Source organism: Miniopterus schreibersii (genome assembly GCF_964146895.1).
Source record: "Miniopterus schreibersii genome assembly, chromosome: 7".
NCBI classification, from domain to species: Eukaryota; Metazoa; Chordata; class Mammalia; order Chiroptera; family Miniopteridae; genus Miniopterus; species Miniopterus schreibersii.
Genome location: NC_138108.1, coordinates 39378153 through 39508152, shown reverse-complemented (window position 1 = coordinate 39508152; position 130000 = coordinate 39378153). Strand labels below are relative to the sequence as shown.

The window sequence follows — 130000 nt, the reverse complement described above, 5'->3', positions numbered from 1 at the left end:
CAGACATATCAGGAACCTGTTATTCCCTGGTGTTATTTAAGGAAAAATGAGAGCATGCATACATGCCCACATTTTCCCTGTAAGCTATCACTCCTGCTCTTTGCCACCTACTATTTCTAAGGCAGAAGGACTAGCTGTTCCATCTAAACCAGGCAGCCAGCCTAGTTGCATGTGTGCATTAGTTAAACTATGAAGTTTCGTATCCATGATGAACAAATTCTGAAGTTAGCAAATTCTGTTCCTGAACCTCGACGTACAACATATTGAAACAGCCTCAATGTAGCCTACTTCAGGAAGACCCATTGGAGGTCCAGGAGGAAAAGCCCAGCTACAGTGGATCCAGAGTGAATCCTGACTAGTTCATAATAATGCCACTGTCTCAAGTGTTGCTCAAGCTGAATAATCGGATGGCACTCCATCGCAAAAATGTCATTTTAAAAACAAAGGCAAATATTCATTTATGATAAAGATGCAATTGAGGACATTAGTCAGCATGTTACCCAAGATCCTCTTCATGAGATACCTGTCAGGTGTTCACACAAGGAATAGTCGTGTGGGGCAACCGGCTTTGCTTCTACTGACAGTCATCATGAATTGTGTAGCTTATCAGATTTTCTCTCTTCTCACTAGCTGCAGGAAAGCTCAGAGTCCAATTGGAAATACTAAATATTGCCTCTAGCAAGTATTTAGACCATTGTAATAGCACTTTGGAATAAGCCTTGTTCCTGACTCCATTTTACTTCTCTGCCCTTTCTCTTTATCACTGACTTTTTATAAAGTACAATGTATATTATCTTCAAGACATGTGCCAGCCTCTCTGTTCTGGTCCTAGTGGCTCAGCAGTTTCTAGTTATCAATTTCCCAAATGACAGTACCAGTTGGAACAGGCCAAACCACATGCCAGATGTAACAAAAAGCTAACCTTGGTGGGAAAAAAGGGCAAGGCATGATATTATGAATTCTAGAGGAAAATGGGAAAATATTCTAAAAATTAAAAAACAACCATCATCATCAAAATGAACAATATTTATAGATGCATCCTTGCTGATAACAGTCCCAAGAACACTGAGATTATATACTGAGAAAATATCAGGGTGATTATAATTTTTTTGGAAGTTATCTGAGTTTGAGATATGTAATATAATTATAAGCTGAGCTACACTTCATCAAAACCATAAGTTGGTTTAGTCAGTTTACTCACTCATCAATCAATACACATTTATTGAGCATTTTCAAGTGCCAGGCTGTGTTAGGAACTAAGGATATGAGATGGATAAATAAATGAAATATGATCCTCACCCGCAGGGCCCCTACATTCCAGCAGGAGTCAGACACATTAATAATTATAGTGTCTCTAACAGTATGAACCAAGTGTGATAAAAGCACAGTAGAGTAGTGGACTGGTGCTATCCTAGGCTTAGGGGAAGAAATAATTAGAGAAAGCTTCACAGAGGAGCTGAAACTTGAATTGGACCTTAAAAATAAGTAGTCCTCAAGCATCAAACCAAAGAGGAGAAGATCAGAGAGAGGGATTAGCTAGTGCAGAGGCCTAGAGACATGCAGGACATAGCAAGTGCAAGGACAGTCTGGATTTGACGTGATTGAAGCTTAGGTAAGGATCAGGAAGCAATTTACATGCCCTGCACCAAGTAGGGGTTTGGCATTTATCCTACACATGGCCAGGAGCCAGGAACTTTAAGCAGGGAAGTGACATAGTTACAATTATATATTTTTTAAGATCACTGATAGTGGTATAGGAAATGGATAGTTAGAAGAACAGTTATGGGATCAGATGTCATTTATGACCATCTCAGTTCTAGAAATACCAAATTTGTAGTTATCAGCATGTGAACACATTCTATAGTTAAAACCATGGGAATGAAGGAGTTCACCAATAAAAATGTATCAAGAAGCAAGAGAGGTCTAATGGTGTGGTGGGCCGAGGAAGGAGAGCCACTGGGAAAGATTGAGAAAGGAGGCCAGAACCAGCAATGACCTGGAACCAGGAAAGTGAAATGCTTATGGACAAGATCGAGAGGAGCTGAGAGCGGCGCCTGCTGGAGGAGGGCAGCAGAGAAAGGCCACTGAGCTGGGCCTTGGCTGGACCTTGGTGCCCGTTGCAGGGGTGGTTGCAGTAACACTGGAGGCAGGAATAGACTTTTCTTTTTCATATAACTTGCCTGGGAAGAGAGGGAAACAAGCTAAGTGTAAAGAGTCAGGATGCAGAAAAGATTCTTTGAGGCTGTCAAAAGCTTGAGCCTCTGGGCTGATAGACAAGTACTAGTCTAAAACCAGAAAGGAGTAGTGAAGAGATGGCGGAGGGAAGAGGGAATGGGGAGGGAGCTGGGAAGAGAAAAACAGATGATACGAGGTCTTGAGGTGGAAGCTGGGAGGTGTAATCAGATGAAAGGATCAGCTCTGGAAATCCATCAAGTCACTGGGGGAAAAAATAGTCTAGCAAGTTATTTGACAAAGCACGCTTGCATTTTTAAAATGTTTCAGCCTGTTCCGTCGGACTTTTGAAGACAGAGCCATGGTGACCTATTTAGAAACCAGCCAATAGAAAGAATAGTTTAAAATATTTTGTTTTTTTAAGTAAATCAGCCTGGAAAATTTCAGCTGTGCTTAGAAAAAAATCTCCACACACACAAACACGCACACACACCCTTTTTTTTTAATTTAACAGTTTTTATGTAACCATTGAAGTATTAAAAGCACATTGATTTTTAATCCTAATGAACACTTAGATAAAATATCCCATGAATGTTTACTTGCTACTTGTGGAATGGGAAAATAAAGGCTTGCCAACAATGAAACAGAAAGGACACTGTGGCTCACAGACACGCACTCCCAGATCTAGGTGTTATGTCCTCTGTCTGTACAGATGAGGGACTTGAGCTGGAAAGAGAACCAGTTCCAAGCTGTTCCCATCTCTATCTACTATGGCGTCTCCTGTTGGGAAACAATGGCCACCTGAACCATGAAGAAGAACTTTTATACAACTTCAGACTGAGAACACTGTCCACAATTCTTCACAATGAAGGGCACAGTTATAATTCACTTTTCCAAAATTGACAGCTGGGCTTTGTCCATAGACTGCTCACTGCTTTTTAATCTGATACCTAATACCTACTAGGAAATAGCATAACTCTTACTTATTTCTTCTTCCTTTGTGCAAATTTTCTTTTGGCTTAAGATTATTTGGCTTCTCTATGCTTATTTGAATTAAATTAAAATCTAATAGAGTCAGGAATCAAACTTCCCAATGATTCTATAATTAAATGAATCCTTTTAATAGCTCAACCTTTTTACCAAGAATGTGATTACCAGCTCTAAAATTAAGTATAAGGATTCAGGAGATAAAAGGGCCCTTTTCTGGCTATAAGATACATTAACTACCTTTAAAAATACATTAGGCTGATATTTTTAAAGCCAAGGTTTGTTATATATACTCTAGCCATACTCAAAGAGGCATATTTATTTGGCTACAAAGTTCCTTTATGCGGCTACAAGAACAAACCCTCTTGGCCGGGCGTGGCTCAGCGGTTGAGCGTCGACCTAGGATCCAGGCGATAGGGGTTCGATTCCCAGTCAGGGCACATGCCCGGGTTGCGGGCTTGATCGATGACTCTCTCCTCATTGATGTTTCTCTCTCTCTCTCTCCCTCTCCTTTCCTCTCTCTGAAATCAATAAAGATATATATATAAAAAAGAGAACAAACCCTCTGTGTTCCCTTTGTTTTCAGCACCATGTGCCTGGAGAGGACAGTGTGCTCGGAGGTGGCAGGGGGCTGGCTGGCCGGCAGGCAGTGCCTGACCGAAACCGGAGCACTTGCCCTGGGCTGCGAAGGGGTGGCAGGCCCCAGTAAGACAAGGGCGCGGGAAATGCCAGGTCCACTGGCGGAGGCAAGGCCAACAAGAGAAACTTTCACTGTGGACATTTTCAGTCATCCCCCCAAAGCTGATCGCCTCTCACCTGCTAACCTGTAAGAACATGGAAACAAGCCCGAGCCCACCGTCTGGGCGCCCACGGGCCCGGGCAGCAGCGTGCCTGCCGAGGGTGCTGCGAGCGGCCGGGCGGCGAGGCTGGGCGGGCACAGAGGGGCTGCGCGTCGGGAAGCCGGGATAGGCCCGCCTCGGCAGGAGCGGCGTGTGCACACAGACATTTCCCTAGTTTCCATTTCATTCTGTAACTAGAAGAAGAAGAGCTAACATTTATTTAACTCTTAACTCTTTGCCAAGTACAGGCACTGAAACCTCGCTGAATTCTCAGGTACCCCCGAGGTAGGTGCTATCTCCACTTAACAGAAGAGGACATTGAGGTGCGGGGTTAAGCAGTTTGCCCAAGGTCGCACAGCCAGAAGGCTAGGTTTCCACTCGGGGAGCCCACATCCTTAGCTGCGGTTTCATCACAGGTACCTATGGGGTGAGGCCAAGGAAATGTGCGAGATCTGCTCTTACCAATTCCGTAGTTTGGAGAACGGTTGTATTTTTCAAGCACTAAAAGTTATCTGGAAGGCAGGCAGTCTCAAGCATGCATTAAGCATTCAGAACATTCTACGTGAGACGCTACCCCCTCTATCCTTGGAGTACTTATATTTCTGGTTGGAAACTGTGATGAACTGCTAGCGTGTTTTCTGCCCGAACCTCCCTTCTCTTGAGAACTTCTCTCTCCAACCCTTCTCTTCAACCATGGGATCCCAGTGAGGACTGCCAGGTTCTTGTATGACCTCCTTGGCTGCAGCTGATGGATCTAGAGGTACGTTTGTCTGGGCTTGATTGAACTAGAACTGGGAAAGGACAGTTGGTGAATTTAGTGCCAGGAGCTGTGAGATGCCAGGCTTGGCATCATTGGCCATGTGTCCTCTGCCATGTACAGGACGTTGCTCTGCAGTGGTTGAGGGTGAAGCCAACAGGCAGAGAGAAACACAACTGAGAGTTGGAGAGAGCAGGAGTTCTGAGAGAATTTGAATATCTGTTGTCCCTAAGGTCTAGCCACATGACCTCCCTGCCTGAATTTAGGTCACATGAGATAAACCTGTAGCCTTCCAAAGCTAGTTGGAGTCCTGCTACTTGCTGTCACAAAGGTCCTGAATAAATAACACAAGCATAAAGAATTAATGCACGTAAAAATACTCAAAAATTTTTAGAAAACAACCTGCAAGCAAGAGCTGTTATAACACAATTTAAAATAGCCCATAAATATACATAAGAGAGAGTTGATCTGGGAAACCTTTCCTAAAGGTAGTGATCAGCAACCAACAACTCAGTTAATGCCGCCAAGTGGTTCAGTTTCATCCACAGTTCTTGAGACCATCCCTCTTCCCTGATCCCAGAAATTTTAGGGCTAGGCAATCCCATGTGATTTAACCCATGGCAGCTCCCAACAGTTTCTTGAGTTTTTAAAGAATCTGGAAGAGATGTGTTTCTAAATCAAAATGATACACAAGATAGGACTCCACAGTAAAATAAATAATTTTTTAAAAAATGTCACAGTCTAAAGCCAAAATGTGTGTTTTTTCCCTCAAAGCCATCAGCCTAGGCCTGTGCACTTGATCTATGAGGCTGCCATTTCTCACAGCAGCGCGGGAACTCCATTTTGGGGACGGCCTTCACAGCTTACTACCTGTGCCTCTGAATATTCTTAATGGTGCCAACCTTTATCATTAGAGACCACACTAGACTTTTAGAATGAGCCAAAATGTTTAGAGCCAAGGTTGTTGATTAAAGTGAGTAATCAAGCTTAGAAAACCACTTGGTGTCAGAAATAACATTTGAATATAAATATAGAGATAGATTTTTCTTTCATTATTTACAAATTGCCTCTGACAGGTGATTTTGCTCATTTATGTACTGTTATAATTTTATAATATAGTTTACCTGCAAAGTAAAAGTTTTTCATCTAATTTCTATAGATTTATCTAATCAGATTCATAAGTGAGAAGGAGGAAAGCCTCTTCTCCCTAAGTCCACGATCTTAGAATAAGAGCAAGAGGTGTGCCACCAAAACTGTTTGGATGGATTATGTCAACTTGTTAAAAAATTAATTTGGATTTTACAGAATCTTCCATTCCAACTTCAACAACTCTGAATCACCTAGACTATCATCTAGCCCAAGGGGGACATTTATTACATTGAGGGATGAAAAGTGACAATATCCAGAAACATTTTACTCTAAATGTGATCATTTTCCCTTTGAAAAACATAGCAGTTAAAATATAATCAATGTTTTTCATTTTTTCCTTTTAGAAAGTTTTTTTCCTCTATAAGGTATTCTTTTGTCCACCCCATGAGGCCAGTGAGTCTACTGGGGACTCTCTATGGGTACAGGAGACAAGGGTGTTGGAGGAGTCTCTTCACTTTTTCAGAAATGTTACCATTATGGACCATTTCCAAAATCTTCTTTTTTACATATTTCTTGTCAAGTTATAGAACACAAGGGTTGCAAAGCAATCTCTCACGTTTCCCAGAAAATAAATACATCTGATTTGGAAACTCTTACATCAGCAAGATTGTGCAAATATTATTTGTACCAGTTATTTCTTAAGTAAATAAATAAAATCCCAGAAAATGTTTTTAAAACATCATTTCAAACGATACAAATAGAAATGTGACATGCATGGCATGGCTGTCTCTTTTACTTGTACTGTTTTACTGTTTCATATTCTGAGCAAACAGAGAGGCTATTTTCCCCCAAGGGTTCAGGAGGGCATACAATTTCATTTCTTCAGAAAATTGTTTCTCAAGATTTCAATCTTCTTAGCTGAAGATGGCAAAACATAATATCAGAAACACTTATGCTTTTTATCTACTCTATTTTCAAAGCATAAATAAAATTTCAGTATGCATTTAAGACAGGTAGATGCAAACTTAGGATTAAGTCACATACATATTACAAAATGGTTTTATAATATAAGAACATTTTAATTTTAAAGTGCTTACGAGAAGATCAATATAAAAATTGAGCCCTTTAAAAATATTTTGCATTGTCATTCTTATTTTACTCAGGTAACATTCCATTTTCTAAATTGTGGGGTTAATGAGACAAGTAATAAAAAATTAAATTGGATTTTTAGATAAAGGGATTCAAATGGACAGCATTCAGATAACGCTTCCTTTTCTATTTCTCTGCACAGTGGTGAGCACTATTTTGGTTTTCAGCCTCATTACACATCTATTCATAAAGCATGGAACAGAAACTTCAAACCTCAAATGTTTTCAGAATAAAACAAATCACGCATCTATGAGAAGATGAGCGTGATGGCTTTTCTGTAGCAAGCCTAGTGCTCTTCTTGACCGGTCTTGCACAGCATTAGCTGAGCAATTTCCATTAGCATTAATATGCTCTTAAGTTTCTACTGTCCTATCATTTAAGCAATAATTTGAGGATCAATTCAATTTCATGGGAATTTCACTATTCCAGGCTGGCTCTGTGGCTTTGTGACACAGAGGAATTTAGTTGTTGAGACACTTAAGGTTTCACGGTCCTTTGTGGAATCATTGAACACATACACACACATACTCCCACCCTACACACATCATTAAATTAATGTCATGGGTGAAACTCGATACAAAATAAGGTAGCTTCTGAGGTATGGACACTCATCAGCCTCCCACCTGCCTTCTCTCAGCTCCCAGCTTGCTTGCAGACACCACAGCAAATAGGTCATCCAGCAAAATATCAGGGTGGTCCCATAAGAGATTTAAGAGACGCTTAAGAGAGACATGAGTCCCTGTTCCATTCTGGTCGCTGTCTTGGCTTGAGGCATTGCCTCCAGAAGGCCTCTGGTAAGACACCAATTTCTGATCTGGGAGAGGTAACAGGAACTCGCTGGCAGAGTTTCCTACATGCAGTAGGTGTTCGGTATATGCTTATTGAATTGAAATAGCACCCATGAGACACCCATGTGATTTACCCAATTAGTAATGAGCAGAAGTATCAGAGGCCAGAACAAGAGTCCTGAGTGCTGGGGGGGGGAGGGGGGGGAGGCAGAGGAGAGAGCAGAAAATTTAAAACCCACCTGAAAATTCATAATTCTTATGTAACTAAAAAGGCTTAGAAAGAGGCTTCGTGTGTGCTGAGCGAACTTAGGCTTCTTATTTCTAGTGGTTCAGAGAAGTGACCATTACAAGCTTAGGCAGCATTTTATATATTCGCATTCACTGGAACTAAGAGAGGCCTGAAGAACATTGCACGAAGACGGATAGGTTGTGAGACTTCTGAACCCTGACACTAAGAAACCTACAGAAATGTCAGCAACTCTCCCGGCTGATCTTGCAACCTGTTAGTGTTTTGCTCTGTATAGATAATCCTGCTCCAACCTCAGTTTAGCTTCCCAAGACAAGCCTGGAAGATGATCAGTTAAAACAACCACATAACACGCGTTGAGGAAATGAAATAAGCCTCTTCTGCTATTAGTAATATTTGTGTTTCAAAAAATATTTGTATTCTGCAAAATCACAGGACCTAAAGGAAAAGTAAAGTTAGCGGCAGACCACTCAAAGTTTGAGCAACTTTGTAACAAAAACACCAACAAAAGAATAATAAATCTAATAAAAATATTTTCACAGTTTTAAAAAAAAAAAGTCAAGTTAATGTCCTGATTTAAAAAAAAAAAAACAAACTACTGTAAACAGGAATTTTAACTTGGGAAAGAAAAAAAAGATGTATATTTTGCCACAATAAAAAGCAGAGAGAGAGAGAGATAAAAAGTAGCTTGATGGAAGACATAAAAAGAGGGATTGAGGCTGGTGATTTTGGGGACAAGAGCAAAATACCTGAAGATCAGAGAGGACCACGCAGTAAGACAGAGCACGCGGTCCAGCTGCCCACAGGGCGGTGTTTCCCGTAACCTGGTTGCCTGCTCGTGCTGCGCGCTCCGTTCTCCCGCGGCCTTCGGCGGCTGCCACCTCGCGATGCCGAGCGTTCGCGATCTGAGGAAAGCTCGTATGTGACCAACATGACTTCTGAGTCATACCGGCTTCATTCTCCTATGTGCCAGTTGTATGAGGGCTGATTCGTGCTATAGAAACATACTACAGGCTCTACTGGAAAAGCTATTCCCCAAATGTTGACGTGGTATTTTTGAGAAAACATAAGACATCCACGTGTTCTATATGCATTTCTCCTTTAATAACCTAGAGGCAAAAGCCTGAGCCAAGTAACCTCCAAGACCTATCTAGCTCTCCCATTTTAGGAATATTCCATTCTGGAGGCTCATAGCAATGTAATGTTTCAGTGACAGATAAATGCCAATACCTGTAGATGATACAGACATAGATACAATAAGTGGAGGTACTAACACATGATAGGCCATTGACCAGTAAGTCAAGTAGAAGAGGAAGTTTTCATAAAGATGTAATGATTTCTAAATTCCTACATAACAAGGGAGCTCAGTCAAACAAGAGGACAGCTAAGCAAGTCATCCATCCGGGATATCTATGCCTTTGGGAAACAAGTGGCCAAGGTCTATTAAGGTTTTTAGATCCAGGGAGAATGTCTTTATTTATAGCCCTTTGAAGACACACTCATGGTAGTCAACACTCTCTACCCTTTGGGATTGTTCAATCAATAAGTGACCAACAGACTGTGTTCTATGCTATTGCTTTTCACCAAAAGAATTTATCCAGGCCTCTTTCTTCTAGGCCCTTCTTGATGCTAAACAGCTCACCCTTCTAACTTGCTTTATTCAGCACAAAATATTTAAAAAAAAAATGAAGTCAGTGGTTGACTTCCATAACTGCCTTTTGTTCTACCTCGTTGGCCCCCCCTCTGCCCTATTTGAATAGTACTGTATCTCCTTCAGATTCCATCCTTAATGAGGTTATTTACCTTGCATACCCAATGAGACTCTACTTCACATAATAAATTCTCTTCTCTGAGATATGTCTGAGGGGGCAGCCTATTCAACTACTAAAAGGATTAACCTTTTAACTGAGAGTGGTCTTAAGGCTGGACACAATTTTCATGCTGAGCTTTCAATTACTTAAAGATGTCACCAAAGCACACAGAGGTGTTTACATTTACATATACTAGTTGATCAGCCTTAAAAATAGCCACTCACTAACTTTGCAAAATGGCTAGTAAAGAAATCTCATTTGTTACTACATGTGTATTGCTCTTGCTTATGTGTGTTAATGAAATACAGATGTGCTAATAATGCAAACTGGGAAGTAAAGAATATAATTTTAATGCATAAGTATTACTATCAATTATGTGTGCTAATAAAATGCATGCAGGTATAATCCATATAGACTCTTCAAGTTTCCTTTTAGCCAATAATTGTTCTTTCCTCCCCACAAAACTTTTTACCATAAGTGATAACACTAACTACCTTAATTTTATCTTCTTATATTGTCATCCTGGGTGGGAAACAGTAAAAAAAAGAGAAATGGCCAAAAGTCTAGAAACAGAAAATGGATGAGGAAAAGTCCAGTGGCTTGGATAACTCACCACTTGGGCAATGACTTTGGCTTGACCTCATCAATGCGGTGGCGGTAGAGGTGATGGGGGAGGCAGTTGGTGGTTGGAGGTTAGGAAAAATTTCTTTCAGTTACTTATTTAGGCTGTAATAGGTCAGATGCTTATACTGCATTTGAAAGTAATATGAGAAAGAATTTTCATAACTTTTTTCCTCCAAAATTCAGTTGACTTTTGCGTTATGGCACATCTCACTCTCAGATTCTCATGCACATTACTACCTAGCCTGCTTGATTAAATGTTGTACTGACCTAATAAGGATCTGTTTATAGTAGTATTCAAGGCACTGAAGAGCAGCTCTTTTAAGTCAAAACAATTTGGACTCAATTCTCAGGAATGGAGTAACTGAAAGGAGAATCTCCTCTTGCACATAAACCATCTTGTCCATCTCTCTTGCAAAAGTCCCAGGCAAATTTAGCCTATTTACTAATGTTCTGGGGCTTATGTGTTATTTCTAGAGAATTCAAATATTTACTGATGCCCTACCAACTCCTAGGTAACGAGAATACAGCAAGCAGCAAAGCATTCAGAAATTCCTGGCAACATGGATTACTTTCTACTGGGGGAAGGGATGTGACGAACAAAGATGTTAGGTGGTAATAACATTGCTGTTGAATGTTAGTGAACATAGAGAAATTTTAGACAATTTTAATGGAGGAAAAAAGCAGGAAAGGGAAGTATAGGGATATCTTAAGGAAGGTGTTGTTAGGTCAGGGAAAGCGAGTTGATATTTGAGTAAAGAACTGTTGAAGTGACGGGAAGCAATAGGCTAGCCCACTTCCTCTTCACTCTCCTGGGAGGGCTGCTCTCACAGCCCTAAACTGCTTCCTCACCTGCCTTACCAAACATCTGGCAATAATGTTTGACAGCAAAATGTGTGGGTAGAAGTTTATATAGAAAGCATGCTCTTTGTGAATGGAACCATCACAATGCATGAATTAATATAATAAAAAGGAGTCATGAGAACTACATGGAAAAGCCATAAGGACTAAGGGAAAGGTTGATTCCCACCCCAGTTTCAATAGGAAGACACGCGAAGTACTGGAGTGCAGGTGCTGAGTGAGCACAGGACGATCCCAGAGGAAGAACGCGAGAGGAAGGAGGGAGAGGAGGGCCAGGCAGGGTAGCTGACTAGCGTGGGATGGATCATGGTGCCAGCGCCTCTAGCCAAAGCTTAAGCGGGGAAAGGCAGCTGCTCCTCGGGGCCTGGACGCCCCGGAAAAGCCCGAGGAGACAGGAGCAGCGGACAACAGCAACCCACGCCCTTCCCTTCCTGACTTCAGTGCAAGACCTAGAGGACAAGGAAAACCAAAAGAGAGCTTTCTTCATTCCGTTCCAGAATCCCAAATTTCAAAGAAGGTAAGCATCTATATCAGGCCACAGTGTCCTGCTAAGGAACGATTCAGCTCAACACACGCGCACGGAGAACATACTGCTCGCCAGGCACTGTTCTGGGTGGAAAGTTGACTGTACTTAAGTCACAGTTAGCCCCTCAGTGAATGTACAACCCAGGAGGAAGTCTACGTCCTTTGCATAAACCAAACCAACATTTAACATGTGCTCAGAAGAACATCTTGATAGAGAAGAAATATTAGTTATGTTTAGTGTTTTCACTGAAAATCTCATTGGAAAGACAAATTTTTAAATGGCACAGAATCAAAGAATTTAGATTCTGGTTTTAGAAATTCACTTAGTATCAAGAACAAAAGTATAACTTATGTACAGAGGAACTTATAATCTTTTCTGCTGTTGTCACAAATCAACTCAGCTCTGCACAGGGTCCCAGAAGACAGCCAACGGCGAAAGCGGGGAGGATGCACACCGCGCCTTACCAAGCGGAGGGGGAGCCGGCAAGCAGCGTGGTATTCTTCAGCTTCCAAAACAGTAGTTAACTTTACCCAATACTGTTTTGCAAAATAGGGCAACCTAAGGACTGGGCATCTTGCTAAAGGGATTCTTCAAGATATTCTCCTGGATATTAAACAAAAATATTACTATGAAACATTTTTACAGGGTATTTGAATCATTGAAAGTATTCAAGGCAAAGACAGTGTGGCTAGTGAAGGACCAGCGTTAACAAGTGCATAAGGCTGGAGGTGGCGTGATACAGCCAAACACTTACGGATCAACCTTGGTTCGAATCCTGCCTTTGCCACTTACTAGCTGTCTGACGTTAGATGAGTTAATGAACTTCAGATTCCTTATCTAGAGGATGGAGGTGAAAATTACCTATTTCAAAGAATCCTTCTAAGGATCAAATGGCATTGTGTATGTGAGATGTCTTACAGCAGGTTGGGTATGTGTTCTGTCAATTATGACTTCCCCACTAGGAGGCCAGTATACCAGAGTAGCCCCAGGTACTACTGCAAGTAATTAGACATTTAAAATAACTACCCGTAAAATAAATATTTCTATAAAATACATAAACTATAAATTTACCTATCTTCTAAATCATGAAACTCATTTTTAGCTCTACACTGATTTTCACAAATTCTCAGTTTGGGAATCCTGAATCAGATTTTGCTATAATTGCTATCACAAGACAATTGTGGACCAAATTGCACTAAAATGCATTGCTACATACTGCACTGATTATTTCTAAATGTTTATCAGAACTCAGATTTAAGGAATTATTTGAACATCCATAAGAAGCAGTCTCAATATGAACTTAGTTGTAAGATTTCCAGAGACATAGATTAAGGAAAGATCAAAGATTATGGTAAGATATTATATATAACAAAGCAACTACTCATTAGAAGACAAAACTTTTGATTCACTCTTTTTAATTAAAGGAATTAATGAGCTCTATACGCCTATATATGTGCTTATAAAGGGAAGCCAAAAAAATATGTAGATGTGCGGGCTTTCATACCACTCTACAAGCTGAGAGTATCTTATTTAAACTGAAAAAAAAAAATAAGCTTCTCAAATTCCTTCCTAATTTTTAAGTCCATCATTCATAAACCATTCATCTTTCTTCTTTATTCCATTTCTTCTTTATTGTTCAGATACTTTTTTCTCTTCATTTTAAACTTAATTCAACTCTTTCCCAAGACTTTGTACATACAAAAATGTTCTGAATTTGGGAATAACTGAACAATTAACTTGAATTTTAAAATATGTAATAGTGATTTATTATAGGTCATTATTCTAGATTTTTAAATTTTTCCTTTAAAAATTAGCATTGCTAAAGTAATATAAATTCTTGATATTCAATTTGGAAAATACAGGAAAAAAGGTAAAGATAAAAGTAACCAATGTTCTATAATCCAAATGTAATGAGTTAAAATTGGCTGTATTTCTTTTTTTAAAAGATCTAATTGGCTTTATTAAGCAATTCATGAATCAGGCAGCATCCCATCTAACAGCTAGAAGGACCTCTGAGAGATCATATGAAAGAAAATATTATTTTTAGACCATGTCATCTCCTTTGGAGAGGAAGGGAATGGCAAAGAATTTGATCATGCAAATTGGGAAAACAGGTATGGAGAGGGTACATATAACAGATTACCTCACAGGTGCTTCACCAGAAAATTCCAGATTGGTTCTTTAAGATTGTAGTAACAAGATGTAAATTATTGGCCAATAGAATAGTCTATTGTGCAAGTCTGTCACTGAAGCAGAAATACTTCATGATTTTACATTATTTTATTTAATAAATCAGATTATAAGGGCATTTTGAAATCAAAGCCAACAACCTCCATCTGCCTCCTGAAAATGTCTAAGATTTTTTAATAAACCATATAAAAGAAAAGATTACATTTCTGGGAAAGGTTGAAACAACAATTAAGTCAGGTTATTAAATCTAGGTTTGGTACCATGGGCTTTAGCACAAGTGACACCATTGTGGGCCTGTGGTTTCCTCTTTAACACTAACACTCCTTGTCTGTACCCCAGCCCCACAGGCGTTTTTTCAGTTGTGAAAACCCCTAGTGGTCACAGGCCCCGTGCACAGGCAGTCCCCTCCCTTCAGAACATCTAGCTCCACCCCTTTTGCTTATTTGGCTCATTCATTCATTCATGATTTAATCATTCGACAAATATTGATGGAGCACCTACCATGTGCCAGGTACTATTTAAGTGCTAGGGGCAGCACTGAATAAAGTTAAATTCCTGTCCTCATGGAGCTTGCCTTTTAGTGGGGAAAAAATAATAATAATAATAATTAAATGAGTAAATAACTGAAAACATAATAATGTCAGGAGTTGAAATTTCTATGAAAATAAATAAAGCAGGGTAAAGGACTTGTGAGAGAAGAAGACACTATTGGAAGGGTCCAAAGAAGCTTGCTCTGGAGAGGTGACACCTGGGCAGAGCACTGAGGTGAGTGAATGAGCCACGCAGGTAAACAGAGAACATGCCAGGCAGACAGAGCAGCAAGTGCAAATGCGTTAAGGAGGGAATGACTCAGTGCTTAGAGTGTCGGCCTGAGGACTGAAGGGTCCAGGGTTCGAGTCTGACCAAGGACACGTACCTAGGTTGCAGGCTTGATCCCCTGGTCAGGGCATATGCGGGAGGCAACCAATCAATGTTTCTCTCTTTCTCTCTCATTCTCTCTCTCTCTCCCTTACATTCACTCTCTGAAAAAGCAATGGAAAAAATATCGAGTGAGGATTTTTTTTTCAATTTTTTAAAATATTCAACTTCACTAACCTGACTAGTTTTAAGCAATTCCCATGTCTAAAAAGTGATCATTGCCAAAGTTATCAGTAGTCTAAAAACAAGCAAGACTTGCCCCGGCTGCTGTGGCTCCGTTGGTCGGTCCTGTGCACCGAAGGGTCTCAGGTCAAGGCACATACATACCCAGGTTGCAGGCCCCATGCCCAGTTGGGGGGGGGGGCGCATGTACAAGGCAACAAATCTATGTTCTTTATCTCCCCCTCTCCCTTCCTCTCTCTCTCTAAAATCAATTTTAAAAAATTAAAAAAGCATATCCTCAGGTGAGGATTTTTTAAAATTGTTTTAATTAGCATATATATGCTAATGTATACACACACACACACACACACACACACACACAAGCAAGACCCACATACTGAGCGACAGTTTCATTTTTATACTAATTTTGCCTCTAGCATGACATTGCTGCTTTGTATCAGGCATATGGCTTCTGGCCATGGGGATAATTTGAAGGATTCTTTAATGCCCAAAGAAAAGGTACTTGAGATTCAATTGATTTTTTACATCATTAATCCAAATATTACAGTAATGCGAAGTAATATCTTTGATAGCCAGCCATCCTCCGAGACGAGAGCTGCAGCATTCCTGCTCTACTGACTCATGGGCCCCTTGAAAATTAGATGAGCGCTAAGTATTCTCTGCCTGGAAAAACGTGCAGGCGCACACACAGAATTCTGCAGGAAATCTCCGATGGCGCTCGGGCTCCCTGGGTCCCTGTTCATCACCTCCACACCAGGAAAGGAAGAACTTACAGAGAAATAGTGAACTGGCTGGCTGAGAGGCCTAGAGAGAGATAAAGGACAAAAACTAGGAAAAGAAGCTTTCCTTCGGAGCTAGACTCGGCCTAAACTTTCCCTGTCCTCTACTTTTCACAGCAGCTCTGTGCTCTACAGATCATTCTTCTCTATATTCAGGAAATTAAGGTTCAGAGAGGTTATGTAACTTCCCCACAAGGCCATACTGCTGGAAAGTGGCAGAGTCGAGATGCAAATCTGCTCTCCTGACTTTTTAAGTCCAGTGCACATTCCACTTTGCACTTCCTAAGTCAACTGACTGCCTTGTCATCTTGAGACTTCTCAAGATAGAACTGAACTGTGGACTAAACGCACCTACTAGACTGTGCGCTCCCTGAGAGTAGCGTCCACGTCTCATTCATTTTAGATCTCCAGTGCCTGCAAGATGCTCATTAAAGGAGAAGTGAATGTATAAATTAAACACTGTGTAGCAAGCCCATAAACAGTGGCAGAAGCTATTTGCAGCTGTATGCTGCCACATCACAAAGGTCTCCCGGAGTTGTCATCACTAAATATTCCTTTATATGACCACCGGACACAGATTTCAATGTATTTTAAAACACACATGGTAAAAACTCTTTTGTACAAAAACAGCATTTAATCCTTTTCAAAAATAATCTATTCCTAAAATACAAAGTAGCTTTACAACAATCTGCCTAATACTCTCAAATCAGTGATTGACATCTTTTGGTAGCGAGCTACTGCATCTTATGAAAGCCAACCTCACGTTGAAAATAAGTGCATAAATTAGAATGATTTTTAAAGATACTTAATTTTTAAAATTCATAATAAGAACTTAAATGCATTTTTTGTGTTTGCAATAATTGCTCTGAAGATGAAAACTAAGCGCTATTGCAATGTAGTAAAGGTAATTGCTGCATTTACTGCTCATGTCATGGTGATGTATGACTATGTATCAAAGGTCACCCTTCTGTACTCATACATTATCAAATTTGAAAGCACAATATTTGATTCTGACCAACCTTTAAACTGCCCACAATGTTTGTGAAAAATAGATGGAGCTCTACCTTGGGTTTAAAAAAAAAATGAACCCATGTTTCGGAAGCAGGAGGGTCAGGAAGCCAGTGGCAAGGTTAGATGTCAGCACTATGAATCTCATACTGTCGTAGCTTATCAATGAGGTCTAGTACAATGATCACAAGCTCAAATTGCTGTACTAATGAAGACGAAGGTCTAAAAAATTAGATAGCACCGGCCCTCTGACAGAGGGCAGTGCCTTGTGGACAATAATACAGAAATAAGGACATAAATCACTCTTTAGAGACAATAAAACCTCTAATGCACAAATTGAATTGTTTACATGTCTATTGGAGGCACTGCTAAAAACAGAAGTGTCAGCCGCCGTGCCTCTTGTTAGTCACCTGGAACACGGCGGCCTCAAATTCAGCCACTTTATTAGAACACAAGTCATCTGCTGCCCACCTCTCCTCTTCCCACTCCAAGAACGCGGCACTCCTGTCCTGACACGCAATTTAGTAGTCTTGTGCCATCCTGACCTAAAAGGAGTGCTGGGCGTGCAGGCTTGCTGCAAACTATTGCTTACAATTGTTTGCTGGGTAGATAAATTGGTCTTATCAGAATCCACTAAAACCCTGAACAGCTGCTGCTTGTGGAGGCAAGGGGGGGGGCGGAGGAGGGGAGGGCAGCAGCAAAGAGAAAATCCCCACTCTTCAGTAACCATGGTGGTTGTTCTTAAATAAAATATTTCACTTCATTAAGCCCAGCTACAGGAGATTATCTTATTGGAAAAAAGAAACATCATACAAACGTGCAAAAGGAGTCCAGGGCTTCAAAAACCAAAAGAAAAGAAAACGTGCTGTAAACAATTCACAATATTCACCCAAAACATGTTTCAAGCGTATCAATGTTATTTCAGATTGGACTCAGCTTAGATTATTTTGTAAAAGTCACAGCATCTTATTCCGAAAAGTCATGTATCCTTTGGCTGTGAACACTCACAATTGGGGATCTAAGTTCATTCCAAAATTTGATTCCCTTTTTGTTCCTAGAAAAAGTACTTTAAAAAGCAAACCACTGCAACTTCATAAAATGTGCCAGCTCTTGGCAGGCAGGCGAAGCCTTTAGAATTCTTGCTATAGACAGTGAGGCACGAGTTGCTTGTTTCATTTTCAGAAAAAATAATGAACAACCTGGGTGACTATAATTCATAAAATACGCCACACTAGTGTGACTTTTACTTATACTTGCATGTACAGCATATATTGCCTTTTAATGTTTTTTTAAGGTAAATATTCAACTTTTAGGTCCGAATTCCTATGGCCTATATACTGAAAGTGGAAATATTCTTAAATTATATTGTGTATGTGTGCGTGTGTATGTGCATGTGTGTGTGTGTATCCAGGCTTCACCAGAGGTAGTGTCAAAAAAGCAGCAACTTTATCCAGAAAATTGCTAACTTAAAGCCAGTTATAGCATTAAATGGGTCGGAAATGAGATCATAAACATTAAAAATAAAAAAGGTTTTCAATACCCCATTGCATAGGTAAAGTAAAATATGGGATTAGGGGATGGGGGATGTAGGAATCTTCAAGAATGGAAGTTTGTTAAACAAACTCAGATCATTTTATATACTCTTTAGAAACCTTACCCAAATGGTGAATTCATCTGACTTAGGAAAGGATTCCTACACTGTAATCTCACCCCAGCATAATGGCTCTTAGGTCATCTCCAGTTCAGTTTATTCATAGTTATTGAGCATCTATGTCAGGCACCGGGACTATAAAAACAAATCGCTCCTCCCCACCCCCAATGTGCTCAGTTTCCCTGTTCTCAGATCTTGAGCTAGCTCCTCTCACTTTCTAATCCCAATTACTTTATGTGTAGGAGATCCTGATAGAAGTAGCACACCAACCACTAGTTAGTATGACCAAGTCAGGTCTAACACAAATTTATGTGAACCCACTCTCTAAACATACATGTAGCAGACACCATGCCAGCTTTTAGTTTCATTTTAGTGTTGTGTTGTTTGAGGAGAACAAGAGAAAATAAAAATTGAGAAACATGGTCTAATCTTCAGTGTTTACCGTCAAATGAGGGAGGCTGACAATAACAGGGCAAGATACTACAAATTGCATACAGTGTATAAAGTGCAAGGGGAACAAGGGAGTAACTGCTTAGGAAACCTGAAAAAGATGTCACTCAGAAGATTACAGATAAAGCTAGGTCTTAAAGACATGAAAGTTCAACAAGAATGGCGTCATGTAAGATCAGTGCCAAGCATCGCTCAGAAGTATGAAATACTCATCTGCGACCAGAACATAGGGAGAGGTGGGAGGGAAGTCTGGAAAAGTAATTCACATTCTGAAGGGCATCCTTACAAACCACCTAAGGAGTCCGCCATCCACAAATGAGCTTTAGAATATTGTTTTAAATTTTGTGTTTTAGAAAGCTCCAACAACGCGGGCAATGGATCAATGTAAGAAAAAGGCAAAGGAGTCTATTGGAATTTGCCTAAATTATGAGGAAGAAGTTATCTGGCCCTTTTCCTACTAAATAATTCAATTAATTTGAGATCTGCAAAATTCCCCAAACTATAAAATCTGCACTAAGACTACAGCAGTATTTCCCATTCTGTGTGTGCACGTGCATGCATACTACCTACTCAACAGATAATTTATTGTGTCTTCTAGATGCCAGACACTAGGAATGTAATGATGAACAAAAACAGATACGCCTCTGCCTTCATATTATGAAAGAATTTCAAGGGGAGGGTGTACGAGTGGAGAGTCTGACAAGTGTTCGGCTAAGAGAAGACTGCCCCAGTGAAGTAACACTTGAGTTATCACAAAAATATGAGAAACCCAAGAGAGCATTAGTCTGTTTCTTTCGGCTACCAAAGGAGAGAGCTCATAGGTGGCGAAAAAGACAAGGACTTAAAGATCCTAGGCTCCAACTCCATTTGCAGCATTCACGAATTAAGAGGGCTTGGGACTGACGGATGTCGGGGGGAAGAGGGGGAGCAGGGAGTCACCCAAGAATTTATATGCATCTGGGCGTAACCCACGGACATGGACAATAGTGCAGTAGGCTTTGGGGGGGCGGGGGGGGGCAATGGGGGGGCATCTGTAATACTTTCAACAATAAAGATAAATTAAAAAATACAAAAAAAGAGGTCTTGGGGGAGTTAATTTAATCCCTGCCTGATAGGATTTCATCTCCTCACACAGTTGTGAGAGCTCTAAGAGAATGTACGTAAAAGTACCTAGAGCACAGGGCCTGACCAAGAGTAGGTATTCCAAAAATGTTCACTTAATTCCCCACTCTCTTCACTCTTCAAAATCAGACCAAGATAGAAATATTTTTTTTCACAAAAGTAAATTATTTTTCCCAGTTTTCCTAAATCAAGTGCCAGGGATCTGGTAAAAGTCTTTGGCAGCTGAAAATTTGGCCTATTCTCATATAATCCTGGAATAAGAACTTAAAAAACTAATTTATAAGGGAGGTTTTTGAGAACACTTTTTAATCTTCTCAGACGGATTCCAACTTCTATCAACTTTGCTGCCAAAAAAAAAAAAAGGAAGGTATAAATATTTTTTTAAACCTAGAGAAAATTACATAAAGCAGAAAATCTAGGTTTCAAAAACATCAAATAATATAGAATTATATAAGTGGGTAGTGTTTTCTTCCCCTAAAGCCCATGAGCAGCATAAATTAAACCACATACAACAGGACCTGTGGAGGAAAAAGAATGGAAAAGTAAATGGCACCTAAGTTTCACACAAAGGCAAACTGATCAAGGGCAATTGGGGGGGGGGGGCAGTAAATGCAACAATTTCTAAAAAGGTGTTTTTAAATAGTATTAAAGTATAAAATGTGGATTAGTTTCTGAGGAAAAGAGAAATTAGGCTGAGACAATAGTTTATGGACTGATATAATTTAATAAGGTTTTAATTCTGTACTCATTTTTTATTCTTATGTTTATATCCTAATAAAAGTACTTTTCTATATTTATATATTTAGCTACCTAAATCCAGAGCCTGAATATATTTACTTATTAAACAGTAGAGTTAATACATTCAAGTATAATTTTGAAACAAGTCAAATTATAAACTGTAAGATTTAGCAGACCATCGATTCACAACCAACTTTGTCTTGCTTCATCTTTACATAAGTACTTGATTTTTAATAGATCTTTGGTAGCTCATAAACTATATCTAAATCTCATATAATTTTTACAGTGAATTAAAGTTATCCTAGATAACACTACATATTCTTCCAATTTTCTAAAGCAGCTCTGTTCTCCATGATTGTTTCAGTCTATCCATAATCCCTATGTTATCGCCACTCTTTCACCCTTCGTCTGATTTGCACACAATCTAACAGGTAATATTGTAGAGTAATATTGTAATGCCATAAGACAAATTGAGACTTAAGTTGTTGTCATCAGCTGGAAACAGAAGTGAACATGTTACATTTTTAAAGTAATCTTAAACTCTAACACCAATACTGATTGGCAGTGTATAATTGGTGTTTTAATATAAATCATCCTGCATGCATTAAGAATGGAGATCTGAATTCTGACTTAGCTGACATGCTAGTTATTCCTATGACCTTTTATAAGTCATTTAGTTTTCCTGACACTTAGCATACAGTATTTAATGAATATTAATAATTAAAATCTTTCTCTCCCCCTCTCGTTCACACACACACACGAAGCTATAGCTCTCTGAGTCAGTTATATGCTCCAGAACAATAGTGATTGTGTCTAATGTATAGAATGAGGAAGACCAATTTCAAGAATAGAAGGCATAACTTAACTAGCAAAATTTCCAAACTTGGGTTCTAACTGGAACTATTTCAAGTCAACAATTATTCATTGACTGTCCCTGGTCTCTGTCACGTGAGTGAGAGAATACTGCAGGAAGAGGAAGAGCATGGGAGGTTGGGGTAATACTGTCAACAATTTTTTTAAGTGTATTGTGGGATGAGGGTGAGGGGACAGTAGCAGTAATTGCAGTAAAAAACGCCAGAGGTGATTAGCAGTAAAATTACAGACTTTGTAGACCATATCAGTAAATCTGGGCCTCTTCCCAAGACCAAAGAGGAACCATGAAAGGGTTTAAGCAATGGTGTGATGGTATGATCCGATTTCTAATTCTGAAAACTCATTTGGGCGGGTGACAGTGCACAGAATAGATAGCAAGGGCAAACACTGGGGACAGGAAAACCAGTTAAGAGATGGTTTTGAGACGATGAAGGCTGAGATAGAAGACAGTACAACAGTAATTATAGCAAGACTTCTGGAGCCATTTGCCTGCATTAAAATCCCAGAGTTTTCACTTACCAACTTGCTCACTCCTTCTATATCTGTTTCTCTTCTATAACCGAGAAATAAAAATCTTTGTAGGGTTATTACCAAAGAACAAATAAAGTAATACACATAAACAGCATGTTGCCTGGCACAGAGTAAGAATGCATGTTTATTATTAATGTATTGTTAGTGGGACAGAGAAACCAGAATATTAACTGGAAGACATTTAGGAGACAGAAATTGACAGTGAAGATACAGGGCAAAGTGCAAAGGAATTAGACTCTAGTTTCTGGCTTGAAAAATAGCTCTGTTTAATGAGAAACACAGGTGGTTTGAAAGTTTTGAAGGTTGAAAGAGAAAATAGTGTTCACTTTTTAATATATTGATTGAGACATTCCAGCAGGCAGGTGAACATAGTACTCTGAAGCGAAGGAAACAACAGATCAAGGCTGGAGGTCTGAGAATCAGAGCGACAGATGGTGATTAAATCCAGAGGCTGTGAGAGCCTCTAGAGAAAGGATGCATGGAATGAAGAAATGCTGACACTAGGTTGAAGCTATGAAACAATATTTAAAGGATAGGCAGGGGAAGAGAAGCCTGTAAAGGACAATGAGAGAAAGGAGGGCCTGAGAAATAAGAGAGCAAGTGTGAGAACTCAAAATTCAAAAGAAAAAAAAAGGTGTTTCAAACCGAAGGGAGTGCTCAGCAATGTCAATACTGTGAAGCAGTGAAATAAGGACTGAGAGCTTTCGCTGGATCTAGCAACAAATTATTCATTCACATAATAAATATGTGCCAGACATTGTGCTAGGCCCTGGAGATGCAGTAGTAAATAAGTCAAAGAAGAGCCTTGCAACACAGACTTTATGTTATGAAGACAGACAGTAAACTAGTTAATAAAATAATTATTTTATTTGAAATAATAAAGCGACATAATAGAGTAAAAGCAGGGGCCACTTTAGATAGAGTTTGGGAGGGCATCTCTCTGAAGGAAGATTTAAACTGAGACCAAAACCAGGAAAGGGCTGAGCATGGTCAGAGAACTGAAAGAAGCCGTTGCGGTTACAGCGGAACGGTGAAGGAAGGGTGGAGAGACGCAGACCATGTTTGCCGATTATGCTGAGGGCAGAGTGAGGAAAGTTTAGATGACGACCTGTTAAGCATATAAATAGGGGAGTTAAGGTCACTCTAGCTAGTAGCTCTTAGTTATTTGCTTTCTCTCATTTATACTAGCCTTAACAATCAGAAATAGGACATTTCACCACTCTTTCAACCATTAACTGTTTATTATAACGATATCAGAATAAATTTTTCTATTTTAAAGGGTACTATACGATTACAATGTTACCTGTTACATTAATTTTACTAATCTCCTTTTAACTTTCCATATTTCTATCAAAGATATTTCTCATAATATTTGCTTGATTCTGTGACTGATTTATATTTCTCTGGGGTATTCTCAAGCAACATACATCAGAATGTTTTATAACAAGGAGAATAGGTAAGGTGTTACTAAAACCTGATGAAATTCATCAAAAAAATAGATGATATCCCATAGAGTTTATATTCCATAGTCTTAGGTTCCTATTTCCTTAATCTATATATTTATATACCTGTATATCATAGATAAGTTAATTCAGAAAACACTGGCTTGATTCTGAGCAGCTGAATTATATGTTCATATTATTTTTTCATTTCCTTATCTGCAAGAGGAAGAATTTATGGCCCTTTCATATGTCACAAGGATATCAATAACATAAAATGCTATTTACTTAGTATCTATTAATCATCACGCAGTGAGGTAGACACATTACATAAAGTATTTTTAATCATCCTCATACCCCAAAAAGTAGGTATCACTCTTCCATTTTATAAACAAAACAAAAAAAAAGTCTCAGAGAGATCAGGTGACTTGCCCAAGACTGCAGAGCCGGAATTTAAGCCCAGTTCTATAATCCCGAAAACTCCGGTCACTGTACCATGATGCTTCAGGCTATTAACAGATTGAGTTCCTTAAAAATACCTATCGGGTATAAGATATTAAATCATAAAGATGAATTTTAAGTAACAAATATTATTTTATTGTTTTTAATGAACTGTGTACAACTTAGATATATTTGCCATATACACCATTCCTATATATTCATTTTGTCATAACTTGATTTCAATTTTTCTAATGGAGAGGAAAAAGCAGAAAAGATAACTACACTGTATTTAAGGTCCAAGAACTACCACTCTGGGTCAAATTTTTCCCCCAGTTAATCTTTAAATCCAATGAACTACCAATAACTTGTCTATTCTCACAGAACTTATGTATCTCTCAAAATTAAAAATTACAAATGGCCTATGGTTTTCCTGAATCAAAAAAAACTAGTCTCTGATTAGAACCTCTAAATGTCACTAGTCCCCTGAATTCAAAAGGTAACAAGTCTCAATAAAAGCATCATAATTTGCCCTCAGCAGTATGTATAGATTTGGTGTATTATGAGCTTCTCCCACTTAGATTTTTTACGTAACTAAGTCATCCACCAAGATTCTGTCTGAAGAAGTCTAGATATTTAACAAAAAGAAACTACTACCAGATCATCTTTATTTTCCTCAACAAAATACACACAAGAGCACAAAATTCACTTATAATATCATTATTTTACAAGTATAAATAATGCTCAGAATTCAAGTTACAGTCAAGTGTAGAAATATTTCCTATATGTTATTATGTAAACATAAGCTAATTATATACATTATGTGCCTTTGGCCCAGCTGCAAAATAAGGTACCTCAAAAAAAAACACCGCACTTGACTGTTCAATTGCATTCTTACTGAGAATTCGTATCAATGCCTATATGGTTACAGTTAAAATTTTCATACTGCTTAATGTAAATGCCTTAGACACTTTTCCCCCTGGCAAATATCTTGAGAGTAAAAGTTCTATCCATTTTTAATGATGAAGTGTTAAAAATCTTGCATTTCATTCCTTAAAACAAACACTATTAGAACTCATTCCTAACCAAAGTTCTTCCTATGTCAAAATGGGTATTATTTACAGTCACACATACAGAAAACAAGAATGCTATCATGTTTACTTTTAGAATGCAAAAAAATTCTAAATGCTGTCTAAACAGTGTGGGTCTTTGTACATTCAAAAGGATCTTACTTTACTGATATCGCTTGCTTTTAGTTTTAATACCTAGTAGATACAATTTTGACATATTGAAATAGCTAGGCAATGAGAATTCAAATGATATCAAGCATATTCTTGGGGTGGGGGGAAGCACCACCTAAAAAGCAAAAACTGACATCAACAAAATTACAAACATCCAGTTGAAGGCACATGGAAGCATTTACTACATTGCCATCAAAGATTCCCCACTTAGTTCAGGATTAGGGACAGAGTCAGGAATAGAGTCAGCTTTGGGAGCTGTTGATTTGGCCCCGTTCCCTGAACTTTCCTCATTCCCAGCCTCTTTTTGCTTCTCCGCCGGTTCCTCTGTGTCAGATGCTTTTTCAGTCACTTCATCTGTCTGCTCGGTATCTGTTATTTTGTCCTCTGTCTGCTCTGTAGTGTTATCAAAAGCATCTTGTTCTGCTAAAGATTCTGAAAAGACAAAGAGTCAAGACTTCAGGAATACCCAAATGTTAAAATTGCTAACTGGTATGAATGAAGGAAAAGAACAATTTGGGGGAAACAAATCCATAAACATGCATTTCTCTAAAGCCCTATATTTTCATAAAATTTAGTAACTTTCATAATATTTAGTTTTCCTAAAGATGCATTTGAAAGTTGAACGGCCAAAGCAAGCTCCAACAGAATTATGTGCTGTAAGACAACAGCCCAGCAAACAAAGCAAGTGTATCAGCTCTCAGACGATGTTTCCTGAAGGAACCGTCTCCCTTGTGCCCAGGCGACCCTGGCAGCAGTGTGTAAATGTGTACCTTTGCGTGTATGTAGGCGGTGCTATTTCCCACACTAATTTACATCTCTATTATCAAAGGACTTAGAGGTCAGGATCCACCTTTTCCAAAGGCATGACAAGTCTCCCTTCATCCCTCTGTGTAAGACAAATCCTCGGGATTTAAACCTCTGGGTCAGAATACACTACATACCTACAAGGGTAGGGAGAGAAGGGGAGGGGTCTTTTTCCTTGTCTCTATAATGGAAACTAATTGAAGGTCTTGTTCCCTACCTGAAAATTGTTCCTTTTAAACTCTCTTTTCAATTTCATTAAATTCAAATCCCTTAATAATTTAATAATAATTTTATTATATAAAGTCCCTATAATTCTTTTTTTTCTTTTTTCTTTTTTCTTTTTTAAATATATCTTTATTGATTTCAGAGAGAGGAAAGGAGAGGGAGAGAGTTAGAAACATCGATGATGAGAGAGTCATTGATCAAGCCCACAACCTGGGCATGTGCCCTGACCGGGAATCGAACCCCAATGGCCTGGATCCTAGGTCGACGCTCAACCGCTGAGCCACGCCCGGCTGGGCAGTCCCTATAATTCTTTAATGTTTAAAGAATGGGGTGGGGAGGGAATGACAGCAGCAGTTTTGTTTTGTAATAAATAGCAACTAATATTCTTGCTAAGAAAATATGGTTAAACCACATCAGCTAAACAAATAAGCAGATTTTCCTACCCTCATAAAAGATCCCTTATGATATACTACAAATGTTGCTGATTCAAAATTTCTGGAGAAAAGGCCAGTCTACATTAGTATAAAGTTCTAGTTTAGTTCCTTATATAGTACAATATGTGTATGTGTGTGTGTGTTTTGCTAAATAAATTTAATAGTTTTACAAAGAAATTATATGCTATATATACATGTTAACATGGAAGTTTTATAAATTCATGATTTTACCATATCAATTTTAAAACAAATATCTCACGCACTCTATGCCAAGACTGAAAATATTTTAAAAGAATTATTTCTATAAATAGATATTTTAGACTCTAGTTTACAGAATTGCAAATTTTCCCCCCGATGAAGGGCCAAAATTATACAGTTAGGAATATCCAAGTTAATGAGGTTTTACTGGATGAAAATTTCATTTAATCACAAAAAGTAGTAAGGAATGGTCCTCAAATCAGATTGTGCCAAATGTCACAACAATGTTATTTTTATCTCAAAAGGAACTTAAAATGGCATTGCTACGCCACTTTAAATCTTACAAAAATCCAAGGTAAAAAGCCGAAGACCATTTGAGTTTGTTATTTGAATGTTCCAGTGCACAGAGGAAAAGCAGAAAGTGCAACTGAAATTCTATGGACATGTACAGATCATTTCTGCTCCATTGGCAAGTAAGTTCCTCAACAGGAAACTTCAGCAGTTACCAACTCCGCCCTCACAGAATTTATCCAGGATAGAATTTTAAATCATAGTCTTCCACAACTCTCTGGCCATAGAAAAATACTTCCTTGCCAAGAACTTTACAATTTGTTATAATTTAGTAAGCCTTCTGAAACAAACCAATAAAGCCTAACAAAATGGAAAAAAAAAAAAAAAGCACAGCATCCACGAATTAACTCATCAATAAATGTGTTTAAGTGGACATAGGCCCACACAGTTTGTCATACTCTGTCAGACAGACTGCCTCAGTGCTGAACAGGAGAGGTATCAAAGTCCATGGTCTATCATATTAAAGCTCTGTGATACACTATTTTTAGAAACACATCACTACTCAAATCCATTTAAAATTCTTGAATTTTTAAAATGCAGTTAAGTACAAAGAGCAGAACTACCATACTTAAAATTTTAAATGTCTATAAAGATGAATTCTAAGAAGTATCATGTGCTGGTATAATTAGAAAACGGTATTATATACAAAGCTGGGTCATCAATACTGTGTTGTATTTCAGAAAATACATGGAAGACTAAAAATCAGTAAAATGATAGGTAGTGCTTAAAAATAATCAAAAAGCCTATTAATGACTACTTCTCTTCTTCCAGGTTAATTTGCAGAAAACTAATTTTAATAGCAGTGACTACAAAAAACTGGCATGTGCCATGATGCCTATAATGCAGGTATAGGCTAGTCTAAATTACATAGATTTTCAATGTTTGGATGCCAATGTTATTTTGTGAGAAGTCATCTAAACAAGATTTAAGTGAACTAGGTGTACAAGAATAGAGAAATACTTAGCAGCTTAATAACTAACCACAGAGCTTTATAATATCACTGAGTGTATTTCTATGGACCAGTATCATTTGCCCAGTCTAATAAAAACAATAATTTTTTTCTGGGAAGTTGTAATTTAATGAGAGGTAAATTTTGGGCATAAAATACTAAGAGAAATCAGCCTTTGGGGTCACACCAGTTTAGAATAAAAATGAAACAAAATTACCTGAACGATCTAATTCCATCTGTAAGAAAATTTTAAAAATCAACTTTTGCCCCGCTGGAGTAGCTCAGTTGGTTGAGCATCGTCCCGTGCACCGAAAGGCTGCAGGGTTGATTCCTGGTCAGGGCACATGCCTGGGTTGCTGCTTTGATCCTTAGTCGGGGAACTTACAGAAGACAACCAATTAATGTCTCTCTCTCTCTTTCTCCCCACCCCCCAGCATGTGCTCAGGTGAGGATTTAAAAAAGAAAAAAATCAACTTTGGCATCTGTAATGCCAAGAAAACAATATATTGCAATGTGAATTGTCAAAATTGGCTCCCAGTTTTTTGGGGAAAGTCTCAACTATACAACTCAAAATCACAAAACAGTATAATTGTAAAACTAATACTACTACCTCACCTATAAACCATACACATGCAAGAACATCAACTTACCTTTTGACTTTTAGTCTAGTTCTTGAGAGAATAATTTTCTAAGAAAATTAAAAAATAGTCTAGCAAAACTAGACTAAATATATGAAATTTTCACAGAAAAATACATGATTCTATTTAGATTATGTCTTTAAAAACCCCTCATATTTTGGTGAATTCATTTAGATTCTTTATATTTTATTCTTTTTACAATAACAAAACAAAAAAATCTGCCTTGCTAACACATCAATACTCACTATAGACTATAAAACTTGCCCAAAGGAAATTTGTTAAAATAGACAATTTGTCTTTGAACTTATTTAAACAAAGAAGTTTTTACAAGATTTTTCTGTCTTAAGGAAAATGGCCAACTTATTTTAAGGAACAAAGATCCCAAACTCAACCCAGTGGCTCAATGAATGAACTTCAATTAAATAATAACCACCTAAGAGAAAATAGCTCATATACAGTACGCACTGAAGTAGCTCATATTCAGTAAATACTGTTTACCATTGGTGAACAAATCCATTAGATGAGTAAGAATGTCATTATTAAGTAATGATATAAAACTATTCAGTGAAAGTATTTTAAAAAAGGGAAACTGAAAGCCAAAAGATCTCTATGTCTAAAATGAGCATACTAAAACATACTACAGTTAAGTTTACATCTTGAGTAAACTGTACATAATTAAATATAAATAAAGGTATAAGCTTTTTAGATCTAGTAAATATACAGAATCAACAAAATTTACATTATCAGTTTAATATCCTAGAGTATCATAACAATACTACAAACAGAATTGTCCCTAGTTCAACATAATCTAATAGTAATAGTATAGTGCTTAAAAGAAAGGAAGAGAAGAACAGAAATCAGATTACCAAGATAAATTTCACCTTACATAAATTTTACTTTTGATTTTTTATTGTATTCATTAGATGCCATGGGTTTTATTATTAGCAAGTTATTTCCAGTTGAATAAATACTATTTCTCCTAAAATAATTACATAAAATCTAGACAAATACAACTGAGCAATGAAAACAATAATATTAATGTTTTTCAAACATGCTAGCCTAAAATCACTGTACTAGTATACTAACAATGTAGAAACCTCATACTCTCTTACCCTAACAAAAAAATGCTATCAGGAATTTTAGAATGTTTTTTTTTTAAAAAAAAAAAAATCAAAACTGATAGACTACTTTAATGTGCTTAGCAAAGATTGAAGTATTACTGTACTATTCATTTAACCATAAAAGAAATGGAGGAACCTAAAGCAGTTCATTACTTTAGCATACTATAGTCCTAATTTCTTGTGTTTCTCTAATACTCTACTACCAAAGCATTTTCTATACACAATTCTAGAAAAAAATTCTAGGAATTCAAATGAGCAATTAATGGGAGAAGTTTCTTCTAGGTCTCCTTCTTTGATGAAAACGTTCCAAGATTTCATGTTATTCTAAAGAATAGTCCAAAAATGTCAAAAGCCTTGTGCCTCATCCTAAATGCAAAATCTTCCAGTAGCAGAATCAAGATAAAACTTAATTTCAAAGTCTCACATCAGATTTTTTAAAAAGTGTCTATTAATTCTAAATTATTCATATAAATGGTTTTATAATATTCTTTGAAAGAAAAATTCAGATGGAAGAAAGTTACCTTTTCATTCCCTCTGTAAATTCAACAACCTAATTTCTACAGCTTGTTCTGCCATCAAGGAGCTATTCCAATACTTAAAAAATATAAAAATTATATAGCAGAAAAAAATTTTTTTCAGACCTTAGGGTTCTTCTATGAGAATACAGAAATCAGAAATCTAAGTCCTCAATTACATTGGCTGTCAGCACAAGTGAGTAGATGATTGAGATGATATGATCTTACTTAATAGTTTAATTTAATCATAAAGGTATGCCTCCAGTGTTGAAAACAAATGCAGCTTCTCTGTTCATCAGAAATAGTTCCAGTCGTTTACTAAAGGAATCCAGCTTGGAATTGATAACTGTATATCATAGTGTTGAAAGGGGAGTCTTGGAGAAAAGTTCAGTCTTCTGGAAAGCCAAAGAAGTAAAAGGTGCTCATAGCCATTTTAATAAATCCGAAGAGAATATGAAAAAGTTACTGCTCTAAAGACTAAATACAAGTGTTGCTTCAGTTTCTAGCACTATGAAGTTCTATGCCTCAAGTTCTGTCTTCACCTATTAATATTACCTTATTAGGGTTGATTATGAGCCAGTTAGACTTCATTCCGGAGATTTCAGACAGAAAATGAGACATCTGGGGTATTGCTCCTCCTAGATTAGATGAGAAGGAAAGGTGTAGCTGGGTGTTGTTTGCTAACTATCTATATTGACCTTAGCAGAAGATACAAAGCATTGGACTCATTATCAAGATTTGTATTTTGTTTCCTAATTTTCCTTTTTCTTTTTGTCCCAACTATTGGCTTTCGAATATTCACTTTAGCTTTCATAAGCAAGGTTACTCATGGAAAGGACATCAATTTTTCCTCTAGACATCTTCAATATGAAATTCTTTCATTTTTCAGTTCCAAGAGGCTGCAATGGCAAGGGAGATGGTTTGCATGTGACGGCATGCAGCTCAGAGCATGACTTAAGCAAAAGAAAAATCTGATATTGTGTTTGGAGTTGATGTTGCAGACTTGGAGAAGACGAATGCTTTGATTCACTTTTGGAAGTAGCAGGCCTCTTGTCATGGCTATCTGTATTCAAATTCACTTTGGTAATTGTTAGTAAGTCCAAACCAAGCCCAAGTCAACACATGTATTTTACTCTTCAAAGTTAAAGAAAGAAAAAAAGAGATACACAAATTTTCATAATAAACTTCTGACATCTGAAAATTCATTGTCCCATATTTTTCTCAGTTAAAGCAATTTTCCCCTACTCAATACTTTTATAAAGAAAAAGTCAAATACATGTAAATAACAATTCCTAGAAATTAAAAGGATGAATATTGACTGCTAAGTTAACTCTGTGAACTAAACTTCCAATATGGATTTTGTTTTTCTATATCAGGCATAGCACCGAAATACCATGGCCTGTGTCATAATTTTAGCAATCTTCACAATTCAGAGCTGCTGAACAAACAGCTCCTCACCTCGTATTAACAGCAAGAAATAGTTGGCAATTAATAGTCAGATCTTCCAACTCATCTTTTCCATTTTTTCATGGAACTTCCTCAAGAATTCCTAAAACAGAATTGTAAGATAAGGTCTAAAACCCAATGAATTCCAATAAATTCTGTTACTCTAAAATAAGGTTGTTTATATCAAGGCATGTGTCAGCAATGTTAGTCTCATGGACCAAGATAAATTGTTTGTTTCAAAGGAATACCAGTCCTATCAACACAGTCATCTAAAGGATACAAGGATGGCTTTCCAATTCCAAAGTTGCCTGCTTTCTGGTACTTCTACTACTTCAAGTGGTAAGCACAAAACTATTACATCAATGTTAATTACAAATCTGTAAGAATTTTACCCTTATAGTTATTTTACAATTCTCATAATGTTCTTCATTTAAATAAATTGAAAAATTATTCCAAAAAAACATTACTGGTCAAATTGATAGGAGCACTTATAATTTCCAAAGATTGAACACCTGAATTAATCTGAAATATAATTATATTACTTATAAAATTGTAGAACACATATACTTATGTAAGCAGGGATTTAAGTTTTTTTCCCTTAGGCTTCTTTCTCCTAGGCCTTTGCACCCTGCACTCCCCTTGATCCTGGACTAAAGCAATTAAGGAGGTGGAGCAGCTGTGAACAATGGGTTAAGATATCACCATATCAAGACCAAGATGCATGGCCAGGCTGACCTAACAATGAGTCAAGATATTACCTTATCGAGACATCGCCAGTCGACCAAGATCAAAAGAATGACTTCCACCAGGACTGCACATAGCTGCATTCCATTTCCAGTCGGTTTGCCCCATATAACCCTATCCCTCAGGCCACTCCTTAACACAGGTTTTGGATGCTCATATGCGCCTTGTCTTCTTGGTTGGCCAGACTTCTCAATAAATGCCTTATGTGATTCAACCCTGCCTCCATTGAACTGGATACAGCGACAGGAAGCCTGAGCCCAACCAGGGTTTCCCGGTAACAAAATCTTCCAACAGCTATTAGAAAAGGTCACTCCATAAACAATGTTTACCTAGTTATTGCTGGATGCTACTTAACAAGATATAACCTATATTTTAAAATAAAAACACATCATACCAATCACACAGGAGGTTACAATATCAGAGAGAGAGAGAGAGAGAGATGATACATGGATGCGGCAAAATCTGATAAATCCATTCTTGTTTAAAAGCATTATGCTGTTATTGTTAAATAGCAAGCATTATTAAGAGATAAAACTTTTTAATTAACATATTCATACCTTCACTTATCTGGTTTTCTGATGAAATCACACTTCCTGAGGACAAGAGACCAACTGAACTTGAGCCTTCCACAGCCTGCCTCTTCTCAAAACTAAACTCTGGAAGTCTTGGAGCCTGAGGTCTGGTTTTTCTTGCAGGATTCAAGAAAAAACAGTAGGCACACCGAAAAGCTGCAGAGAATTTTTAAAAAATAAAATAAAACCACAAACCAAAGAAAACTCAAGGACTAATCAGATAACTCTCAAGATTACTTTTGCAAGTAGTCAAAGAAGTCTTCAAAAGTTATTTATCCCTCGTGAAATATATGGTTTTAGTAATATTACTGCAGGTGTTCCAACCAAGGCTAATTTTAAAGCATACTTTCTAATTATTATTAGAATATTAATTTTAAAACAGAAGAGATGTTATATATCGGGGTAACTAATAATAGCAAAACAATATTAATAATGACCTTAATGTATTACAGAAATTACATTTCTACTCACCAGAATAATTAGATATTTTTAAACCCAGAACCTCACTCATTTGCCCAAGAAAATGTAGTCATGTCATATATGAAAAATATAATTAATTTAGTGCAATATTTTTTAATAGTGGCTACTCATGAGAATCATTTGAGAAGCTTTAAAACCATGCTGATGGCCCAGCCGGCATGGCTCAGCGGTTGAGCATCAACCAATGATCCAGGAGATCACAGTTTGATTCCCGGTCAGGGCACATGCCCAGGTTGTGGGCTTGATTCCCAGCAGGGGTTGTATAGGAGGCAGCCGATCAATGACTCTTATCATTGATGTTTCTATCTCTCTCGCTCTCTCCATTCCTCTCTCTGAAATCAATAAAAAATATATTAAAAATAAAAAACCTCGCTGATGCCCAGAACCCTAGCCCCGATCAATTAAAGCAGACTTTCTGTAGGTGGGCCCTGGACATCATAATTTTTAAAAGCTATTCAAGTGATTCTGATGCACAATGAAGTTTGAGAACAGCTGCCATAGAGATTGTACATTGTGAGAAAAATATCTCTGCTGTCTTTCCTGCTCTGCTCTGAATTCTAAAATAAGGACAATATGCCTAAACAATATATACAGAAACAGTACCGAAAAGAAAATGATATTACATGGAAACTGGCATGAAATGAAATATTTGAGTAAAATATTTAAATCGAACTGCCCAATTATTCTTACCAATGTATTCAAACTCTTCTTTCAAAGCCATGCCATTATGAGAAAAACACTGCTGACATATAAGGGCATACCTATTCCAATAGAAAAAATAAATAGACTAGTTACAAATGCAAACAAAGCCCATGGGAGAGGCTACTTTAGTCATCATAGCTAATTTAAATTTTAACATAGCTAAATATACCATAACAGATTAGATGTTCTTAGTAAACAATAAACAATACTCTTTAAACATAATAGCCAAAATTTCAACCATTTTAAAATATAATTTATACATCAAATTAAACAAACAACTAAGCAACAGTCAAATGAATATATCTTTATTAAGTTAGCAGAAACATTTGGTAATAGAACATTTCAGTGTTTCCTAAAGTACATTCCTGGGGATGATAGACCCCTAGAGTGTGTGGTCAGATAAGATTGGAAAAAATGCAGCCTCTTAGAGATTCACAGTGAGAAGTCTTGTAGTAAATAATTTTGTTTAGTTCAGTACAAAGGTTAATTTCTGTAAATCATAATTCCTATATTTATCCCAGTTACACTTAAACATCTTCCTCCCTTTCTATTTATAGACTCAGTCTATTCTCTGTGTATGTACTTAACAAAATATTTGGCCCTATTCAACGACATTCTATTTTGAATAATACACAATTTATTACATTAGCTTTAAATTCTAGTCCCTTTATTAAATTGATAATACTAGCCAATAACCTTGTCAAATAACTACTCTACTAATCTAAAAAAAGTCTATACTATGACAATTGCTTTGCTCACCTCATAACTATCTTCCAAAAATTGTAAAGATCAAATAAGATGATAACTGAAAGAACATTTTGAGTGCCAAGTACATGTAAATTGTCCTCACTGTTATTAAAATTATCACCATCACCAAGTCCAGTACTAGCATCTATAAAACTCTATTTCTTACAACCTACCAAGTTTTCACTATCTGTATGCTCTTCAAGTTTAAAAGTTTAGTGAAATGAATCAATTTCTCTAAAAATAACTTTAAAGTAGGATTATAATATAGTAAGGCTGCAATATTTTTTGTTATATATATATAAACTTTTCTATATTTTACCTAAATACTTTACCCAAACTCCTACTGAAAAAAAAACAATTGAATATGTACTCTTTTTGCAGGGCTATAAAGTACTCCATTATATTTTAAAATAAGGTAAACAGGAGCCACAAAACTGTAGAAATCCAGTGCAGGCACACACAACATACACACCACGACCAATAAACTTTTTCTTCATTTTCATTTGTTTACCTCCCTAGCAAACATTACCTGTTTTGTGGACCATCACCAACTAAATATTCAACAACTCTATCCAAAGCACCTCGTTCTCGTGGGAGAATGGGTCTTGCTAAAGGTGGACCCGGAGGATGAAGACCTATTAGATAAATAAATACATAAAAATTTACATGTATAAAATACATATAGATTTTCATTCAGTTTACCAAGAACTACCTATGTTTGTCACAACTTAAACAATTTTAACAAAACAAAAATAACATTATTATAAATCTCTGTAGAGCATTCAAATTTTCATTAAAAAGACTGCACTACACTACAAAAAAATTTATGTTTAAATATGTGCTATATCAGAACTACCAGCATAATCTATTAAGACATAAACGATGGCCTGGCCAGCATGGCTCAGCAGTTGAGCATCAACCTATGATCCAGGAGACTAGGATTCGATTCCTGGTTAGGGCACATGCCCAGGTTTCGGGCTCGATCCCCAGTGGGGGGGTGTGTGCAGGAGGCTGCCGATCAATGACTCTTTCATTGATGTTTCTACCTCTCTCTTTCCCTCTCCCTTTCTCTCTGAAATAAAGACTTTTTTTTTAAAAAAAGACATAAATGATGTTAGGTTCTGTACAAACTAATCTTTTAAATGGCCAGACTCTTAAAAAGTGTATGTAATAATAAATTAGGGAATTCCACTTTGGAGCATAATAGAGTCATAGGGGTCATATTTACCTTTCCACCTAAAACAACTAAAATACTGTGCAAAATATATGATGCAACAATTTTAAAGACATTGGATATCAGGAAATGTAGGATAAAGATCTCTGAGAAACAAAAAGCAAATAAGATGAGCCGCACAACTGCCCCAACTTGTTGCCTAGAAAGAATTTCCAGGTAACAGCTTAGGGAGGGTAAACCCAGGTGACATAAATCCATCTCCCTGAGAGAAGGAGATAAAGCTGAAACTCTGGGGAAGCCAAAGCAGCTTGAGTTCACAGGGAAGAGTAGAAGAGAGTGCACAGAGCAAGAACACCAAAGATCGGAAGATATTCAACAGAGTACCGACTGCCACATGCATGTGAGGAAACTACCTGAGGACAGAGAAAACTGCCCCAAAATATTTAAAGGTAACAGTAGCTCATATGGGGCCCAAAATGTTGCATATTTCTACCAGTCAGAGTGAAAAACTTCATAACTCACAAGTCACTGGTTAAGTATTAGGAGGAGTTTTGTATAGGAATATAAAAATATCCCGCACCCAAATAAGCAGAAAAATGCAACCCATAATGAGAAAAATCAATCAAAAATGACCCCAAAATGACAGAGATAATAGAATTAGTAGACAAATATGTTAAAACACTTATGACTAACATTCCATATGCTTGAGAATCTAAAGGAAAGATTCAATGTTAAGTAGAGACATGGAAAAAATTTAAAAGACCCACACTGAACTTCTGCAGATGAAAACTACAATGTCTAGGATGGAAAATCCACAGATGGGATGAATAGCAGTTTGCACATTACAGAAAATTAGTAAAGATACAGTCTTTACTTTTCATTTTTAGTAAAACACTAAAAATATTTTTAAATGAAAAAATCAGCAAGCTGTAGAACCTCAAGCAGTCTACTCTAATATACATATTATTGGAGTGCAGAAGAAGAGAGAAAAGGAAAAGAAAATATTTGAAGAAATAAAATTTCTTCCAAATTTCTGCACAAAATTTTTCCAAATTTGATGAAAACTATAAGCACACAGATCCAAAAATATCAACAAACCTTAAGCACAAGAAACATAATTTTGCAACAAGACAAAGCATATTCAAATTGTTTAAAACTAGAGATAAAGAGAAAATCTTAAAAGCAGTCAGAAAAAGATACATTGTATACAGGCAGACAGAGATGGGAATGACAGCACATTTCTCATCAGAAAAATAAGCAAGGCAGAAGACAATGAAACAATATGTTAGGAGTTCTGAGGGAAAACCATCATGTTAGAATTTCATATTAGTGAAAAAAGTCTTTTAAAAATGAAGGCAAGGATGAAGACTTTTTCAGATATACAAACAAAAAATTCATCACTAGAAGAATTTCTCTACAAGAAATGTTAAAAGCAGTCTTTCAGGCAGAAGGAAAATGACCCCAGGTGAAAAGCTGCATCCAAAGAAAAGGGGAGTGTCAGAAATGGTTACCATGTGGGTAAAAATACAAAACTTTTATTTTTAAAATATTTTAAAAGATAACCGATGGTATAAAGGAAAATTGATGGTATAAATGAAATGTATGACAAAACAGCACAAAGGCGGGGGGGGGGGGTAAGTATGATGTTAGATTCTTAAACTATATGTGAACTGGTACCCTATCACTTGCAAATAAATTATGATAAATCAAACATATATACTGTAAACCCCAAAGCATTCACTAAAATCACACACAAAAGCAATATAGGTAATAAGGCAACAACAAAAAGTATAAAATGGAATTATAAAAAAAATACTCAATCCAAAAGGTGGCAGAACATGAGAAGAAAGGTAACAGAACAGATAGGACAAATAGAAAAAAAAATAGCACAATAGAGCATTTAAACTCAAACCTACACATATCAATTATTATATGAAATGTATGTGGCCTAAACATCCTCATTACAAGGCAAAGGCTGACAGAATGAGTAAGAAAGCAAGAACCAGCATATGCGGCTTACAAAAAAAATTTAACATAAAGACCAAATAAGTTAAAAGTAAATGATAGAAAAACAAGAGACAACACAGGAGAAGGCATTGAGAAAAAAGTGGGAGGATCAAGTAAGATATGATGCTGGCCTTTGTAAAATAAGGCAGGATGAACATAAGAGCAAGATGGGCAGCAATGGAGATTTATGTGGAGACCTCACAGAAGCCTTTGAGACAAAATGAGCCTTGTTGGAAGAAGCCTTGCAATTCAAGGATACAAGGTTTTCAAATTGACTATGGCAAAAACTTCAAAGCAGTCAAGACAGGCTTTTGGGTGGGAATATTATATTAATATTTTAAAGATTAAGATACAGAAATTTGCTTTGTAAATAATCACAGACCTAAAGCCTGTTACCAACTTTTTAAAAAAGCAGATGTAAAAATTATAGCTATTAGTAAATAAAATTTAGGTTCTAGAAAAAGTTCTTAGTATTACAAATCAAGTACATTTTTCTGATTTTATCAGATATGTTATTTGGTTTTTGGTTTTTGGTTTGTTTTTTAATCCTCACCTGAGGATATTTTTTTCCATTGCCTTTTCAGAGAGAGTGGAAGGAAGAGAGACAGAGAAACATCGATGAGAGAGAGACACACCCATCAGTTGTCTCCCGCACACGCCCCGACAGGGCCAGGGACTGAGCCTGCAACCAAGGTACAAGCCCTTGGCCAGAATCAACCCCAGGGCTCTTCAGTCCATGGGCCAACGCCCTAACCACTGAGCCAAACCAGGCAGGGAGTTATCTGTTTACTTGTACTAACAACATTCAATCATTATCATAAAAAAATAAACTTTAATGCAGACATTAAGTGTTATCTCTTATTATAAAAATTTCAACTTGAATAGCATGCAAAATTAGATTTAGAAAGCATTTAAGCCAACTTAACTTTTGCTGGAATATTTACTTCTACATGTTTAAAAAGGGAAATGTCCATAAGGGAATCTGAATACATAAAACAACAGATTTCATAAAAATAACTTAAAACCCTTACATACTTAGTAACTTTTAAAATAAACACATTTTCATATTCATACTGTTAAGGATAACAGTAATTAATACAAACATAAAGCTCAATCACTGTAGGAATACTGGTCATTTTTATACAGCTTGGCAAATTATCAAGTACCTGCTGCTTATTAATTTTCAAACATATGGGAGCCCTGTGGTAATACACATTAAATTGATTCTCTTCCACTAATATGGCATAATGAAAAAATGAATTATTAATCTTCTCTATAAGAAATCACTTAACTCATTCATATTTTTGGCAAAGTACAACTTAAATACAAAGTCTTTTACACAGAAACTAATTAAAAGCTTTAGTAAAATATGTTATATTGACATGATCATGAAATTTAGGCCATTATTCCTTCTAACCCTATTCTTATATGTGCAATACAGTTTTTATTACATTATGTAAATTGCTAAACTTTTTCTTTAAAACTAGATAACATAATTGTATATAATACATGTATTCTCACAAAACAAGTTATTTCATTAAACAACTAAGAACTTTACAAATTATGGATATCTCAAATCAGATAACTAAAGATAAATAATTTTCAATTAATTTTTCTCAATTTCACAAAATACCTTAAGGAACATCACTATATGTCAAGTTTAAAAGTACTTTTTCAATAACTGTTTTAAAAGTATGACTTGTATATATTTTATTTGCAGCCAAATTTCTTAATGTTTATAAATTAATAGTTTTCTAGTTTTCTAAAATTTTACGCTGCTTTTTTTGAAAGAAGAGCAGGGAAAACAATCTACTGTAATATTAACATTTAGATTGCTTATTGATTTTATTACTTAAGTTCCCTGAATACCTGACATCAACTACTGACTAGTCTCAAAATCATTATAAATTATGTTTGTAATTAGTCATAAAAATACCAAAATAATCTAAATTAAAATTAAATACCCTAAAATATGATCTGCTAATCCAAGTCCCAATCACACCTCAAAAGAAAACTGCAGGGTAATATAATCTATTACACTCTGAAAACGGGATCTTCCCCTAGTGATCTACCACACTAAAAAAGAAGAATCCAAAGGAATGAAATAGTAGTAAGGAAAATATGTTAATTTAATGGACTTCATGCTAAATTATCTGTCAGAATATACTAAGGTTCTTTGGCTTAAAAAAAAAAACACTTTAATACCAGTCCACATTAACAATGGTAGTATTGTAAACCACAATAAAGGAATAGTCTTTCTGAAATATGTTAATTGTGATGTTTAAAAATGTATGTGAAGGGTGTAGCAAAAAGCATAAATATATTCCAAAAGTGTTCTCTTCTATCCTCATTTTAAATAAATCTGAAGCCATTCTAAAGCTGAATATAAAAAGATATGCTATACTGTTGACTACAGAATACTACAAAGTTTTATTGCCATTTAAACAAAGAAGCCATAACACTTAAATGAGCTCAAGAAATAGGTTTCAGTATCACACGGTGCCAGCTGTAAAGAGTTATGGCTAATTGAATATGGAACTCCTGCTTAATCAGATAACTGCTCTGCTATTTCCAAATGAAATGCCATTTCCATACTGTCTGAAAATGACCCGTTTTATTGGTAACCAGAGAAAACAATATAAACTGTAAATAACATTAAGTGCTCTGTTTACCCATTCCAGGCACTGAAGTAGCAGGGGATCCAAGACGTCTTGGTAATACATTTGAAGACAGGGCTGGAGTAACGGATCTTTCTGGGGGTCCACCAGGGGCTGAAGTGTCCTTTGCTGATCCAGGAGATACTGGACCTTGTGGAGGAGGGCCCTGGCTAGCCCTTGCTGGTGTTGGAGAAAGGTTTCTTTGAGCTGCAGTGCGCTGACGAATCTCTGAGAATAAGAATAAAAAGTATATATATTACATTTAATATCCAATAGGCATTAGCCAATACCACAAGTATTACTTACATTTACTTTTGTGACACCAAAAGGCATCTGTAGGGTCAAAATTGCTTGTAATAAGAAATCTATGAAATCTAACATTGAAAACTGACTTTAACAGAGTACTCCATCTCTGAACCTACAAGTCAACTGCATATATTTTACACAACAAGCCTTGATCTCAGTCTATCTGCTCATATCACTTTTCAAAACAAATTCAAATAAAATAAAATCACCACCCAATTATGTGTCATGTCTTTTACAGTAATCCTTAATTTATGATAAAGGAAAGTTTACCAGAATTAGTGAAAACTGCAGATTTGTTTTTCAAGATAAAAACAATGGTAACTCTAAGAAAAGAGTAAATAAGTATATTATGGAATTATCAAATAATTTATGAGGTAACTAATCTAAGTCATCAAAGAAATGCTGTAAAAGTATTCTTTACTACTAGGTACTTTGCCCATTCTCCTTTATACTACTGCTATCATTTTAGTAAATTTTTTTGCCAATACATTCAATAATGGAAAACTTCCCACTCAGTATAAATAATGTATCACCATAAATAAATCTTAAATTTAGTTGCAGAAATTACAAGATTTTCTGTAACGGGTTGACAAAAGTGTCACATCCAGGCTGCTGCCTCTTTTAATATTTTTCCTGAAACACAATAATGCTCTTTTGTTTACATAGTCTATGGCTGCTTTTTTAAAAAGAGTTGAGTAGTTGCAACAGAGACTATATGGCTCTCAAAGCCATTTACTATATTTACTATCTGGCCCTTTACAGAAAGTTTTATGATCCCCTAACTCGATAACATAAAATTCAATTCTATCATTCCCCATTCCCACCAATACCTTACTTGAATGCAGTGGTAACATCTCAAATAAAGAAGCACTTAAAGCTTTTTAATTCTACATATCACATTAATTATAAATCTTGAAACATACTGAAACTAAAGAAGTTAAATTTTAATTGGCATGACTGGTAAAAATGCACACTTCCACAAGCAAAATATTTTAGATTTGGAATTTATTTGACAGTTAAAGATTGAATTCATTGCAATCAAAAGTACAGTTCTAGCATCAGACTTCAGTTTACTACAATCTAATCTACTAGTTTAGAACCTAGGCTCTGTGGTCAGAAAGGTTTGGTTAGAATCCTGGCTGTTGCTACATTACCTAGGATGTGTTAACTTCACTAAGTCTATTCCTAACTCACAGAATTGTTATGAAGATTAAATAAGATAATATCTGTAAATTGACAGCTCACATTTATTGAATACATATTATTTCAGATGACAGTGTTTTCACACAATTAAGTATTTTCAAATGACCAGTTAACTGTAATTACTGGGGCCAACTAATTTTCCACTGATTCTTAATGTAGTCTCTAACCTAGCCATTGCAATAATAAATTACAAGCATGTCATCATTATATAAATGGAACTGTCTTTATATTTGGCTCTTTTCCATGCAACTTACATAGAAAATTTCAGATTTTGCTTGGATTAATTGTATCCTAATATCTCCTGCAAATTAACTGGTCACAAGGAACTCACAAGAAACTTATAAGGAGCTCATAAGGAATACCTTAAGTAGTTACACATTAGGAAAGCTATTAAATGCTACAAAAGGTACAGAGATCAATAAAATCAGATTAAGATTGGTCATCTAAATTAATTTTCAAAAACAAGGCATCAAATATTATAAATCATTTTTAGCTGATTTTCAGATAAAGCCACAATTTAAAAAATGACATTTCCTTCCAGATAAAGTTTAACATTTATTAGATTATATTAAAAGTAGCTATTATCTTTTTACTTCTTGAACAAAGAACTGAGGCTGCTTCCTCTAAATGTGCATTTACCCTGTGAAAATTAACCAAAGCACATTTTTAACATCACTCATGTGCTACTGAAAAGTGAGGTTTATAATTAACTGGTAAGCAAAGAACACCATGTCTAGCATTCCATAAAAGAAACTTGGTATAATAGTTTCTAAATTTAAATTTAGGCAAAGACTGGAGGAGATGTATGATATAGAAGTCAGGAAAGGGAGAAAACAGTTTCATTGTTTTCAAAGGAAAAGGAGGTAACAAAGACAGTATGGGGATTACCAGATGGAATGGAGGGCAGGGGAGGTAGAAGAGGGTATAGTGGAGATAAATGGTGAGGGAAGGAGACTTGACTTTGGGTGGTGAACACACAAAACAATATACAGATGATGTATTATAGAATTGGACACTTGCAACCTAGACGATTTTATTAACCAATGTCAGCCCAATAAATTCAGTAAGAGTTACAATATCAACAGTTAAAAATAGCTAGCGATACAATCTAAATCTATACTTAGTAAAGTGTTATGAAATATTCTGGTAGTCTCAATTTAAAATATCGAAGATTTGCCCTGGCCAGTGTAGATCAGTTGGTTGCAGCGTCGTCCCATATACTCCCAGGTCAGGGCACATACCCAAATTTTGAATTCATCCTCAGTTGGGGTGTGTGCAGGAGGCAGCCAAGCAATGTTTCTCTCTTACAGTGATGCGGTTGGTTTTCTTTCTCTTTCTCCCTTCCTCTCTCTAAAATCAATTTTTAAAAATCAAATAAAATAGCTAAGATTTCTCAACTTTTAGCCACTTGCTACTCACAAATGCCTTGTATAATTACTATTTCAAAAAGTTTCTAGTACTCAACAAAGTAGTCATATTGGTTATATTCAACATTTCCTGCATTTAAATATAAAATGGCATCCCCCAGAAAGATTTACCAAGCATTCCACATCAATCTGGCATAGTATCATAAAGAGTATTCCATAAGGTCAATTCTTGACTGGCAGATGTTTTAACATCCTTATCAATGACCAATCAATGACTGAATAAAAATTACACTCATTGAATATAAGGACATCTATATTTTTAAATTCATAATGAAACAAATAAAATCAAAATAAGATTTAAAACTACTGTACTATAATAAACAAAAGGAAGAAAAGTTTAAAATAATGATAAACAGGACAGTTGCTAAAGCACAGATGCCAGGATCAAACTGCTTTGATTTAAATTTTAGCTCCACCCCATTTATTAGATGTGCATGCAGCCTTTTCCTAGGTGATAATATCTCTCAGTTCAGCTTCCTCATAATGAGAATACTTACCTCTTATGGTTTTTGTAAAGATTAAATGAGAGCAACACAAAGAGCTTAGCCAGAGCACAGAAAAATTACTTAATAAGCAATAACTAGTAGAAGTAGTATCCATCTAAAGGTTCCAGAGATTACAATAAATCAACAGCTAAGGAACCTAGAATTTCTAAATCAATTATTAAAACACAAATATTAATTTACAAATTAAATGTTTTTGTAAAGTTATTTGTGAACTTACTTAAAGTGTAAATTCACAATTTATGTAAAAACTTAAATCTATAACCCTAGCTTGCTATCAAATAATTCTTGAGATAAATGTGCTATAATACAAATAACTACCTCTTAATTTTATCAGATTTTTAAGTATCACTGCTTTACACACTGGTAAAAAGTTTTGCATTTGTTTTGGTATTAAGCTGTGGTAGGAGGAACACCATAAAATATTTAGGAGGCGTGGATTTTCATCCTAGCTGATAGCACCCATGAACTAAAAAGTTTTTTATCCACTCTGGGTTTCAAATTTCTTTAGAGTGTTCGCAGACCTACAAACACAATCCTCATATTTTCCTTAGTACTGGTCAAAGGCTTTCTGAACTACTGTGTAGTTCTAAGCTCAAAAAAAATTTTTTTCAGTACATTTTAGTAATGAGAAAAAAAATCTTTAAGCCTGTGAATGATTCACATATGCATATGTGGGAACTTAAATTTAGGGTGAATTTGGCTCTTTATAAGTATGACTGAGATGTAGTTAGGTGGAGTATGGGGATACATCTTCAGGAGAGCTTCTATTTTTCAGTTTATATAAATTTAGGTTTCATTGTTTAAATTTACATAAATTCCTTTAAATAACCAAAATAATAAAGACCATGTACCCGACATCTCTTCCTTTTACTTTCAAATTTTTCTAGAGTCTACATTCACTATATGATCATCTTCAAATCCTACTCATACCAAGCTCCTTTAGATAAAGCTTCTGCCCTACTTCCCCACTGAAATTATTTTCTCAGTAGGTTGATGGCTTTTTATTAACAGAAATGACTCCATAATATCCTCCTTCCTATAGAAGCAAATCTTTTTGAAACAAAAAAAACTTCCCCAACATTTCACTCAACACAACACAAGCTGGGTTTGCCCTCCTTCATAGCTACCACAGTATCGCCCACCACTGGGAAGCACCATTGCTTCGGTTGCATCGTCATAATTGTTATTAGCATAGCTGCTGCTCTTTATCAAATCCCTACTATCTGCTAAGAATTTTACCAAGTGCTTCATGTGAGTTTAATAATTTATGTAATATTAACTCTTTGAGATAGCTCCTATCCTCAGTTTCGAAAGAAACCAAAGCTCAGAAGCTAAATACCTTGCCAAAAATCTCACAGTAAAGTAAGAGCTGGAGCCAAGATTCAGTTTTTATGACAACAATGCCTCCACTCTGTTATATAACCTGTCAGATGCAATGGCCTCATTTGTTTTCTACTTACTTGACTCTCTGCAGACTGTGACAGTGATGTCATCTCTACTACACTTCAACTTTTTAGATGCCAGTTTAGTTCTGCTTTTAACTCTGCTCATTTTCCTGGGCTCCTCTTTCTCCATCTATCCTTACATATCAATGTTCCCTGGGGTTCTGCCATAGATCCTCTTACTCTATTTTCTCTCCTTGGGCAATTCCACTCAATCCTATGGTTTCGATAACTGTTGCTTATACTTTCCAATGATTCCTAATCTGTACCCACAACCTTAACCTTTTTCCTGAGCTCCAGATAAAATAATCAACTTCCTATAAATTGCACTACTTGAATGTAATTTCCACTCAACAGATCCAAAAGCAAATTCAGTATTTTCTACACAAACCTACTACTCCAATTCTTACATTCCTTATCTTGCTTAAAACACTAACATCTAACCAGTTACCCAAGCCAAAAACGAAGGCAGTATTTTGACGACTCCTCCCACTCCCCACTTACCAAATCTGATTGCCATAGAGTCCTGTCAGTCTACTCTTAAATCTGAATTCTCTTCAATCTCTCCCTTTTTCAACTCCTTCACCACTTTATCTAGCACAGGCCTTTATCCCTTACCTATGTTAAATGATATCCAAACTGATCTCCATGTCATCAGCCTTGCTCTTTCCAATCCATTCTCCATGTTACAAAAAAAAGTGTCCTTTCAGAAATGCAAACTTGATCTAAAATGTTCACCAAGGTCCCATTGGTAAATTACTATTTTATAACATTTAAACAAAAATCATGAATTTAAAAAAAGTTTCCTTTTATTTTTTTAAGCTCAACACATTTATTAAGCAACCATTATGAGTAAGGCACTACTGAATGGGATTCAGAGCTACATATAGAGGTGGCAAACAAAGATAATACAAAATTACAAAATATACACATGCAAGGTAAGTGCCTTAATAAAGGAACCAACAAAGTACCATGGAGAGTTCAAGAAGGGGAAGATTAAACTCAGTGATGGGATGAAGAAAGGGTTCATGATAATGGTGGGATTTAAGATGAACACTGAAAATAGATGGGGATAGAAATGCCTTTGTTAACTGTATTAAGGTACATGTGGCAGTTTTAAAATAAGAGTCCAAAATTGTTTGATTTGCCTCATGTCAAATGGAGGAAGGAGAATGTAAATGTCCCTTCCCTTGAATCTGTGTTGTTACTGTTTGACCACAAAAATATAGGTGTGCCAGTTTTTAGGACTACTTTCTACCTCTTGAGCTGCTTACTCTTAGAACCCAGCCACCATGTTAGAAGCAAGCCCAAGTGACCCCATTAGAGAGGTCCATGTGGAGATGAACCAACAGCCGGACCAACCTGTCAGCCTTGTGAGTAAAGCCATCTTGGTGACAGATGCCCCAGCTCCAATCATGCAGCTCCAACCATAGTGAGGCAGAGATGAACTGATTTACCACACCTTGCCGAAATTACAAATTCATGAGCAAAGCAAATGAATGTTGTTTTAAGCCACTAAGTTTTGAGGTGGTTTGTTACACAATAGATAACTGTAACAGTATAGATATGATACTTAAGTAAAGAACACCCAAAAAAGAGAATTTACTATTTTATAAGGTGTTTTCCAGATTTTCACCAAAAAACCCCACAAAACACCAAAATATGAAGTGCCATTCCATTTGCTCTCAAGATCAAAAAAGACTCATGATTTCTACTTTGATCTTCCCTATATGCCATGGAACACAAGTGAGTAAACTCTAAAAACCTACTTAAATAAGAAGTTGTAATCTATTTGCTAGAGCCATTAAATTTTTCTGAAATACTTACTGATTTCAAATTTAGCTGTGGAAGGATACAATTGACTTTTCTTTTGTTAATTTCATTAGTAGAAATGTAGTGTTATATACACAGGTAAAGACAATGTATAGGTGGCTTCCTTTTTAAAAAAATATAGAAGGATCTGTTAAGAATTTATTTTAGCTATTGAATGGCATCCTCCAATATTATCAGTATTTCTACTTCAGTCATTCACTCCTATCTATAGTCATAGTCCTATATTCTTGCCATTAAGGATAACTGCACTCCTCTCAAGTTCAATCATCCCACTGTTAAACCACACTTAACTTTCCAGCTATTTTGTAAAGGGTCAGACAGTAAATATTTTACATTTTGTTGACCATATATGGTTTCTGTTGTATAATCTTATTCTTCTTTATTTTTTAGAACGTTTTAAAAATGTAAAACTAATTCTAAGCTCAAGAGCCATATATAAAAGAGATTTTGGCCCAGATTTGCAGGCTATACTTTACAGACCCTTATATTAATACTACCAATACTTTCTGACTGTCCATCAGTCCTCTCTCATGTGCTTATTTCCCTCATGATCATCTTAGATTTCATAATACAGTGTTATAATACCTCCCTTGTATACAACTTCACCTCCCTGCCCCTTGATCACTTTATCCATTCCATTAGGCAAAACCTCAGTCTTGGTTGAAGCCAACTCCGACTACTCTGTGGCTGGTACCCACACAGCTAAACACAACTGGAAAACACACATGCTTTAAATGATCATTAACTTCAAGTGGATGTTAGTGTCCCCCCGGCATTCCTACATTTTCCTAATCTATTTACTCTCTTACTCTCCTAGAGAATTATTTTATTATACCTTCTCTTCAGAACTCCAACATCTTCCTCATCCTCATTCTCATAAATAGATAAAACCAGAAGAGAATTCCTACCACCTGCCAATATCTTATCCATGTTCTCTGTCTTCCCTCCTTACTATAGAGGAACTATGTACACTCCTATCAAACACCAACTCCTCCACTTGTACCCTAAATCCCATCCCTTCTTGCCTCAAGGACAGTTTTCCAACAATTGTCCCCACTCTCTCCTTCATCATCAATTATTCTGTGTCTTCTAGGCCATTCCCAGTAGCACACAAACATGCTATCATTTCTTTCTATAGCCCATTCACCCATACACACAAATGCTTCTGCCTCCAGCTACCCATTTCCCCACTCCCTTTTACTCAAAAAAAAATTGTCTCTTCAAATTGTCTCCAACTTCTCTACTCCCATACCTTCTTAAACACACCCTAATCAGGCTTTTGCCCTCATTCTTCAAGGTCACCAAGGATCTCAACATTGCTAAAAATTAATGGTCAATTATTGACCCTCAATTTGCTTGGCAGCAGTTTTTGTCATGGATGATCACTACCTTGAAACACTCTTTTCAATTAGCATCCAAGACTCCACACCCTCCTGGGTTTCTCACCGACCATTTCTTTCCAGTTTCTTTTTCTGGTTCATCTTCATTATTCCCAACAGCTTAATGTTAGTGTGCCCTAGAGCGTCCTCGGTCCTTTTCTTTCTCCACATTTACATCCTTGGTAATCTCATCCAGTCTCATGGTTTTAATACTATCCACATACTAATGGCACCCAAATACATATCTCCAGCCCAGATAATTCCTGTTTGCCAAACCTATACTCAACTGCTTCCTTAATATCTCCACTTGGATGTCTAATAGGCATCTCCAACATACATGTCCAAAATTAACCCTGTTCTTCACCACCTCACCTCTCAAAAGCAGTTAATTCCAATAGACCTGGAAGAGCCAGGAATAATGGAACAATACACTCCAGAATAAATTTTCTTTTAAAGGTTATCAGCTTCTTAAGGTCAAAAACCATATTATAATCATCTGTTTATTCTCCATGGTACCTGCACATAAGTTATTTAATACATTCTTTTAAGTGAACAATTCATTTATATATAGCTAAATGTAAATTCTCCAGAAAAGACTATTTAAAAGCAGTGCCACAGGAATCTAAGGCAGAGAGACTACCAACAACGGGTTTTGTTGTTGTTTTTAGCAATGGTTTTTCTATACTTATGACATGACATAAGAAGGAAAAAGTATATTTGAATATCAAAGTTTCTAAGGAAAAATAAGTTTAGCTTCTTGAAGAAACTTATGTTGCGTAAATATTAATAAATACTTAAGAATATCAGTAAAGGGAATTATACATCTGTACTTTTTTAATAAGAGTGAAAAGAACAGATTTTTTTTTAAAAAAGTAATTGCTAGCAACAGCTTTCTGCAAAATATCACATTTAAAAAATACATTCACTAAGATTATTTAAAAAGCATTTTTTGAAAAGTTAGTCCCAGTTATACAAAATACTATAAAAATATAGAAACATAGCCTATAGGCCAAAAAAAGTTTTTTATAATTACTAGGAAGAAGTATAAATTGTAGAAAATTTAAACTGATTATGAAAGTAGGAGTTTCACTGAAAGTATCTATGTCTATTTTAATCATACGTAAACTTTTACATTTATCAAAAGAGCAGGGTTATGTTTCTAAAAACCAAAATCCTACTTATGGAATTATGGGAGAGGGTGGGATTCTTCCCACATAGTTCTGCCAATCAGAAAACCTAAAACTATAATGGCTTGTTTAGTATACATAGTCTTTGTGGACATTAATAAAAGAATTGACTTCTCAAAGTTCTAAATGTCATCCTAACTTTATAAACCAGGCTACAATTCTGATGATTTATAAGAATAAATGTTAAAATGTTTAAAATAGTGCACTTCTATATTTCAACAAAAGGTTTACAAACTATATTATTTTATTCTAGACAAGAGAACAAAGAGGGAAGCCAATGCAAACTCAAAAATATCTTTTCACATGCCAGTCTTGGGAAAACTGTATGCAACCACTAAAAATAATGACATTTTAAATTTACATAATAATTAATAACATAATAGTGATGATTTCACTAACAATCTGGCAATATAACCTCCAAAAGAAAGAGTTAATGTTATTATATAGCAGTAATTCAATTTTTCTCTCATTTCTAATTGTATTCTCTTCCTAAAAAAGATTGTTATGTTAGAAGAAATTCAAATTTGACAAAAATCTTCATTAAATTTACTTCAAAAATAAATATGTAAAAATTTTCTTAAAAACAGATATTCCAAGAAATGGGGGGAGGGAAACCTTACAAAATATTGGTGAAATTACTTAGATTTCAAGAGATTAAACCAATTGTATATATTTAGTCTCAATAGATAATATCTTTATTTATCAACATAATCCTGTAAAATCAAAATGAGATAAACTTATCGCCATCACTCCAACTCATTACCAAATTGCCAAATAAAAATTAACACAAAAGCATTCTACGTTTTTATACACCTCTATCACACTTTTGAACTCACTTGGGTAAATACGGATCTTTCCAACAGCAGCAGCAGTTTCTACAAAGTTATTTACCTTGTCCAGGTCTTGCAGTTACAGCTGCTCCAGCAGATGGCGGCTCAAACTCCTGTCAATTACGATAATGTTATTACAGTGACCTATTACAATGTGCAATTTATAATAAAATAGTAGTGATATCACAGCCTTACCTTTACTTTCTTTGAGTCCGGATCAAACCTTTCAAGAATTAATTTAGCTGTTTTATAAGTTTCTTTTTCCATGACTTCTTCAAGCTGTGAACAAAAATTTCCATAAATTGCTACATTTTAAAACACACACTACTTATTTTATATAAAAGTCCTATTCAAAAGTGTTCAAGTATAAGGCTTAAAATAAACAGCACATAATATATCCAGATAGCATGAAAGACTTCCTACATTCAAATAATTAAAATACAGATTTTAAAATGACTTCTAACCTCTAATACGTTACTTGTATTTAACAGCTTTACTGCAAGAAAATACCAAATATTGCTAATTGTTTACATATAATGAGGAGAATAATTACATGCACCAACTTCAATAATGGAATGTGCAAAAATCTATCAGCCATCATTATTGGAAGTTATTAGACATGACAAGCAAATGACAGGCAATTCCTCAGATTTATTTCCTCATAGCACTTAATGCTATTAATTTAAAGAAGGTCGTTAGCCAAGAGCTTTACAAAATAAAATCTCTGTGCCAATTAACTGCTGTCAGCATCGATTTTAGATTATTTATTAGCAGAAGCAATTAGCTTGCTGCAAATGCAGCGAACACTCACTAACTGGAGAACAGCCATGGCATTTGCTCAAATGGCTTTAAAAACTAAAGCTCCCCCTTTTTTACTTAGATTCAAACAACTTTAAAGAGAAAAAAAACACGAACATAGTAAGAATTAAAGTAAAATTTTTACTGAGTTCTATGCTCACACTAGGGACTATAATTAAAATACTTCTTTATTATAGCATTTTATTTACAATTCACTCAAGTCACTTTATGATTTAATACATGGGTTTAATTTTAAAAGTAATCACTAGTAAAGTATCATTTTAGCAGTTATGGCCCAATATCAGGAAAGTTTAACTTTAGCACAAGACAGTCATAGTTATGACAAATAGCTAATGTGTGGAATAAAATGCTTTTGCAAAAATTAGAATGGTAACTTTTCCTTCTCAGTTACCACTGATAGCCACTTGGATTCATTAACTGTCATATTCCAAAGGACATTTATTTTAAAATGCAACACAGAACACACATACCAAGTTAAAAATACAGTTAAAAATATGTTGCCTGAACAGTAATTAATAGATTCCCTCATTAAAAACTCAATTTAACATTTAAGAAGCTAAGTGCTTAAATGAATGATTAACCTTGGTTTAGTGAAACTAAAACATTTCCTAATTATTTCAAAATTGTAATAAATTCTAAAAGCAAGGACAATTTTATTTTCTGATGTAAAGGAAATATCACTTTAGAGTTGGGGAAATTTGGGAATGAGGTTAGAGAAAGGATATATGATAGAATATATCCCCAAACCAACATAATCTATATGGAATATCAAAGAATTGAATCCCTGATCTCTACAAATTAATTTTTCATGTTTTAGACCAGTGTTGTGGCAACAAAACTTTACATAGTGATACAAATGGCTTATATCTGCACGATACAGTAGCCAGTAAGCCATATGTGACAAATGAACACTTAAAATGTTTGTACAAGTGAGGAACTGAATTGTAATTTTAGTCCATTTTAAATAATGTAAATTTTAAAAGCTACTTTGACCCCTGGCTGGTATGGCTCAGTTGGTTGGTCATCATCCCATACACTGAAGAAACTTTGCTGGTTCCATTTCCAGTCAGGGCACATGCCAGGGTTGCCAGGGTTGCCAGGGTTGTGGGCTCAATAACCAGTAGGGGGCATGCAGGAGGCAGCCAATCAATGTTATGCCCTCACATCAACATTTCTATCTCTCTCCCTCTCTCTTCCTCTCTCTCTAAAATTCTATTTAAAAATCTAAAAAAAAGGTGCATGGAACTACTGGCTACTGATTTGGACAGCACAGTTCTAAACTAAGACTACTGCTAGGTTTAAAAAGATGATTAGATACTGCTGTGATCTTTAAAACAATACACAAAACTCAAAACCAAAATGTCACTTCATCAAATGATTGTAATTCCTGGTACATCACTCAACAAATATTCATGTTTATAGCCACGTACATGTAAAGTATCTTAAATAAAATCATTTTTAAAAGCACTAAAAGATATAAATCCATTCTAGTTTTCTTTTCCATTTACTTCCAGCCAAAATTTTTCACATAACAGCTTAATTAAACACACTTATCTATACAACATTTTAAGTGAATAAATTGTTTTAAATAGATATTCTGATCAGTGGAAAGAACATAAACTTGAAACTTTAGAGTCAGAAAAGATCTGTGTTAAAAGTATATCTCCATTCTTAATCAGCTAGAAAGACTTTAAGCAAGTCTGTTAGCCTCAGTTTCTCTTTTTTGTAAAACAGAAACACTAAGATTTTCTTCATAGCACTACTGTTCAATTTAAATACAATAATGTAAGAGTCTACAACAGTACCTAATACAACAATACATAATCTTCAATGATTCCTCAATTATTCAGAATGGGTCTGAAACAAGCAGTTTCCAAATACCTAATATATTCATACCAGGATTCAGGAGTAAGAAACTGGATTCTCAGAATTCCCTAAATTATAAGTTACTCTGTATTTTTCACAATAGTTAATATATTTTTAAAAATAATGAATGATATAACAAAGAGTGAATTGTTTTTCTATTATATGGTTATACTGGAAGTTTCAGTTTTTATTTAAGAAAATAATAAATATGTGCTTATTTATTTATTGTGAATCAACCTTATTTTGACAAGGTTATATATTTTAATAATATGTAACAATTATTTCTACCTGGTACAGACATTTCTTCATAGAGCACACCAAAAGGAAACACTAACACAAAATAAATGTCAAAAACTTTTTTAATTTTGAAAGATAATTCTACACATTTTAATATTTAAATTCTTATTCTTGAAAGAAAATTTTTAAATACACAAATTATTAATTTCCCTGTCCAACACTCTTGATTTTTGTTTCATGACAAATATCCCAAATATAGAAAAATCTCTTTCATTTTGCATTGACTTTGGTCAAATTATTAAGAGTGTGGGAAAAAAAAAAAATTAAGAGTGTGCTCAAAGGCATCTTCCATTCAGAGCATTAGGGTACATGTTGCAACTTTTAAACTCATTTTTACAACAATGAAAACACTGTCTGATTTGGGTTTTGCTGTTGAAATCTATTATTTTGACTAATTCAGATTCTATATCATTTTCTGATTTCATATAGGAGTATTTCACGATAATAGTCACATTTTCTCTCTCTGCATTTCTCTGTTATTTATAAAGATCTGTAGTGCATGGTGAATATTCAAACATTGGAAAATGCCAACAAACATTAGTGGATAATATAAAAATGTAACATTTGAAACATCTAGTGAGGTTAACAACGCTACACAGAATCACATGCTGAAATTGTCAATTTAAGGACATCCTTTGCTTCCAAATTTATTTCATGGAATATCATTTGCAGGATTTTGTATAAAGTAGACTATATGTATAAACTTATTAATATTTATTTGTGAGAACAACTCACCATTAATAACAGGCCCATAAAATATACTTATAACATGGCCACAAGAGCAAGACTGACTGATTAATTAGATTGTTCCACTTCTCTTGTACATGGTCCTGTCCTGTTCCCAGAAATGTCTACATTAATCTACAGTTCAGCATGTCAGCATTTCTTCCTCTTGTTTTCAAGTGACAATAGTGGATTCCTTGAACCAGTAATATTTGTAGTTGACTGTTAAGCTTAAATTCTCAGAGAACTATAACACTTCTTCCCATGTTCCCAATTTCTCAACTGATTTTTCTCAGGATGTTGTAAATTTCCTGAGAAATGCCAGAAAGGAATTACCACATAAAAATACTACCTTGGAAAAAGCACAGCATTTTCATGAAGCCACTTAAAGAGGTCATTTTGACTCATGTGTTTTTTATCTTGACTTTGAATTGTTTTGAGAGGATGCTCATAGATGCAGAGGGATTATGTATTGAACAATGATTTTTAAAAAACAAAGATTTTTTCAAAGACCATAAAATATGTGAGTGGCAAAATATACAAATCCAGACTTGGAAGTCTTTAGAAAACCAAAGATTAATTCCTAGCTTTATTTTAATAAGCAAAGACTTACATTAAGTTCTTAGATTTAAAACAATGTTTAGATGTTACTCATTTTCCTTTCTAAGTAATTTAACTTCTTAATCAATTGATAATTCAGGTTCATTGTTGCAAATTATACTTTTACAAATTACATTACAAATCTATTCATATTAAAGAGATGCATCCCTAAGAAAACCACCTTTAATAAAATGTCAAGTAGTAAATGTAACTTGTATTCATTTTGTTAATAAGAGAGATTTAGGAATTGGATAATTTTAGACTGATAGTCATTTTCCTGCAGGCATTTCAACAATAAAAGTATTTTAAAGCTATAAATGTAGAGTGTAAACTTAAACATCAATGAACAAGATCAGTTTTGATTACAATTAGCTTTTGCTCAAACTAATGTCCCCTCTTTTTCCTCTTATTACCAGCCCAATCATTAACTAGCCCTGTGCCACTTGCTAATTCACCCTTAACACCTATTGTTCTAAATAAACTATAAAGCCACTCAAACAAAAAGCAACTTTGTTAAGGGCTCAAGCAATAAAGGCCAGGAACTAGTTCCCAGTAGCAATAGTATTATAACCAGCAAGAGTCAAGTCAATATAAATTGTGTTCCCTCACTGATAAAATGAGTCAGAACAGCCAACTTATTTTTCTTTAATCATACTGCAAGAAGAATGCCATACTAAACTATTCTATAATGCTGATCCATTTCAGTGTTCACGACTATTGAACCCTGAACTGAATTTCCCAACTGTCAGGCCTAGATAAAGCATCTTTTATGTTGTGAGTCCTTCAAGGGCTAGTAAAGAAGTAGTTAAAGAGCTTGCCTTTCCCTTTCACAGAATTTTCCAAGTCTTCTCTGTTACTCTATTGAGAGTTTTTCCCCAATCATGTTCTCCAAGATTCTGTTTTCTGATGATATGATGCCACTAACATGGTTTCTCATCACTTAGAATTTTTTATTTTCTTCTGGTGTTTTTTTTTTCTTTTTTCCTGTCTTCCTCCCTGTCTTTTCTACTTTAATCAAAATTTCTCCATTTTAGTACATATAGGGCTTGGCTCTGACCACCACTGCCAGCTCTTTTTATCATATCAGAAAACCAAACCAATCATATCACAATTTCTATCTTACTGAGAACCATCAGTATTTCCTCACTTTGGTCTTTTTCTCAATTAAAGTTTACATTCAATATTATTTTGTATTAGTTTCAGGTGTACAGCATAGTGGTTAGACAACCATACTTTACAAATGTTCTCCCTGATATTTCCAGTATCCACCTGGCACCACACATAGTTATTACATTATTGACTATATATTCCCTATACTCTACTTTACATCCCCATAACTAATTTGTAACTACTAATCTGTACTTCTCAATCCCTTCAGCTTTTCACCAGTCCCCCAATCCCCCTTCCCTCTGTCAACCATCAGTCTGTTCTCTGTATCTATGAGCCTGTTTCTGTTTTACTTGTTAATTTATATTGTTCTTTAGATTCCACATGTAAGTGAAGTATTTCCTCACTTTGATTTCTGGCTGCTCCATAATGTACAGAATGCCAGAAACATAATACAATATAATGAAAATATTTGTTTCAATTTAGGACCACGAAAAATGTTAACGCAATTTTGATAAGTACCTCATAGAACACTGAAGAAACATTAAACAAAACAGATAAGAAAGCCTTTCAGAAATAAAGCTTCTTTATTTTTCAGGCACTTAAAACCCTCAAGACCAATGTCTTTTATTACCAATTCACAGAACAATTTTTAACATTAATCTTAACTATATTAATTTTATTAGTTTCATACATAATTGTTACATATTACACATTAAACTAAAATGTATTAATCATTTGCATCTAATTAAATTTTATTAAATAAGTTTCCATATAAGATGATAGTGCTATCAATTGTCATTTTCATACCTCAAAAATAATTACATGAAAAAAGTACATCTAAATTCAAGTCAAAAGCCAAGTTCAATTCACTTATTACAGGCTATTATATATCAACCTCTAAATATCTAGGGCCCTTTCTCTTCCTCTTGGCCCTCCTTCCAGCATATCTGAAGGATGCATTTAACTGGCCCCACAATAGCTACCCAGTAATCAGAGTTGCTAATAGAAAATGAAAGAAATCAAAGGAAAACAAACTCTTTCTTCCTTTCTTTAGTCTTTTCACATTAAATTTGTCTTTTACAACCAATTTTCTTGATTCCCTCTCTCTTACCCTTCTTCTGTCAAGAAAAACCTAAGAACTGACATATGTAAATGTTTGGTCCTTTTTTGGCCCTAATCAATAATCAATCTGGACACCCATTTTTTTATCCCTCTGCCTTAGTTCTCCAATATAATTCATTACTCACTTCTCAACTTTCAACTGACACAGCTTCTCAGGATCTCAAAAGTCCATTTACCTACTTTTTCCTATCAATCATTATTAACTAGCAAAAATACTCATAATTTAGCTTCAGCATTAAAATGGTATCTAAAAGCATATTTGTTTCTTAGAGTCAATACTTACAACATATAAACATTAATTATTCAGTTTTTGATTTATTACTTTTACATAAATTAACTTTAAATAAAAGTTAACTTACTATTTTTTTCTTCTGGGATTTTAAATCATCCAATGCTTCATCTAGAAAAAAAGATTTAAATCAAAGATAAGTCAGATATTAAGATACTTAGATTTAAGAAAAAATCTCATGCCAAATGATACACATTAAGCAACTGCAAGAAAACTTAGTATTTCTCACCTATGTATACAGATAAAAATTATGTCTTTATCCACATATATTTCTTATTTTGCCTATACTATATATTACAAACTAAGTAGAGAAAAAAAATTGCCTTAACATAGACTACAACACCTTTCCAAATTTAAAAATATATTTAATATTTAGTTTTCAGAAACATTACTATTTCTCCTTCCTTTCAATATTCCATCTAAATTTATAAAATATCAAATCTTTTTATACATTGGTAATAAAAATTTCTCTTTGTTTATAAGGAAATAAGTGCATAATATATTTTATTAAGTCATTCAGCCTTCAAGATATTGAGCACTAATAAAGAAAATCTTTTGCAAATCTATAGTATTATACCTGAGGAGGGACTTGGAAAGGAAGAGAATACTAATCACTTTTCAAAATTAAACTTTTCAATGATTTGTCTTCTTATTTAGGTTGGCATGGTGAAGAACCAATTCAAAAAATGTCAACATCTGCTTTACAAATTTATTTTAGGTTTCTAGTTTTCATCTAAAAGTATTTAACTAGTATAAATAGGAATGCTATTCCAGCTGGAAAGAAGAGTCAAACCTTTATTTAAACATTTTACCAAAGAGAATTTAAACTGTTCTTACTTTTTAATTAAATTTATAAATAAAATTATCTCTTCACTGAAGTTCTAGGGTAGCAAACATCTGAACATCCAATCCAAAGTATATTATTTTGATTTTCCTCTTGATATTTGCCTTTTATCATGTCATTACTGTATATGATAAATTAATCACTTCCAACTGAAGATGAGTGAAAGCTCCTCAATTGTACAGTTAAATGGATTTTGAAATATGGAAATTTCCTTTATACTTGTGTGAGCTCTGGAAAAAAACTGCTGAAACTATAGTTTAAGCTCAACAATATATCTGCTACAAATCTGCATGGACTGTAGATCTTACTTCTTGTTTTAACTTTTCATAGCACTTTTTAAAAAATTGTTTTGACATTATGATGTTATTTGTTTCCTAAATGACTTTATGGCAATATAGGTTTCACGTATAGGATTGTCTTGTTTTGCGATCTTAGGTTAATTCATTAAGAACCATTATCAAGCTGCAGCAAAAGCTAATTTCCAAAGCCAGTCAGCATTCGATAACATAGTGGTTGAAGGTGGTTCTCACTCAGAAAAATTTCAATCTGGGCTCTGAGCTCAAAATATCACAATAAAACTTTACCACTGGTAAGCCATCAAACTGCCGTGTGGTAGGAGAGGTCAAGATATTCAGCCTCTACTCCAGATAAAAGTTCATATAACTGATTATGGTTAAGTCTGTAAGAGCACATGAAGCTCCCCACTGCCACTACTAGTTCAACAACACGTAAGTTCAAACATGCTCTGCAAAGTACCTGTTGTTGAATGACAGACATAGTGAATAACCATAGAATTCAAGCACCTTACAGTTTCATGAGCTTTGCGAATTAATCCAACTGAGCCTCTTTCTGCTTCACACATATTTTTACTACCAAAAGTTACGTATTAGCAGATTCCACTTTAGGCTGTACTGAATAAGTGTGTGTTTTTCAACTTCACAAAAATTCTCTCCAGTTGTTCTACAGACTTTTCATAGAGGCTAATTCTTCAGCCAGCTCAAGCTCAGCACTGACTCCTCAAATAAACTACAATTGAGTAGTATCTGTAACATCTGTCAACTCAAGAGCCAAGGAAGATCATCTGCCTTGTTTTTAAACTGACTATGTTGCTTCCAATGTTCTCAATTCTTCAAGCAACTGTTCTAGCCAAAGATTACTAGTCAAACAAATATATTTTCTCTGAATATGTTTCTTCAGCTGCAGCAATCAAGCAGTTTAATTAATTCGCCATTGGTAAGTGGCTTTCTCTGCTTCACAAATAAGGCACTCAGAAATTTACTTTGGTTGAATGAAGTTCCATTTTCACTTTTTATTTTTATGAAGAAATTTTGCTATGATGTGATATGCCATTTTAAATGTTCTAATTTCCTGACCATTGCTTTTCCATGAGTTGAGAATATCGTGACAAGTACTTAGGATAGTTGTGCCAATGTATATCTGTATTCTTTTAGCACAGCTATAATGTCATTGCATAATAAACACAATGCTTTGAGTTTTGATATTAAAATCTATACTCCACTGTGCCCTAAAAGTGCAACATTCACAGTCCAATTTTCTTTTCTTGTTTTTACATGATGAGTATGCACTGGTAACAAAAAATAAATTGTCACAATACAGAAATACAGGTCGCACTTGAAATATTGTCAAGTTAGAACTATGTCACTGTGATTTGTTGTGCATGCTGCAACAGTCTGAAGGGTTGGGAGCACCAAATACAGTCTGTCACAACTACTCAATTCTGCCATTGTAGAATGAAAGTAGCTATACACAACACAAATGAATGGGCACGGTTGTGTTCCAATAAAAACAGAAATTTGAATTCCATACAAATTTAACATGATACGAAATATTATTCTTTGAATTTTTTCAATGATTTAAAATGTTAAAACCATTCCTAGATCATGAGCTATACAAGGACTTGGCTCATATGCTGTAGTCTGCCAACCCTTAATTTAATCTATACTAGGTTTAACTTATAAAACAAAGGATATAAAACTAATAGAGAAAAAGCAAGAACACAAAAATACCTTCAAGCTTAAACATACATATATATGTATGTATATGTATAAGTATGTTATGTATATGTGGTACCTGACTTTATGCTAAAAAAATGTGTAAGACTACAAGACAATCTATTATAAAGGCTATTTTAAATGTACATGCAATAAATTTTTTAAGCAATAATCCTCTTATATAATAAAAGGATTGTGCCTGATGTGCCTATTTGTAAGTTAAAATACACATCTGGATGAAAGAGACAAAAGCATATATGGTACACTTAACACCTGGTGAAATTAAAATATGCTTAAATATACAAAAATTCACACACTTGATTTCCTTAGAAAAGCGTTCCCAAGGACTCTTTTAAAATAAGTTTTCTTATATTTTTCACTATTTTTAGTTCCATTAGATTAGAGAGCATATTTGCTTTAAACTTCTTACTATCCTCCCAGAAGCTACTATATTACTAAACACTACTGGAAACAGTACCATAAACTTAATTTCCTTAATCTGACTTTTTTTTTTAAGTAACAATATTTATTTTAACCACATCAAATATTCTACTTAATGGTTAATCAGGAACTAGACAAGGATAGCTGCTATCCCCACTTCAATTCAATATTATACTGGGTCCTAACCCATTAACTAACGCAAGAAACATTTTAAAAGAGTAAGGATCGAAAAAGAAAAGTTAGTACCATCATACCACGTGTATATAACACTGAGCAGTGTTTATATGCTTTTACATGTAGTTTTGTTCAATTCCCAGTCAGGTCACATACTTAGGCTGTGGGTTCAATCCCCAGTTGGGGCGCATATGGGAGGCAACCAATCAATGTTTCTCTCTTGTATCAATGTTTCTATTTCTCTCTCTTCCCCTCTCTCTAAAATGAATAAGAAAACATATCCTCGGGTGAGGATAAAAAATAAAAAATAGACTGGTTATAAAGCCATTGTAGCAATGACGATGACCTGAAATAGAACTGTAGTAGTAGTAAAGGTTAGAAGTGGTAAGATTCAAGATAATTTTGGACGTAAAGATAATAGTGCTTTGAAAGGGAAAGAGAAATTCATATTAAAGGGAATATGGAGTGAGGATAAGATTTTTCCCCCCTAGATGACTGCACTGAAACAGGATTATATGCTAAGAGGGAAAATCCAACAGAAACAGATGATGCAAAAGAGAGGATAATTCCAGGAAAAGATAACTAGAAGAGCAAAGTTCTTCAGATGCCCAGAGTACCTAGAATCCAGGGCATAAAAGGAGGGCTTAGCCATAGATGGGATCAAAGTCATTCTTCCAGAATTTCATAAAGGTCGACAACATACTGAGTAACAGATGGAGCTAACGATATATTTGGTGGAGGAGGTAGCTCCCATCTGTTTACATCTATTTTCTCCATAAAGTGAGACTATCAGGTGATAGTGGCCAGGCAGATTTTTGTGGAGTTTTGTTTGTGACTTTTGAATTTTTATTTGGTTGGTTTGTTTGTTGATTAGTTTTATTTTGGTTTTGTCTTGGGGTTTTGATAGGGAAGTGGGCATTAGTAATTTGAGGAGAAATACAATCTCAAACAATGTTCTCAAAGAGGAAAAAAGTGAATCTACTAGGGAACTATAAAATAGGACTGTGTAGCAGTGTTGAGTGTACATTGGCATTTGGAATCATAGATATTTTAAATAAGTCCGGTCAACATGTTGTATGATTTTCCTCTCATAAATTTAGCCCTTCTGATGCAGGCACAGATTAAGCATATAAATGTTTTAACCAGGATAGGGTTTTGCCAGTCATTCATTAAGCATATAATTATATTTAAATAGGGTATGGTTTTGCCAGACAAGTAGACTGCGAAAGAGGGCAAAGGAATCGGAAAAGTCTGCAAGGGATGGTCACTGGGCTAGACCACAGAACCTCAATGGGTTCAAATAATGAGCAAGGAGAGCAGTTTAAAAGTCATATATCTGTATGACCCTTATTTGGATCCTGAGTCAAACAAACAAAATATTTTTAAAGCATATGATATTTATGAGATAACTGGAAATTTAATACTTTCATATTTATACTTTATGATATTATAAATTCTTTTTAAAGAAACAAATGAACAAAATAAAACAAAAAAACCTCCTAGATACAGACAAAAGATTGGTGGTTCCCAGGTGGAAAAGGGGCAGGGGAGAGTCAAATATATGGTTAAGGATGGAAACTAGACTATTGGTATCAACCACACTATAGTGTATACAGATATCGAATTATAATGGTGTACACCTGAAACTTACGTTATTACCCATGTTAACCTCAGGATTTTTAAAAAATTCTTTTTTAGCTGTTACAATGTAGTGTTAATTTTTTTTCAAGTCTGTTATAGATAGATATATTGGGGATATACTTCAGAATAACAATACAGAAGGTAGATAAGTAGGTGGGGGTAAAAATGAAACAAGATTGACTATGAGTTGAAGATTGTTTAGGCTGTAGGATAGCTATATGAGGGTTCATTATACTATTCAGGCTATTTGTGTGTATGTTTGAAATTTTCTATAATGAAAAGCTAAAACAAGAAAGAAAAAGTAAGTCACACACATTTTATTAAAAATTAAATCTATGTATCTTTGGTTAACTGTAGCTCATAGTTTTAAGACCTGAAAATCCTCAAAATCTGTATACATAAAGAACAAATACAGACCATTTTATTATAATTTACATATTTCAAAACATATATAAAAACAAAAGCCTACGGGCTGTGAGGTTAAAGAGAATGGTGCAATTAATAAATCAAAAGATGTATAGCCATATTTTACTCCATAATAACATAAGTTTTCTGTGAAGATTAACAAATATAATTTCTCTTGACTTAAAGAAATGAATTATTTTGTTTTGTGTAAATTAAAATTATAAATGAACAAGACAGAAATAACACAAATGAAAAATAGAACCATCTTGATCATTCATAATCCTTCTTATGCTTAACAGTAAACAACTCTTCAATATTTACCATGTTTGCCATTTCAATATACCATTTCATAACCTACCATTTAATTACAAACCAATGTACTATGAGTTTTCTAATTTATACAAACTTAGAAATTAAACTTACTATTTCTTTCTGTTCTCTTGGAAAAGAAGAAAATAAGCACTGTTCTTATGCACCAGATGCTACAGAGGAGGCAAAATTCAGAAACAAAAACTGTCATTAGAATAAGTAAATTAGAAGCCATATAAAATGAAAACAAATACACGTTTCCAATTAAAGTTAAGTCCATTGTTTCCTTTCATATGTTGAAAATCAAAAAGTACTCATTTCTTTCAGAGACAATCAGAAGTCTACCTGTGCTTTCAAAGGAGGAGTTCTCTATCTAAAATCCATGGACCTTGAGGGTCCTCTGAATTGCAAAACTGACTTTCTGTATATAAATGCATTTCTCTGGAGAGACTACTGCTTTCATCATTCATAAAGGGGTCAATGAACTCCACAAAAGATTAGGAACAAATTTTAGAATCCCTTCTTACTAAGTAAGCATCAATTACAAAAATTTATTTATTCCCATGCATTAAGGAAAAAGCACGTTTTAAAAATCCAGAGCATTATACAAATTTAAGTTGCTACTCCTTCCCTATTATTTAACATTGGAGCAATCTTCTCTACTAATAGAATAAGCTATCTGGAGGGAATAAGCTATCTTACCTTAAAATAAACATTGATAAGTAAATTTAGCTAAATACTTCCTTCCAAAGATTTTATGAGGATAATTGTTTAAACCTTGCATTAGTAAGCCAGTAAATGATACTAAAAGAATTTAAAAGAAAATCAAAGAATGATCCTAATAACAACGTTATCAAGGTCATCTTTTAAATTTAATGTAAATATAGTAAAATATCTTTCTCTATAGAACATGGCAGAATAAGTATACAAACATTATTCATCATTTTATAAAAGAAATACATTGTATCTGAATATGAATTCAGATAAAATATAATTGCTATTATTCTTGGGAGTCAGGCTGCAAGTGAATCCTATCTCCTGGTACTCGCGTCTTTGTGAAATCCTCTCTCATCAGTGTTGATCTGTGTGACCAATGGCATATAGCAGGAGGGATAGTATGTCACATCAAGATTAGGTTATAAAAGGCTACAGCTTGCATCTTGGGCCTCCTCTGCCACTCACAATCTTCCTCCCTCTTGGATTACTCATTCTGAGAGAAGCCAGCTGCTATGACATGGGGACATTCAAGGAACTCTATAGAAATGCCCATGTGGAAAGGAACAGAGGTTTCTGGCAAATAGCCAGTGAGGAGCTGAGGCCTGCCAACAACTACATGTGTTAGCTTAGAAGTAAATTCTCCAGCCTTAGTTCAGCCTTGAGATGATTATAGGCCCAGCCAACAACTTAAATGAAACTTGTACACTCTGTACATGAATAAAAGACCCTGAGCCAGAACCGCTCAACTAAGCTGCTCCCATATTCCTGCCCCTCAAGAACTGTGAAAGATAATAAACATTTGTTGGTTTAACCTACTAAATTCTGGGGCAATTTGTTACACAGCAATAGATAACTGATGCATGCTTTTTATATTGTTAGAATTTGTATGATCTGAAAACAACAAATAACCAGCACCAGTTTCCCACATGGTACTTGAACAACTACCTAAGCACTGAAAAACAAAAACAAAAACAAAACTCTGAAAGCTGACCTTATCGAAGAAAGAAGATGAGGGAAGAGGTTAAACATAATGCTTATAACCCTCAAGGATCCTACAAATAAAAAAGTCCCACAATGTTTCTCCACTTCAAACATATTGAAATAGTGCCAAGCTGAGAGAAACGATTTAGGAAAAAAGTACAAGAAAACAGGGAACACAAAAGAAAGCACGGAGATAGTGACTGGAATTCTGTGGGAAAAGAAAGTGACTGGAATTCTGTGGGAAATCAATACATTTTCTTCAACAAGTAGATACTTTTAAAAAACATGTAATTTTCACCCTGGCCAGTGTGGCTCAGTTTGTTGAGCATCATCCTATGCAATGAAAAGTCATCGGTTTGATTCCCAGTCAGGAGGCAACCGACTGATGTTCCTCTCACATCGATGTTTCCTCTCTCTCTCTCCCTTCCTCTCCCCCTAAAATCAATAAAAACATTTTTTTAAAAAACATATATACTTTTCAAAGTGCATTAGAAAATTGAAATAGACTCCCTTACTTCAAAATAAAACTCATTAATCCCCTGTGGTAAACAGTAAATTCTCCTTTTGGTTTTGATTAGTACTGTGGGAGAAAACGAGCTATCAAATTTCCATGTGTCAAGTCTTCAAGACTTGAAAATGTAGAACATATAAGTTATTCTTTAAGGCTAAGTTAAATAAAATTCACTGACATTTTAAAAATAAAATTTAGTAAAAGAATCAAAGTACTTCGGGAATCTATGATTTAGTTATCCCAACAAAGGTCTTCCTCTCTAAATAAATATAACTTATGACAACGTGGCACCATATTTTGTGAAGACATTAAAGATACCAGTACTGACTCCTACTTTGAAAATAGTGGCATAATCAACATTTCCCCCTCCTCTTCTAGAAATCATCCAAACAACGAGGACAAAAAAAAAAACCCACAAATTCCTTTTCTGGTAAAATTAAAATACAGCTAAAACCCAAGCCCCCAAATATGTGGAAGGGCTCCAAAGCAATGGAGATCCTGCAGGGATTCAAGGGTGGAAGCTGAGAAGAAAAACTGTTATCTCACAAAGAGGTAGCAAGATAAACTTCTCAAAATGTAAAGCTTAAAACCTTTTTTTATCACAATGAAAATAAGATATACATGCTACAGGCAGAAACTCCTCAGTTTGGTTCCAACAATGACACAGAAAAGGCAGAGCATAAAGAGAAATCATTCATTCTTTCTGGCAAACTTAAGTGCTCTTTTTCCAACAACCACATAAACCCTATCCAATTTATTGAAATGTTTTTAGGTGAAATTTAAATACTATATAAAACTAAAAATGAAAAGATAAGTAGGTCTCAATATTTATAACTACGTTGACTATTTTGTCTGTTTATTTAACTATCAAAGGCTTTGAGAATAACCTTCACATTCAGACCAAAAAAGAATGATTTATTTTGGTATAAGGAATAAGGCAGGAATCAAGCTTTACATTTTATTTTTATCTATTTATTTTTTAGTATAACTCCACACCATTTCCCCCCAATGATTTGAAATGTCATCTCTATCATATATAGAAACCATACATAAAAATTCCTTTAGGATTTGTTTCTGGATTCTGTCTCTTTCTTTGGTCTGTGTCTCTATCTATACACTGTACCAAACTTTTAATTAATTAATGAAGTTTTATAATGCATTTGATGCCTGGTAGACCTCTGCTTCTCATTCTTCTCCTTTTTTAGAATTTCCAAGACTATTCGTACGTGCCTATTTTTCCATTAAAAATTATAGAAGTATGCCATGATTTTTAAAGCCGTTATTTTTATTGTGATCACACATTTTTAGATTAATTTAGGGAGAAGTGATCTCATTGCTACATTGAGTCTTCGCATGCAAGAATAGGATGTGTCTTGTAATTATGTCTCAGTACATAATTCTTTAAGTATAAAATTCTATCAAGCGAATATCTATCAATATTCAAACATTTATCAATATTGCAAAGGGGATGCTTGCAAAATGATTTTTTTACCTGCCAAAGTAAATACAGTTGACCCTTGACAACACAGGTTTGAACTGTGTGGGTCCACTTACATGTGGATTTTTTTTCAATAAATTGTACTTTCTCTTCCTTATGATTTTCTTAGTAACATTTTCTTTTCTCTAGCTTACTTTAAGAATACAGTATATAATACACATAACACAAAATATATGTATTAATCAACTGTTTATGTTATTGTTAAGGCTTCCAGGCAATCGTAGGCTATTAGTAATTACAACTTTGGTGAGTCAAAAGCTCTATGTGGGTTTTTGGCTGCACGGGGGTGGGGTGGGGGGGGTCATTGCCTCTGACCCCCACGTGGTTCAAGGGTCAATTGTATTCTCTTTGAGTAAATATCAGGAAATGTTCACAGATACCTTCTCCTTTAAGAGCCAACTATAGTTGATGAGAGATACTTTGTATTCTTATTAGAGTGCCATGAAACAAATGTAACTTTCTTCAAAAAGCTACAGATTATCACTTCTCAGCCTTTTGGCTAAGATCAAGCAAAGTACCTGTTCTTATCTGTGTAAAAGGCTACAAATTATGTTTGTCAACTTTCTAGCTGGATTGAGAAAATATCTGTTACCAGCTAGTTGGGAGAAGGAAGAGTGTGAAGGAAGCATAAAAACCATAAAAGATCAAAGCCCTATCCTCAAATGGCAATTTACTAAAATAGTGATTTTGAACCAGTATGCCATGGCACATTGGTGTGGCACAAGAATGTTTAAAACATGCAACTGTTTAGTCAGGGGCACTGACCTCTTTTTCCCTTACACTGTCAAGTAAAAAATGACAACAGCCAACACGACAATAGCAGGCTGGTGTGAATAATAAATCAAAATTACACCTTTTTATTCTTGTCGTATCGGCAAAAGATATATTTTGGGGGGTGTCACAGAATTTTAGTAATTAGTTTATGTGTGCCATGACATGAAAAAGGCTGTGGTAGAAAAACAAGAAAACATACGAAACAAGGACAGGACCACCTTACCTTCCTCAGTTCCTTTGCTTAAAATTTCCCCCCCAAAAACCCATTTAAGAGGCAAAAAGAAGGGGGAAAATAATCCTCTGGGAAGGTCAACATTTTATGCTAATTGGTTTCTGAAAGGATCTTACAGTGAGCAAAACTTCTAGAAAGTTATAATCTGTAAGAAGAAGGTATCCAGGAGTAAAAGTCTGTAAGATCGCTTATAGGGTCTGTTAAGATAGAGACAAAGCTTAATGGTTGTTGACTCTTAGAAATGAACCAACTCTCAAGGTAATGCATATCTGCCTGCATGATGCAGAAATACAAAAATTTAACTGTAACCCATATCTTCCCTCACTGAGCACAGCCTTAATGACTCCTATGAAATAAGTTCAGCATTTATATTATAATTTCCATTTCAGTAAGAATTGGAAAGATCAGACATACAAATATATTATTGAATCTGAAAGGCAGAAAAACAACAGGTTGAAATCACAGCAAGTTCCTCCATATTACAGTCTGAAAAGAAGCTATAATAAAATCTCACAGCATCTTATGTAATGTATTGATAATCTATCATAAAAGATAATTTTGGAATATTTATGATTATGCAATATATGCTTAGCCCTGAATCCATGACTTCTCTGTCCAGTAAAAGCATTTAGAAAACTTGGACTGCAGAGACAGCAGTCACTTTTTGCAATTACTGAATAAATTTCTAAGCTTTGCAATCCATGTAGACAGTGATAAGTAAAGAAACACATTTTATTACTCCTTTTGCCTCCATTTCTTTAAGTAAACCCTGGTCCAGACCTCAAAACTTTTATGCCCAAAGGAAAAAAGTCCAGGGATAAGCTTGGGCAATACTCACAGTATATACAAAAGAAAATGTCTTTTGGTAAGTCTTCCTTCTATCTACCACAACATGCACTTTCACGTTGTTGTATTTTATTTCATGCTTTTTGATTGTCATCAATCAGAAGGACAATTCTATTCTTTGTTGGGTAACTGGTCTATGCTTCCAAGAGTGAAAAGCTTACTGAAATAGAAGCTGCAGCAGTTGAGAACCAGGTCACAGAAGTGAATGAGACAAAGTGAGAAATGGCTCTGAAGCTTAACTAGCCAAGAAATACTAGATGCAGGTGATGCAGAACAGGCACACAACATAGTAAGAATAATAAAGGTTGATCCTCAAAATAGTAGAAAGATCAAATTGAAGAAAAACAAACATTTTTAAAGAACTGAATTTTTTCTATTTTTAAAAACAATTAGTATATCATCTATTTGCCAAAAAAAAGGTCTTCTGAATCAATAGTAGATCCAGTAGATCACAATTTGTGGGTAGCCATTAAAATGAGCACAGTAATGCTAATTCCCTTTCTAAATTTCTTTTCTCCCCTTTTTATGAAAAATACAAGGAAAACAAGAGAAAGAAACAGCGTTATAGAATCTACTACTATACCTACAACATTGTGCTTCTCTGTTCTGCTACCAGCACTAAAGTGCAAATCACCTCCAATCATCTCTCCTACATAATACCTAAAATAACTTTCTAAGTTGCTGCTCCAGATCCATTCTTATTCCCCTCTAATTTATTTTCCATACCATAGCCTCAATGGTATTTTTAAAATAACCATATGATCATGTCATATTCCTTCTTTAAAATCTTCCATGGCTTTCTATACTTTTAGATTAAAGCCTAAAATCCTTATCATCAACTAAAAGGCCCAGAAATATCTCTTGCCTACCTAGACTTTTCTCTATAATCCAGTCTTTGGCCTTCTTTCCGTTCTTTAAGCCTGCCATTCTCTGCCCTCCCTCAGGGCTTTCAAATATGCTGATCCTTCTGCCTGAAACACTACCCACCATGTCGTACCACACTTCACACACATATCCATCCTTTTGGTCTCAACTCAAATATCACTTCCTCTGGGAGCCTGTAGCAGGCAGAAAACTAAAGATAGCCCTCTCCTCCAAGATTTTAATCCTCTGGTTATACAATCAAATAGTAGTCTAGGTACTGCTGTGGAGGAATTTTGTAGATATAATTATTACAAATAATTATATTTGTAATTATTTGTAATTACAGCTGATTTTAAAACAGATTATCCTGGTGGGTCTAATATAATCTGTTAAATCCTTAAATAAAAGCAGAGCTTTCTAGGCCCAAGGGCAGAATAGGGAGTCAGAGAGATGCAGAAGGTGACCAATAACCTGACTGAGTCTGTAAGAATATTTTCCCCACAGAGATTCCAGGACAGCTGAGAACCTTGACTTAGACCTACACAGGGAACCAGGGAACCCGTCAAGCCACCTGTCTCACCTTTACAACTCTAATACAGTAAATGGGTACTGATCTGTGGCAACAATAGGAAATGAATACAAAGGCCCTTCCCTGACCCCCATCTCCACCCCAGGCTGTTGAGGGCCCCTGTTAAATGTTCCCATAGCATTTGGCACTTCTCTTTCATAATATCCATCACACTTAGTACTTCATACATGCTGTCTAAGCTCTACAGTCAGAAATTTTGTACTTTTGTGTACCATACACCATTATAGTCCAATGTCTATGCAACTGGTAGCCATAAAGGTTTTTTGATTAATTGGACAAATTTTTTATTCTCAGAATTCTCAATCACAACACACCTTCTGTAATATACTATATTATAAAATATTTCTATCATAAGGGCCAATTGCTTTATAGCAGTGACTAAGAAGAGGGAAAACAAGTAGGATGAGTGGAATATATTCAAAGTCCCTGGGGCGGTGGTTCTTTTTGTTTTACAAACCCTCCCTCACTTGCCACTACTCACAATCGGAAATGTCCACTCCATGCCCAAAAGATTGCCATATATAGAGGCATTATTACAAATGTTACAGGGTCATATTCCTCAGGTACGTTGGATTGTAAATAAAGGCTTAAAACATCATTACACTTTTTTAAAGAAATATTTTTTCAAACTGTAAAAACAAAGCAAATTTATTCAAGGATATTGCTTTTTTCCTAATTAAAAAAAAAAGACTAAATATATTAAAACTATCTGGTCAGAAAAAGGAAAAGTCAACAAAAAGAACAATTTACTTACATTAATGGGAAAGTAAAAAACGGGAGTGTCATGGTAAGTCTTGCTGTAAGTTCATCAGGAAGATACCACAAGTATACAATTAAACAGGTAAACAGATAGAGAATTGAGGAGTAGAGAATTAATCTTCCAACCCATAATTTTTGTAGTCTCTGATTTTTTTCCCTAAATTCTTCCAATGCTTGAATTTCCTGTTAAGAGAAAATTATTTCATATTATTAAATCTCAAATTTCATAAAGATATTAAAATGTTAACAAAAATTTTTCACATGACAGATTATGTAGAAAGAACTCTTAAATTTCAATGAAATATAACACCTTAGTATTTTAAAACAGAACATAATGTGAAAAACTAAAAATAAAGTTAAAATTTTTAAAAATGCCCATCTGACAAAACACTTTTTTAAGTGCAATATTGATACTATTTTAAACCTATCAAATTAGCAAAGATCAGAGGTATGAAATTAGCATCAATAAACAGTATTTGTTAAAAATCAAACAAGTAGTAATTCTCCTGTATAAGGTCTATACAATATCTGCCTATAAAAAAGAATTCATAAATATTGAAATAGTGATCTATACTATATTCTTTCAATCTATTCAAAACTCTCAGTATTCCCAAGGCATAACCATTTTTAATAATCATAGAAAGCATAAAAAGCTGTGAAGTTTGCAGACTAATAAAAATTGTTGCAAACTATCTTATAATCTACTTTATCCTATCTGTAACATTGATTTACACAATGCTGTACATCTAATTTCATTAAAACAAGCTCCATTACTTGACACGATCTTAAGTCAGTGATAGACTTTTACTTAACACCTAAAATGGATTAAAACACCCCAGAGGCAAAGAGCTTACCTTATCTATAGTTTCCAGAACTTCTACAGTTGAAGGTTTTGTCTGTTACAGAAATAGAAATAAGAGACAGCATTAAAACTTGTTACTGCAAATTTACAAACACCTCGGTTTATATAATCATAAAAGAACACTTTCATGCAAAATTGTTTTTTCCAATGCTGTAAAGCAATACGTATGCCTGTTTATTTATAAATAAGATTTTGATTTAAATAAAAATTATAAACAGGACTACATAAGATTAAATAAGCATATTCCTACTTAACTTCTTTTTAGTCTAGAAGTACTTTTAACTCCGATAGCTCAATTTTTACCATTCTTAAACCCAACAGAACATACTTTTTTTGTTTGTTTTTAATCCTCATCTGAGGATATCAAGAAAAACAAATTTTCCTCCAAGAAAAATTTTCTTAGATATAATTACTCAAAAAAAATTCATGTACTAAAGATTCAAGACTAAAATAGGTCTGATTTGCTATTGCTAACAGCTCACTTACAACTCTGGAGGTCAAAATCAATAGTCTTCCTTCATTCTGAATTCCTAAAGTACTTTTCTGAAGATTATATTTTGAAAGGGCATCTAAGAATATTTCATTATAGCAGAGCTTGTTTGTTAAAGGTGTTTTTAATACCACCTAGAATAAAAACCAGCCAAAATGACTCATACGACACTTCAGAAAATGTTTACCAATTATATACTCAACAGTCTAAGTGGGTAATGAATATCAATTCATTGTAGTTCCCACAAGAGTTGTTAACATTAGGTTGAACCATATGAAATTGCTATTTATGTAAGTCAAAGCTGTTGAAAATTGGCAATTTCATATGGTCCAACTTAACAAGAAAGACAAAGGAAGAATAGATAAATATGATCTTCAGGCAGAACTGTAAAAAGGTTTTTAAAGGGGGACAGGAGTCAATATAATGCCAATCCAAAACACAGCAGTTCCAGCAATAGTTCAAAACTAAACTACGTACCAAGTATTGCTGGACTTCATTATTATGGTAAAAAGGAGTCCAAAAATAAGCAAAGTAATTTGTCCTAGACTACATTATCTCCTCTTACATTAGAGAAGAGCATTTATCAATGTATTTTATGTTGTCTGGCTCTAAAGTTGAGCTACCTTCCTCTAAAGCCTTAACCAATAAAATCAGACTGAATTTTTAATTGTTTAACCTATATTTCCTAAAAGTATATTTAGTGTGACTTCAGTAAATATTTGCAACAAGTTTGTTTGTTTGCTTATAACCCTCACCTGAGGATATTTTTTCCATTGCTTTTCAGAGAGAGTGGGAGGGGGTGGGGGGGAGAGAGAGAGAAAACATTGACTTGAGAGACACATCAATTGGTTGCCTCCCACACGGGCCCCACCCAGGGATCGAGGTAGTGCCCCTGACAGGAATTGAACCCGGTAACCTTCAGTCTTCGGGCTGAGGCCCTAATCACTGAGCCAAACTGGCTAGGGCTGCAACAAGTTTTAGGCAAAAAGATATAACCTATAAAAACATAAGTATTGTATAAAATACTAATTTCAACTTTCTTTCAAATAAGATTGAAATTTAGGTACTATGAGAAGAAACCAAGAAAAGATAACTATTTGTACATGAATACATAGAAATAAAAACAAATCATAAGTCAGGGTCAAATAATTCTGTTACGCAGAGACATTAGACACCTATATAGCAAGTAGAACTATTAAAGTCCAAATAAAAAACTAATTTATAAGAGAAGAAAGAAAAATTAGAGTCAGGGATAATATCAAACTACTACTCAAGTCTACACCACAAAGGAGACTTTCACAAATAGCTTTGTTTGACACTTTCCTATTAGACTAAAAACTGGCTGTAAAGAAAAACAACTTACCCTCCATCGAGAAAATAATCCACCCATCTTTTAATTGTAGAAACTGGGCACAATGATAAATATCATCAATTTTCCAAAGAAATTCAAGGCTAGAAATAAAAGAAGCATTTTAAAAATTTAAGTTACAACACACAGCCTACCCACTATAAAACTTAGATGCTGTAATACTGCTTAAAAATACTATAGAAGATTAATTTCTTTGGACTCCACTAATGTGAAATTTTAATTTAAACAGTCTTGAGATAGAGTCCATCTTTTAAAAAATCCCTTCTTCCAAGCCAGGACATCTTTAAATGTGAAGACAAAGCTGGAAAGGCTTTTTAATGGCAAGGTATTTTAGAAGTGTATATTCATACCACTTTGCAATTTTCTGTTCTTTTAAAGTAGGTCACCTGTATTGTTCTTGTAAGAAAAGTTTTACTATATTATTTCCATTCTACATGATTAAACTCAACTTTTTCTATCATTTAGCTGACTCCCAACTAATTATTTGAATTTAAGGGTATTTCACAATGTTTAGAATAATATCACCTTACAAGTAATAATAGAAATTCAACTGGATTTGAATAAGAAAATAAGGGTTTCAAGGCTACCTGTGACCTTGAGCAAATCACTTAATGTTTCTGAGCCTTAATTTTTCTGTAAGTTAGAGTTAATAATGCTACCACTTTTCACAGGAGAGCTTTCATTTTTACCATTTTAAAAGTAAGAAAATTAAGAGAAAAGAGGTTTAGTGATTTGTCCAATACCTCAGAAAAAACATGGCCAAATCCACTCTATCTTCAGACTTCCCATCTGTTCACTCCGGTCCAACACCCAAATAAGCATTTCTCTCTAAAACTGTGTTTAAGTCCCTCTCAAGTTAGTTGACCTTCACGTCAGCTACCTGTATATCCTCTTCATTTAGTCATTTTTCTATTACTCTGAAATGTATTATAATATTACCATATGTTTGAAAATGTATCAGTAATATTATATTTTAAATCAATTTACCAGTCAATAATTATATAAAGTTTTATTCTTTTAAGTTGAACCAGTGAAAATATACTTTCAAACATTTTTTTTTACCAGGTTATAGTTACATACTGACAATGTATAAGACTACTTCATTTCCATAAAAAAAAAAAGTTCTTACATTTTTTTAAACCATAAATGTAATAAAAAATAATGTCAGTACCAAGTAAGTACTCTCTGCAACACTATTTATAGGTTAGAATTATCATAAGCAATATCTATCTTGGACTTTTTTGGTTAGAAAAGTAACAAAGAACCTAATTATGAAATACTTTTACTTACAAAGGAATACTTTTACTTACAGACAGAAATAAGTATAATCTGTCCTGAAATTTTTTGAAGTTTATAAATTTAATGAATGTTATAAGTCATATTTAAGTTGTAATCTAAATATTATTAATCCTTCAATATTAACTCCGTATTCAAATATCTAAAACGCAGTTGTAGGAAATCCAGGAACTTTAATGAATGAAAGTATAAATTTCTGAGTTAAGACATTATATAGATTTTAAAACCTTCTTAAGATGCTAAAAATAACCACCAAGAAAGGTGACTGGGGAGGGAAGATTCAGATGAACCACTTTAATTTGGTATTTTTAAAGTATATCCGCTATTTTGAAACTAATGTATGGTGTCTAGTTTTGTACACTACTGACCTACACAGTTTGGTTTGTAACAGTTTGTAACAGACTTATATGCCTCCAAGTTAAGTTTGTAGCCATCACAAATCAGAATTTTTAATATTTGAAAGTAATAACAATGATAATATCAGTTAAATACTTGGTAAGCACTCCCTAGCAGGTCCTAAAACAAATGCTTTACATGAATTTCATCATTTAGATACTACTATTGCTCCATTTTATAAATAAGGAAACAGGCTAGGGAAGTGAAGTAGTTAAGACCATCAAAGACATTAAGTAGTAGAGTCAGACACAGCATTTTAGTCTGTTTTTTAAAACAACCAGTTATTCCCAATAACACAAAATCAGAAATAAAATATGCTTTTACATATTAGATTAAAATATTTATATATAAAATATATGAAAGCACCGCTGACATTCTCAAATGGCTGGTAAACAGAGACACAGAAGTGGAAAGTGAGTTATAAACACAAGAGACAGTGTTAGTATAGTGTATCAAGTAGCCCAATTCCTTCATTTGGTTAACTTTGAATGCATAAATATGCTTAGAAAAGATGTTGAATGATTTGCCAAAATTATGCAACTCCAGGTAGGGGCAGAACTGACACTAGAAATCTGCAAGCACTTTCTTTACTTGTTTACTGTATGTCACTTTTTAAATAAGTATAATATGAAATACATGTATAAAATTGCAATTAATACCAACTTTGACATCAATTATTTGCTTGGAGAATTGTTTTAGTTAATGAAACAAACTATGGCTTAGCCTTCCAGATCCCTGAAGCAGAGGACTGTGCTTTTCAATGTGTCCTCTAAAACAACATCAGGATAACAGTCATTAAATGCCATATCCATGCTTTCAAGTTCATAATCAAAGAACCAGTCGGCCCTCATTGTTCCAGCAAGTTTCCTATCACATTCTGGTATCTGTTAAGGATGTTGATTTACTATAATGCACATGTAATGTTAGTGCTTTCCAAAAGATATAAAAGTATAACAAAATTAATCAACTATTTATCTAAAGCTTTAATTTCATACCTCTTCTATTCTCACACTTTTTCCCTCCTTGCTACTCAAACATCTTAACTCCAATTCCTGTAGCCCATTACTTACTATGAAATCTTGGGCAAATAAGTTACTTACCCTCCTCAGTTACTCAATAACTTCATCTGCAAAGGAGGGATAGTTAAGGACCCTCTTAAATGTTGAAAGGCTTAAATGACATAATGCCTTCTAAACTATTTACAACAGTGCCTGACCCATATTAATTTCTTAATACAAATTGCTATTTTAACTGCTGTGATCGCTGCTGTTTTCTAGCCCATCTCTGCTTCCTTTCAACACATGGAAATTACATTGGAACCAAATAACTAGCATTTCTTTCTGAAGCATAAATCAATGTGCTTGCCCTTGAGTGGACAGATGGCTCAATCTCAAGTGGCTTATTCCCAAGAACTCTTCCATGAACATGTAAAGACACAGTCTCTTTCCACTCTGATATCACAATGGGACTTGACATGACCTTAAAAGCTAGGTGCATCTAACATGTTTTCAATGAATAATAACGCCCCCATATTATTTGGACTTTTTTCTATTAACTGCAAGTCACACTCAGGTTTGGATGTCAGAATTTAAAATCTTGGGGCATGTTATTTTTAAATTTTCAACTAATTTCAAGTCAAATTAAAATAATGGAGTAGAAAAGGTCTCTGTTCAAAATATGACTCAACCACATACTAGCTATGTGATCTTGGTTAAAGTAAATTAAACTCTCTAAGCCTCAGTTTAAGCATTTCTAAAATGGCAAAAATATCTATACTTCACAGAATTATTGCATGAATTAAATGAAATTATATATCACTTGGCACAGTGTCCAACAAACTTTAAGTGCATAATAAATTGTAGCCATTGTTATTACTATTACCAGAAAACACATGTAGTACAGACAATACTTCTAATATGGAACACATTTCTTTCTAACTTCTTATCAAGAAAAAACCTGTTTCATAATTTTCAAATTGAAAAATAAAACTGTAGTTTGTATTTTACTGAAATTGTATTGCTCTCATTTTTTCTAATATAAAAAATAAAGCAAAATATTCTGCAGACTCTATATTAAAATAACATGTTGGCCTTTTACAGCAAAGAAAGTTTAGTATGTTTATCAAGTTTAAAACTTAAGCAGAAACTATTCAATATCAATAGTACCTCTACAACACATTGTACTATTGAAGATTAAAAGTGCTTTGTTCTAAAACTCTGACTTTCAAGTATCATAATTGAAAAGGCAATTCTGAAATATCCCAAACTGCCACATTCATTGTTTAAAAATAAAATTACTGAAAAGTACACTTCCCAAAGCACTTTCATTGTATGATGATTAGGTTCTAGTCTTCATGGAAAGTCAATGTTCATTCTGAACTAAATACTAACAAAAATGATTATCTGATTAGGAAAATTTCTTTATCAAGTTATGATAGCCAATAACTTCTTCCTTTTCTTATATTCTTTTTCAATTTAACAATATATAAACACTATGTAAGTTTGGTAACAGCACTGGACTGATCTCAGAGGATGACAGAGAAACTTAAAATCCTAATTTTAAATGCGTCACTCATGTTTTTAAAAATGTGTTCAAAATCAACTTGGTCCTCCTAAAATGGAACTATGGAGACAGCTGAGGACAAAAGATTAGCAGTCCCTGCCGGTTTGGACATATGCCTGAAACCAAGCCTGCTCACATCCACACAAACCCCTGTAGAAGAGGGTCAGTTTTGTCAGTGGTACACCCAGGCCACGGGGAAAGGAGAAACAGTTGACACTGGTCACCACACACCGGACGCCAACGAGGAAAAGCAGAACGTGGAAAACTCAGTGAGTCACAGGTTTTACTTAGTACTGCGAGGGAACCATCAGCAAAACTGAGTTCACCAATCCCAGTTCTCTCCCAATCCCCATACACAATACTAAAGAATTAAACTACAGATGAAATTTCCATTTGCTCTCCTTCTGCCATGCTAATGACAGCGAGGCAGCCCTGCCCTTCCCTCCACCCCCTCCACCGCCCACCATTCCTCTAATGAGGACGATCGTACACAGGCTTCCAAACCGTACATAATCCACGCCCACACGCTGGGCCGAGCCGCATGACACTGACAGTTTTCGGTCTCTCCTGATCTTTCCAACTCCCGGGGCCCCCGCACAACTCAGAAAGACCTGGGTACAACACCGAAAACCACAGCGTAGCGTAGCATCTTCTGGCCCTTCGCCTCCACGTGGGTGGGCCGAGGCTCAGCTCACCCCAGCCGCCGCCACCACGACCCCACCCCGCCCCGCCGAGCACAGGGCTGGGAACCACCTCCCCAGGGGGCGGGGGGGAGGGAAGAAAGGGGTCTCCAGCATTCTAGAACCGCCCCGGCCACTGTGCCGGGACACCACAGGGACCCGGCGGCGAGGCTGGGTCAGCGCGCAGCAGGGAGCGAGGGGGACTAGCGGCCCCCGCAGAGCTTAGGCCACTGAGCACGGGCGGGGGCTGCTGGGAGAGGCGAGCGGCAGGAGCGGGAGCGTGTTTCCCAGGAACGAGCTCGGCGCGCCCTCCCTCTGCCGAGCGCTCCCAATTGCCCGCATTTTAAGCGCTGTACCTTCCAGAAACGGCCAAAGCCCGGCACCAGCGTCCACCTCGGCCAGCTTCGGCCGCCACCGCGTAGCCTGCCTCCGGAGCAAGCAGCAGCCGCCACTGACAGAGGGACGGGCCCTGCCAACGCCTTCCCATCAAACCCCGCGCTCCCGCCGCCGGCCAATCGGCGCCGGGGCTCGCGCGCGCCGCTTCGTCACGTGACTGTGACCCGGCCGGCAGTTGGGGCGGGCGAGCCGGGCGGTTGGCGGGTGGGCATCCGCGCCTGTGACTTCACGGCCAGACCGGGTGCCGGCCGTCCCTTCTGAGAGGTGTGACGCTGCCTGATTTGACTCCTACCAATACAGTTAATTCTTACTCCTCCTTTTAATGCCCGTTCTGCAGACCCCATCGGAGAAAACAAAATCCCCGAAGTTGGTCCTAGAGCCTCTCGAGAGGGGTGGGGTTGAAGGCGCAGGTGGGCGCGGATGGAAGGGAACGCCCCTGAGGAGCCCCCGGAGCGGCCGGCCGGCGGGCGGCAGAGCGGGTTAGTGCTGCACGCGTTAGAGGGGACCGACGCCGGTGGAGAAAGTCCGGCCAGGCGCGCTGGAGGCGTGTATCGCTCAAGGACGTCAGAAGAGTCATTCGATAGCTGGACGCCTGCCTCACGGTGCGCGGTGGACTCCCAATGCCAAACGGGTCGATTTCAAACTGTGGGTAACAGCAGAAGCCGAGTGTTCTCTCTTAAAACCCTTACCTCAGAAACACTCCCCCTCAAAGGTCTTGATACGCGCGCGGGCCCACGGCTTAACCACCCAGCTGCCCTGGCCTCAGATTTGAAGCATTGCCCAAAGAGCGTCCGATTTCCCAGCGTGGGGACAGCCCCGAGTGAGACACTTGAACCGCTCCAGGTGACGCGGGGAAGGGCGGCTCCTCACCAGTACCCCTGGGGCGTGCGTTAGCCTGTGTGCTGCTTCGTGGGATCTTTCTATTATTACGTACACATTCTAAAATAAAGTTTCTAAGATTTTTAAAGAGTGTGATTTTTTTAAATAAACAAAGTAAGAAAGGAAACTGAACGTGGCATCTGCATGGTAAGAACAATTTACCCTGGAAGCTGGGAGAGAGTTCACTGTGGAGCAGCTTGTCCTGGCTGCTAAAAGCCTTTGGCTACAGGATGAAGGGAAGGGACCCAGTGTTTCCTTGTTGTGTACTCTGGGTCAGGCACTTCGTAAAGGTACAAGAAAACGGAAACGAGCATTTCACCTAGTCTGATATCGAAATTTAAGCATTTTGTATTTCAACCTTTGCTGTTTCAACGTCTTTGTTTTTTTTGAAAGGCCTGTGCAGTTGTGCAAATACTACATCTCACCTCAGGAAGATCTCTTTTTTCCTAAAAGAATAGGAAAGAAATGTTTTCCACTTGCTAAAGATTTGTTCTCTGGTTTTAACGGAGCCATGGAGGTCTATTTGTAAAGGAGGGGAAAACAGGAAATGGGGCACAGAAGAGCTAGCAGGATGCGAGAGATTCCGAAACCCTAAGCCAGCAACAAAATTCTCTAGGTAACTGCTCTAAAAGAGCAGAGATTTGGCCTGAGAAGTAGTGAATAATTGATTCTTTTAATCCTCCCAACATACTGTTAAGGTAATATTTTTCAAGATGAGGAAACTGAAAAGTAGAAAGATTATGTATAATGTTGAAGGTAACACTGTATCGAATGGTAAGAGTTTGTTAGGCACAGTGAGGGAAGACACTGCACCACGACTATAAGCTACAGGGTCCTTCTAAATATTGAGGGCAAGACTTTGTGTTAAGTGCCGAGGATACAGAGATAAATAAAACAGCTGCCCTAAAGCAACCGATAGTAGTGAAAGAAACCTCCAAGAAAACAAAAAGTACAACATAGAGTAAGTACTGTGATGAGAGATGGGAAAGCGGTAAGTCAGAGGTGATGTGAGACGGCCAATGAGAGTGGTGCTCTAGCTGAGCCCAAATATTAGGTGTTCCCTGCTGATCCTACATGGGATAGACTCTCAGGAAGTGAAATCACACGAGCACCAGAAAAGCTGAGGAAGGAAACAAACTACTCTAGCCAAAGGAGTTCTAAAGGGTCTAATTAAACAAGTGAGCCACATGTATTTGGAGCAATAAATGAAAGTTGCAAGAGATAGGTGCCAGGAGGGCTTACAGTGGTGAGCCCTCGTTGACCTGGTCAGAAAATTCAGAAAAGGCCTCTTTGAGGAAGTCACCCTGGAATGGAGGCCTAAAGGATGAAAAGCTGAAGCACCGAGAAAAGGAAACAGGGCATCTTATGTGAAGGCGTTTTTGAGGAAGGAGCGTCACAGGCCTGCTGGATTGAAAGCAGGCCGCCGTGGCCAGGGCCTAGACGGCAGGGGGGGGCTGCAGTGTGAAGCACTGAAACCAGACCAAGCAGGGCCTCACTGGCCATGCTGAGGACTTTCATCTTTTTCTTGAGGACAAAGTGGGGGGAGGATTTGATCTGATCAGATGTGTGTTTTGAAAAGATCATTCCAGCTGCAGCGTGAGAATATGAACAGGGCCAGCACGGACCAATCAGGATTCATGGTGGGGTTTAGTGTCCGTGGTGGTTCGAGTGGATTGGGGGGGAACAAGGAGACGAAGACCAGTAGGGAAAATGGAACAGTGTAGGAAGTAACACGTTAGCTCTCGGTGATGGATTTAGATTTGGAGGGCCTGAATGGGGATTGAAGGAGAGGGGGGAGTCAGAGATGACAGGATTTCTGTCAGGCACAGTGAGTGGGGACCAGTGCTATCACTGAAATGTGGGAACGCTGAAATAGAGCTGGGTTTAGGGGGAGGTGGTGATTTCAATTGGAACAGGTTGAGTTTAAGATGTTTCTGTAACTGCAAGGAGAGGTGTCTTGTAAACAGATTATGGATCTTAAGCACTGAGAAGAAATCTAAACTGGAGAAAAAACATTTTACAGTTTGTAATCTGTTCTTTTCCACAAGGCACTTATTTTTTCAAAATACAATTATTATAAACAGATGTTTTTAAGTACATTGTGGAAAAACAGAAAATCAAAAGTAGAAGTCTCAAAAGCAGTTTCCCAGACTTCCGTGTGAATCACCTGGGGTCTTTGTTTAAAAAAAAACAAAACACGCAAATTCTCAGACCCCTTCTCTGGAAATTCTGATTCTACATGTCTGGTATGGGGCCCATAAATTTGGATTTTTAACCAGTGCCACTGGTGGGAGTTTCCCTGGGCAATGGTGCTCCAGTACCAGAGGCCACCTGCATAAAAGTTACCCACAGTGCTTACTAATATATAGATTACTGGGCCCTGCAGACTAAAATCTCTAAGAATATAATGGATGGGAGGAATGGAGAGAGGAAGACTGTACAGTCCACAACTTCAAAGCCAGTGTCCTTTGCTGGGTGATACATATGTAGGCTGTAGGCAGCCCTCGAAAGCTGCTCTGATAACAGTTTTCCTGGCTTCTAGCCCAAGCCTCCTTTCCTGTCCACTGAAATGGCACTCAGCCCACCCTGATGCTGTTTTTCCACTAGTCCCATCAAACCTCACCCTTCCCTCTCTGGCCTCCCCATCTTCTTCAGTGTTATGTCCCATGTACTCCTCCCAGTTCAGTACTTTTTTAGCTAATCTGGTCAGGGCTGGGAGAGAAATAAGGTCAAATGCTGTTTCACTCTCAGAAAAACTTTTTTTTTTTCATTCTTGAGAACCTACTTTGGAAGTGTTTTTGTTTTTAAAGACTGAACTGTTTGTTCTCTTTGTAGTCTTGCTATAGCAACTCTAAGTCTCTATGAGGCACTGTAGATGCTTCTAACTGGAGAACAAATCAGAAAGAATGGGGGGAAAAGATAAGAATTATCTTTTTGTGATTATAAATATAGCAAACAGAAAAGTTCATAAAACAGGAGTATACTACTTAAATCTATGACTTAAACACTCATGTAACTCCACTGGGTCAAAAAGTAGAGCATTACCAACACTCCAAAAGGCCCCAATGTGCCCTTTCCCTTTTAACCCCCAAGTGCCCAGAGGTAACCACTATCATAATTATCAAATTATTCACTTCCTTTGTAGCTTTACTGCCTAATTATTCATTTTTAAACAATATAGTTTATGCCTGTTTTTGAACTCTACGTAAATGGAAATACAGAGTAAGTTTTTTACACATCTTAAAATTTGTTGATCAATGTTATGTCTTTAAGATTCAGTCATGGGATGGGGCTGTAGTTTATTCATCTTCATTGCTTAGATTACTATATTTCACGGATACACCATAATTTATTTATCTACCCCACATTGATGGACATATAGGCTGTATCAAGCTGTGGGCTATTATAAACAATACTTTGCGGGGAGGGGGTCCTGGAGCACATAAACACAGATTTCTATAGAATTTTTAGCTTGGAATGGAATTCTTGGTCCATGGGGTATGTTTATCTTCAACTCTACAAGACCATGCAAGAATTTTTTGAAATAATTGTACCAATTTATATAACCAACAACAATAACATATAAAAGCTCCTGTTGCTCTACATCCTCTCCAACACTTGAATTGTCTGACATTTTAATTTTTGTCAATCTAATGGATGTGTACTGCCAACTTATTTGACACTATTTTGAATTTCTCTGATTATTAAAGAAGAATAGAATGTTTTCATATGAGCATTGGCTCCTTGTTCAGGTGTTTTCCCATTTTTATATTGGGCTGTTTGTCTTTTTCTTATCTATTTGTGTTAATTGATTATATAGTGTGCTACAGATGTTATTTCCCACTCTGTGGCTTGCCTTTTCACTCTCTTAATAATGTCTTGATGAAAAGAAATTTTTATGGAGTCACATTTATCACTCTTTTCCTCTATGATTAGTGATGCTTAAGAGACCTTTTCCTATCCTAAGGGGATAGTGTCTTCTAAAATTTTATTGTTTTGCTTTTCAAACTTAGTTCTAAGCAGACCTGAAATTAACTTTTTTATGTATGAAGAAAATGAACCATCTGTAGTTCTCACACCCCTTCACCTCCTTCCGAAATGGAAATTTAAACGAGCACCGTTGGTTGACCGGTGGTCCTCTCCCCTCTCCCCTGCAGCACTATCTTGGTAATAAACCAAGTAGTCGTTTACATGTGGATTTGTTTCTGACCTTGCTATTCTGTTCCGTTTGTCTGTTGTATTTTTCATATGTTGCTAGATTCAATATGCTAATATTTTAAAGACCTAGGGGTGGGAAACTCATGAATGAGACTGGTCTGTAATTTTTCTTTCTTGTAATGTCCTTCTTCGGGTTTGGCATCAGTTACACTAGCTAGCCTCATAAAATGAATTGGGGAATAGGCTTCCTTTTTTTCTCTCTAATGTCATTATTTGTACCCACTTATTCTTCTCGTCTTTGAAATTAAATTGTCAAGAACCCTCCCCCCCCCCAAAATTTATATTTTCATTAACATTTCTTTGTGTATATTAATTTCAGGGAGAATAATATTCTTCTACATGAGCCTTCCTTTTCAGGAATATGGTATGACTCTGCATTTGTTCAAGTGTCCTTGTATGTTCTTCAAAAAGTTTTATTATTTTTATCATGTAGATCTCATACTTTATAGTAAGCAGGGTTGTAAAGATGTCACTCCAAGATTCCTATCCCCCAGTTAGTAAATAAAACACTAGCCTAGGTACTACTGTGAAGGGCAGATACAGACATAATTAAAGTTATAGATTATCCTGAATAATCTAGGTGGTCCCAATCTAACCACTTGAGCCCCTTGCAAGAAATTTTCTGGCTGGAGTCAGAGAGATGTGGCCAGAGAGGGCAACTGAGGAGAGATAAGCAGAAGAGGAGGTCAGAGGCATTCAAAGCATAAGAAGAGCTTGACCCATTGTTGCTGCCTTTGAAAATGAAGGGAAAGGATCACAGACCAAAGGATGTAGGCAGGCTCTAGAACTGAGAATGCCCCCCGGCTGATAGCTAGCAAGCAAACGGAAAACTCAGTCATACAACTGTATGGAACTGAATTCCGTCAACAACCCGAATCAACCTAGAAACAGATTCTCCCTTGGAATCTCCAGAAGGACGCATAGCCTACTGATTCCTAGATTTCAGCCTCATGAAACCCAGAGCAGAGAACCAACTCAGCCAAATTGCCTGGATTTCTGATCCACAAAACTGTGAGATAATTAATGAGTGCTGTTTTAAGATGCTTAAGTTGTGGTAATATGTTTTGGCAGGAAAAGAAAACTAATATACATCTTTCTAATTAAGCAAAAATATGTTTGGCAGCTCATCAAGTAGGTCTTTAAGTAAAATGATACCAGGTAGGTCACACTAGTCAAATCCTGTGGCTGAGATTGTTTCACCTTTTAGAATCCAGACTAAAAAGGCATATATATTGCCCTGGCCAGTGGCTTAATTGATTGGAGCGTGGCCTCATACACCAAAAGGTGGTACTGTGGGTTTGACTCCCAGTCAGGGCACATACCTAGGTTATGGGTTCATCCCCAGTAGGGGCACACATGGGAGGCAACCAGTCCATGTTTCTCTCTCACATCTTTCTCTCTCCCTCCCCCTCTAAAAATCCATAAAAGCATATCCTCAGGTGAGGATTTTTTTTTAAAAAATGCACATATATCTAAAGGAGGTAGCACTTAAAGCTACTCTCAGCTACCTCCTGAAGGTGTGTTGGGTAGACAAGACAGAGAGTACTTGGGAAAAGAGGGTCAAGTCAGGGAAAGGACAGCACCGAAGTCAAGAGCTCGAAGTGCAAGCCGAGTGGGCAGTGTGGCTCTTCAACCTGATTGCTCCCTTCAGTATAAACTCCTGCATCACGCTCTCCTGAAGCAAATGTGCGCTAAATTTGGTTCCCATGTTCCAATAAAATAAAAAAAGTAGGAAATAAAGTTTAGACTTCTGTGAAATAACTTTTAAAACATCAATGTATTTTGATATTGACATTTGTCAAGTCTAACATTAAAGATCCCTATTATCATAAATAATGCATCATTCCAGAGACCATTTGTCTGAAAGGCATGATTTAAAATTAGAACAGAAGTATTCTGGCATGTACACAATTCCATGTGCACTCAGTCTAGTTATTGAAAAAGAGAGGAACATTTCCTTACAATGAAAAAAAAAAACTTTGCTTATTCTGGAAGATAGATAGATATATATATAAATTAAGCAGGTTAAAATAAATTGTTGGCTTGGTGCCCAGTAATTCCGAAAGGTGGCATTCTAATGCTACATAAAAAATAATGATACACATGGCTAATCAGGTAGCTGGTTAGTCACTTGAATCTTCTTGTGTATGCACTGTAAATCTTACACATAGAATAAGGAAGATGTAGCTTTCGCTAAATCAGGCTAAGATTTATTGTTAATAGAAGTCATGGGAGTACATGGTGTTTTACAAAGCATAAAATGTGGAAAACAAAGTTTCTGTCCTGAGGAGCTTAGTGAAACATGTGTAGGCAATAGCTAACAGGAAAACTATTAAGTCACAGTGATTTACAAAGTGATCATCAGTGGAAGATCGCGAATTGAAAAAGATGTCGTATAAAAAGAGAGTATTGGAAAATGCAAGGGATTTGGAAAGAAGGCAACTGTGAAAGCTCAAAGAATGAAAAAGAGATGAGATAAATGAAAGACAAAGTTCTATGAAGTGAGGACAGAGGAAGATAAAGGTAGATGAAAACACTTGGTGCTGTGAGATAGATACAAACCAATACGTGAGAAAGAAGGTAGGATTGAGTTGCTTGACAAACCTCTGAAATTAGGTGACTGGAAATCCTAACTACACAACTCATTTCTTATAAACTTAAGATCTAGTTTTCCCAAACAGCGGACATTAAACCAGACGTCTTGTTCAAGCTATATTATTCTATCTATACCATATGTATATATAAGTAAAATTCTATACAAATCTGTATGCAGCAGAATTGTGAACAACTTTAAAAAGTTAAGGATAATTTTTGAGCTATAGTGTAATAGGAACTTCACTTTAGAAGATATTTTCAAAAACACTAGTGTTCTTTATATATACATGTGTTCCAGAAAAGTCCCAATGCTAAAGCAGTACTGAAATCAGACCCAATAATTCCCTACAAGATAAAGACCAACTTCCTGTGCAGTGGATGCAGGGCCCAAACCATCTCCAGGCACTACCTTCGTGAACACAGGAGATATACAGACTTCTCTTTATTCCCCAAATAGGTCATACTCAGAAAATTATATGTTGAAAAATTTTTGTCAGATGCTTTTTCTGCATCTATTGAAATGATCACATGGTTTTTCTTCTTTACTGAGTACATGTGATGAATGATACTGATTTTCAAATCCTGTACAAAACTGTAACCATAAGTATAATAGCTCTTATTGAGTTCTGTGCATCCTTCCAGTGAATGATCTAACCTGAATGTGGTTTTGAGAACTCCTCTGAAATTGCATTTGGTGTCAGAAACCTTGGATGGACTTGACAATCTGGAGAACTGTACCCTCAAACTTCACAGTTTAGCTAACTCTAGGTAGCATGAAATCAATCTATTTAGACTCAAAGCACAAGTTTTATCTCTCTTTCTATAGGTGATGATTCTAATGTTAGTTCAGGGTTTTTTGTTTCATTTTGATTGGTTGGTTGGTTGGTTAGTTGGTTGTATGATTTGCTAGTCTGTTTTGTATTTGTCTCATGTTCCAAAAGAGACAAATGTTAAAAGTTAGTCTGAGTTTTGAGGTTTGTAGTTCCACTCTCAAAGCCTTGGCTTTGTAACTCTGTGTCTCCCACTGTGGTAAAATAAAAGATGTAGGGTGTCCCCCAAAAATGTATACACACACTTTGAATAATTATAAAGGTAGTGTTTATTAAAATACATTTTATTTTCAAAATTGAGCTATCAGCTGTTAAAATGTGTGTATATTTTTGGGGGGACACCTTATATATAGTTGGTCTTTGTCCTCAGGTCCTGACACAGAACTCCTAAAACCCTTACAATCTGCTATGTATAAGTGCCTTTGGCATGCTAAGAGATGACTGTTGCCTGAGGGGCTCCTAGATAGTTTCTGGATAGAAGTTAGTTGCTAGAAAGATGAAACCTTGATTAGAAGCTTAGAACTTTCAGCTCCATCCCCCAACCTCCAGGAAGAGGAGAGAGGAGGGTGATAACTGATGACTCCAGGCCTCAGTAAGCCATAAATGAGAAAGCAAAAAAAAGGGGGGGGAGTATAAAAGGAAAAAGTGTTATACCCACACTCTCTGGTCCACTGTATCCCCTTTCTGTCTTCTGGACAGAAAGATGGGATTCTCTGAGTTGTACCTGTCTGCAGTATGAATGCCCCGGCTCTGCCAGGGGCCCCCTTGGCTTAAGATCATGAGTGAAAAGAGGAAATAAATGAGAAATTCACCCCCATACAACTCTCTAGGTTTTGACTCTTTTCCTCGATCTGCCTGCTTTTCTTAACTTTTCAAAGTCCTCAAATAGTTGTTTTTTGTATTTTGTCTAGAGTTCTTAGTTGTAATTAACAGGGAGATAGGCTTCAGTGGGCTTACTCCACCTTGGCCACATCAGAAGTTCAACCTGCATACTTTCTAATTCCCTCTTCATATGATGGTTTTGTAATGCCATTTTCTATAAAGTATAGAAAGATAATTCAGTTTGCATTATAATTAAATTTCCGTTATTTGAAGTTTAGTAAAATATTTCAGCTTTGTATTAATATTGTGTAAATTTATAGAATGGCTGTCAAATGTGAGAAAAGTATTATCAAGTTGTCAGTTCTTTTCACATATGTACTATTAGATGTCAGGGCTTTTCTAATTTCCTTATGCGATAACTAATCTGAAATGTTCTTTGAATCAATGACAGTTATTACCCATCCGTGATGTCCTTGTTGTAATGGCATATTATGAGTTTTATTTTACTTTTTTCAAAGTAATCATTTTATGTCAAATCAATAAGTACTTTGAATCCTTTCCCAATGTGTTTATACGACTCCCTCCTCTCATTAATTGGATTAGCCAACAATCCAAGAGCCTGCTCATTGTTTCTATTTGAAATGTATCCTTCTAGGGAATTCCTGCTTTTGGTGATGATTTGAAATCCTTTTTGTTAAAAATACTTCTTGATTTCAGAATACTTTCTATTGGTTTCGTTGCTTATCTTTTTCACCTTTATGTCATATTTCACTAATTTTTATCTGAACTTTTCTCAGTTCTTTACAAATAGATTTAAATATGATAAAGGATTATCCCCTTTATATAATTCAAAGAATGTGATTCAAATTTCTTAAATATCTTATAGAAATGTTTCAAAGTGTCTTTCTGAATTGCAGTCAAAATATTGTATTTGATTTTTATCATCTCTTTGAATAAGCTTTTTGCTCTTTTGTGTGTTGCAGTTTTTCTTCCAAATCTTTGAAAAATATATTTTAGAGTTCATAAAATGTCCTTCACCCATGTTGCAAGACTTGAACAGCTTTATAATGGACAACACATTATATTACACTTAGACTTTTTTTTAATCCAAGTTAATATGTGTATGTAAAATACTCCATTTATGAGAGGAACCTGAAAGGAAAATAACTGTCGTAAAATGCCAACGTGGTTAACAACTGTGGAGGCAGCTTTTTCTCTTACCAGATTAAAGAAATGAGCTGCACATGGTGTACATCCTGCACACTTATTAATATCTTTAAAGAGTGCTAGGAGCCCTTTTCCTCACCTTTCATAGCAGCCATGTTGTTGGACAACACTCCATGAATGTTTTCAACCACAAGTTACTATTGTCCAAAAGTTATTCCACATTGTTGAATAAAGCCACAGGCTGGTTTTCAGTCGGTGAAAAAAAGTTTAAAACTATCCAGTGTTCAGTCACAGCAGTAGAGCGCAATAATGGCATCTAATCAGTGTTGGATACATCCGGCATAGAATCTACAATAATGAAGCAATATTTGGTGTCTGGTTCGTTTATTTGTTAACCCTTTTGTGATGTATATCTTTTCTGTTTATTTCTGTTCATTCTTCATAAGCTATCACTTTTGTTCATTTTGGGTATTTTTCCCAAGTTAACATGCAAAAAATAAGTTAAATTGAACAATTATTTATAGGATTCCCATTAAATTTGGTTTTGGAATCATGGTCATTATTTTCATCATGACCTCTGAAGATTTCCTTAAAAATGCAATAACCTCAACCACTGTATTTAATGCTTCAAAATAATATGGAATGTTCTATCTTAGCTGTTTTTTAATTTATGTGTAATCTAAGAAAAGATAGTTGTCTTGTGCTCATAGAATAGTCACAGCTTTTTCAACATAGTCATTAAGTCTGAAAAACTATCCAATATAAGTAAATGTCTGTCTAGTTGGAAATAATTTACAAACAAAACAATATTTATGACACCCCCCCCCCATTTTTTGCCTTGGAATAAACTAACTAGAATCTAAGAGTGTGACTATTTAAAATATTTTTTGAATCTTTTTGAGAAATATCTCTTTTGCTTATTTCATATTCTGTTGATTCTATATAAATGTTATTGGAATCACAAGTTTGAAAGAAAAGACATCTTTAATTAAAGTATTAAATGACATTATTACTTTTTGTTACAGACCATAATGAAACACCACAGTCCTTATTAAAGTCAATGAAGTCATCAGCATGAAGCTGCTCCCAACATTTGTTGACTATACAAATTGTATTTTGCTTTACTATTTTCTGTTTCTTCTGTTTTTTCATTTCCTCTTTGGAAATGTCCTGATTCTTATGATCTTTATCTTTTCCGTTATCATTAATCATTTATATTTTCTTGGCTTTCATGAATACTTTATTTTCTTCATGATTTTGACACTTTCAGTGCACACTTTAATATAATAAAATTGATTTTGAAGCTTTTATGAATCTTCAGTTTAAATTTTGGCTTCCAAAAGGATTCTTTTTTCCAGCTGTAGCTGACTGTTAGAATGATCAATTTTTTTAAATCCTGAAATTAAAACATTCAAAGGAGAAATTCAAATGCATTTTTTAATCTGCTGCTATATTGTGATAAGCTGGAAAACTATGTAACCAAATTACTCATATTGCATACTTTGGTTTATTGATGAATATATGCAAGAGTTCTGTCTGCAGTGTGTTAGTGGCAACTTTGCATGCCAAGTCCCCGGAACCACCAGACTTTTTGGTTATACTTTATAATACATCAGGATGCGGAAAAATGCACTGACTGCCCATTGTTTTAGTGTTGCTACAGGTATGTGCCTTACAAATACAGGAATTCTCATAAACTCTATTTTGCACAATTCCCACCAAAAAAAATAAAACATCTGAGTCATATATAATTGCATATGCTGCATTATCAAGTACATTCCTGAAAAGAAAGAACTTTTAATTTCACTAGATATTAATGGAAACTCAGTCCTCCACTTACATTTTACTCATCTGATGATTGAAAGAATTTTCCACAGACTAGCTTCCAGCTCCATCCATCTCAAATCTTGTTTCTGCTCCACTAATAAACTATTCCCATTACCCAAGGACCACTCATTTTGTGATGGTCTCTGGCCTTGCACCTTTATGCTCTCATGCCAAGTGAATCGGCAGAATGCGAATTGGAATATGCCTAGAAGTTATTCTCACTTGGAGAGGGCTAGCAATCTCCACAGGAGTGGCTGTAAACCATGTAACTATATCGCACTAAACCCAAAATAGCCTATCTCCAAGTCTGTCCCTAAGCTGGGTCCTAAAAATGCTTGAGCAATTGCAAAGCTACCTAGCACTAGGGGAAGTGTGATGGAGGAAAAGCCAAAAGGAAAAAACACAACGATCTTCTCTGATTGGAATTAAAATATCTTACTAGGGTGAATTTTGCAAAAGTATATGATCCTGTGAACACATCATTAGAGGCCCTGTGAAGCAGCTTTGTAACAGTTTCTTCCCAGGATTCGTGACACATAGGCCTCCTTAGCTTACTGGTAAATCTGTCTCTGGGCATTACTTCCAGGCTTCAGCCACGATTCCCCCCACTGCCTGGAATGTCTTATCCCATTTTCTGCTCCTGGCAATCCCTACTTTTCTTTCAGGGCTTGATTCAAATGTCAATAATTCTCTGAGAAAGAACCTAGTGTATTGGAAAGAATTTGGGCTTTAACAAAAGACAGATCTAGGTTTTAATCTTGGCTGGGTCATATGCCGTTCGTATGTCACAAGCAAATTACTAACTTCTTTGAGTCTTAATTTCTTTAGCCATAAAATATGGAGAGATATATATCTCTTGCTGAATTGTAAGAATTTATTAAAATTTATCATTTCATCAATTCTATTTTTTCTCATTTTAATATCTCTCCACTACTACTAAGAACATTGAGAAAATGGTGCTTAAGAGAGGCTTTATTTATTTCTCTTCTTTGACATTTTACTGTTTGGGTGATCAACAGAAGTGGAACTAGGATGAAGTGAGTGAGACGTTTGCCTCAAGTCTAAAATATAGCAGGAGTTGTCAAAAAACTCAGTAATCAATATAAATAGTATTTTAATTCAATATTATTAAAAATCTATGCTGAACAAAATATCAAATTTTTATACAAAGACAGGATCAATATTACTGATTTTTTCTTTTGCCTTAGACTCTAATATGGCTCACATTAGCACTAGCGATGAAAGCATTTGGAATATTATTTCTCTTTATAATTATTCATAGCACATTTGGAGTACTCTTTTTATATTCCGTTGCTTTTTTACAGAAGCCACCTTTCAACACCTCCAAAAGTAATTTTTCCAGCAGTAAGGCTTGATCCTCTGCAAGGATGGACCTGAGCAAATTATCTTTGTTTTATCTTAGAAACAGTGTCTGTGCTGTTAAAAAGTGCTTGCTGTTTGGGGAATCTTAATACTTCCTATTAGAGATAACTTCACTCTAGAATGACCCACTCCATGTTTTCCTCCACTGAAGCTATTTAAATTTCACTCTCAACCTTTTGCAAAATGACTCATTTCTGAGGACTTCAGAAACCTTATGCTTCCTGTAGGAACTCTACCTATGTATCAGTAAATTGTTCTTATTTTCCACCTAAATTATTTAGCCAAACATGTTTATGACTATTTCTCTGAGATAATGGAGTAACACACTTCAAATATTCTACTTGAGATGTGCTCTGTAATGTGGAGTCTCACACACTATTGGTGGAAGTATAAACTGCTACTTGTTTAAGGTCAATTTGAAAAAAACTACCAAATTTGAAATATGCGCGACACATATTACTTTTATAATTTAAAATTATAATTTTTCAAAGAAGTAGTGGGGTTTTTTTTCTTCTATCCTTCTAAGTGAAAGAGTACAGGGTTCCTGGCTTCAAGGACCTCATACTTTAAGGATGAAGGAGAAAAGAATGATAACTTGTGATTTTTACATAGGGTGATATTTTTTAATTGCCTTGAGGTGTGTTTTTATATTTTAAATATTAATAACCCACTAAGAAAGTGTGACAGAGTCTTAAAATTTTTGGAATTTCCTTAATTCTACACTTTGAAATAGAAGATAATTTTATATTAAAAGTAAATAATATAATAATATAGCATTCCTCAAACTAAGAGTAAATGAGTTGTTATACTATTCCTTATATTTCTATTTTTAATTATTTTATTTATTTTTGAGTGGGTAACACATGCATATGATACAAAATTCAAAAGTTGCAAAAGGGTATACAGTGAAAATTAAGTCTCTCTCCCACCCTGTGTTCAGGACTCATAGTTCCCCTGCCTATAGGCAACAACTGTTGCCAGTTCTTGGGTAGCTTTTCAGATATCTTTTGTAAATATATAAATCTCTCTCTCTCTTTAAATCTTTTGTTAATTTTTATTTTGCACAAAGAGTAGTTCATTCTATACACTATTCTGCATACATCTTAAGAATTAATTCAGTCTTTTTAGTGGCTGCATTACATTCAATTGAAAGGATGTAGTATTCTTCATCTAGTCTTCTACTGATGAATATTTAGGTTGTTTCTGATCTTTTACAATTACAGACAATGCAGCAACCTGTAACCTTGTGCATGCGCCATTTCTCTGTATGTCAATATGTACCCATAAGAAAGAACTTCTAGAAGTGGAAATGCTGGGTTAAAGGATATACGCAACTGTAATTTCATTAGAAATTTCCCTCTATGGAGGTTGTACTAAACCACAGTCCCACCGGTAAAGTACCTCTTTCCTCATCCTGGACAACACAGCGTATGATGGCATTTTTTAAAGTTTTGACGGTATAATAAACTTTTAAAAATAATATCTCATTGTAGTTTTGTATTTCTCTAATTATGAGAGAGGTTGAACATCACTTCATGTCTTCAAGAGCAACATCTACTTTCAAAATTCATTTCATAAAGAGTGGTCAATACTTGCCTTCTAAATTTGACTAGATTTTTATCCCCTCAATGAAAGAAAACCTCCTATTGAGTTGTAACTTTACAACATCTGCCATTAAGGCAGATAGATAGTAGATGATAGATAGATGATAGATAGATAGATAGATAGATAGATAGATAGATAGATAGATAGATAGATAGATAGATAGATATAGATAGATGATAGATAGATGATAGATGATGATGATAGATGATAGATATAAATGATAGATAGATAGATAGATAGATAGATAGATAGATAGATAGATAGATAGATAGATAGATAGATAGATGATAGATAGATGATAGATAGATAGATAGATAGATAGATAGATAGATAGATAGATAGATAGATAGATATAGATAGAGGCAAAGTACTACAACATCTTAGAATATAAAAGCAAGATTTTTCTGCCTTTTCTGGAAGTACTCAAACGTTCATCTTTGGACTTGTAACAAACGTGTAAAGTTTCACTAAAATTGCCCAGCCCGGCGTGGCTCAGCGGTTGAGCGTCGACCTAGGATCCAGGAGATCGGGGTTCGATTCCCAGTCAGGGCACATGCCCGGGTTGTGGGCTTGATCAATGACTCTCTCATCATTGATGTTTCTATCTCTCTCTCTCCCTCTCCTTTCCTCTCTCTGAAATCAATAAAGATATATTTTTAAAAAAATTTTTTTTAAAAAAAAAAGTTTCACTAAAATTATCTATTAGTACAGTTAGAAATCCGCACAATATATAAATGCTCAATGGTAATTGTGTTTCACAATGCCATGCCCAAAAGCAAAATATATATACCAATTTTTAAAAGTTTTTCTTCAAAACTATAGCTGGGATATTATTTAGTAATGAAAAACCAAACTTCTAAGACTTAGAAAATCTCTCTTCTAAATTTTACATCTAAAAAGTGAAAGTTTGTCTTTAGAGACTTCAACGTGACCATTGATGAGTAATATAAATATAGTAGAAATGTTAATGCAGTATTCATAAGTAGCATTTTTACATTGTTGTTAGATTTGCAACACCAGTGTACATAAATATTATAAATGAATACCAAAGGTAATGTTTCTCTATGTTCTGTGTCATTTCACTGTTGACATTAAATCATTGTATTTCCATCATTACTAGAGAAGTTAAATCTTACTAAATAAATGTATCACTTGAAATGTATCAAAACTCTCAAGACTTTTCCAGTTAGTTTGTACTGATCATATGGAAATTACTTAGTATCTTGGAGTTCTAGGTACAAAATATACTTCTTAACATCATTGATTTGAGAAATTAGTCTTTCTATTCCTACATCCCCCCTTACACCACCAGCCTCGCCCAGAGAAGTAACTCTCTCAAGTTACAGATAAGAGGTGCCAGTTAATCAGTTCGGCTGGTCACTGGAGTGAAAGATGTCGCTGCCAGATTCCCCGTTACCCTGCGTAGTCGCACAGACTCCTGAAATTGAAAGGAAGCCAGCTCAAGGAGTCATTTAATCCAGGCCTCTGTCTTCCTGCAAGGCTCTGCCTGAAATGTCTAAGACAGATGGTTTGTCCTTAAAACTCACTAGGGACAGAGATTCTACAATATTACTCTGGAGCCTTTGCTAATGTTTAATCACTATTACTGTCAGGTCAGTTTAGGCTCTTTCCTGCCAGTTTTTCCTCTGCAGACATGGAAACCAGTTGGTCAGCAACCTCTTTATAATCACCTTTCGGAGACACAAAGGCAGTTACCAAGGTGCCCTTCAACCTTTCTTTTTTCAAGATTATGTAATTTATCTTCCTCCATTTTTAATGTCAATATTTTATCTCATTAATCATTTGTATTTCCTTTCATTAAACTCTTGCTATTTGCTTTATATCACTCTTAATAGTATTACAGTAAGTTCTTTCATTATAGTGTAGTTTTTTTAAGTTTTAGTTGTTGTAGGGCAAGGTAACTACACTTTCATTTATTCACTATGTAAGTATTCATTGGGTATTTTGGGCCAACAAGAAAAAGATCGGCAAATCTCCTGCTCTCATATAATATATATTCTAATAGGAGAAACCAGGAATAAAAACAATGTATCTGTAATATAATATAATGTGATAAAAATAAGGCATCTTGTGTTAATTAGAGAAAGGCTAGGCTACTTTGCTAGAGACCCAACAATAATTCAGTGGTTTGAAGAAGAGGTTTGTTTTTTACCTAAACAGTCCAGTGTGACTGCTCTGGATCATCAAGATGTTCAGCTCCCTGAAGCCATTCAGGGACCCCAGTCCTTCTATCACATTTCACCATCATATCTTAGATTATTGCCATTACTTTTATAGTATAAGCTGGGACACCCTGAGTCCAGCCAGCAGGGAAGGAAAAGACAGTATGGATGAAGCCATCGTAGGCCCAGAAGTGACAAACATCACTTACACTCCGTGCCATTGAAGAGAAGACAGTTACAGGGCCACACTTGGCAAAGGAGGCCGCAGTCATAGTCTAACCACGTACCCAGGAAGAAGAAGAGAATGGATTTGGGGGACCAAATAGCACATTGCAAACACTATCAATGTTTCTCCCCAATATCCTCAAATCCCTTTTTAAAACCTCTTTGTGTGTTTCTGCTATAAACAGCAAACACTGGGTTACTTCTCCGGAGATTCTCTGGGGACACTGGATCTCACTTTGCCAACACTGGGAAGTGCCAGCTAACTCTCTTACCCTCTGGTCAAGACAATTCTGAGGCATAACTCACACTCCAGGGTCCCCACTCAGGCAAAGGCCAAAGCCACCCTCCATAGGAGTTGGCCTGAGATTCATCCTCGCTTGGCTGTATTTTCATTTCTGCCCTGCTTTCCCCATCCCCTTACTGGTTTTCCCCAAGAGTATTTTCTTATGAATCACTTGTGCATGAATCCTCATTTGAGGCTCTGCTTCTAGGAAACCTAATCTAAGACACAAAGGATTTAAATGCTGCATCATTTTAGTGGCTTCACGCGTGAGATCACACTCATCCATATATTTGGACAAGTAAGAATGATTTAGCTCAACGCTATCACCACCACTGTGGGGGCAAAACACCTAAAATGCATAATTTTATTATTTTTCTAGGGTCACATTCATATATATAATTTTAGTTCTTGTGATGTAGATAGATATTCACAACCTGTTGCAAAAGTGAACGCATCTGTATCTTATTCTATTTTATCAAATTGAGCTTCATAAAGGTAATCTAATTAGGTTTTTTAAAATAAAGGGAATACAGTTAAGTGAGGGGAGAGAATGGGTAACAAAGTGAGTACGGAAGAGCGACTTAGAGCATCTCAGAACGCAGGAGGTCATGGGCTGCGGAGTGACATCTTTCTGTTGGCCAGATGCGTGCGTGCGGTTGTTCTGAGCAAGGGCTCTGGCCGCTGAACAGTGAAGGAGAGTGCGGGATGGGAGAGTGGGAGAGACAATTCCAGAAGGGGCATTTGGCAAAAGATTAGCTGATTTAATTTTGCCTTTACTAATTGTAACCATGTATAATTCTCTTCTGTGATCCCAATTAATAAATAAACAAAAATGTTTGTGTCATGTAGTACTTTTTACAATAATATTGAAGTATGTAAATATTAAATTTATATGTGTGTTGCAGAAATACTAGATTTTGTATGAATAATTGACTCAGTAAGATAAAATTTTTTTAAATTGGTTTTTAATTTAAAGTATTATCTTTGATAAATACAAAAATTAGGAAACACAAAATACAGATGCTACTTAAAGTAAAATTAACTTACATTAGATTTATTGTTCTGAAAATTTTACCCTCTCAGATACTGCAGAATTCTCTGAGACCTTTGTGGCTCTGATCACAGTCATAATTGTACATTTATTTTTGTGCTTATTTGCTTAATGTCTGTCTCCCACACTGAACTATAAATCTATGAGGGCTATTTTTGGTCACCATTAAATCTCCAGCATCAAATACAGTGCCTGACACTGTATACTGGTACTTCACTGACCAAAAACATTAATGAATATATAAATACAGACTAATTTTACATTACATTTCAAATAATAGAATCTTTATAATCTAAAGTACATGGTACAAGTATTATTATTTATTAATCTTTAAATTACAGTAAATGGATAATTCAAATAATTCTTGTTCATAAAAATGCAAGTAAATTATATCCAGTAGAAGGCAATTAATTATTGCCCTATGTCAGTGATTTTTAACCAGTGTGCCGTGGCACACTGTTGTGCTGCAAGAATTTTTAAAACTTGCAATACCTATTTAGTCAGGAACATTGACATCTTTTCCCTTAGATTGTCAAATAAAAAAATGACAACAACCAACACAACAATAGCTGTCTGGTGTGAATGAATTAAAATCATACCTATTTTTTTTTTTTTTGGCCAGATCAGCAAAAGATATATTTTTTGGTGTGCCACTGAATTTTAGTAATTAGTTTGTGTATGCCATGAGATGAAAAAGTTGAAAATCGCTGCTCTATGCGTAGATCAGTTTTCCATCTATTTGTAAATGTATTTTAGCTTTCCATATTGCCCGCATGAATGCAGTTCCTTGGATTCTCTTTTGATCTGCTTATAATAACACTCCACTGGTTCCCTCATTAATTCATTAAATAAAATATTTGATATGTGTTCATTTCATATTCATATGAGTCATGATTTTGCCTTCTAGAAAATATCATTTAACCTTCATAGTACCTTAAAAACACCTTAAATAATGTTAATAGTTTATCTATGTACACAAAAATATATCGAGAATGAAATACATGAGGATCACTTTGCTATACCCGAGCATAATAAACAAGCGCAGGAACTGAGTATCTTGATGACACTTTTTAAAAAGAATTTTACTAGTCAAGCAAATTTATAAAAGAATTATTCATACATGTTTTGCTTTCTCTCATTGTTATTGATTCATGTAACCACAAAGGACCAGCACTGCACGGTATCTCCGGGCCCTGCTCCAGCTCCCTGGGATTTGCATGCTAAGGAAGCATTTTCATGCAGACCATCCATGCAAATATTTCAACATGTTCCTGTTCGCAGTTAAAGTCATTCTTTCCTTTTCTGTTTTCTTGGGTTATTATTATTTCATTCCATTTTACGTACTTTATCACTGAAGAATGACCAAAATGGGGGGGGGGGAGATAGTGCAACATTGGAATTTCAACTTCAGACATGTTTCAAAGAGTGCAAAAGGTTGTATTTCAGGGGGGGTAATAAAATTACATATGATTTTTTTCAAACAAATGCCATGAACTGTATCTGCTAATAAGTTTTGCCCAGCTTGGAAACCACACTCAGCCACGTAGTATGAGAATGCCAGATATACGACAATAAATATTTTTGGCATAGTTTCAAAGCTACATAATGCCAGACATAGACATGTAAAAGTAATGGCAAGAACTACAAAGATTATAAAAGAAATAAAGTCACAGTTCGTAATTCATATGATTATGTTCAATTGCAGGCTTAGACAGCTTTTCACATAATAAGATCCACATGGAAAAGCATCAGCTTATTTTACCCAGAAAAAGATAACAAATATTAAAATGGCCTTTAAAAGCAAAATTTTGTTGAGAGCTTGTAAATGTAGTTTTGCAAGCTGAAGGAGAATAACTTGTTTTTTGTTTCTTTGTAGATACCCGATGTTTGCTTCCTTTTTTGCCATGCAGGAAAAGTAAGTAAAAAAAGGAAATGCAACCTCAAAGACAGGACCATCTTTTAAATATTGTCCCTATAATCTGTGTATTAAAACTGGAGTTCAGAAAAAACACCATTCCCCTAAAGTTAAATAAATGGTGCATCACGTTTAGAAAACGGATGAAGGAAATGTAGCCGTCAGATGTTCAAACCTTGATTTGACTACTGGGTACAGATTACAAGGCTCAAAGCCAAAGTGGATAAAATAACCCAAGACAATTCCGTTTCACCCGCCATGGCGAGGTGAATATATCTAAGGCTGGTTTTGAAGCACAGGTATTGTAGCAATATTTTTTGCTACTTGCAATATTTTATTTTATACCCAGAGAAATCAAACTAAACTCAGCTTGTGGTGTATTTGATTTCCAGAGATAAAAGAAGCACACCTTTGTGTTTTCCTTCTGTTTAATTTATGGATGAGAAGCGGTTAGCCATCAGGGTGGGCTAATGAAAAAGCAAGACTAAGGGGAAATGCTAGTGAAAGACGGATGGAAGAAACTGTAGAATCTGAGATAAACTGTCAGTCCCTTAGGCAAGATAAGCCAGAACACCACAGTGCCAAGAACAACTGGCTCGGGTTTCAGGTCTCAGTCCCGAGCAATACTGGGAATTGAGGTTCATCTTTTAAAAAGGAATTTTGCCAGGATAGCAAATTATGTAGGTAAACTGAAAATAGTCACTTTTTAAGATTTTGTAGTAAATGCAATAAAATTTGTTAATACTATAGGTCTGTATTGTATTGAATTTTTATTTTGTTGTTTAAAATATAAAAAAGCTTTTGTTTCTTTTCAACCTAGTGAAACTTATAATGTAGGATAAGTTACATGACATCTCTTATCTATCAACTGTTATAAAAGAAAAATGCAATGCTTTGCAAACATTGACTTTTCTTAGTTCCAAGTTTTTCATGAAACTTTTAAATACCCTCTAGCAATGCCCTGTTTGTGTTGAATACACACATAATGCATTGGAGGTGATACACACTTTTACTTAGATGTGGGGGAAAACGTTTTTCACAAAAAGACACTTTCGGATTGAGTTCTATGTCCATTTACACATGGATCCCTTTAATGGATGTTGAGAGTCTTGATTTAGAACTTTTAATAGGCTCGTTTACATTTTGCAAATCTCTACCTTTGAAATAAAAACGCAGTGATCCACCCATCTGCAGACAATTAAGACCAGCAGCCAAGTATAAAAGGGTGGAGAACTTTTAATGGGTGTTTATAGATTGGAAGCACCGACCCCCTTTTAAATGAAAGAGGTCTAAGAAGAAATAGTAAGTGTTAAGGATAACCATGAAATTCATTTAGCCCCCCAAGCAGAAGATCTGTTATCAAAGAATTGGCAGGACTCTATTCCTTCCAACTTAAGGCTCTTAGCTTAAGTACTTAGCAAAAGTACTTAGAAAAGAAATATCTTATTTAGAAGTGTTTTGATTATAATTTCTTAGCTGCTTTAAGGTCAAAACACAAGCCCACAGGAAGACCAACAGTAAGGTATGTGATATAAAAACAAATATTTCCATAAAATCTTTGCCCTAGCAAAAAGAGAAATTCTTAGTAGGTTTAAGGTGGGAATTTAGGGAATAGTATTTTTTTACAGGAAATACTGGTTAGGCGTTTTATATAGGGGGTTCTGCATTTGTGAAGGGATAATTTGCTCTAAAATATGTGGGCAACCAGCCTAAATTCTCTAATTGAGTAGTTTGCTCATAACCCCAGGCCATTAGGTGAATGTAAACTGTTACAGGCTTAGTAAGAAAATAGTCCCATTAGGATTTTTGTATTTGTATGCGGTTGTGGGTTAGAGTAACTGTTTCCAAAATCGTGGATTAATGAAAAGCTCTTTTTTCTGAGTTTGCAAATACCAGCTTTGAAATGCTCAAAGTCAAATTAAGCCACGGATTCTTTTTTTTCGTTGTTGTTGTTTTTTTACAGTTAAAAAAATTTTTACAAGATCAAGTCTCAACTATAAGTTCCATTGTAAGTTATCGAAGGAAAATTAGAGATATTTAATTGACTGGTTGTTAATAATAAAGGAAAACAGACATATTTTCTTTGATACTGTCATTCAAATACTTTGCTCATGTCTTAAAATTCCCCTCATTGACCACTGCCAAGGAACTTGATGCACAGAAAATGGGTATGACTTTTAGAAAATAAAGAGGCGTGCAGAAATTCAAGGAATGCCATGTAGATGAATGTCATTTGGTAAACACAGTGTATTTAAGCTTGTATTTCTGTGAAGGAGAAGACAACTTTATGTGCTCTTCTTACATCTACTCTTGGATTCCTCTCTCATAATAGAGCTCTTCAGTTAAACAGTCTGTTTCCTTTTCTGTTCCCTGATTCCTGTTAACTCATCACATTGTATTTCTTACTAAGCATAGTATACTTGCACATCCCAGAGCAAGGCAAGAAATGAACCAAAAATAGATGCATAATATTCCTTAAATCAATAACTGCAAATGCAGAAGAAAGTCAGTCGAAGGAGGAAAATATCTGACCAAACATAAGAGATAAATTTAATAGGCATTTAAAATTAAGATAATTCATGTGTTTTATTCATGTCTCCAGTTCTCCTTGGAAGTAGACTCTAGTACTAATAAAGCTGTGGCTAATATTACATCAAATCTTTTAAAAATTGACTTACACAAAAACTTTTCTTAGCAATTAAAATAATAAGAAACAAAGTCACAGTTAGAGCCCAGCACCAATCTTTTACTTTACCTGGCACAGTGCTAGGTGTTTTCTTGGCTGTTTAACTTTTTACTCTGTCAGGTTTTCTGTTTTCCATTTTAAAATTTCTTATTTCAAAACATGGTAAAGCAATACCTTAAGTATATATTTGCCTAAACAATTTAGTTGACTAACTCAGAATAATGTGATATGGAAGGAAATATTGTTTTTTTAAAAAATAAAATTTAAAAGGCACATACTAAAGCAGAATTGTTCTGAAATGATTTGTAAGAAGTGGAGAATTAAACTCATATATACACAGAAGTATGTGAAGAAAGAAGGGCTTTAAGAGGGCCTTGCTATACTGCAAAGGTATATCTAAACTCTATACCTTGCAAGAATGTACTAAAGATTTCCAGAACAGTTTAATAGTTTTGAACTACTTTCTAGAAACTTCCTGAAAGATGTAACAGAAAGAGTGTATTTATTCTCTTCTTTGGATTGAGATTGAAACTAGAATACTTGAATGATAAATTTTGGACAAGTTGAGATGAGATTTGCTAAAAGGCTTGATGATAAAAGAAATACAAATTGACTCTGGTAATAATCAAATGGAGAAGAATTTATCTTCAAAATTCTTCCCTTAATTTCTCACTTTCAAAAATAATAAAATAATACCATAGAGAAAAAGGAAGTGACTCATTAGATTCTTTCACATACCAGTTTAACCTGTATTTTTAATACCAGCATAACTATGAACTGTGTTTAGAACAGAATGAAAATGGATGTTTTCATGGAGAGCAAGCCCATTGGAGTAACCAAAAAAAAGGGAAATATTAATGACAGCTGACACCCAACAGAGAAAAAGAAATTTCCATAAATATAAACATAAAATTAGAAACTATCTGCATGTAAATATGATTCATGAGGATCCTAGATGATTTATCAGAAGAGATATAGGTAGCATTTTAAAAGAATAAATGTCCCATCTCTCTCAGTTCCATCTTGTATATGCAATACCTTTAATATTGTTTTTAGATAAATAAGAAAGAAAAAATGCTAGCCTTTTATGACACAATATCTATTTTAGCAGAAAAAAATACTATAAGTCTAAATAGTCGCTCTTTCAAATTTACTAAAATGAGGTTTTACAGGCGTTCCTGGCCGTTAACTGTAGGAGGTAGGTGAGGAGAGTTTATTATAACATTCTCTCCTTTGCATATGTTTGAAAATTTTCATAATAAACATTTTAAAAATGAAAAAGTGCACTCCTTAAGATTTAGAGAGTAGATAAATTGATATTTGCCAAGTTCGTATTTAGTAATCAAAACCTGGAATATATTGTGGAATTTCTTCTCTAGCAAAGACTTGTTGGTGAAAGAGATAAGGCGGTGGGTTCCTGCTCCGTCTGGCGACAATGTAACGAGAAGGTGGAACGAGGCAGAAAGGGAAGTCGGAAGGGAGGGACAAGGCAGCTTGGTGGCTATTTTAATATTACAAGACTTTGTTCTTCGGATGCTTCACCACCTCATTAACCTACGTGTCATTTTGGAGTATTTTGCCATGCTCGGATGATTAGAGACTTGCTCACTAACAACACAACATTTTAAATGCAAGCTCTTCCCTAGAGTCGTGGTGAATTAATTTTCAATTAGTTCTCATTAATGAACTTCATTTTTCTGGCTCTAATTGCTGTCCCAGCTTCAGAAAATTTAGCAGGCACTTTGATGGGGTAAGGGGGGGCAGCTACAAGTGTCAGGAATACCCTGGGCCTTTTTCAGAAGGTCTTACTTCAACCATTGTCCAAAATGAAACAAAAAATTCTGTCTAAGTTATAAATCATACACATACCATCAGAACCCATGCTTCTTTTCTGGGGTCTTCAGAGGTAAGTTTTATTGCTAGCTGCACCTGGTATTTAACTTGCACCCCAAAAACAGGCTCAAGAAGAGATAAGATCGAATTTAGGTAAGAAAGGGCTCTGGGCAAGTCATTTACTTAGATTCCTCTCATGAAAAAGGTTTAGTCCAGATAGACTAGATCCAAATAATATGAGTCTATAACACTTGGCAAATAATCCCAAATGAATCTAATACAGAAAGACAAACTATATAGTAAAACCAATGTTCTTGGGTTGCTTAATGAAGGACTAGGAGCCTGAGTTACATGCCCACAAACCAAAAACTCTAGCAGTTTCTCAGGAAGAGTGTGATGCTCTTGTGCCAAGACAAGGTTTCTATGCTCCTTCCATTTCTATTTTTAAAAACCTACAACTGAGACAGGTGAGATACTCACCACCCACAGCCTAAGCCTTTGCCTTTATAAAATTTAATAAACATTTTTCGTCATCCTGATTTTGCCATGGGAAACTGAGTTTGTTAATAGCTTAATCCTTTGGTGTTTGCTCTTGAAGAGGCACACATTTTAATATACACCATGATTTTAGAACTAGAAGAAGGTATTTAATAAACGAAGCACATTTCTTAGTTTATGGTAAGAGTTCTTCCTTTGTCGCAGAAATGGTAATTTCAGTATTTTTCATTAGGTATTTATTGAATGCCAATTTACTCATAATATGAGACCTTCAGGATCATATCTAAAAAAAAATCCAAAGAAACTAGAAGATAGGGGATCCTGTTCCGGTGAAATTATAAAGTAGTTGAGATGATAGAAGAGGAATGCATGAAACTGTAGAACAGTGACAAAGCAACAGATAACTAGGTACACAATAATGCAGAAGTTATAAGGGGAAGTGCTCAGGGCACGTAAAATAGTCAGTTATGATGGCCCTAACCCTTTGCTGGTGATTATTTGTTTTTACTTCCTTCATCAGAAGCAGTTTCGCTGCACTGCTGATCATTTTCTTTTGAAAACAAACTCAGATTTTAATTCTTTTTAAATGAGTGGCATCTTATAGACAGAAGAGTTTCCTGGCATTCAGTTCTTTGACACAGAAAGGGATAAGAATAACACTGGGGATTTTCTACGATGATGTAAAGACAATGAGTTCCTGGTAAATCAGCAAGAAACTGGAAATGTGAAGCACTTTATTATGTCAGTCACTTTTAAAGATCGGGAACGTCACCGTGCAGATTAGATACAATACGTAAAAATATAAAAGGAACGATAGGTAATAAAACTATACATTCTTACATGTACAGGAACAAAACTCAGAAGAAATAGGTGGCCCATTAGTTAATGCAGTGAATTAAGGACAATTTGTCAAAGCGTTTAGAGATATTTAATCTTTAATAAATGGATCTGTTTTTAACAAAATATTGTCTAATTACAAACTTAAGATCTGGAGTCTGATGATGGTGTAGTAAAAAGAGCTCAGGTTTTAGAATCAGACAGACTTAAATTAATCTCACTTCTGACATTTATGAACCAGTTCTTGGACAAGTTTCTTAACTTCTCTGGGTCTCGGTTTCATTATTGGTAAAGTACAAATAACAATAATGCTGCCATTATAAAGATTTTTGTGAGGATTAAATGGTAAGCACTCAATAAAAATGAACAATTGCTATGACATATACTGAGCTGAACATTTGGAAGTAAGCGAGGCTCTCTAGGAGAATAAGGAAAGTTATCTTACAAAGTCATCTCATTAGTGAAGTCAATAAAATATTGTTATTAAAAACCACCAGGAAATTTGAGGACGTAACTGAATAAGAATTATGTGACTGCTATTACTTAGGTCGTATGGTGGTCAATTCAAAAAAGTTGATAAGATGTCAGTTACCAAATCTCAACTTATGGCACAAAAATCAAGTATTTAATATTATTTTGCCTCCATGATTCCACCGAAACACCAGATTATTGGGTCTTACCTTTTGTCTTAAATTATCCTGAGTTAAAAATCAACAATAACCCCCTTGCCAGTGTGGCTCAGTTGGTTGAGAGTCATCCCGTTGGATCCTGGTCAGGGCACATGCCTGGGTTGCAGGCTCTATCTCCAGTTGGGGTGTGGAGGCAACCGGTGGATGTCGATGTCTCTTTCTCTCTCTCTCTCTCTCTCCCCCCCTTCCTCTTTCTCTGAAATCAATAAAAACATTTCTTTAAAAAAAACAACAATAACATATATGTCCTGTTTCTTCCCATGAATAAAACATAAGTGTATATATGTGGTTTTATTAGGTCAGCTGGAAAAATAAACTCCCCTGCAGCGAGACACCTGTTTTCTACATATTCCAACATGGGAAACATCAACTCCCTTAAAAGAACCACCGTGAAACTGGCCTCTACATGCAATGCCCTAACTCAACATGATAATTCTTTTCCTTACATAATACATAATGTTGCAAAACATTAAAGACCTTCTCAGGATCTCTCATCTTAGTCATAATGTTCTTATAGGATGAATGATTTTTATTACTTTAATTACTTTTTAGACATAGTCACACCATAGTAAGTGAAATTCAAGTTGTATTACCAGAAAAAGAAAAAAAAAAAAAGCAATGAGAGAGAATTGAATAAAATTTTAATTCTGACCCTGCAGAATACTTTTAAAAATAAGCCATTTCACCTGTGGTAAAACTAATAGCATGTTATTGTCCCCATTCTAGCTTAAGAAAGTGTCAACTACTTTGTTTTGTTTTGTTTTGTTTTTCTTTTTTTTCTTTTTTAAACAATAATACATGTACATAGTTTCAAAAGTGGAAAAGTTGAAAAGAATATGCTCCCCTCACTAATCTCCCAGCTAAACTGGTTCTTAAATCGGAGGCATTATTCAGTCATGAGCATTATAAATGTAATTTTACATAGATTTACCTGGTACCAAGATGATGATAGATGATAGATGATGATAGATAGATAGATAGATAGATAGATAGATGATAGATAGATAGATAGATGATAGATAGATAGATAGATGATAGATAAACTCTTACTTCTGACATATGTAGTATATATTATCACACTTAATATTACCGTATTAGTTAATAATGTAACATATTAAATTAGAGTAAATGAACAATAAGTCTTTTGTGATTTTTAGTTTTGAAGAAAATATCTAGCAGAAAAAAAAGTCTATTGTACTATAAAATGATCTTTAAGAAGAGTTCTGGAAACCATTTCACTTAAGGTACTGTTTATATAAAGTAAAAGCAGAACTGAAGCAAATAACATAAGCACTTATACAGCCAGAGCCAAACAATCAGAATTCTTTGTAGCGAGACAATGATAGTTTATGTTCCTATAGATGGTCCTGCAGATCTGCGAGATACAAGTGCCTTCTGAAGCACAAAGCAGTGCGGTTATGTTTGACTTAGGCTTGATGTTAAAGTTATTTTATTATATTCTGTTTCCTTGAAATGTATGATCCAGAACTAAAAGTTTCATATGTGTGGCATTTTTGGTTACTTAGAATATTAATTATAGTATTTCATTATCCTTAAACTCTTTAATAGAAGTTCCCTTTAAGTTTAACATGGAAATAAGAGGACCTGTGGAGAAAAGCAAAGATGATATTTGCCTATACAGGATTATAACTAAGAACTCTGTTCCCATCTTGAGTGCATTAGTATTAATATTGCCTTAATGTATACTAAGCAACTTTATCTTTTTTTTTTGTTTTTCCTAATACATATAATCAAACATCTAGATGTCTTCTTAATAGTTTTTGATTCCATAAACACAATATAATAGCTTCATATCAATGTATTTCATGTGATTAAAGTGCATCTATTTAAATATTATATACAAGGAAAAATACTTTTAGTAAATACAAGTAATTGTGCTCAGATATCATAAATGCACATCAACATTTATGGTACATACTCAGTTTTATAAGCTAACAATTTAATACCATTTACTTGTTTCACAAAATTTAAAGTAATTTCTTCAGAGCTAGTTACCTCTATTTTTTACATCCATTTTCATAATTATGCATTGTACATGGTATGAGTAACCACCTTGAAACCTCTTTCTCTGAATATTATTTGGAAGGTAAATAATTAACACAGCAAACTGTTTTCAGAAGTTCCTATATTTTATGTATGCTTCGCTTTGAATTTTTTAAGTGTTTAAAGCATGCTAAATTGTTGGATTAGTAACTATTAATTTGTTATATTTATATGTATCAACATTAGAATATTTCTGCGTTGACAGACAGAAACCAAAGGGAACGAGGAAATGAACAACTAAACCAGGGCGCCATGACGTCATCCCGCACTCAGACCCACGCGCCCCTGGAGAGGCCGCTGACACAGGCCTGCTGTCTTCCGACGGCGCCCGGTAGGCCTCCAAAGTTAACAGTGTTTGCTGTCTACTGGCTTGTGTCAGAGCCTTAATAATTCCGTGTTTGGTTTTTTCCCAGAGGGATGGCCTTAAAGTATCTTCTTGTTTTGAGAAGTATGAGCGCTTTTGAGAACTGTGAAGCATTAATGTATTTTAGATACGCGATTCTGGTTAAGAAAACACGCAGAAGTCACACGTCCCCCGCTTGTCTTACAGTTCTCTCCTCCACTCGGCCGGCCCGCTCCTTGTTCCTCGGCGTAGCTTCTTTGTTCTCTTCCCCTCGGCCAAATGACTCTCTAGGAAGATAATTTAAAAATAGGTTAGGGCGACGGCACTGGCACCGCCGCGCTCCCCTCCCGCCCGCCCGAGCTGCGCCGGGCCCTCGCCCGCACGCGCCCGCCCCCGGTTCCCTTCCGACTCGCAGGGTCGGCTCTGCGCCCGCAGCGGTGCGGGGTCACTGTCGCTTCGCCTCGGCCTCATCAAATACTCGGCTTATGCCGTAGACTGTGTTCACTGTATAAATCAGGTTTCAATGAGATCCTAAGACATGGAATGTATTTCTAAGCTCCAGGGAAGAACGGAGCGTCTCATCTCAAATTTCCCACAGGCAGGCCAGCGCGCGGCACTGTTTTCAAGGGAAAGGAAGGTTTCCAGGGCCTTGCAGACCCGACTTCAGCCTTCACGTGTACACTTTGTAAGTATTAATTAGGACACTGTGTCTCTGATAACCCGTAGTAGGGCCTCCCCCTCCAAACCTCTAGCCACCGTCGTCTGGGTCTGAAGCATCCATGGGTCATTTGTTCTGCCAGGTGTCACATTTTTTTCGGAGGGCGTTATATTTTGATTTCTGAAAGAGGCGGCAGTAATGCTTAGCTCTGTGCCCCTCACTTACCCCCAAAGGAGCCAAAGAGCAGTACACATTTTGAGATCAATTACTTTCTCTTTGGTTTAGAAGGACCTTAGTGACGCAATGAGGCAACCTTCAAGACCAGTAATCTTGGTGCGAGATTCCAGCCACGCCAAATTCCTTCTTCACGCGGTGTAACGCGACAAAGCGCAGACACGCGCTCACCAGGCAGGGACAGCGGAGTGTCGTTAGTTGCCTTTAGCCGGCCTTCTCCTCCGGGAGCAGAGGGATGACTCAGACGTAGCATGTTTAAGATCACAGGCACTGGGCTTAGCCGCTCCCGGTTCAAATTTCACACATTGCTGGCTGTGTGACTTTGGGCAAGTTAATTAAGCTTAACTTTCTCCTCTATAAAATAGTTAATAACCGCATGTACTTCCTAGGGTTTCAGTGTGATAATGTATGTAACGTGTCTAGCACATGGCGAGCACTCAGTAAGTGTTGGTTATTATTATTTGATTCATTTATTCAACAAACACTGAACATCTAACTGCAAAACATTTTATGGACGCAGAAACTGAGGCATGGGAATCCGGTGCAATTATTCAAAGTTACTGTGGACAGAACTGGGACACAAATGTCCCGACATCAATATTTATCTCACCAGACTAAGCTGTTGGGTTTTTTTCTTTCCTTTCCTTTTTTGTTGTTGAAACTATTACAGATGTCCCCTTTTGTCCCCATTGACTCTCTCCGCCCAGCCCCCGCCCCCTCCCCAGGCCTTCCCTCCAACTATTGTCTGTCCAAGGGCTATGCATTTATGCATATAAGTTCTTTAGTTAATCTCTTCCTACCCCACCCCCCCGAGATCCCTCAGTCTGTTGCATGTTTCAATGTCTCTGGATCTGTTTTGTTCATCAGTTTATTTTGTTCATTAGATTCCACATGTGAGAGCATGTGATACTTGTCTTTCTCTGACTGGCTTACTTCTAATGTTATTTGTGATGTTAAAAACCCAACTTAGATTTAGGAAACAACCAGGAGTTTCTCAAAAAATAAAACATTTTAAAGAAAAGCCCATTTCTTGTTGTATTTTTGTGAAGGGTATAATGATTTCAAATATGTCTAAAATGTGTTCTTAAGCAGAACCAAATAAGACTGAGATGTATATGTGACCAACACGAAAAGAAAAAAAAAAAGCCAACAAATCTTTAAACCACATAAAAATCTATCTCATTACTTTACCCATGTCTCGCACAATCTAAAAAGTATGTCTTGTTGTCAACTAAGGGCCTGAGATTTTTATTTCTTTATTGTACACATCGTCTTTATTTCTTCATATAATGAGATTCTTATAAATTCTAATCAGTACTATATAATATAGCAAATAACAAAGACAAATAATGGGTGAGAAGCAAAAGGAGAAAGGGTCTCTTTCCATTGATCATTTAATTTCTCAAATGAGTGCTTATTCCCAGAGATTGCCTAACTAAATAGATTAACCCACATTCACCCTACCAAATGCTGATTTTAGATTCTTTATGGAACAAATATTACTTAAACCTTTAATTTTCATATTACTACTGAATTGAAATTTCAAGCTCTGTAAGCCCAGAAGAACTTAAGAATGAATAAAAGACTATGAGATGAAATCAAATTAAATATAAGTTTCTTCATATATTCTAATAGGCATCTAAACATATATGATACTTGGGTTGTTTGGCACAACAACACAAAAATATGTTTATGTTAAAAGTGATAAAATCAATAATTACTGTTGTCACTAAAACACTTCACTATTTACTCAGGATCAATTCAACAGTGAGACTTTTTTCCACTGAAAGCATAGGAACTAATTACATTAAGGCTGTCCAAAGAATTTAACCAAATTTAATGAAAGCTCTATAGGTGGGTTTTCCAAATGCATTTACCCAGAATGCCGAGGTCTGATGGATGAAGTAGCCCCGCATTTCCTGGCAGGAGTATTTCAGAGTGTTGAAACTTGATTTCTTTCTAAATCCCTCTAATCGAAAACTATACCAAAATTAATGCGAAAATAATTTTTGAATCGGCCAGGAGTCAAAATGTATATTTTGAATGACAGCAGTTCTCCTGGCTAATAATCATTTATTTAGCCCATATAAAAACCTCCTTATGGTTCCATGATTGTGCATTTCTGATACAGACAATTTATTATAAGAAAAGCAATATAGTCCTGGCCTGTGTACATGCATTTAAAATTTACTCTGCTGTGAGATATAACCTTGAAGAGAAAATGAATATTATTACAAATGACAAGACTTTTTACGCAAAACTGGCATTTGACAGTGTAATTTACAATAACACGAAGTCTTTTAATCCATGGACCTTATCTGATGTACATGATACTTATCAGTTTTGGGTCACATTATAACAACTCTGAGCTTAATATTCACTTTTAGGTTCCCCCTCCCCTGCTACACTAACAATTTTGAAGCTGATCAAAATATTTCTCCTAATTGAATAGGAGTTGAGATGAATCCATTGATTTATTTCACACATTTTTATAGAGCACCTATTATGTGCCAGCCAGGGACCTGTGCTGAGGAAAATCCATAGTCCCTGCTCTCGTATAGCTTAGAGTCTAGTGGAGAAACAAGACTTCTAGCAAATAACCGCACAAATAAGTATATAATTTAAAGGTGATTAAGTGTTATGAAGAAAAAGTATAGGGCACCATGAGCTAGAGCAGGGAGACTCTAATTTAGTTTGGGAGATCAGGGAAAGCCTTTCTGCAGACTTGACATTTAAGGTGAGAATTACAGAAAGAATGCGAGTTGGTTGGGCAATCTAGTGGAGAACTAGAGTAGATTACCTCCCCCCATACCCCTTCAGCCCACATACCCCTTACACACCTAGTGTGTTAACCACAGGTTTGGGCTGGTATAGAGAGCCTGCCCTCATCTCAGGGATTGGGCCCCTGATTGGCACAATCAGATCTCCTTGTCAGTGTGACTGGTTCAGAGATGGACTGGCCTAAGCCAATCAGTATGTGACAGACTTCGGGTTGAAGTAATTGATTCTTAGTGGGTATGTGACCTAAGCTGAATTAATCAGAATGATAGTCAGAGCTTCCTTTTGAAGGTAGAAGGGAAAGAGCTGTTTTCTCTTCCTGGATGTGAGCAAGGACATATAGTTTGGGAGCCAACAGCAGCCATCTCTCCACCAGGAGAAAACCCAGCTTGAACAATAAAGGCAACATACAGGAGAGAGCAAGGATAATCACAGTTCATGGTATTATGAACTGAAGGCTAAACCAACAAGTGGTCCATCCAACTTGAGTTTTTTACTAAAGGCTACCAAAAGCCTTCTGTTACCGGCAAAGAGGATTCTTAGCAGAGGACATATAGTCCATGTGAAAAGCCTAAAGCAGGAAAGAATGTGATACAATGTTGGATACTTCGTTTCCAAAATAGATCCATTCCTTTGCCCCCTAAAAACACAAGGCTCCTGATCAACTCCAAAGTCCTCTCTGCCTCTGGTATTTTTTCCACCTGCAAGCTGCCTATCGAATCCTATCCATCCTTCAAAGTCCTGTTTAAGTACTTCCTTTTTCTCCATAAAGTCTTCTCTAATCATTCTTACCTATAATGATATCCTTTGTCCTTTCTGATCCTAGCCAATTTTTTCCAATTTCAGTTTCAACATCTGCTATATTACTCAACCTACCCCTAACCTGTTCTCCAAAGTACTTTTGCACCTGCATGCCTTTGCCCAGCATATTTCATGTTTCCTCAAGTTGAATGAACTTCTTATACCATCTGTTGAAATTCTATACCCTTCAAACATCTTCTTATAGATAATCAGGGCTTCCTTCTGCTGGTGGGAGGGAAAGGAAGCCCACCTCTCTCGGAAAGCCTTCTCTAACCCCCTAGTAAGACATGAACATGTCTCTTTCTTCCACTATATTGTCCTTTATTTAGGACAGGAGCCAATTTTTATTCAACTCTGAGTTCCCACTGCATTACTACAACAGAAACACTAGAGGCAAATATTTTTTGAGTGAATAATTGAATAGATTAGTAAATAGATGACTTCCTTTAAATATATAGATATATATATTTTATGTGTGTGGAAGTTCTTAGAAAAAAGAACCATATCTATTTTTAATCCTCTCAGTAGATAGCAGTGTACATATGCATATTATAAGAACTAATATAAATATTTATTAAATTAAAAAGCTTACATATGATATGCTAGAATTTCAAATAATCAAGTATAAGAATTTAAGCAAATCTATGGTTGATGTTTTTCTTTCTTTTTAAACTGGAAGCTATAGAAGGTCATTTAGCCACTTTTTCTTTAATGTCAAGAGTTAAGCACATTCTTTGCTTATGACATAAATCATCAGAGCTATTACTAAAGTCTCTAATGTACAAAGATAGAAAGCTAATAGAAACCAGAAGTGTTGTTCATGTGATTAAGCATTAAATTTTGGTGAATTGAATTTAAATAGCAAATAGCTTCAGCTATAAATACTGGACTAAAAGAACTGAAGACCAGTGGAGAGGGGTGTCTCCATTTGAGGCAAAAATGAATAATACTACTGATATTTTTCAAATGGTGTGTAATAACAGATGTCAGGAGGCTTGAGTTCTTTGTTTCTTTTCACTCCCATGTGACATGGGCAGAACACATGACCTCTCTGGAAGTCAGTTCCCTCATCCACAAAAAAGGGACTATTTTGGTTGTACAGTGCAATCAGCAACCCAAGACATGATACTCAAAATCTTGGTGCCCAGGCTGCACCCCAGATCAATGATATTAGAATCTTTGTGGCTAGCACTCCGTCCTCAGGATTTTTTAAAACTCCCAAATACTTTCCAATACAAAGTCAAGGTTGAGAACCACCGAAATGGATAAATGAAGCACAGAAAAATCTTTGAAACTTCCATCCAGCTCCAAAAATTCTATAACCTAGCTATTTTTTCCATGCACCAGAAGAAGGCAGCCTTCTTTGTGTGCAACAACGGTGCTGGGTCTCAAGAAGCATCTGTAACGTGTAGCAGCTCCAAAGCATTGGCTGCTGGGCAAACTGACCAGTGTGTTTGCTAGTTGTCCATTTACTGGTTTCTATGAGCCGAGAGAATGTCTCCTTCTCACTATTTTCCTAAGGAATAGACTTACATATGCCCTAATAAGAGATGAAATAAAGAACATCTGCATACAACAGTTCATCAAGATTTATGACAAGGCCCAAACTGATATAACCTACCCCGCTGGTTTTATGGACATCATCAGCATTGACAAGACTGTAGAAAATTTCTGTGTAATACATGACACCACAGGGATGGCTTTGCTGTCCATCATTTTACACCTAAGGAGGCCAAGTACAAGTTGTACAAAGTGAAAAAGATCTTTGTGGGCATAAAAAGAATCCATCACCTGGTGACCCCTGATATCCACACCATCTGCTACTCATCAAGGTGAATGACACCATTCAGATTTATCTGGAGACTGGCAAGATTGCCATCTTCATCAGCTTTGACACTGGTAACCTGTATATGGTGCCCAGAGGTACTAATCTGGGAAGAATTGGTGTGATCACAAACAGGGAGAGACACCCTGGTTCTTTTGATGCGGTTCATGTGAAAGATGCCAATGGCAACAGCTTTGCCACCTGGTGCTCCAGCATTTTCGTTCTTGGTAAAGGCAACAAGACATGTGTTTCTCTTCCCTGAGGAAAAGATATGCACCTCACCATCGCTGAAGAGAGAGACAAAAGACTGGTAGCCAAACAGAGCAGTGGGTTAACTGATTTCTAGGTGGCATGATCGGAAGAGGTTTTGTATTTAATTAAAGATAATATAGCATAAATAAATAAATACATAAAATATTGTATAACTTGATACCCAAAACCATTGTCATTTCTTTAATAAATATTTATCATATGTTATGTTCCAGGCATTCTGCTTGATATTAGAGACACCAAAAGGAGTTCAGCATTCTAGATAAAGGTGGGAGGGGGTGGGAGGAACATAAAAAAGAAATACAGTATTCAGTCTCAACTCAAGGGAAGAAATAGGATGGTCAGTTCTTGGAAGAGAGGAAAGAGATTCAAAGAGGAAATAACTTGAGCAAGTCTTCCAGGGTAATTTGGCACTTAATAAAGGTAAGGTACAGGTAGTGGAGAGTAAAAAAAAAAGACACCTCCAGTTGTCCTGCACCTGGTGTCTAACATTTCCTCATCAAGTATTGATGTAATCAAGTTGGAACTTTTGTTTGTTTAATTCCATGACATCAGTGTGAACCACTTTCCTAAAAGGGCTTGGCTCATGAAAAAAGAAATGGCTCAAAAGAACAGTGATAATACAACTAATAACAACAGCTACCACTTATGGGTGCTACCATGGGCCAGCACTCTGCTCGGCACATGATATTCATGAGCTCAGTGGTTTCTGACCACATAAGCAAGCTGCCTCGAAACAGTCAAGGACTGCAATGTGGCAGATCATTTGAATTTGTTCTATGTGGTCCTGGGTTAGAACTAGGATCGATGAGTGGAAGCCATAGAAAAGACAGATTTCAACTCAACCAGGAGAATAGCTACCAAACAGACTACACTAAGATGGACCAAATGACTGCTGGACAAAGTTTTTCACTTTTTAACACTTAATACCTTCCTTTGTAAGAGACAGTTTTTACTCCAAACTACTTAAAGATTAAGAACAAGAGGCAAAGGCAGAATTTAAAGAATTCTGATTCTTGAGAAGTTTGATATTCCTCTCACCCACAAGTACACCTCTATTTCCTACAAGACCAACAAATGGAAAAGAATATAGGGAGATAGAAGCTCTTGACTCGTAGGTGAAATACAACCTGAAGCAGCTCAAGAGCATTGAGTTCAGTTGGGATATTACACAATACATAAAGGGTTCCTCCCAAGACTCTGAGGCAGAAATGGTACCTGGAGCTTCTGCAGTGAGGTATGGCTTACTCAAGGCTTATAGTCTCTTCTGGTTGTAGAGTTAAACTGGTGGCCAGATTGCCAGTTCCAGTTGGCAGTCCCTTACCTTGGTGGTTCTTGTCCCCTGCCACTCATCTATGGATCTACCTACCCATTTGCTTTTTACTCCGAGCCCTTTGCTTTGACAGATGGTTTTAACTTCAAATTACAAATAATTTTCTCTCTGGGTACAATCTCAGTCCCTAACTTATGTTTAACATTTTAAGTAATAGCCTGCTGTTCATCATCTTAAGCAATTTACAGACTTAAACCTACACTGTGTATGTGTATGTAAATACATATGTGTTCTAATACAAATAACTTCCTGCTTTCTTATTTTCACACATAACATCCTGAAACAGAGAAGGGTAAAAAAGACGAAGCCTCCAGTGAGCTGAGGATTCCCCACACACCCCATCACCATTACACCATATGTGAAGGACTCCATAACCCTTCAACTTACAGAAATGTTGCAGAAGGGCCTCCGAGTATCAGGTAGGGAGTTGAATTATATTGCCTGGAACTGTTCTCCCAAGTCTAAGAATCTGTAACTCTCTGATAATTAACTTTAGTTGAGAATCAGCCTTGAAATGGGACTATTTCCCATATCTATCTTTCAGTCACAAGTTATAAATCAGCATGGTTGGGTTACTGAGATCAGTGAGGTGATGGGAATGGGAGAATCAGAACACAGATGAAGTCACTGACTGTTTGGTTGCAGTCAAGATTACAAAAATTAATAAGACATGGTCTTATGCTCAGAAAGTTCATTGTCTAGTGAGGGAAACAGAACCATCCTAGACCATTTTGGAATGACATAGCAAATAAAGTGATTTTTAAAAATGTTTGCAGAGTGTCATGGGACCACAGAGGAAGGCCACCCAGCCTGTCTGGGATAAGGCACAGAATTTGGAAATCATCTGGAGGAAGTGGTTGATAAAATGGCTTTTAAAATAATAGTAGATTTATACTGGCATGCAAAGGGAGAGATCAGCATCCTGGTGTTGTGTTGCATACAAAAGGGGCAATTCTACTTTGGGACAGAAACATCATCACTGATATGGGTGAGAAAATGGGAAGCTACCAGGATCCAGACCATCAGAGGCTTAAATGACTAGTTAGGACATCTGGGCTTTACCTTGTTAGAAGAAGGGAACCATTGTTGGGTCTTAAGCAAGAGAATGGCATGGTCAAATATGTCTTTCAGATAACTCTCTCTGACATGGCTTTGTAGAAAACTGATTTGGGGACACAAGACAGGAGACAGAGAGTAGTTAGGAGACTGTTGTAGTAACCCAGGGAGGAGATGATAGGGGCCTGAACCTCAGTATTAGTAATTAGGGGAGAAAATAAAGTTGAGAAATATTATATGGTAAAATTGGAGGACTCATCAATTGGCTGGTCATGGTGGATCTTAAAAAGGGGGGATCAGGGACGACCTCCAAGTATCTACCTAAAGTGTCACTTCTCCAGTGAGGCCTTTCCTGAACACCCTTCAAAAATTAGAACATCACCCTTACCATCATTCCCTATTCGCTTTCCCCCTATATCTCTCTCTACAGCTCTTATAATGTTTTATATCATTCTATTACCATCTTTCTCTCCCCACTAGAATATCTGAGGTTCTTCAGGGCAGGGATTTTTTTCTTTCCTTCACTGCAGTATCACCAGTATCAGGATCAGTGCCTAGAACCTCCTATGTGCTCAAAAAGAATCGAATGAATGAATGAATGAATTGATGATGGTGGTGCTGAGAAACTGAGAACAAGAATACAGGAAGAGGAAGAAGTCTAGAGAAAAAGATGTTAAATTCAGTTTGGGACTTTCTGGACCGCTCCAGGGAAGGTTCTGTAGGAAAGATAAAGCTCTGCAGTCTCAGAATGTTAGATGTGACAGATGCCCCGGAGACTGCTCTATACAGTTCCTTCATTTGGGAAAGAAAAAAGCAGATCAAAAAAGTGAAATGCCTTGCCCATGGCAAGACAAACACTAGCTGGATACTAGCACAACTGAGCTGAACTTTCAGGCCTCCTGTTCTCAGCTCCGTGCCTTTAGTGTTTATGCCTCATGTTGTCTGGTTTCTGCTGATCCAAGGGAAGGCTAAAAATCACTTGCTTTTGACCTTCAGCTAGAAGGTAGCTAAATTGTTAAATGACTGTTTTTACAGGTCCTACTTGGCCAATTAGTTCAGGAAAGAAAAATTTTGAGCACGAACGACATATAGAAAATCTAATCATGGAGAACTCTTCATGGCTGAGGCTGCCTTAACAGCTGTGCTAGAACAATAGGCGTCTCTGATCGTATGCCTCACACCAAGCAAGAGGTTGGCTGAAGCACTCATGATTTCATTTTTATTTGATATTTTTAAATAGAAATATAATTTACACACAGTGAAATGTACAGATGTTAAGTGCACATGTCAATGAATTTGCCCTTCTCAGTCAAAGTCCCGTCCCACAGGCGCCACAATTCTGATTTCTATCACCATTGATCAGCTTTACCAGTTAGAGCACTTCATGAAAAAGAAAACCTGTCGTATAGATTTTGTGTGTGTCTGGCTCCTTTTGCTAATAACTTTTAGCATCATGTCTGTGAGATTCAGCCATGTTGTTGCTATTATTAGTAGTTTTTTTCCTTCATATCGCTGAGTAGTACTCTATTATCCGAACATGCCACAATTTGTGTATCCATTCTTTTATTCACAGATATTTGGGTTATTTCTGATTTCTCACTATTGTGAATAAAATTGCTATAAACATTCTTATTAAATCTACTTATAGACATGTGTTTTCATATCTGTTGGGTAAATATCTAGAAGTGAGATGACTGGGTCATAAGAGAGTTACATGTTTAACTTTATAAAGAACTGCCAAATAGTTTTCCAAAGTGGTTTTATGATTTTACACTCCCACCAGCAATGTATAAGATTTCATTTCAATTGCTTCAGGTCCTCACCAACAAAGGTGTTGTCAAGCCTTTTCATTTAGCCACAATATATTTTTGGTATCTGTTAACACTTTGAAACATTCTATTATTATGGAGAATTTCATAAACTTACTAAAGCATTAGATGTTGAGCACCTCCTACTGCAAGGCACTGTTAGCCACTCTCAAATTAATTATTGGATTACTTATTACTATTGTACCACATTCGGCAGGCCTTTGAGGAAGAGGGTCTTAGATCTCTTGATAAAGTGGCAGTAAATTCATCATTCTGAGAACTAATGCTAACCCCATCCAACCATCTGTAGTCCAATAACCAGCCAAGGATCTCAAGATAAACACTTGTCTTTAAGTAGTAGGATCCACAAAACACTCTTGACAAATAGTTTCAATGTAGCATACCTGAATAGGAATCTTTATCAGAAAATATAATCAATAATAGATGGTAATGACTATAAGGAAATGTATGACCTTAATGCAAATTTTTTAAAATTCTAGTTAAGTGAGAGTAGGCTGACTAGCTTACAAAAAAAATTTCACATTTCCTCAACTGACTTAAAGCCAAACTTTTTTGCCTATTAAAGGGCCAGCTATCCATCTGGCATTTAAATCCCATCTTCTAGGAGATGAGCTGATGTAGTGAGTTTCTTGTATTTTAAACTAAGGGATATACAGTATAGTTCATTGAAACCATACCCTCAGTTAAAGTCAGACTGTATTAAGGCCAAATTACCTTAAATATGGCATGCTCTAGTGTTATGTTCTACATCTTTTTTATGTGTCATATTTGAATATTTGTAGAGGTCCATAAGATAGACCCTAAATTCAGATGTGGGGTGGGAGGGGAGGGGAGCAAAAACAGAAATGACTCTGGAAAATACTCAGGGGGAAAAAGAAACCCAGAGTTTAAAGTAAACCATGACGTCAGGTTTCTAATTCTGAGATGAGAGTGCAGAACATCTGTTTACCAGTTAAATACACTGCCATTTACATGAGAGAGTACATTTAATGGACAAAGCATTAAGATCGTTGAAGGATGACATGTTTTGTTTGTAGTAATGTGTGACTGCACAGCCTTTCCAGTCAACACTCAAGCCCAACATAGCTAAGTAGCCCTGTGAACCATTACATCAAATTTTCATTGTTGAAAGCCTGTGTCTGGCAAAGAAAACAAAGCTGCTCTCGATAGTCCATATTGTAAGTTCCAGGACCACAGAGCAAGTGAAAGTTTCTCCTTGGAAATATTTAAAATTGAGGAGTCATAGAATTTGAAACCATGAAAACTAACAGTCTAATGGCTTTGAATTTACATGGTTATTTCAACCATTGTTTAAAAGAGAGGCTAGAAAGAACCTTCCTAACCACCTCTTCTAAAGTTCATCACTAAATGGGGACTTGGACTGTAGATGAACAAGAGAACCTTCCTAACCACCTTAACTAATAAATTGTCAGTGTTTAAAGAACAATTACATTATGAAATGGAAAATAGCTGTTATGATCAATCGATATGGCTAATATAATTGATTGGTTCATATTTTTAAGAGGGAAAGCACAAACCAAAGAAAAACTGAATAGCTTTTACAAAATTAGATAGAGGTGATACATTCTATTTTGTTGGAGAGGTTGGGATTTTGTGAAGAACAGAGGGGGGAAACACCTTTGTTATCTCTCATTGTAAATGGAAACTATGAATAAAAAAGTTCAATGATTTCGTTAACTTTAAAAATCCTCACACAAAATGGAAATTTGCACATATACATGCAAAATACATGTACATATATGTAGGACAAAGAGACAGTAAGATGAGAAGTTATACAAATATTGACTTCTATAGTTCATAGCATTAAAAAAATGGTTCCACATTTTCTCCCAATTTTTAAAGTACACTTCAGTAACTCTTCAGTTATAGCATGCTTTGACCATGTTTTATCTGCAGCCCTTCTCTAATAGGTGACAATTTCCTGCATTGATACTGGAGAAACTGAGATGTGTTTTCAAGGAAACATCCCCAGGCTTGATGGAGACATGTTTTAAGTTTTAAAGTGGCAACCTGGGCAGGGTTGTCCCTTCTTGTAACTGAGTGTCTTGAAACACCTCCCTGAAATTTATGCTGGACTGCATGTCTGGACTGAACCTTTCCTTCTATTGACCTCTCACCCTGATTGAAAATAAGCCCTAATTATTCTACATTGGAAATCTCTGTCCTTTTGGGTTTCTCCTGTTTGCTTAGGTTTTGTTTTCGGGTTATTGTTACTGTTTTTAGTGAATTGTTGACTCTGTCCTCCTGGGTTGCCAGTTCAAAGTGCTTCAATATATATTATTTCCTTTCACTTCCACAAAGATCTTTTAAAAGGCTTTATTATCATCATCCCCATTTTACAAATGAAGAAATGAAAAATCAGAGGGTTTAGTGGATCTGACCTTATGCTGGGGCAGAAACCAGGAGACAGATTGCTTCTAAGCCCACACATTCTTTTCACTGGGCCATATGCAAAGAGAAATTGTTCATTGTTTTTCTTCTCCCTTTGAAATGAGTTTCTGGAAGGTGAGGGTGGTTAATGCTGCCACCTTCCAGGTGGTTAATATTGGCACCTGGGTGGTTAAGGTGGGGGTGGTTAATATTTTCAAAAATAATATTTCATACCAAAGGGAGCAGAAACCTATGAATCCGAAACCTATGAATCTGGGGTTATAGGAGTGCAGAAATAGTTATTCTCAAATCATCTCATCCAGAGCCTGGCTGGCATTTTCAAGCCCCTTAGCCTATCTTTGCCTACCCACTTCTCTACAGTGCCTCGTGTCTGCTGATCCTGAGTCCACTGGGTCTTATTCTGCCTGTCCTTTAGGGTAAGAGAGAGAGGATCTTGAGTTTGCCCTAATTTGTGCATAAAGGAAAATGACATTTTATAGAGTGCCTCCCAGAATCAAGGCGCTGCTTTCTATGTGACATGAAATAGTGAGTGAAATCCTATGACCCCTCATTGAAGGAGAACCACTATTTATCCCCATTATACAAAGAAGGATACTGAGGAAGGTTAAGTAACTTGACCAAGGTCTCACAGCAAATAAAGGACTCAGGTGGAGGTGGGGGCTGCAGGTTTGACCAGGGGGTACCCCGAGGCCGCTCTCAGGCCCACGCTGTTTCACTACAGCTCTTCTTAGTGTTGGCCTGGACTTGGGACCAGGATCTCAACTCAACCACTAAGGGTGGGGTACAAGGCTGAGAGAGGGAGATGAGGGGGCGTGCCCCAGAGGCAGGTGTTCTCACGGGACTTGAACATTTATAGTCAAAGTCCCCATTTAGTGATGAACTTCAGAAAAGCAGCTAGACTCCCAACTTCTGCTGGCCCCTTGCCATGCGGTTGGGGGTTCGGGTGGGTGCATCTGCCTTCCTGAAACAACGGAGCACCTCGGGGCCGTCTGAAGTCCGTGCATTCCCGGGGGAAAAAAAAAAGACACATTCCCTGCATCCAAGAAACACCGGTGGCACATCGTAGACGCGCCCCCCACCCCGCCCCCCTGGTCCAGCCCTTTGGAAAGGTGAGCGGACACTTTCAGGAACCCTTGTGCTTCCGGACATCCCAGGGGAGGCTTCGCTTTTCTGCCGCGGGCCCCTGCCCCCGGGTGCCCGCCCTGCGAGGCCCAAGGTTGGCACGTCCGCCGCTGGGCCAACGCTGCGGGCGCTCCCTTCGCTCCAGGCGGGGACGCGCGACACCCAGCTCCTCCGACTCGCGCGCAACCGACTCCGTCAAGCGGCTGCAAAAGGCCTGAAGCCTGTGGGTCCAGGGCCGCTCCAACGAGCCCTCGACGGCCTCTGTGCCCCCGGTGGGGACCCACCGGGACTCGCCTGGTGTGCGGGACAGGAGCGCCTCTGGGACCTTCTGCATTTGTTTCGTCAAAGAAGAGGGGAGTCGGGACCGAAGGTAGCGAGGGACGAAGAATGACCATCGGGTCAAAAGCTAAGGTTTATTTTCCTTTCCTTTTTCTTCAAAAGAAATCCTCCGGCCCTAGACGGTTACGAAGGCCAAGGGACAGAGCTGTGCGGGGGACGGCAAGGCCTCAGGGGTTTTCGCGGGTGTCGTGAGCCTGGCAGCGGGTAGAAGCCAGCGGGGTCCTCCTCGGGGCCCCAGCGCCGGGCGGGCCCCGCGCCTAGTCCCCGCCCCCCCGGGCTCGGGCGCGGAGAACCGGAGCCGGGCAGGCTCTGCGCGCCCCGCGCCCTGCCCCGCGCCCGCCGCCAGCCCCTCTGCCGCCTGAGGCCCTCTCGGCTCCCGCGTCCTGACGCGCGCCCCAGTTCGGGAATGGAGGGCTCTCAGCAGGGCACCTCGACACTTTCAGGGCCAAATCCCTCACGGCCTGGGCCTCTGTCCCTTTCCCACCCGCCGCCCCTGCTTCAGCTCCCAGAACCCGCGCAGGGAAAAGCTCAGGTTTGCGCAGCAAGCTGAGGGAGAGGGCAGAAACGGGGCTGGTCACCCACCAAAAGCGTGGCTGGGTCGGCCGCCTTTAAGTTCTCAAAGTGTGAAAGTTCCAATGCACAGAGTCCATCTGGGTTCTAACGCCAACGACCTAAGAAGGCACTTGCAGGAGCCTCCTAAGGAGGCAGATAGGTCCCCTTTCCAGCCGCGAAACTGGTTTCAACAGAAGATTCCAAAAGCTTAAACCTGCACTTTCCTGGCACAGTCAGTGGCCCCTCTGCCTCACCCAGAGCCCTCCCCATGTTCCACCGGTCCCTCATTGACTGCCCCGCGTTGGGGGTCCCCTTGCCCTACACACACCTCCGACTGGACTGTATTTTAGGGATATCATCCCTGCACTTGACGACGGCCTGATGGACAGTTGTCAACAGCCCAAACCCCTTGTAGCCGGCTGGGTTCTTGTACATGAGACCTGCCCTGTGCGGATCCTGCCCATAAATTTCAAAAGAGACAACGGAGACTCAGCCTGGAATTGACCCAATCTCCTGCCCAGCGGGTCGTACACCCCACCCCCACCCCCCCACCCCGCCCGACCGCCACTCCCAGGGAGGACAAGAGCAATAATTACAATGCCTATTATTTGCTGACCACTAACTACTTGCCGTGCAAACTTTAAGAGGCTTTATTTTCTCCAGCAGGACTCCCAACAAACCAATGAAACTAATTCTATTATTATACCCATTTTACAGAAAAGGAAACTGAGAGCTGAGAGGTTAACATATCAGTCACCTGAGCTCCAGCCAAGAAGAGCCCAATATCACGCGGCTGTACTTTTGGAAGAGAGGATGGGATTGTGCTCATAGGGGAGGCAGGATGTGGCCTGCAGAGCTCAGCTAGGCTCCCCGAGCCAGGCCACCCACCAACAAACTGCCCGAAGGATTTCCAGGGACCCTGCTGGGGCAGGGCAGGGCAAGGAGAGGCAGGACTCTGCTGAGGACTTGAGCCCAAGGACAGACTCATCTCCTGGATTCTAACCTGGCTCTGGATGTTTTAGTTGCTCAACCGTAAGCAAATTGCTTAACCTCTTCATCTGATTCTCAGCTGTAAACTGGGAAGGATAGCGCATGATGCGGGCAGCAGCTCTGAGATGCTTGAGAGTCTTACTTTTTTCTCTTGTTTTCTATTTAGCTTCCTCATGTCCAGCATGGTGCTGGAGACATAGCAAATGCTCAAAAGAAGATATTTTCCTTCCTCTCTGCTCTTCTGAAAGCAGGCTGCACCTAGCACCTCCCATTTCCCACCCGCTGCCTGACTCCTTGAAGGCACAGGCCAAGTAGGTGACCCTCCCTCAACCTCAAGCCTGGAGCCAGTGAGGCTCTGAGGGGGAGCATGTGGCAGACTGGCCTTGACTTTGGGGCCCGTGAGAGCAGTGGGCAATTGGAGGGGAGGGTGGCCTGCAGACTTGCCGCTCCTTCCTATTAATCAGAACAATTAACAATGACAGGTCCTAGTGGGAGCTTTACACATATTAACTCAATCATCCCAACAGTCCATTATGGTAGGACTACCCCTATTTTACAGATAAAAAATTGAGGCACAATGGACCAGTAACTTGCCTGTGGTCACTGCATCAATGAGGGACAGAGGGGGGTTCAAACCACAAGACTATACAGACTTTCTGTCACAGGCACTATTCTGTCATCATCCTGGGAGCCTCTCTGGGTCCAGGTTCCTCAACTTTACATGCCTGGGGCCCTTTTCTTTGTTTGGAGATCTGGTTAAATTCCTAGGAAATCTCTGCCCCCCCCCATCCCACTTTTCTCTCCTGGGGACACCTGGGCAGCCAACAGGAACTGTGCAATCTCTAGGCCATTTCTTTTGCATTTTGGGGAAATTGTAAGTTGACTAAACTAAGGCTGCAGAGAGTTCTGGGCTCTGGATGATGTATGCAGGGACAACCTGGGAGGGGGGGGGGGTGGACAGTATTCCTCAACCCCAGTCCCTTCGACACCTGCCTCTGTCTCTTCATGGCACCCCAGCTGGAACTATGCCCAACCAGACACTGAGTGTGAGACACTGCTCCCTGGAAGCAAGCCCTCCATCCCTCACCTTCCGACTAAGGATGGCAGTTAAGGCTGTATTTCCTGTCCTAGGTTTTCTTCCCCCTGAATTGAACCTCTGTGGCTTTGCTGGCCCCACCCTTGCCACCCCATCAGCATCCCTGAGTGCTTCAGGAGACTTTGGCCTCTCCTTGGTCCTCGTCATTTATTCATTCCTTCAGTCAGCACACATTAATTGAGCCTCTCTTGTACCCCTGGCCCTAGGGATCTCCAGCTAAAACCAAAGCTTTCCCTCTCTGAACACCAGTGTTTGAGCCACTGTGAGGACAATGGAGCAGAGGGAGCTCAAGGAAGGCTACCAAGGAGGTGACCTTGAGAGTGACTAGGAGTTTGGGGGACCGGAGAAACCGATGGGGCGTTCCTGAATGACCCCCCAGAACTCACTTCCACTCAGCCAAGCTCTCAGGACATGCTAGCATGTTGGTCAGAGAGGCACTTTCCTGAACTACCACTTCAAGCGCCCCTGGGACCCTCCTACAGTTGGGCCATCAGAGCTCTGTGGGGACACATTCAGAGGTGGCCTGCCTCTGGCCACTCCAGGGCCTAGGCATCTGAGTGGTCTGTGATCAATCTTTCCAAAGCACCAACCCCGCCTGGGGGTGACCAGGACAGTCAGCGGGGTGAGGAGCTTTGGAGGAAGAGAGGAGGGGGAGGTGTCCTGCAGGCAGAGCAAGTGCAAACAGCTGTGGGGACTGCAGCCTTTTCGTGTTCTTCCCCTCATCCCCGGCTCTTGGCTTCTTTCCTCAGTGGAGCCCTTTGGGAGCCTCGGGGAGCATGCATGCGCGGGTCGGTGCGGGCCGCAGCGAACGACTCCTGGCTCCTCCTTCAGCGGCCGGCTTCCCTGCTGGGGGGGGGGGGGTCGGGAAGGGGGGGAGCCAGGAGCGCAACCCCCTGCGGCGGCTGGGACGCAGCGCTCGTGCGGAGCACGGACCCCAGCTGCCTGCCCCCACCCCCCGCTGCCCTCGTGCTGTCCTCGCAGGAACCAGGCCACCCTCAGGCTCCCTCCCGCCTGGTGCTCCCGCCCTCTCCATTCCGCACCCCGGGGAGAGGGTGGGCGTCTCCCAGATGTGGAGGCCCCAGGCCGAGCGCCCCGCCAAGGCTGAACCCGAGAAATCAGAAATTCGAGGGTTCCAAGCGGCTGGAGAGGCCACCTGAACGAAGCTACCCCCAATAGGGAGAAAGGGCCAAGACGGGATCCTGAGGGGGGGGACTGGCCGCCTCCGCCCAGACCGTCCCTGCGCCCCGCGGGCTGCCAGGGCCCGCGCCTCCGCCTTCTGTGCTCTCAACCGGGCCAGGAGCCATCCTGTTTGGTCAACACCAATGCAGATCTACCCCCACGCGTGCCCCCCATATGGGGAGCAGCTCCCTTGTCCGGGAGTCACCGGTGTGACCCGTACACACCCCTTTTGGAGGCGCAGCCTTCTGAGATCACGACCCCAGGGTCTGGGCTGCGCGCAAGGGACTCCCGTCTGCCACGTGGTGACGCGTTGGTCACACAGCCCGGTTTCCCCTCCGCAGAAAGGACACAGCGGTAGACACCGTCTGGTAAGGGCGTGGTGGGAGCTAAATGAGTTGATATGTGAAAAGTGCTTTTCACAGTACCTGGCAAATGGAAAGCACTTAAATGCTAACTAAGATTGTTTAAGTGGGACGAGGGACAACGGAATGTAGCAAGGTCCCAGTGGAACCCCCATTTTAATCTTCCCTGACCTTGAGTCAGGCCTCCACATCAGGGTCGCCAAACCAACTCTGCATGCAGAGGGTGAAGGGGGGATTGGGGCTCAGAAACCTGAGGTCTAGCCCTGCCTTCCCGAAGCTTCCACTCCAGGGTAAACATGGGCTAGTCGCCCACTCTCTGCCCCCCCCCCAAAGCTGCCAAACCTAACCGGAGATCTACGGACTTTCTCCAACAGCCTTGGCAAGGGGGTGGAAACAACGCAGTCACCGCCTCTGTGACTCAGCTTCTGCCAAAAGGCCCTTTAAATCCCCCTGCTCGCAGCCCCAGTAAGTCGTCTGCTGGTCGTTTGGAGGAACCGAGGGTGGCAGGAGACTACCAGGTTTGCCCATCCAGTGTTCCCCTAGAGGGCTTTGAGGCGGCGATTAAATAGAGCCCCGAAAGCCGGAGCTCCGGGCTAGTGTCTCGGCTGGCGGGGCAGCCTCCTGAGCCGCCGGCGGCTGGCCATTCCCAGCGACTTCTCCCGAGGAGACGGGCCGGTGTTTATCAACCAGCGCGCCCCGCAGGCCCCTTTCTTTGGTAAACACTCTTTAAACAAACAGCCCATCCGCTCTGTTATTGCCAAAGCTGCTCAGAGCTTTAATAAAAGCCCAGGGAAGATCAGAACCCGCGTCCAAGGCTGCTGCTTAATCCAATGAAGGCAATTTCCGAGGATAATTGCGAACATGTTTTAATGCATATGCATGAAAAAGGATTTTTTTCCGAGAGACCGACTTAACATGCTTATGTAATTGATTGAGGCGCTGACCCGCTATTCAAAATGTTATTTGAGAACCATCAGAATGCGTAAACTTGCAAATTGCCCAGCTTGTATCTGAATTAATACCTCATTCATCATCATTATGGGTTGATAAGTTAATTTAACCATTTCATTCTGCCTTAATGAGCTATAGTTAAATTAATGCCACATAATATATGAAAGTAACATTTAAATAGAAGCACTGGGCTGAGACAAGCCGAGGCTGCTGCTATTTGGGCTGAAATAAGGTGACATAAATCTTTTCTTCATTACAGGACCCAGTCTGCTCCACCAGCAGTTATGAAGTATTTATTCATTCACTTTCTTTTGCGAAGTTGCTTTGCCAAATAGCATAGGTAAATTATGTGAGCTTGTAAATAATGCCTGAGGATGTATTTATTAAAATAAGATTGGGGTGGGAGTGGGAGAATCTATAAAAAGGCATTTTCTCAGCAAGCTTAACAGTGCCTTAAGAAAGCTGGGACCTGACTGCCAGCTTCCCCCAACTTGGCTCAGAGTGCCCACGAGGCTCTGGAA

The 130000-nt window shown here is 36.9% G+C and overlaps 1 protein-coding gene and 1 pseudogene across 6 annotated transcripts; one reads left to right on the top strand and one right to left on the bottom strand.

Moving 5' to 3' along the window:
* Positions 1-24303: 24303 nt before the first annotated feature.
* On the bottom strand, positions 24304-79866 carry LNPK (lunapark, ER junction formation factor). 5 transcript variants are annotated; one of them, XM_081142916.1, is made up of 14 exons: positions 79720-79866; positions 74424-74512; positions 72563-72604; positions 71704-71891; positions 64052-64110; positions 58182-58222; positions 51481-51564; positions 51347-51398; positions 41188-41400; positions 39443-39497; positions 35864-35971; positions 34576-34646; positions 33391-33561; positions 24304-25840 (listed from the first exon to the last, which is right to left on the bottom strand). In XM_081142916.1, the coding sequence occupies exons 2-14, from the start codon at positions 74448-74450 to the stop codon at positions 25590-25592; spliced, it is 1362 nt and encodes a 453-aa protein (XP_080999042.1). In that variant the 5' UTR covers positions 74451-74512; positions 79720-79866; the 3' UTR covers positions 24304-25589. The 5 variants fall into 5 exon arrangements, with proteins under 5 accessions (XP_080999042.1, XP_080999043.1, XP_080999046.1 ...); XM_081142918.1 differs by lacking the exon at positions 24304-25840 and adding an exon at positions 31135-31281; XM_081142917.1 differs by lacking the exon at positions 39443-39497 and having other exon boundaries at positions 35864-35969.
* Positions 79867-80179: 313 nt separating this feature from the next.
* LOC308559395 (small ribosomal subunit protein eS4 pseudogene) lies at positions 80180-116334 on the top strand (annotated as a pseudogene). Its single transcript has 2 exons — positions 80180-80361; positions 115511-116334. The product of its transcript is annotated as a small ribosomal subunit protein eS4 pseudogene (transcript).
* The last annotated feature ends 13666 nt before the right edge of the window (positions 116335-130000 follow it).

Bases quoted from the DNA above. Each gene is read 5' to 3' on its own strand.
- LNPK (XM_081142920.1), bottom strand. From the start codon at position 79,850: ATGGGAAGGCGTTGGCAGGGCCCGTCCCTCTGTCAGTGGCGGCTGCTG. The intron at 64,111-71,703 runs GTAAGTAAATTG...CCTCCTCTGTAG, and splicing joins TTTTTTACTTTCCCATTAAT to CATCTGGTGCATAAGAACAG. The intron at 35,970-41,187 runs GTAAACAGAGCA...TTTATCTAATAG, and splicing joins TACTTCAGTGCCTGGAATGG to GTCTTCATCCTCCGGGTCCA.